The sequence below is a fragment of the Xenopus laevis genome, chromosome 7S, assembly GCF_017654675.1.
Source record: "Xenopus laevis strain J_2021 chromosome 7S, Xenopus_laevis_v10.1, whole genome shotgun sequence".
In the NCBI taxonomy this organism is placed as follows: domain Eukaryota; kingdom Metazoa; phylum Chordata; class Amphibia; order Anura; family Pipidae; genus Xenopus; species Xenopus laevis.
Window position 1 is genome coordinate 79,548,065 of NC_054384.1, and position 144,179 is coordinate 79,692,243.

At 39.1% G+C, this 144,179-nt stretch overlaps 1 protein-coding gene across 1 annotated transcript; it reads right to left on the reverse strand.

Annotated features, from left to right (window-relative positions):
* Positions 1 to 48,495: 48,495 nt before the first annotated feature.
* ski.S (SKI proto-oncogene S homeolog) lies at positions 48,496 to 119,600 on the reverse strand (the record flags this gene model as incomplete). Its single annotated transcript, NM_001087461.1, is given in 7 exon segments — positions 48,496 to 49,449; positions 50,650 to 50,880; positions 51,712 to 52,013; positions 52,531 to 52,802; positions 52,926 to 53,041; positions 54,044 to 54,163; positions 118,185 to 119,600. Coding segments are annotated over 7 exon segments (2,154 nt in total). The 5' UTR covers positions 119,109 to 119,600.
* Between the last annotated feature and the right edge of the window lie 24,579 nt (positions 119,601 to 144,179).

A 144,179-nucleotide genomic window follows, 5' to 3' on the forward strand; every position in this document is an offset into this window, starting at 1 on the left:
TTATATAATAGGGGAAACATTATACATGTACATTATATTTTGGAACCTTCCTGGATTTCTGCACCTATTTTTGCCTTTGAAGTAATCTATGGGTGCCTTGTGTCATCGATATAGAATATATCACTCTTCTAAAATGAATATCACCTTTCATTACAATTGAATTTAAGAGATGATTGGCCTACAGTGTTGCTGTGAAAGCTGCAAGCTGTTGCTCCTGATGAAATCACCCTAAGGGTAGGACTACACAGACGTTTTTGGCGCTATCTGATGCGATGCGACAAAACACTGGCGTCAAACCGCAAACGACGGAAGTATGGTAAGAGATCGAAATGTTGGATGAAGTCGCAGCGTCGACCCGAGATGACACGACTGTCGGATGCAGATGCAGCGTGCAGCGTCTGCATCCGACAGTCGTGTCGCATCGGATCAACGCTGCGTCTTTATCCGACAAAGCATTCACTTACCTTATTTCCATCGCATGCGATTTGACACCGTCGTTTTGTCACAGCGCGTTCATTGGCGCCAGAAACGTCTGTGTAGTCCTACCCTAAGGGGCAGATTTATCAAGGGTCAAATTCTGAGGGTTAAAAAACCCTCGAAGTAAAAATCGAATTCGAAGGATTTACCGCAAATACTTCGATCAATAATAATAGAATAAAACAATTCGAACGATTTTTATCCGATCAAAAAAAATTTAGAAAAGTGCTGGGGAAGGTCCCCACAGGCTAACATTGAACCTCGGTAGGTCGAGTACTTTTTAAAGAGACATTACTTCGACTATCGAATTCGATCGAATTTGCCCCATTCGATGGTCGAAGTACCCAAAAAAATACTTCGAAATTAGAATTTTTTTCAATCTGAATTATTCTCTCAATCTTAGTTAATCTGCCCTTAAGTGTAGAATGGGAATTAGATTGTAAGATCTGCTCCGACAGAGACTGATGTAGATGATTAAACTATCCCTGTAAAATACGGCCTACTGTGTTGTAGAAAATAAATGATAATACAGATTAGTGTTGGAGACAAAACATAATCATTTCATCAGTAATAGCTTTCCTCCTCAATAGAATTAAGCTAAATAGAACCCTTTTATAATGATATTATTTGCTATAAATAGACATGTTCATATTGACAATTGTAAATGACTTAAAACTCGCCCAGTACATTTATTCATTGTTCACCTGCGGCATTACTGAAATACTGGTACGTTCACCTGTTATATCCTGAAATGACCCAGAGATGATATCTTTATTACACACAACCTTATCACTGTCTAAATATCCCAGTACTTTGCTGTGCACCTAGTAAAGAAGCATTGAATCTGATGAATCAGTGTTTGCTTTGTAGTAAATGACAAATTGTTTTGCCAAGCGTGCGTGCTGTAAAAGCGTCCCCATGGGGAACTGCGCCACGGAGAAATAATGAAAAACAAGAGATGTTATCTGCTGTTCTAAGGTCAAAGGTATCAAATGTACACTTCATATTTGCTTTCTTTTGTTGTTTAAAAATTGGACATTATACTGGGAGGCTGCAAAGTCAAGGTAGAAATCAGATAATATAAACACGTGTGGGCCCTTAATGGTGAGCTATTTGTCACTCGGAATATTTATTGTAATAGGAGCAGAAAAAAATAAACATCCCAACCTATGTGTAAGGAAGGGATATTTGATAAATGGCCGCAAAATAAAGGATATAATCAGCATAGCCTTTAACCATAAATGTCAAAATCTCAATGAGTCATCCTGTATTTATGTCTACATGTTTCGAAACCTTGTTCAAAAGCCAGTAAATGTTTAACGCTGTGCCTCAATTTTGGTCTTTAATGTCTGCCTATATAGTGTTCATTGTGTGTGTCTGGAAACATTTTTTGGGGGTGCTTATCTGCCACATACAGGGGCGCTGTACAAATGAGCCGATTTGAGAAACTCGCCTCGGGCGAAGTGCCCTGCTAGGTACCAGGGGTGAAAAAAATGGAGCTCCTGGTAAATTCGGCTCGCTTAGCGTCTGCAGTAGCGTTCCGGCCCTCTCTGCCGCCCTCGTGGACCTCCCTCCGGACCCCTAGTACCAAAAAGCTGAGCATACGGAGGAGGGGGGTGGTAGCAACAGCAAGCTGCCTCAAGTGGCGGAGAGGCCATGATTGCCCCTGGCCAAAGTAAAATCTGCAAGCACTCCCAGGCCCTCCTATAATCCAGATATCCGGTGCTCAATCCTCTAGGGAAATGGCCCTCCCATGGATCCACAGGAAACAACAAATGAGGAACCGGCTGCATTTATCTCTGGGTGTTGGTTCCTCATTTGTTGTTTCCCAGGATTGCCCCTAGTCTTGTACACAGGTGCCCCATGGCCCTTTGCTTAACTGTACGCGGGTTATTTATCAAAATCAAATTTTTTCAGATTTTTTTAAATAAAAAAAAGTTTGACCAGACTAGAATCCATGATTTGCCCTTACTTAACAAAAAAAATAGGACTTTTTGTAGCAGGAAAATCCGTATGTTTCCCCCGAACATTTCATCAGGGTTAAAACATCTTCAAATGGTTATGTGGATATCAGCCATTGACTTTTACATGAATTTGGCAGGTTTTAGAAGGAGTATTTTCGGATCAGACTTGAGTGCAGATTCAGTGCATAATAAATTGCATCTTTTTTTGCCACAAATCGGTGTCAAAACGGACGCCATGAAAAAAATTACACCTTACAAAATAATCCCCTAGGGGTATGCTAGAGTAAAATATAGGACTGCGCTGATATTATACTACACGTGCTATGGTCACTAGTAGAATGACAATGCACAAGTCTAGAGCTCTAGGCGCAACATGTTGTGTGACCATACAGATAGTGGTGCGACTATTCGACTTGGTCTTCTAATATATGACCCAAGCTGGTTATAGATGGTTGACTTTCCAATGAATGTTCTTTGAATATATTATACTGTAAATAGAGTTTCCTTGTGTCGCTTGCATAGTATCCTTTATTTTCACAATAAGGGTCATTTTGGGATCATTTGCAGGTGATATAGATTCTTTTGGTAGATATATTTGGTATGAAATAGGTTTTCTTTCTGACAATAATAGGAAACATGACATCTAAAAGGTTGTGCAACAAGTCTAGTGTATGAACTCTTACAGACAGAGCTTCTGTTTATCTACTGCAAGGCCTTCTGGGCTTATTCTCTTCTGTATACACAGTAACAGAGTTTATTTGGGTGGGATAAAAAGGACAAAAGTACATAAAAAGACAATAGTAATTTATGACTGGGAAGTCTGTATGCAAAGTGCACAATACAGGTGCAATCCGCCATTTTTTGTGCATTTTACACCCTGCCCTCCTGCCAAAATGAATGGCAGTAGGTTTCTGTTCTCCAACCAAATTGAGCCTTCATTGACACTAGGAAGCCTGAAATTACCACCAGCCTGAACATGCTCATAGTTCCAGCTTCCCATTAGCCGGTAGTGTCATTAGCTGCAATTAACGTGCTCCAAGCAAATAACCTGTTAATGCAGTTACATTGGCACTACAGAAGTTATGACATATCTACTCTGAAGGGCTCATTTATGAGTATGAGTGCAATGGGTAAAGTGCAATTTTGGGCACAAGTTGACTTTTTTTTACCAACATTGCAGCACATATTGCCCACAATTCCAGTGTAATAGTGGTCACCTTTAATGATTGACGCCAACTGTGGCACAAGTTGCACACTGAATAAATATCGGCAAGCACTCCGGACGCCACTCGTAAAATAAAAAGTAACTTTATTTCAGCTAATTAAAGGACCAATCCTGACGCGTTTCGTATCATAAGATACGCAGTCATAGCCACAAGTTGCACACCCACAACTGTGGTTAATACATGAGCCCTGGAAAAGTTCACTTTACACTATTTAAAATAAGATTTGCAAAAGTGCATGAATGATCAATTTGCAAAGAAAAGTCCTCTAATTTAGGCTATGTTGTAAATGTTAACTAGTACATAAGGCAACTAGCAGGCATAACAGTTTACGTTATGTTAAAACATCAAAACATTGAATTGAAGGATCATCATGTGGTGAAATTGAGTTTTTCTGATATGGTACACTGTCGAGCATTCGTGTTGATGAGCATTTATAAAATGCTGAGGACATTTCCAAGCTGAAAGCCACATCTTAATCACTGGCTGAATCCCTCCTAATGTAAGCTTGTTGAGCCGAATTAGAGGCATCCATGGAGCGGCATAACAAGGGATGTCTTTCAATTCGTGTTACTGTATAAATCTGCTAAGGAAATGTTCTCTTAGGCCTGGGGTGGAGTTTTAAGACATGCTTATATTGCATGAATCAAGTAAAGAGAAGGCTGACTCATATGAGCATGGCCGGACATGAAGGTCATGAGACAACAGTTTTATACACAGCTGTGGCTTTGTTTATGACATTGTTAACAGTTGAGAAATCAGTCAGACTATAGACAAGTTCCTTCATCTTAAACATTTACTGGAAATCAAAGAGCAAACATTATGAAAGACTCTCGTTTGGGAATGTCCAGTGAAGCCTGTGGTTGTAGAGGTTGTAAGCCATTATTAGTGCTTTGCTCAACCAAACTGGAATGTACAAATTTGCACCTGGGCAGTAACCCATAGCAACCAATCAGATGACTGCTTTCAGTGTTCACCCTACAGCTGTCTGAAAAAAAGCTAATCACTGATTGGTTGCTATGGGTTACTGCCCAGGTGCAAATTTGCCCAGTGTTTATAAATAACCCCCAGTATAAGAACAAATGTATCAAACACATGATACATGATACACATGGGTGGCTGTACCAGCGTAATAAGTGCTGCACATTTTCAGCTTATTAATAACATAGGCTTAGACCCCTTGCTCATTTACAGAGTGCCTAGTGATCGGAGTCAGTCTCTTTTTCTGAAGGACAGTTTATTTGAGGAAGTAAGTGGTAATTGGCAAGGGAATGCAGATTGTTCATGCAATATATTCATAATTTTCTATGGTGTTCAGCATTATTCCCCAAAGGAAAAACAGTACCAAGGTAAGGAATGGAGTGAAGGGCAGAGAATAAATGGATACAGTGAATGGATCACTGGGCCAAAAGCAATAACTTTGCATAGGATTTAGTGCTGTATTTTTACTATGTGCATGTGTGTATTTGTGTGTGATTTAAAATTGCTGCAGGCCTAGAAAAAAATATAGGAGTCTGGCAGCTTTAATATACGTAGACATAAAAGGTTTAACTTGATGGGCGTGTGTCTTTTTGAACCTTGATTTTTTAACTATGATACTATAAAGCTGCCAACTAATTCTGCAGTTTCAGAAATTTGGCTTTGGCTCTTCTGGTGCAGAGACTTTTGCTCAATGCACTAGTGAGGAAGGCCCCCTGGACCCCCTTTGGCACAGGAAATATAAGAGTTAGGGGTGAGGGGTGGCATCACAAAGGCCAGAATAGCCTCTACTTTGTACTTATTGCTCATGTAACAGCACTTTCTCCCTGGGGATTGCTGCAATTAGGATGGGTAGGCCAGCCCTATCCTGTTGGAGATGGAGAGTATTAAGAGTTAGAAAAGTAAACTGTTCTTATAATATAAAAAATGGTGTGATTCCATGACTAGTGGTGTTTAAAACAATAGCAAATGATATATATGAGCTCATTTTCAAAGCCCTTGAGCGCAAGTGCAAGAGCACTAAGGAGCACTTATAGCACTTGCACCGAGGGGTCTGCAACTCTTCACCACATCAAGAAATTATGTGCCTCCTCTTGTATGTACCCTATCATTTATTTCACATTGAGAGGGAGTGTCAGAAACCAAATCACTATTCAAAAACCTTGCATTAAGATGGAAAGGGCATATCAGGTTTGTTTTTTAATTAAGCTTCTGGAAGTCCTCTGGAACTGAAAGTGATTTGTTTCTAATCTGGGCTTTATTTGTGCTGGCAACACGCCGATAAAAAGCTTCTATCAGACTATACGTTGGCTGTTTTTTGCCTTTAAGACTTGCCAGGTTCAAATTCAAAACTAGTACTGTCACTTTTTACATTGAATTTTGAAAACAATTTCTGCCAGAAATGCTTAACCTCTGTCTGAATTTGTTCCATTGACATAAATTGGCATTAGCCGGGTATATATTAAAAAAAGCAAAAACGCACACACACCTAGACACGATCACCTGCCTGTCCCTACCCTATCCAATCACAGAGGAGAGGTACAATCCTCTTATTCCGCCATCAGATTGAGCCACAAGTATCTGACAGCGGAATGGGGGATATTTGATATATATAGGCAACCAAGATCCACCCCCTAAAGATGCCTACCTAAGCACATGTGTTTGGGTGCCTATATAGCAAATACATCCCTGTTCATAGTGGATTATATCTATGACTGCAGTGTATCGTGTTAAAGGCAACATGGAGCTTTATAAACACACTATTTCATTTACACCAACTTTCACACCTTCTTGTACCCGCACCTTTATATATCCCCCATATCTGCTTTTTCATCTTTCACCAAGTGAATTGTAATACACTTGATCGTCTACAAGGGGACATCCTTAAATCCTTCCACTGCCTCAGGCCCTTGGAATTCAGTTTGACAGCCATGCAATATATCACAATGATTATAATTTATGTCAGTGCTGCTGCTGAGTGCCTGTGAAGGTGGAAATTCCACTGCGGAACTCTACAAAAAAAGATCAATACTTTGCATCTCTTCATTTCTAATGCAAGGGCGGCCATGGACTTTGCCCCATAATTATGGGCTTTCTTTATGTTTTACTCTGCTCACTTAGGGACATTCTTACCTTTGTGAATGGCCTGAAAGTTGCAGCAAAGCATTTTTCTATGTCCAGTGCCTTACTAGTCTCTCTGTTGTTCTTTCTTACACAGGCTGCAATTGAATTCTTTTTTCATGTGCTACCAGCCTAGATATTGGAAATCTATCTGGCCTTAATGTCATGCTCAGAGGAGTGCAACAACATGAGTGATGTTGGATAGTAGCCATCCCTATCAACCTAGTTGCTGAGAACATTTTAGGATCCACCCATAAGGGCACAATTTCCCCAGTCTGGCTTTCCTGCTCTAACAACACATGTACTTGTTCTATCTGGTACCAACCAATAAAGTGGCAGAAGACTAGTGGAAAGGCAACACTGGGATGCAAAGCCCACACATTCTGAAATAAACTTCAATATCAAATGCAAACAATAAAAATAAAAAATAATGGAAAACAACAGCTGCTGTTTTGCTTTTGAAATAAAATGCAAGTTTGAGTGCTTTGTGCGGAATTTTGTTCTGTTGTTCATCTGAGATTTGGCTCTTCCAAAACGTGGCATCCTTCCACTGAATAGATCACAACAGATTCTCTATCATATCTATATCTACGTGAGAATGTCTGTGCCATCAATTTTCACAAGCCTATGCCGGCGTATGGTCATTTGCAATGCATCATGGATGATATTTCTTAGCAGCCATAAGAGTAATGGCAAAAATCTTATCTTCCCACTGCAGACTTGATAGCATATTTATTTTTATTCATTTTCAGATAACTAGCGAGTCAAAGCTCCAATACGTCATGTTAAAAGCCTGGATAAATCATTGGACTGAGGACCATTAGGTTGTAATTTATAGCAAATGATTTCGATAAATAGTACCTTTGCTGCCAGAGATGTGCTCTTTAGAACAGATAGCAGTGCAGTAAAAATTCCTGAAATAGATGAAAAGTACACTAGATGCTGTGAACATAAAGTAGCCTCCATGTGCAATGGATGGAATAACTCCTTGTGTGTTTTACCTGTGCACACAATAAGAGCAGATGATGATGATGATGATGAAGAAAGATCATGATATTGTTTCAGTGATGAGCTCCTTTTGACAAATGGTCTAATTTTTTTTTTTTTACTCAGTAGAATTAGGTTATAGCTTTAATCAGGTTTGATAGACCACAGCAGCCAATCAGATGTTTTCTTTTATTATACTACAGTAGTCTAGTTAAAGAGTATCAGCTGTGAATTTCAAACTTTGTGCCAGCAACTTCCTTATACCTGAGGCCTAGGGATTTTCCACTGTGTTTTGGTGGGGAAGATGATGAGATGCTACATCTGCAGTTTCTTAGCTACTATATATACAGAGACTTATTATCCAGAATGCTCGGGATCTGGGGTATTCCGGACAATGGATCTTTCCATAATTTAAATCTTTATACCTTACAGTAAGTCTACTAGAAAATCATGTAAACATTAAATAAACTGAATTTGCTTCCAATAAGGATTAATTATATCATAGTTGGGATCAAGTACAAGCTACTGTTATTAGAACAGAGAAAAAGGAAATCATTTCTTAAAAATGTAATTATATGGATAAAATGCAGTCTATGGGAGACAGCCTTTCCATAATTCAGAGCTTTCTGGATCATGGGTTCCCAGATAACAGATCCCATACCTGTACTGTATATACAGTCCGAATCCCCAACTTTAGGGTTAGGAATGCATTAAACCCAAGAGGTTGGGTGTCACGGTCAGCACCCTACACAAGAACAGATGCCAAGCACCCTGGTCTCGGCTCGTACTTCACCAGTTAAGTGACGGCCTTTGGCCTCGGGAGGAGCCCTCAGCTTACTCAGATGCCACCTGGACTTAACGAGAGGTGCAAGGCGTAAGTTCTGGCAAGCAATGGGGCACGACTGTTTACAAGGATGCTGGAAGATAGGAAGCCACCAGGAACAGACAGGCCGGGCCAGCACAAGTTAGAGTAGTTAGACAGGCCAGAATCAGGATTAGAGATCGTAGAATAGTCGGAGAACAGGCAAGGTTTCAGGATTGGAGAGAACAACGTAGTTTCAGGCAAGCAAGGTCAGGATTGGAGAGGTCAGAGTAGTAGCAGGCAGGCAGGGGTCAAACACAGTAGATCAAGACAGGAATAATAGTAATAACACCCAGGAACAAGCTAATTGAACCTAACAACGGGCAAGGTCCTGTAATCGAAATGGGCTTTATATACCTTTGAATTTCGCGCCAATTGCGCGCTGGCGTAATGACGCCAGCGCGACCGCACCTTTACGAATGTGCGCGCGCCCTAGAGGAAGCCGGCACAGGAGAAGGGAGCAGCGCAACGGGCGTCCACGCCTTACATTGGGGATTCGGACAAACCCCCAAATCCTTGGCCATAGATTCAGGCAAATACAGAACCAGATCTGATCCCCTGATGACAGTCAGAAAAAGCAGGTGCACAAATGGCAAATTTTTACTGTTACTGTATATATGTTTTAGAATTTTGAGCTATTTCTTGTGTACTAGGGAATAGTCCAACTTTGATTCGAAGTTGAAAAAAACTTAAAAATTCAAATATCGAAATTTATCATGTACTGTCTCTTTAAAACTTCTGCTTCGACCGTTCGCCACCTAAAGCTGCCGAAGTGCTGTTTTAGCCTATGGGGGACATTCAAGAACCTGTATGGAGGCAATTGGTGGAGTTTGAGAGATCGAAGTTTTTTGGGGGAAAAACTTTGGATTGAAGTAGATCGAAGGCGCTATTCCTTTGAGCGTATGATTCTAAGTAGGCCAAATATGGACCACTTAGACCCCCAAAAACCTTCTACCTCTATTTGGTTGGTCTTTTTGAATCTGAAGTTCGAAGTTTTTTTAACTTCGAACTTCGACCCTTGATAAATCTGCCCCTTGGAGTGTGGACCACCTTCATTGTATGTATTAAACTTTTTTGGTTCTAGGCACTCAGCTCTAAGGGAGTGCAGCTTTCACACTTTATTTATTATATATTATTTATTAAAATACTTATTTATTCTGAGAATATATATGTACCATCAACAATCCAATAACATGAAATAAAATAACAATAAATTCAGCTTAAATGAGTATGTGCCTCCATAGATAAGTTCCAAAATCATATTCCAAATCAAGTTGGTAGCATTGCTAAGTCTCAGTACCAGAAATAAAGATATAATGGAAAGCAGGCATAATTGTCTAAGCAAATCAAATTATACTGTGTCCTTAAAGGGTCATAAGATTGAAACTAGACTTTCATTTAAAGGGAAACTTCTTATGAACTGAAGGGCAGATATCCAGCCAGCTATACCCCAACCTGTAGCTCAAATGTTGGGCTCAAAACCAAAAATCCCACAAGCTTTCCATTATAATTTGTAATAACATAACTCAGCATCATGCCCTCACGCTCACTAACCATTAGCTTCATTGAATATTCCACATCATCAGCTGACCTGGAACTATATTGTGGTGATCAAGTGTAACAAGACTGTTGCAAAGGTTGTTATACTGCAAGCCCTGAAACACAGATCCTAAAATATAACACAAGTATACAGCAAAAACATCACACATTTGAGCCCTGGGTCTATTTCTCTGCACTTTAAATGTAAGTTTGCTTGTAGCATAGAATTCACTTATTATTAGGCAGTTTCCTGCAAGATAATATGTTTTCATCAGATGTTCTCTACCTGCCATACGCACCATGCACTTACTCAATTCTATTTATTGCACAAAGTATCTTCTTTGTTAGATTTACAGTACCATAGATAGGTCACGGACATAGGTCAGCAGACGGCCAACCCCTTTAGCTTGTTTGATGAAGATGAAAATTAAAGCATGCTATGTTCTAACATTTTCCTAGCAAATGCTAAAATAATTAACTTGCTGGTCAGAGTCGGGTTGCAAAGTACGAAAGAGCACATGAATGCAAGGAAAGCCTCAAATGAGCACCTGCCTTCTACTAGCAGGAACCATATGTGACTCTACTGGAGCACCAATACTGGCTCCTTCTTCTAGCACTGTATGATACATGTAGAGAAAATAAATACCATTGGATCTGGGGTTTTCTGGATAAAGAGTCTTCCTGCAATTTGGATCTCAATACCTGTAAGTCTGCTAAAATAATTTAAAAGTCAAATACACCCAACAGGGTTGGTTTGCCACCAATATGGATTCCTGTAGCTTAGTTAGGATTAAGCAGAAGTGACAGTTTTGTTATTACAGGTATGGGATCTTTTATCCAGCATACTAGGGACCTGGGGTCTTTCCATAATTTGAATCTTTATATCTTAAGTCTACTAGAAAATCATGTAAACATTAAATAAATCCAATAGGCTGGTTTTTGCTTCCAATAAGGATTAATTCTATATTAGTTGGGATCAAGTAAAAGGTACTGTTTTATTATTACAGAGAACAAAATTGCCATAATTTAGAGCTTTCTGGATAATGGGTTTCTGGATACCAGATTTCATACCTGTACAGAGAAAAAGGAAATAAAAACTGAATTGTGTTATTAAAATGAAGTCTACAAGCGATGGCTTTGACATGATTTGGAAACTTTCTGGATAGAGATAGATTCTATAACTGTATTTACTTATGTATAGTGATGAGTGAATCTGGCAAGCATGGATTCCGCATTTCACCATCTGCCAATTTTTTGGCAAAAATTTGCAGTGAAAAAACTTGCCGAGATAAAAAGGTTGTCAAGTCAAAACTGTTCCCATAAGAAAAAAATGCTTGTTGACTTTAATGCATTTGGCCAAAACGCAGCGGAGACAAAAGTTACCCCCAAAAAAAACCATTGACTTTACTGCATTTGGAGTGATAGAAAAAAAATTGCGTGCTCAAAATGTTGTCACCTATTGACGTCAATGCATTTCTCGCATTTTTCTTGGTTTCACAAACTTTTAGCAGTTTCGTGCATTTTTTGGCAAAGCGAAATGAGACAGATTCACTCATCACTATTTTTGTAGAACCACTAGTAAACACAGTGCTTTACAAGTAGTAATTCACAAAAATTCTGCAAAAATTCTCAAAACAGTAAAATCTCACCAAAATGCGTAGGAGTCAATGGAAAGGCAATATTACATGGCAAATAAGGCATTTTCAAGTCTGTATGTGCATACCTTGTTATTTCCACTATGCCACAACTTTTTTTTGCAGGAAAAGAAAAGTTTCCCATTGTTCCACGGTAACTGACAATCCATAGTAAGGAAAATCTTTGTTGTCACTGTCATGTGATCAATCCTATGATTACCTGGTCACTAAGAAATACATATTCCAACAAAAGACTATTAGTATGTCCTAGGGGTTAGAGCTCCCAGATGCAAATTTTCAGTACTAAGATCCAGGCTTACATTCTAACTAAAATTGCTTTTTTTTCTCATGTATTTTAATAAAAACAGTTTGAGTTATATGTATGAAATGATTTTCTTTTAAATGGTAGTTCACTTTTAAATTAACTTTTGGTATGATGTAGGCATTGATATTCTGAGATACTTTGCAACTGGTCTTTATACTTTGTGGTTTTTCAGTTTCACCTGAAAAAAGCAGAGGTTGTCATTATAGGATATAGACTAATGATCTGGCTAATGACCTCATGTCCTAGAGTAACCTAATGTCCCAAATAAAGCTGATCTAGATCTTATCTAATGGCCCAAAATAAAGTACACTGTACATAAAACTGAAGTTGTTTTTATCAACATACAAAGCAGCCTAAGTGGCAAATTTCCTAACCGTCAAAAATTCACCAGCGACGACTTTGCAGCCATCGCAACACTTTACCAGGCGTAAATTTGCTAGGACAACGCTTATTCACTAAAGTGCGAAGTTGCGTTCAGGTCGTCGAACGCTGGCGAATTTTCACTAGCAATACTTCGGCAATTAAAGCGACGATGCACTAGCGTTGCCTAATTTGCATACGGTGGGAAATGATAATGTTGAATGGACCAATATGTTACAGCAAATACATTACACTACACAAGTCCAGGGAACCTTAATAAATAAAATAGAGTTATTATAATGCCCTACACATGAGCCCACTGTATAGTTTATGTTCCATATGTTAGAAAATGAAGGGGGGAACCCGGTTACCCAAAAAAATTTTTTACAGACCTTTGCAGGCTATCATTCTAAAAAAAAAGGAAAAGATGCCAGCGTTTTTTGGGACGTAGAAAATATTTGCACTAAAAATAAATGAAGTCTTATGCACTTCATTGCACTTTGCCAGGTCTGAGCTGGCGAAGGGAAGTCTGGCGTCCATTCGCTAGAGCGTAAAATTGCCTGGCATCAGAGTGCGAAGCAACGCTAGCGTCTGTCTCCTCCGCTAGCGTCCATTAGGAAATCAGCAAAGTCCCTGCGGGCGGTAACGATAGCGAATTGAATCGCCCTTTAGGGAATCTGCCCCTTAGTCTGAATTGAACTCAACCACAACACCATCATACCAGAAGATGCTGTGGGGAGTGTCAGAACATAGTGATAATCTCTGGGGGGGTTTCCGGAAAAAAAAAAAATAGCCTTGGGTGAAAATGGATTTCACTGAGAAAATGAGAAACAATGTGCTCATCGCTATTTACAAGGTATCCTTGGGTTTCAATAATGTATCAGCCTTTACCCATTCTAAATTTATTCTGCTCTGGTGATGCTAAGTGAGCTTTGCACTTTAATCATATGTCCATGTAGTCAATGGCACACAAGAGACAGCTACAGGACAGTTTGGTTAATCCAGAGTGTGAAGAAAATGTGAACATCCATGTACATTTTTCTGTAAATTTTCACTTGCTCCTGCCTGATGAGATGTCAGACTGAAATCCTTGGAAATGACTTAATTTAGAGTTGCATTTGGGAATTCTCTATGCCAAGAAAAAAAATCTATTGAAGGGGGAGAAAAGAACGTTGCTCCCAGGCAAGAACCAGGAACATTGATAAAAAAAAATGGGTTTAGTAGTAATGTGGTAATCCAGAGTTAAAGCAGGAATTTCCAAATTATAATTCTTGTGTACTATCCACATCCAATCACCCTTCCTTCAAATGTAAGAGGGATGTTGGAACATGTAGTTCAGCAATTTTAGAAATATATGCAACCATGGCCAAGTTGACCATTATACCAGGATTGTGGTTTGCTTGAATTAGTTAATATATCTAATATCCAGGCATGCAGGTCATACACATATTCTCTGTACAGTCTTACCCCGCTCCACGGCGCAGATCGAAGGGAACACAAGAGACGGTATTTTTCAATTTTCTTTCGGCTTTATTTGGCACATCTTAGTGAGTTTCTAGCAGTGGGTTGGTGAGAAAAACCTAAGCGTTTCGTGCCCTCCCTCCAGGCACTTCGTCAGGGTCTGGTGTTTATCACGTGTTCAGGGCTTTAAATAGACTAATTAATGGGTGTCAATCAAATACATTGGAAACTCCGTGTAAAAAGTTGTGAATTACTATAACAATTATTCATAATAGAAAATAAAACATCATACAATACATCATACATATTGAATAATTAAAAAAATATATTATGGACATTATTCTTTCATATAGTGATTACAGAATTCATTAGTGACACTCAATAATTGAAATATATCTATTTATAATAACTGCATCCATCAGTCACTTGTTGTTTCAGCCTATTTCACCTTTATTAAATTAGTTATTAAATGACTTCTTATAATATAAAGTTTTAAAACTTTTCTTAAAACTTTTTAAAAGAACACTTTTTAGAGACCAACTATTAACTGATTGGATGCTGTTATCATAAAGTAAAAGTTAAAAATTAAAAATGATAATATATAAATATAACAAAAAACAAAAGAAATATAGACGGTGTATCATTTTTAATTTTTAACTTTTACTTTATGATAACAGCATCCAATCAGTTAATAGTTGGTCTCTAAAAAGTGTTCTTTTAAAAAGTTTTAAGAAAAGTTTTAAAACTTTATATTATAAGAAGTCATTTAATAACTAATTTAATAAAGGTGAAATAGGCTGAAACAACAAGTGACTGATGGATGCAGTTATTATAAATAGATATATTTCAATTATTGAGTGTCACTAATGAATTCTGTAATCACTATATGAAAGAATAATGTCCATAATATATTTTTTTAATTATTCAATATGTATGATGTATTGTATGATGTTTTATTTTCTATTATGAATAATTGTTATAGTAATTCACAACTTTTTACACGGAGTTTCCAATGTATTTGATTGACACCCATTAATTAGTCTATTTAAAGCCCTGAACACGTGATAAACACCAGACCCTGACAAAGTGCCTGGAGGGAGGGCACGAAACGCGTAGGTTTTTCTCACCAACCCACTGCTAGAAACTCACTAAGATGTGCCAAATAAAGCCGAAAGAAAATTGAAAAATACCGTCTCTTGTGTTCCCTTCGATCTGCGCCGTTGAGCGGGGTAAGACTGTGCAGTGATTGTTACTTCCTCGGCGAGGTGAGGGAGATCCCGCGAGAGCTGCGATCGAAGTAAGAGACGTTTCATCAAGAAGGGTGAGCTCCGATTTAATGTCTAGACCTGTTTCTCAAGTCCATACACATATTCACCTGCTAATTATGGGATGCATGCATAATTCATTGCTCTTCTTGACATTTATTCTTACACTATCAAAGACAGAATTCAGTCTGCCTTTCATTGAAGTCAACAAGCTTTACTAATCTCATGTAATTGTCTGGCATTGTGACCACACCTGGATGCACAAGACTCCAATTTGGACTGAAAGAATTTACCATTTTTCATAAATTTTTGCATGTTCAGAGAAACAAGCTGAGGGGTTCGAAGTAAAACCCTACCAAGGTTAACTATCAATAGCAAACTACTGGTCTTTTTAAATATTCCCATACTGTAGATCATATCCTCCCTCTTCATATGCCATATCCAATGTGTCTGCAGCTAGAAATATTCTTAGGGGCATATTTACTATGCTGTTTAAAAACAGCTCTGAGGAAGTGCTGGTTCACTAAGGAATGAAACGCGTAAGCTTGCTTTGCACACCCACCGCCTGTTTTAATCACAGTGTTTGCCTGAATAAAGCCATTTTGCTAATAAGTTACAGTTCTCCATTTATTCCATGGACAGCATTGGAAAAGCGAGCAAAGTTTCTGTATCTGGATTCGGTGGTGCTGTGGAGACGCTGAAGTCTTGCGAGAGCAGCAGCCGGGTTGAGGTGAGACACAAGCAGTGAACTCCACCAGTTTTTATTCTTATAACTTGTTGTATATCATAAAAAGCAGCTGGATAATACACCACACATCACCAGGCTTTGCCATTTAAAAAACGGCGTCATTTTTATGTGTTTTTTCTTTGACTAACTTCTACTGAAAGCAATTTAAAATAATGATGGCAAATCTGGCATTCACATGGTATAAAATTCTACACACCTTGATAAACTTGCCATTTATTTTACACAGTGTAATTTCGGTGAATTTCATATTACACAGAATAATAAATATGCTAAGTGGACCTTCAATACGTTTATCCTTGTCCCGACATTCAACAGGGACAGACTGGCTCCAGTGTCAGACTGGCCCGGCAGGACACCGGGAAAAAACCCGGTGGGCCCCGACTCTCTTGTGCCCCCGCCAGGCCAGACCCCTCTCCCCAGAGCGCGCCGCCGCCTCATAGTCGGAGACGGGCGGGGAGGACAGAGGGGGGCCCTGGACAGCGGTCCGGTGGACCCCGGGCCCCCAGTCCGACCCAGGAGTGCTCCATCATAAAATGGAACAAACTAAGTGGATTAGTGGCCCTATACTTACAGTATATTCTAAATTTTCCTTTGTGTGCCCCCAGCTAGACCATGCACCCTGGCAGATAACTCTCCAAGAGATTACTATTACAGGTAGGTCTTAATCCTGTCTCTATCATTCACGGGGTCCCTGCGCCCCAACTCATTAGAGGTTCAGGACCCTCTAGGGCAAAATGGTTTTACTAGGCCTTGTTGTACCCAGGCTCAGTGGGAAAATCCAGATGGGTCAGCAACCTGGAGCCAAAGAGGAAGACCCACCCCTTACCAAGCACTATGTTAAAGTGTGGCAGGAAGTGATCATAAAGCCTCTTGGCCAATAACTGGGATTTGTACATGAACAACTAGATGCATGGGCATCTGCCCAGCAACTGGGGAGATGATTAAGTGTAGGGATTTAAAGCCATAGGGGCATTAGTAAATCTATGGGTCCCTACATACCATTGTGCTTTCTTTCCTCTACATCTACTGAAGCAGTGCAATGTTCTGGGGCGTATTCAGATACTGAATTTAGCTGCTATATATGCGGAACTCATAGGTCGCAGGCATTGGATTTTAGTAGAGCTTTATGAACTGAATGTACATTTGGGAATTGACGCACAAAGTGCTGCTTTTCAATCTATGCTGTACCTGCCAGCATTTGCCAAAGCTTGCGGGACACATAAAGAGCTGTGTAACATGAAATGAATGGAACCCTAGAGGCCTGTTATCCCTCAATGTTAAAAGAAAGAAAAACAATTTCTTGCTGTAAGGGCTGTTAGTAAAAGAAAAATGCTTCATTCTGTTGGACCTTCTGCTCCTGAGGAGCAAATTCCATTTCTTTAAAAAAAAAAAAAAACCAGACACATGGATTATTTAAAAGAACATAATAACTTGGATCAAAACAACAAGTCAAGGTTATAGAGGTAGCATTGACTACTGAACTACTACAGTTCAAGCCTTACATTTTAATATTGCATGGCATATGCTATCCCTGCTATAATTGATCTGAATTATTCTACTGTTTTGGAAACCAGTAAGAGTGATCATATTAAACAACAAATTGAGGCATGCAGACTTCAAGATGCACCCCCAGGCTCCAATGAATTGTTTATGTATGTGCAGTGGTCACATCCTAACAAGTATCCCAAGCTACCGTAGATAAATTGTTGCTTCACAGCAGCCCTACATATGTGAAAACCATGCAAAGATTGTAATGAAGTCTAATCTGTGTCAGCTCCACAGTTTGGGATTGTTGAGAACATATGACTACATACATATCTCTATGGGGCACATTTGCTAATCTCGAGTGAATCATTCGAATGAAAAAAACTTTGAATTTCGAAGTTTTTTTTTGGGTACTTCGACCATCGAATAGGCTACTACGACCTTCGACTTCGGACGATGCGAACTAAAAATCGTTCGACTATTCGACCATTCGATAGTCAAAGTAGTTCAAATTCGAAGGATTTTACTTCGAGGGTCGAATCCGAGGGTTTATTAACCCTCGATATTCGACCCTTAGTAAATGTGGCCCTAAGTGATTGCTCACGAAACGTGCCAGGAAATGTTCTTTTAAAGGGGACCCGTCACCCAAAAAAAACATTCCAAATCCTATTTTATCACATTAGTCAAGCAAAATGAACTTTAATTACACTATATAAATTATTTGAATCTTGTTTCCTTCAGTCTGGGAATTCATAATTACAGCAAGAAGGAAGCAGCCATTTTGTTTTACAGTTTTATTAAGGCAAGTCTTGCATCATCTCAGAATCTTGTTAGTGCACCAGAATGGGGGACCCGATGTCCATCCCCATGCCCTGGCTACACAATTAAATGGTAAAGAGAACGGGGGAATGTGTGGAGAGCAGTGACATCTAGGAAGTGCTGAATGGAAAGTGAAAGTAATTGTCGGTCCCGCCTCTATGCCAGGGGCAGACAATATTTGATTGACAGCTGAGATTTTTAAATGAGTTTACAACAGCTATGAATGCTTTAATAAAAAATAGAAATTGGATTTCATGTGTAATTTGAAAAGGACTTTTATTTTACAGATTTTTGTGTCTGGATGACAGGTCCACTTTAAATAAAGTTGATAGAGCTCAATCAGTGTCTGTTATTCTGTGAAGTGCGACCTGCAAGTGGTTGTTTGTTATTGTTAAGGAACCACCTAGAGACAACGCTCTACCATCTCAGTCTGAATTACAAAAGAACGATGTTTACAGGAAACCCTTTTTAAGGAGAAGGAAAGGTTAAAAGTAAGTAAGCTTTATCAGAAAGGTCTATATAAATACACCAGTAAACCCTGAAAGTAATGCTACTCTGAGTCCTCTGTCAAAAGAAACACAGCTTTTCTTTCCTTCTATTGTGTACACATGGGCTTCTGTATCAGACTTCCTGTATTCAGCATAAACCTCCAGGGCTAGGGCTTGAGCATGCTCAGTTTGCTCTTCTCTCCCTCTCCCTTTTCTCCCTCCCTCCCTCCCTCCTCCCCTTCCTGCTGTTATCTGAGCCCAGAGCTATGAGTGAGAAGGAAGAGACACAGGCAGGAAGTGATGTCACACCAAGCTAATATGGCAGCTGCTATCCTAAACAAAGAGAGAGAGTTTATAGAGCTGTTTACAGAATAAATATAGCATTCTAGCTTGCACTATTGTGCTTAATCTATTGGCAATAAACTACCTTAGTAGCTTTCCTTCTCCTTTAAAAGCAAATTTGCTGTCTGCTCTTTTCCTTGATGTTAATAGGAGTCAGGGTTACAGGATCTACTCTGTAGTTGTACACATTGTTCATTTCAACCGAGTTGGCAGTGGCTGATACCAAATATTTAAGAAAAGTTGATGTGAACAACATACTAGGGTCTGATAAATACACCCCAAGTACAAAAAAAAGACTTGACTTTTAGCTAGGCAACTTTTTTCTGGTTCTCTACGATACCTTTCATGTGGTAAAGTACCAGTAGATTGGGGTAAAGTTGATGTAACTCTGGTATTTAAAATAGGGATTACAACATCAGCCTTGCAATTAAAGGCTGGTAAGTTTGACAGTTGTAGTGGGCATGTTATTTGATATTTGTTAAGGGATCACGTTCAAGATTATGTTCTGGATAATGGCATAATAAGTCGCATTCAGTCTCTTGGCCTTGGTAATGCTGTTTGTACATGAATAGGAAACTGAGCACAAAGGGTGTTTATGATGGTTTATGATATTAATGATGGTGCATTCTCCACAATGGAGCTGGGGTTTTTTGTGGTGTGCTGCATGGTTCTGTTTCAGATCCACTTTTACTTATGTCTGCTTTTATCCTTTTTTAAGCTGAGAGAAGTAGAAATTGGTAACAATAGAGCTGTTTTATATATCACTATATACAGTATATATGTATATATACATTTTCTAACAATAATAATAATAATAATAAATAAGTATCAGGTAGTCATTTTTACACAAATAATACTATTAAGCACCAATTATAACTAATGACATCACAAAGTCAGTACTTTTTATAAGGATATAGTTTACAGGATCATGGCACCTGTGTATTTCAAATACACACATACAGTACACACACATATGATATGAGGCAGTGATCTCCAACCAGTAGCTTGTGAGTAACATGTTGCTCTCCAACCCCTTGGATGTTGCTCCCAGTGGCCTCAAAGCAGGAGCTTATTTTTGAATTCCAGGTTTGGAGGCAAGTTTTGGTTGTACAAAAAACAGGTGCACTGCTAAACAGAGCCTCAATGTAGGTTAACAATCAACATAGGGGCTACCAAATGGCCAATCACAGACCTTATTTGGCACCCCAAGAACATTTTTCATGCTTGTGTTGCTCCCCAACTCCTTTTACTTCTGAATGTTGCTGAAGGTTGGGGATTCCTGATATAAGGCAAGGCATACATAAAATTCTTGATAAAATATAAGATTACTTTGTTCCCTTATATACACAGGGCTAATTTTTGCCTCCTTGTTCATCCTTAGCAAGACCTCGGGGCATTTTTTTGGCCCCAATCCTTAGGAATGATTTTAATGAGCTTAAAAAGAATTCACAGATGTGCAACTAAACTGGTAACAGAAATACAATTACATTGGGAAGGAAGACCAAGTTGGGTATGTTTTCTCTAGGAAAGAGACAAAAGAATAACAACCTTATAAAATATTATGCATGACAACAAATTAAAGGAAACCGTTAAATTGCTGCTGTTCCTGCCTCTTGTTTATTGGTACACTTTTTGGAAATTGCCATCATTTAGACGCTGTGACAGTATTCACCTATCACCCTATGAACTGATCTGTTACTTAATATCCAAAAAACTGATCAAAGTGTAGAACAGATCTGCCCATGGAATATATTTTAATGCTTTAGTAGGTGGAAAAACTTGGCCAAAAACTTGGTCCTGAAACTCCTCAGTAATCGATCTCCAATATGTTCAAGTTGATGAATATGTTTAGTAAAATAGAAAAGTATCCCTGGCATGGTCACAGTAAAGGGCAATAATTAGCCTAATCTGTCTAAATTGCTGTCAGTTTGTTTTCTGCTTCTGAATCCCACTAAGTCCCAGCTGTCTAGTTGGCCAGATGTAAGGCCATTTTTGTCCTGGGATTATCCAGAGTGATACATTAAACCCATATGTTCTCAATGTTTGTGTGCCTCTGTGTCCACAAAGCGATAGCAACTATTGAAGCAAAAGATTAATGGAAATTACGTTTGGAGAAAAGGGGGAATATTTAATCAGAAATCTGCGGCGATTCTATGGGCTTTTTATACATTGCGCTTTGTATTCTGTGAGCTCTGCATGTGCTGCCTTTCCAGTGGCTTTTCTCTGTTCCCCTTTGTCTTCTATGACTATTCTATGATATGGCCCTTAATCCTTGTCCTTTATACCAGACAATTAAGTCCAATTTGATCGAGGGGCTGTTGGCTTTTTTGTTCCATTGCTCACTATTCTTCTGTTCTCTGGGCCTTCCAGATGTTGCTTCTCTGGGTCTGTCTGAGCGTGGGAGGTCATGAGGGTGAAAGCAAGAATTAAATTCTGCAGCACGTGTGTGATGGCTCCCTGAAGCGTGCTGGTCAGAGAGGCATAATGGAAGAGGTCTGAAAAATAGGACCAACGCGTATCTATCAATCTGGTCAACGGAACTGATGGCTTGAAAAATGATCAGAAGCTCCAGGCATGTAGTGCTCACTTATTAACCTCTTACAACCACCTGGACCTGAGCTGCACTACAGTGAATGTTCTGAATGATCGCTGCTTATTTGGAAATAAGCTCCAAACAGTAAGCTGGGACATTTTTATTCCATTAGAAGTTTTGCACGGAAACATTTAGTTTTGATATAAACCTGGAATATGGAGAGAAAAGAAACACAAGTTTTTGTCCTGACAATTGGCTATAGAACAAAGTGACTGACATCACTGCTCAGCTATGCTTTATGGTAAGTAGGAGCATTATCAGCCCACTAACCAACAGGACAATTCACTCAGTAACAAAAAGCTGCTACAATACACTAATGACTAAAACGCTTACTGGACCTTGAGGAACTAGTCCATCTGCTTTGCCCACTCCATTCCTGAAAAGGGGAAAAAAATCATACTTTGAAAACACACGAAAACTCTGCTGCTTTCTGACTTTAAGGATGGAATGATTTCCACAATAAGAAGTACCTGAGCCAGTGTGGATGAAGAGGCAGCGTGGTTGCATGTGGAAGGTTGTTGATACTAGTCAAGTGAGCAGTCACTATATAGAACAGTATTAAATATACATGCAAATACATAGTAAAATGTTAAGTTAGGTTGAAAAAAGACACACGTCCATCTAGTTCAACCTTTTAAGGCTATATATAACCTGCCTAACTGCCAGTTGATCCAGAGGAAGGCAAAAAAAAAAATATTTGAAGCCTCTCCAATTTGCCTCAGAGGGGGAAAAATTCCTTCCTGACTCCAAAATGGCAATCGGACTAGTCCCTGGACCAACTTGGACTATGAGCTATTTCCCATAACCCTGTATTCCCTCACTTGCTAAAAAGCCATCCAACCCCTTCTTAAAGCTATCTAATGTATCAGCCTGTACAACTGATTCAGGGAGAGAATTCCACATCTTCACAGCTCTCACTGTAAAAAAACCCTTCCGAATATTTAGGCGGAACCTCTTTTCTTCTAATCGGAATGGGTGACCTCGTGTCAGCTGGAAAGACCTACCGGTAAATAAAGCAATAGAGAGATTATTATATGATCCCCTTATATATTTATACATAGTCATCATATCACCCCTTAAGCGCCTCTTCTCAAGCGTGAACAACCACAATTCTTGATCTAAGCAAGGTTTCTTTTTTTTTTAAAAGAAATGTGTGAAATTTCCAAAACCTTCCAAGGGGGATACTTGTTTCATTGTTTTCTTTAGCCTGGTGTCTATGCCCTTGTTAAACCTGTAGTGGGTTGCATTGACAATGGAAGAATTTGTTATAGGAAATAGATTCCCAAATAGTGGTGAAACTAAATTATGGGGGGTGGATCTAGCACATGAGAGCACAAAAGTGCTGAGACTGCTCAATGAAGGTTAGAGAGCCAGGGACTGCTCAATAATTGTAGTGCAGGTACAAGACCTGTTATTCAGAATGCTCAGGATCTGGGGTTTTCTGGATAACGGATATTTTAGTCATTTGGATCTGCATCCCTACTAGAAAATCATATAAACATTAAATAAACCCAATAGGTTTTGCTTCCAATAAGGATTAATTATATCTTAGTTTGGATCAAGTACAAGGTACTGTTTTATTATAACAGAGAAAAAGGAAATTATTTTTAAAAACTTGAATTATTTGATTATAATGAAGTCTATGGGGCAAATTACTAACCGGCGAAAATTGGCTTTGCGCACACCGCAACACTTCGTCAGGCGTAAATTCGCCTGGACAACGCTAATTCACGAAGATCCGAAGTTGTGCACAGGGTACCAAACGCTGGCGAAGTTGCGCTAGAGAAAATACACTCAGAAGTTCACAGTTACATAGCGTTGGCTAACTTGCATATGGTGTGCAGTTAAAATGCAATCAACGTATATGCTGCAGCAAATACATTATACTACACAAGGCCAGGGAACCTTAATAAAATTATATAGAGGTGTTATTTTGCCCTATACATGTGCCCACAGTTTAGTTTAGGTGCCATATGTTAGCAAATGTAGGGGGGAAGGAGGGTACCCCAAAAAAAATCTTTTCCAGCCTATCACCCTGTAAATAGGAAAAGACGCCAACGTTTTTCTGGACTTAGAAAAATGTTCAACTTTTTTTTGATTAACTCTTATCTACTCTATTCCACTTTACCTGGTGTGAAGTGTGGAAGGCAAGTCTGGCAATAGAGGTAACGGTCAGTAAATTATGCCAGCGACCGTTAATAAATCGGTGAAGTGCCAGAGTTAACCACTTCGCCCTTTATTAAATTTCCCCCTATGGGAGATAGCCTTTCCGTAATTCGGAGCTATCTGAATATCAGGTTTCCGAATAACAAATCCCATTCATGTATAGGAAACAACAGAATAGTTAGGAAATGCTGTGTTCTTGGGTACTTTAAGTAAAGAGGGACTGCCAGCTAGGGGTAGAGAACAATTACAATGTGCAGCAGGACAAAAAATGTTGTATGACACAACCTCTGCCATGTTTTTGTGGTTTCTTCAATTTCATCAATGCCCTGTCAACAATAAATTCACCTTGTGTTGAATCAGCCTTATGGTACATGTAAGAAAGTATAGCTGAAAGCAAACACTTACACATTACCAGCAATCTTTTCTTCTCTACTTTCCCTGCATGGTACTGATTTCTCTTATTCTTAGACAGATTTATAAATTTGGTTTTAAGTGCATTTTGATAAATGCATTCCAGTTTGTGTAAGGTTCCCAGGATTAAAGTCATATATGTTTACACTGTAAAACACTTTATTATTTTCATGTCAGCTCTTGATTAATACCCATTATACATTTTTGAACATTTTATACATTGAACTGTATGCCTTATTTATAAACACATGAACTGGTATTTTCTTTTTACTCTATAGAGGAGGTAACAACATAACAGGGACTTGGGCATCTGAGTGATCATTTACAGCCTGGTAGCAATGTGTAAAATTAGAGGAACCTTTCATGAATAGCAAAGCTTCTGAAAAGGCTACATATATGCTAGACTAAAATGCCACCAATGTCCTTTTCATTTACAAGTGAACGGCAAACAAGGATCTCATTTAGCTTTTCTATGGATGATAGAAATCAGCCTATTTAAAGGGAAGCTTTTTTACAGCAGAAGCTGGTTGGTAGACATGGCTGTTGTTCAAGAAATTCTTTTTTTTCTCCTGCAGTTTGACATGATGAACAAAGCTCAAATGGTATCTTTGTGAAATGTGCTTTCTCTGTGGAGACACAATTCTTCCTAACATCAAGATGGCAGCCAGCTACAGGGAATGTGTGTCTGATGCCTGGGGAAATAACAGCAGAGAGATGTATTTAGTATTTTGTCTGTATATTCTACTACAGGTATGGGACCTGTTATCCAGAATGCTTGGGACCTGGGGTTTTCCAGATAACAGATCTTTCTCTAATTTGGACCTTCATATCTTAAGCCTACTAGAAAACCATGTAAACATGAAATAAACCCAATAGGCTGGTTTTGCTTGGATCAAGTACATGGTGCTGTTGTTACGGTCTGAAGGAAATAGAAGCCCAAGTACCAACCCTTTTGGGGCCCCGGAACTTTCTGCTGCAGAATAGGCAGGGATCCTCAACACTGCCAAGGTATATCGGAGACAAGGTACAAAATGGTCAGACAGTCGTAGACAGGCGGAGGGTCAAAAGGCAGGCGGCAAGGTTCGGAGGTCAGAAGACAGGCAAAAACGTTCAAAATCCAGAAGATCCAATCGATAAAGGCTTTAGCTGCAGTCAGGAAACTGAGAGCCAGCTTGGGCACTCAATACAAGCCAAAAGTGCCTTTTATTATTTGAATTTGGCCATACGTGACGTCAGCATGTACGCCGGCGTCACAATGCACCATCATTGCACATGCGCGTCAATGCTGCGCTTGCGCATGCGCATCTTCCCCTACTTGCGGCCAGAGGCACCCGTGGACCGATGCGTCTGAATGTGTGCCGGTCTCCCGGGGCGCCTTACAGCTGGTTCATTATTACTGAGAAAAAGGAAATCATTTTAAAAAATTTGGATTATTTGTATAAAATGGAGTTTATGGGAGACAACCTTTCTGGATTAAGTTTTCAGATAACAGATCCCATAACTGTATTTTCTTTTCCTGTGGAAAGAGTGAACTGCCACTTGCACCAGCCAGGATCTTCAGAATGCCTCTATCTTAGCCTACATCACCAACATGAAATTCAAAAAAAATGTGACTTTCTGTCTGATAAGCAGAATCAAATGAAAACCAGGGTCAACCTTTCGATATTATTCTTACAAAATTGCCTTCTAGCTGGTATAGGTCCCCAGTTGTGCTGTTTAAGATGGGATTGTTGTTTTCAAATACATGCTAAAGACATGGGTACCTTAGAACATATTTGGGAAGCAGCTTGCTATAGATGTCCCTGCAATACATCCACTATTATATTCAACCATTTTGAACCTGAGGATAATACAAAGAAAGATACACTTCTACAGTTATAAATGGCAGCAAAGGTGATTCACCTTTTAGGTAACTTTTAGTATTTTATATAACATACTTTTCAATTGGTTTTCATTATTTCTTTTCTATAGTTTTATAATTATTTGCCTTTTTCTTCTGACTCTCTTCCCTTCTAAAAAAGCGAATGCTCTGTAAGACTAAAAATGTATTGCTATTGCTAATTTTTATAAAGCTAAATAACTCAAAAACCTTAAATAATACAAAATGAAAACCAATTGCAAATTGCCTCCGAATATCACTTTCTACATCCTACTTACAGTAATTTGAAAGGTGAACAACCCCTTTAATACCTTATGAACTGGAGAACTACCAACCCGCCAGGACTGCAAGCTGGTTTAAAGTGATAAATATACTTTGCCTCATGGAAGAAGTATCAGCCTCTATATGCTATCTGCTATAACTATTTAGCAACCTGGCTCCCATGGAAAGAATACTGTATGTAAGCAATAGGAATACAGTGTGATACATATCTCTCCCGCCAATAAGCTAAATATCTATACTATAATCATTCATATATAGTAATGCTTGATCTTTAATACTATAGTATGCTCTACAATCTCTGTGTTTTAACAGGTAATACACTCAATGCAATCCAACTATAATTTGACAGGTTGTTTTACTAACCACTTTTTATGCAAATATATATAAATATCTACGCTGAGAAGTAAATATGACCTTTCATGCATCCCGGTGTACACGATTATCCCTGTAACTGATATGACTTAAATCGCCTGATTCATTCAGTATCAAAAACGTTTTTGAAAAAAGTTTCAAAAAAAGCCTTTTACTGAAGAATGACAGATTCCTCAACACCAGTCGAGTATCTTCATCCAGAGTCATCATTATAATTGGCACCCACAAAAGCATGCCCAGTGCAGGCCTCTAGGTACTGTAATGTAAATATATCTAGCTGAATGTTTATATGAAAAGACTTCTGGCTTAATCAGTCACATTTCAGACATGCTCCACCTAAAACAAGGATCCTGCTTCAGGCAGTTGCCATATTGGTTACCTGTTGCACCTATTAGTGTATTGCCTTTGTTTGTATCAGATTTAAATGTGTTTCCCTGAAGGCTAGCCCCTTAGCAATTCAGTACTTATCTTTAACCAGCTCTTAGAGAGATGTTTCATGCAAGAAAGCCAGATTTTATGTCCTTGCAGATTCTGCAATAGTCACATTCCAGTCCACATCTGGTTTATTAATATCTCCCTCAACTTCCACCTCACCCATCATTAACATCTCAGCAATTTACTATCTAACCAATTTTTAATTGTGCTCTAGGGACCTATAGATTATCCCTATGCACAATGCATATTCATCCCTGATTAATTGAGTAAGACAACCTGTACATAAAGTTGTGGTCATTCCAGGAACTCCATGAACTGCAATGCACTGAAAAACTTGCACCTCAAGCCCATTATATTCACCTTTTTTCATTAATTTATGTTTAAAAATAATCTATGGAACATTTTCCAAAAATAAATATGAATTTTGGAAAAGTGCAGAGTGATTCAAGTGAAAATAAAATACGACTTCATTTATACATTGGTCCCTTAACATATATACAGTATGTATAGAATTCAGCGCCATAACCAGGAATATTAAGATATTTTGGACCAGCTTCAAGAAAAGATTATCTTCACCATCAGCCATCTCCATCAATGGAGTTTTCCTATGATAAGCCATGTGATAACGTAGTTAATGTAATGGCCACATTTAATTTCTATCAGAATCATTTTAATGAAAAACTTGTGCTTTATGTCATGAAAACTGCTTAAGTTTATGGGGAAATCCGGTACAGAGTCAGGTGAAAATGTTTACAGCTAGTTCTTTTCACTTGATATAAAAATACTTGATTTTAAAAATAATATATCTAGCTAAGTATTTACATAAATAGGACTTACTATTCTGTGCTTACTGAGAATACAGTGCACTAACTCAGAAACTGAAAAGAGAGGAGGAACTCCAGTTCTCTGGAGAAGCAGGTCACATGTATGTGGTTGCGCTATAGCCCAGCCAATTAGAAAGCAGCATTGAAGTAGTGTCACAGGAGCAGGCACAAAAGTTCCTGAAGCGCGATTACCTGGAGAAATCTGCGAAGTAGGTGGTGTCAGGTAGGATGGTAAGGGGGTCAGCGACCCCTCTGTGAGAAGGCCCTTTTATCCCACAAGGGTATATGGTCATGCAACATTAGCAGAGAATATCTTTGCCACTTTTTTTCCAAATAAGGCTTTCAATCTGATAATGGCTACTTTTTTCAATGTGAACTATCACTTTAAGACACCAGTACACAGGCCTGGATTTGTGGAAAGGCCACAAAGACCTGGGCCTATTTTAGGGGGGTGGCATGCTGCCCAACTACACCCACATTGGTTTGGAAGCACTGGGGATTCACAGGAGATACACTAGTTTTTGAAATTACCTGTGCACCAATCCTCAGTACCCCGGACCTGATGCTGAAAATTTGAGCATGTACACAAAGGAAGAGGAGGGGATGGGGTGATGAATGACAGCGGGCCTTGGGGCGCCTACTATTTAAATCCGGCCCTGCCTGTACATGTTTGAAATCAGGGCTGTGTGTCTATATATTGCTCGCCAGCTATTTGAAAACCATCTTTGGTTATTTCATTTGATTCAGACAGATTTCTGTAATTGTTAGGGTTGTTAGCTGTCCAGATTTGACCCGGACAGCCCAGTTTTCAGAAGGGCTGCCAGGGACAGGACAGTCTGCCTGGTTTTTCAAAAATGGAAAACCAAGCAGGATCTCCCCTGATTGACATGGCGATCATCCAATCGAGCGTTTTTGGTTGGATCGATGCCCGCCGACAAAACGCATGCGACAAGTTGGATGGAGTCGCGTGCGTGAAGATATTATTGGACTGAATGAAGAGTTAACAACTACAAGGTCCGACTGTCGGATGAAGACGCTGCATTCTACGTCCACATCCGACAGTCGTGTTGCGCCGAATATAATGTTGTTCTTACCACCAACTTTTCATTCAGTCCAGCGTGCAACTCTATCCGTGTCCATTTTGTCGGCAGGCGTCGATCCAACCAAAAACGCTTGTGAAGTCCAGTCCTTAATCTGAAACCTTATGGGTGAATCAAACTCAGTATCCCTTTTAAAGAAGAACCTAAGTTAAAATGTTAGGCACCCCCAGTGATTATAATCACTTACCTTATACCTAGGGTCATTGCTCCTGTTAGCAGAAAACTGCTCTGGCCCAGTAGAAGCTCATTGGCACCATTTTTTCCTTCTTCTGTCTTTTGTTCAGTGCTGGCAGGCACTTGCGCAGTAGCGTGTAGTCTTGTCTGAATTAATTTTCTGAACAGGGCTGGATTTAAATAGTGGGCGTCCCTAGGCCCGCTGCAGTTCGTCACCCCTGTCCCCTCCCCTTCATTTGTGCACATGCACAAATTTTCATCATTAGGTTGGGAGCACTGATGATTAGTGCATGGGAAATTTTAAAAAACAATTGTATCTCAAGATCAGCCCCAGAGCTAGTTCTGAACCAATGTGGATGTGGTTGGGCTTAATGCCGCCCCCCTAAAATCCTGACGCCCTAGGCCCTCGTCTGCTTCTGAAGCTGAAGAAGAAGGCAATGTGGATCTTCTACAGAAATACTCCAGGCTGGAGCAGTTTTTAGTGAACTGGAGCAGCACCATCAGTATCTGGTAAGACATTATAATCACTGTTGGGGTTGGGGTACCTAAGATTTTGGCATTCCCTAGTGCAGGGGTCTGCAAACTTTTTTTTACCCGTGATACACATTCAAATGTAACAGAGGTGGGGAGCAACACAAGCATGAAAAAAGACCTTAGTTTGCCAAATAAGGGCTATGATTGCCCATTTGGTAGACTCTGTGTGGATTGCCAGCCTACAGAAGACTCTGACAGTACATCTGGTTTTGATACAACCAAAACTTGCCTCCAAGCCTGGAATTCAAAAATCAGCACCTACTTTGAGGCCACTGAGAGCAACATCCAAGGGTTTGGAGAGCAACATGTTACTCACGAGCTACTGGTTGGGGATCACTGCACTAGTGTTTTAAACTCTCCTAGAAACCATTATACAGTGCTAGAAATGTAGTTAAGAAATAATATACAACCTATATCACCATAGCGAATACAATTCAGGTAATAGGTGAGAACGTTTGTATTTAGAGCAGCTACATGCCTTATTTCACATGAAAGAAAACTTTTAGTAGTGCAATATATGTGAAAGGGCAATTTCTGATATAAAATTGTTCTCAGTAAAAGTTACTATCCATTCTGACATCATTTTATATGTGCCTGTATTTTTGTGAGCAGGCTAAAAGCCAACTAAAGGTGTTGCTCCTGCTTATGTCAAAGCTGGAGAATTCCATTGACAGCTATTTTTAATGGCAGCTTAAACGAAGGGGCACATTTACTTAGCTCGAGTGAAGGAATAGAATAAAAAATACTTCGAATTTCGAAGTATTTTTTTGGCTACTTCGACCATCGAATTGGCTACTTCAACCTTCGACTACGACTTTGAATCGAACGATTCAAACTAAAAATCGTTCGACTATTCGACCATTCGATAGTCGAAGTACTGTCTCTTTAACAAAAAATTTGACCACCTACTTAGCCACCTAACACCTACCGAGCATCAATGTTAGCCTATGGGGAAGGTCCCCATAGGCTTTCCTAGCTTTTTTGATTGAAGGAAAATCGTTCGATCGATGGATTAAAATCCTTTGAATCGTTCGATTCGAAGGATTTAATCGTTCGTTCGAACTATTTTTCCTTTGGTCGTATGAACGAAGGAAATGCGGTAAATCCTTCGACTTCGATATTCGAAGTCAAAGGATTTTACTTTGACGGTTGAATATCGAGGGTTAATTAACCCTCGATATTCGACCCTTAGTAAATGTGCCCCTTAAACTTCAAGTCGGGACTGTAACATCTTCAGAAAAGACAGCAAAAATGAAACAAGTAGAAACTAATGATGCACTTATGGCTTTCTATGTCAATTAGGCAAATGCAAATTGAAAGCAAAAAATTTAAATATTGTTATAGTATTTTTGTCCTCAAATGCTTATTATGGCTTGTTTCAGCAGTATTCAAGACTTTTCACTGAAACCCCTGACATACTTACGGAGATGGGGTGCGCTATCCAATTTGGTACAAAATCACTTACATTGGGTGCTGGTAGTTCTTTAACAGCTAATAATGCTATATTAATTAGCTTGGATAGATACAGGTGCCACAGTAGAATCAATATGAGTTTCATCAGCAATTAGTTACTCACTAGAAGGATTATTTCATGGATGCAGAGTGTTAAATGCAATTTTCAGAGACATATTGCAATAGTTTTTAATCGAGAATTCAGTATTTTTTTGTGCAATCTGCAATTGCTCGCAAAGCTTCAAAATAAATGCGGTTGGGAATGTAGTTGTTGCTTAGGGATTCAGTCACTTCAGCCACATACAGTTAAAACAGCAATAGCATTTATTCCTTTGATGCAAGTCTGTTGCGCCTATTGACGCATTACACCATGGGAATTCTGGAATTATTGTCACGCGCAGGATGGCTACAGGGAAGGGCAGACACAATGGCAAATTCCTATTTTCACACAACTGCACTACATTTGTAGATAAAACTTTTTATATTTTGCTTGACAGTGCTCACACAATAGCTGAACTACACTGACTACTTATGCCCATATTTTAACACTTGGCTCCCTAAGCAAGCAGATTGATCCAAAGGATGCTAACCCCCCCCCCCCCCCCCCCCCCCCACACACACACACACACACACACTATTTTTTTATACAGACAACACAAGCAGTCTTCGATCTGGACAGAGAGGTTCCATTCAATACATTCTTTAAAGAGCTAACTTTGGGAGGATAAATATTATGTAGGGGTGGCTTTATTTTACATTCCTAAGGAACAGGGATCCTGTTGCCCATTGATAATTATATTTCTCAGCAATTGCTGACCGAACCATCAGGTCTCCTCGTATTTGAATAAATACAGATAATTGATATGTAAGTCCAGTGTGTGAGGACCCTTCTTCCTTGCTATATATATACATATATAAAATAAATATATATACATAATATATATATATATATAAATATATAATTTGGTTGGTCACTAGTTAATCTCCTACGTTTTCAACCCAGCACTGGTGATTCATTTGTCCTGTTCTACACTGTGTTGAGCTTCCAATACAATTTCCTGCGTTTACGTTTTAAAATCAGACAACGACGGATTAAATGTTCAAAAGCTAAAATGTTTTCAGGACAAATTACCTTGATGACTGCTTTTAAATAGGGTACATCCGCTAATGCTCTTTACACCTACCTGTGTCAGAGACCCAAGCAACCAGAAAGCAAATTTATTGAAGGGCTAAAAATGTATTGTTATTGTTATGCTTGAATAATTGTGCTTCTAATTTGGCTTTATGCTGCTAGTTAGCCAGTTAAAAAACGACCATGTTGCTAGTGACCCTAGTGACCTTGTAGCTATATACCTGTAGCACAGCTCAAAAAGGCTGTACTTATGCCAGCAGGCACAGAATAAAACTAAAAACACAGAAATCGATTTAAACAATGAACCTGGTGCTAGTCCATGTGCAGGGCCCCTGAAAAAGACATTTGAATAATGAAACTTTATTTGCCCTCTGCTGATTGGTCAAAACAGAAAACTGGGTTGACTAATGATACTCAACAACACATATTCTTGCCCCCACGTGACACCAGGCCATAACCCATGTGCTAGGTAAACCTGAAAGGGAACAAAACAAGAGGACAGCAATCAAGTATTCCCCTCTTGCACATCCACCTCTGTATTACAGGAAATGTAGTAAAATAGTGTAAAAGAGCATGACTACACATACAGTACATACCACAGAAAGGCACATTTTTGAGTAATAACTGCAACCAAGAGCTAGACCTGCGGTAATTGCTTGCTGTAGGTCGTGCTACTAGTTGTTGTGAAAAAACATATGAATTGCTTGCATGGTGATAACAGGGAGACTCAACCTGCAGCTCCTTTTAGTCACATCTTGCCAGGGGAGGAGAAGAGCCGTTACCCCTTCCATTATAGAATTATTAATAGTAAAAAAGACACACCTACAAACACAAAACAGATTGCTATGGATTGAGGGCTATGAAAATTAAGTCCATTCCTTACTCCTACTTGGATGATTACCCAAGCCAACAGGGGGTATCGCACACCCAGTAATTTATAGTACAATCCATGGTCATGGTTTTATTTGGGATGGGAGACACACAACAAGGTTGACTAGTAGCCATTCAATTCAGATCTCAAGGCAAATTACCAGAATGATCTAGTCACTGTGTACACATTTTTGTACCACTGAACACCATTGGCATGAAAGAAATTACTAACTAATCAAATTCATGAAATTAATTGAATTCACGTAACAAATCAAAAGAAATACCACTGGGTGGTCAGCTGACGGGGTTTTTCCAAGTGATAACATCCAGGTAACTAGTACAAGGCAGCCAATACATCACACTTACTTTGTGTAAATAAAACTTTGAGGGAGGGGTGCCAGCTCATTGCTCGCCTCAGACAGAAAAATGACTGTAACGCCAATGTTTGCTTAGTGTACTAACTTGTGTGAATGAAATGAACAAAAGCCAGTTATTGTTTATATTAAGAGGTATCAGTAATTAATCAAATCTGTCTTGAACCTGTTTACTACGAGTTCACAGGTTTAACCCACTGCATGGCACTGAATTAAATACCTTTCAGTAATATGTTATGTAAGATCTCAGGTATTCGGAACTGACCCTGGTTTGACTGTTTTTAAAGATGAGTTGCCGTAGAAATACACAATAACAACAACAGGTTCTTTGTGCTTGTCTCCTCTGAGAAAACACCATTACTTTAGTCAGACAGTCCCAACAAGAAGTTATTTACGCAGCTAAGGTTCCCCAGTCAGGCTGAAAGAGCTCCATGATTACTGCTTGAAGGAATCTGTATGCATAATAATATAGGGAACACTAATAATCTAACATTCAGGTTCACAGTATTTTTTAGGACTAAGCAAAGGGACAACTGACCTAAGACCTCCAGAGCAGCAGAGGTATTTCTTCAGCCTGAGAAATTTCCTTGTGAGATTGCAGCACCTAAAGCAATTATTTTGGAAGCCTGTAAGGGACAGTCAGACAGTGTGCAGTGTCAGCACATTATATCAAGAAGATTATGGAACCATTTGGGGTAAAGGTGGCCATACATGAAAAGATCCGCAATCTTTCAGCGCTAGGGCCAAACGATCGGATTATAACAAAGGAAATGGGCGAGGACCACATCAACTATCGGATGCGGTCCTCATCACATAGAAATATCAGACCTCCCTGATCGATATGTGGGCAATTTTTGGCCACAGATCGTTCGGGGAGACCCGTCACGTGCAGATAAACTACTGAATCGGTCTAAAGGACCCATATCGGCAGCTTTAATCTGCCCATGTATGGCCACTTTAAAAGTAGGGTGCTTGCTGCCCTGGGTGCCCTTGTAATCACTTGTTCGGAATGAAATTGACTTAAATGTTGCAATTATTGGTGCCATTCATTAAACTTCTTGCATCCAAAACACCATATTGTTCTGCTAAGCATCTATCCTCTGCTGCAGTTTGCTAAAGCATGCATGATTGACCCTTGGGAACCATTGAGCTACTGAAACACACACAATTGCGTTCCTTTTGATGTATCTCGGGTAATTATGACACCCCACATTTTTTGTTTCCTTTAATAGCACTCAAGAGAAATTGCAACACATTTCACCCCATGCAGGGAATCTTCATCAGGACCCCACAAACCACATTTATCTTGCATGTCCATGACAAAGACTCCTTGGCTCAGTTGAAATACATCAGGAGTGGTGTAACACAATTGTGCTCAGACATGGGTGTATAAAAAGTTTATCAATACCAACTATTCTAAAAATGTGGGTATCCTTGGCCATCCCTCAATAAAGCACATAGATGAGCAACCAGAAGTTGTATCCTTAACAGGTACACCAAAGAGGCTTTAGACCTGTATGTATACTAAATTAATGTCATATTGTATTTGTACATGTCAGAATTAAATAAAATGCAATTTTATATAAAAGCAAACTTCAGTGAAGTATTACTGGGCATAGTTTAAAGATTAACATGTAGAATACTAGTAGCTTTACAGTATCAAAGGCATAACCACTATCAAAAGCTAATGTGTTTGCATTACTCCAGAATTCTTCTCTTGTTCCATGTGCTGGCACAAGAATGATGTTCCTGCTTCCAATGGTTCTACTATAAGCAGATCCATTATGATTATAAGATATGCACCTATGGTTGATCTGGGAGTAACCCCAGAAGAACTAATATCCCTGCCACATTTTGAATACAGAACACTATCACCAGAATAAAGAAGGGCCAAATGTGACTCAAGACAAGGTGTAACTGATTAACTTGATTTAAATAAAAATATGTTCTTTTCTGCTTACATGTAACATCATATTTCCTAGTTAGGATGTGCCTTATGTATACTATATCCCTATAAGAGTGATCTTTTCATAGTTTATGACAGAGATTTACAAACATGTTTTAGAGTTTACTATCAATAGTCCGGGAAGAAAATCAATTATTTTCTTTTACTGGATGACATGAGCCTACTATTTATTCTGCCACTATAACAAGCAATGTCCTTTAAAGGGAAACATACTATTTTTGGACTGTAAGGTAGGAGGGCATAGCTCATTATTAATATGATTCAATCATAGTATATGGAGAATGAATTACCCTAGGCCAAAGAACTCATACTGTATATACAAGTGAAACTGGAGAATAATTACACAGTAAGTTATGTCACTATATATAGCAAAAAAAGTATAAGATAATGCTACTTCAAAACTGGGGACTGCTCAAAGCACATTCAATGGCCTCCTGTTGTTGTTATTATTATTTACTAATAATATTTATTTTTACTAATACTAGTTATTATTATTATGATTAACTATAAATATTTTGCAAGCACAAAAACAAATATTTGCCTCCCCAGGTCAATCTCTGAGCCATAATTTAAGGATATTGTGAAGATTGGACAGTGTTAGTAACAGGTGGTCTTGTATTATATATATATATATATACACACACACACACACACACACACACACACACACACACACACACACACACACACACACACACACACACACACACACACACACACACACACACACACACACACACACACACACACACACACACACACACACACACACACACACACACACACACACACACACACACACACACACACACACACACACACACACACACACACACACACACACACACACACACACACACACACACACACACACAGTGGTGTGAAAAACATACACACCGTATATATATATATATATATAGATAGATAGATAGATAGATAGATAGATAGATAGATAGATAGATAGATATAGAGAGAGAGAGAGAGATGGAGAAAGAGAGAGGGATATAGAAAGAGCGAGAACCCAATAGGCTGGTTCTGCTTCCAATAAGGGTTAAGCATATCTTAACCCTTTTAGATGTACAATATACTGTTTTATTATAACAGGGTTTAATTAAATAATTTATAAAAATTTGGATTATTTGGAAAGGCCATCTCCTTAGCTTTTCAGATAACGTATAATAGATCCCATACCTGTGCTAGGAAAGTTTGTTATTTTATCTAGATTTTTGGAGAAATAATATTTACTGTAAATACAAATAAATTTAATTTGAGATTTTTTCAAGACAAAATATTAAATCTATACAGTAAAATGTATCACTAAATGCTCACTAGTTACAAAAAAAACAATTGAATCCTCAACAGGATAATCTAGAAAGTAGTTAATGCTGTCAGACACCAACATTACCCCATTTCCAACACTGAATAATGAAGGTACCTAAACTGGCCACAGGCACTGCAGAAAGGCTACAGGAAGGCCTTGGGCTCTCAAACTGTTGCTGAATACAACTGGGCATCTCAGCCCATAGCGGGGAGGTGTGTTTCAATAACTTAAAGGTTCACAAGATTGACTTTCCTAAATTATGTATTAAAATATTAGCTTTTTAAGCTAGCAGTCCCTGTGTTGCTGGTAACCCAGGACAAATGCCCTCCATGCTGTACCTCTTGCTATAATTAACAGGGTTTTAACAAGGAAGTGGAAGCAAGCCTATGAAGTAAATAGAATGGAGTGACAAATATGTTTTACAAATCTTTTGCCTTTGCACCAATCTTTACATTTTATATATATTTTTGAAGATGTTTTTCCTTTTCCAAGTAACTGACATACATTGGAATGCACAGTTGCCAAAAACCATGGCTAAGGTGGTTGCAGCAGGAAAAAAATGTTAGCTTTAAAAAATTGCCCTAATAAAAACACTTCATATCTCATAAATTACAAGTACAGGTATAAGAATCGTTATCCAAAAACCTTTTATCCAGAAAGCTCCAAATTACAGAAAGTTTGTCGCTAGTGATGGGCGAAACGAGAAGCACTGAAGTCAATGGGTGTCAAAATAATTTTGCAGCACGTCAATTGCTGACGCAAGTGACAATTTTTATACGCGCAACAATTTTGTCTAAATGCATTAAAGTTAACGGGTGTCCAAATAATTTTGACGCATAACAATTTTTATGCGCGCAACAATTCTGATTCACAACAATTTTTTTTGTCATCGCAGATTTTTCAACTTTTCTAAGCAGTTTAAAAAAAAACGCAGAGATTTGCCGCAAATCCATTTGCCCATCAATATTGTCTCCCAATAGACTCCATTTTAATCAAATAGTTCAAATTTTTAAAACATATATCCTTTTCCTCTGTAATAATAAAACAGTCCCTACTACTTGATCTCAACTAAGACATTATTAATTACTATTGGTAGGAACACAATCCTGTTGGGTTTATTTAATGTTTATATGATTGTTAGCAGACTTAAGGTATGGAGATCCAAATTACAGAAATACCCCTGTTATTCTGAACACCCCATGTCCCCTGAGCATTCTGGATAACAGGTCCCATACCTGCATAAGAAAATATAATAAAAAATGAGCAGCAGTCTAGGCAGATTTTTCCAGCTGATATAGTCATTAAGCATTGTGTGCTTCTTCAAATCATCCAGGAAGGTTGAGAGAAAACTAACCATTGGTAAAGTTATAATATTCATAGTTGTAAATTCCTTATTTACACAAGGAATATCTTTGGTTCAGTTTACAACATCCAGCTGCAATAGGAACACATTGTTTTAATAGAAGCCATACTGCATGCATTTATCCCCTGCTCCTTCACAGAATACAAATCACAGTTGTAGCATAAAACTGTAAGCTGTTAGTGATGTCAGTGTAAAGCTATGTCCTCGGTTACAGCATGTTTCTGTTATGTTATACTCATATTTCAGCCTCAAACTGAGGAAATGTACAGAATATCCAATGCAGAACTGATGAAGTGTACAGAAACAGAATACCATGAAGCATAAATACAACAATCATGGCATCCACTTCATATTCGACCCTAATTACAAACTAATTTGTAAGAGAAACACAATTAAATCATAGTAAACATGAAAATGCATCATCTTCAACTGTAAATATGTAAAACATATGCATACAGCATTTTTATAAGGAAATCAAGAGGGTTTCGACTACCAACATTAAAAGGCATAAGTTTTAATGGATCATGTGCTGCAACTTACATCTTTTACTGTTCTTTACCTCTAGAATTCTATCCCTGAGTACCTCCAACAGGAACATCAAGCTCATCAACATTCGACTCAAATCCTACCTTGTGGAGCACTGGCACAATACAGTCTTTACAGGCCAATATTGGACAAATTGTTGTAAATTGCAGAAATAGTTACCTGCCTATTGCATCTGTTACCCACCCACTTGGAAGGTAAGTGCTACAGGGTAAAAAGGGATGTAGATTTGCAGGAGGAGAATGTAATTCTTAGCCTTTACAATACACTGGTAAGGCCGGTAGAGGTTTGCCATGGCTGTTATGTCCTTCTCTATCCTTTCATTTCAGGGCTGCCATTGTGGCCGGTGGGGTCCTGTCAGGGTACTTGTGTCAATAGGGAGGCTGGGAGGAATTGATGGTCCAGTTTGCTGGCTGTAAAGTAGATGAAGCTTGTGGTAGAAGTGGCCAGGGTTTGGCAAGCAGTGGGCATGTTTGGATGTTATGGGGCATGGTCAAGGTAATTAAGGGGCATGCTCAATGTTGCTCACCAACCCTTTGGAATTTGCTCCTAGTGGCCTCAAAGCAGGTGCTTATTTTTGAATTTCTAACTTGGAGGCAACTTTTGGTTGTATAAAAACCATATGAACTGTCAAACAGAGCCTCCTGTAGGCTGCCGGTCCACACAGGGGCTACTAAATAGCCAATCACAGCCTTTACATGGCATCTCCGGGGACTTTATTCATGCTTGGGTTGCTCCACAACTCTTTTTACATTTGAATGTGGCTCACGGGTAAAAAAGGTTGGGGGCCCCTGCTCTAGGTGTTATGTTTTTTCAATAGGGACCTAATTTTGCTGCTTTGGCAGGGCCTACAGCATATAGAGCAATATTACTTCTAATGCTGCCCCTGCTTCTTTACTTTATATATATGCTACAGCAAAAGAAAAATATAAGGTGACGGTGGCCCTTCATAGCACACTAAATCCATACATGAAACCACATGATACCAATATAAAAATGCATGCATTGTTGGAAAATGCAATAATATATAACGAAGGATGAATTTTAGGCATTTGGCTTCACCAAAAATTTCGAGAAATGGCTGAAATTCACCGCAAATACATGCCTGGCGAATTTATTCGACCATCACTCATCATATCATTATGTGTGAAGATGAAATCCCTAACCTAGGATGAAAATAACATTTCCTAATGCTACAGCTGCAGGTTTATTACCAAGACCAGGGATCTAATGGCCGCATGTTATATGGACGAGGGAAGGAAAACTGGGGACTAGGCTACGTGTATGTATGTATGACACCAAACTCACAATCTGCAACTACGACAGTTCTTTAGTGTCCTGTAACTGGCACCAGCTTTTATTCTAACAAGAGATCTGCTTTTGACAGAAGGCTGATATTTATTTAAGTCTGATTGCCAAAAACTCGAAAAATTTTAGTTTTTTTTTACAATAAAATACAAATTTTTAGTGGAAAAAAACACTAACATTTTTTTAAACCCCAAGAATGTTAAAAGTCTGAATAAAAAATAACTATTTTTTTTCCCCCACACAGGAAATTTTGGGAGAAACGTATTGATAAATAAGGGAAAAAATACACATGAATTTGATTGGAGTATTTTTCTGAAAAAAAGAAAAATAATCAAAGGAGGATAGAAAATGAGTCTACAGGGTTATTTGCTAAACCCCGAATGCAAAAATCATGAAAAATGTATGATTTATTTATAAAATCTGACTTTTAAAAAAAATCACGAATTTTTCAGAATTTATTAAACCCTGAGGATGTAAAAGTCAGGATTAGAAAATGGGGCATCATCGGGTTGCATATAAATTAATGGGAGAAAGACCAATGATTTTTGATGTGCTCTGGGTTTCATGCAATACCCCAAAGTTTTCGTGCAAAAATCTGAGTTTTCTGATGAAAAGTCCAAAAAAAACCCCGTGAAAATCTGATTTTTTTTCCTGCAAAGCAAATTGTTGGGAAAATGTAATAAGAAATAAGCGCAAAAAAACCCAAGCAGATTTGATCGGAGTTTGTAGCAGAAAATATTGAGATAAATTCGGACTTTGATAAATAACCCCCTACGTGAACTTCGCATTACTAACATGCTACCAATGTAAATAATTCAAATGTTTAAAATTTTTGTACTTGATCCTTACCAAGATGCAACACATTTTTATTGGAGGCAAAACAATCCTGGTGGGTTTAATGAATGTTTAAGGGGCAGATTTATCAAAGGTCGAATCTCAAATTCATGTGAATTTTTTTTTTTTACTTTAATAAATTCGAATGTACTCACAACTCGAATGGGAGGTTATTTAAGAAAAAACTCAAACGTCTAATATTTCATTGAATAGGAAAGATCCAAAATTTTGTTTCGCATTCGATTCATATTTGACTTTTGACCAAAATCCAACTAGAAAATATGAATTTACTATTCGACCCTTAATAAATCTGCCTATAAATTTCTTATTTTAGTTGATTTAAGCTAGGGTGATCCAAATTACAGAAAGATCCCACATATGGAAAATTCCAGGTCCTGAACATTCTGGATATCAGGTCCCATACCTGCATTATGTACTCATGAGCTCAAAATTGATCCTTTAAAAGGAACTGGTCATGTCCATGAACCTTGATCATGTGAAGTTGAAGGTGATGTTCGTTCATGTTCAAGATGGAAAAAGTACATAAAGCATTTTTTTATGGACAATTTTTATTTTAGGTAATGCGTCTATACACTGTACATTCAGTCACTGTGGTATATAAGCATAGCTATTTTCATACATAATCTCATAAAGTCCTTTATTTTACAATATTATCTGTGTGAGGGCATAGGATCTGGAAAAAGAGGTATAAAAGGACCGACAGGGTACACTGCGAAATAGATAAATATGCTAAGCTTTTTTCTTATTTTTTTGTTTTAATCAGGCAATTATAAACAGGAAAAGCATACATTAATTACATAAAAATAGTTCTAGAATAGTAGAGTACGTTTTAATATTGTCATTAGCAGCAGCATAGGATAAAAACAAGATAAAATGTGTTGAAATGATATTGGCTATAACATACAAAGATGTCTTTTCAACTGAAAAAAAAGTAAGCTGTATCTTTCTGGTAAATAAAAAAAATCCTTCTAAAATGTGAGAAACAAATGAAAAAAAAAAACGTTTAAAAAATAAAATACTTTACAATGAAAATATGGACAAATGTAATGGAAAAAAAAAGTTTAACCTACATTTATAAACTGCACTAACAGGTTCTTCCGAGTTAAAAACACAACCAATAAAACCAGACAATTAGCAAGTAATAAAGCGCATCTGAAAAAAAAGGAAAAAATATACACTTATAATACAACGGTAAGGGGGAAAAAAATCTATTTACAAAAAATAAAATAAAAGTTCTTTGTACAATTGGCTAGTTTGTGAAAAGTAGAATAGGTTTACAATTTTATCTGTCAAATAGATATGAATGTTATTGCTGTTGGTTTAAGTATCCCTTTGATTTTGAGGGGCTTTTTTTTTATTTTTAATACACATTGTGTTATTAAAGTGAATACACATCTATTAAGGAAATGAGTGGTAAGACAAGGAAGAGTTGATACTCTCTATATGAATGGCTTGAGAATCTGAGAGGGGGAAAGCCTCACTGCAGTGCATATAGTAATGACACACAAAGTCACCCTTTGCTTAGAACAAGTCTGCACACTTTTAGCTTTCACATAACCTTCCCGCAGTCTTTTCTGGATTGGTTTTTATAAATATAAAAAAGCCTGACATTCTAAACGGTTCCAGTCGCAAGACCAATAATGCAGCTAATTGCAATTTTGTAAATAAGGCAAAGAGTTCAGGAGGACATTTGCCCTTTAACTTTCATTATATACAGAAATCGGGGTTCATTCCCTTATTCGCTTTTTTTTTTGTCATGAACTTGCATTGCTGAAGTTTGGTCATGTACTAAAATGAAATCCGAACGGGGGAAAGAAAAATAATCAGAGGAGGATAGAAAATGAGTGTAAGTGAACTACTATGAATGTACGAACATGCTACCACCCAAATAACATTGGATGCATTAAGACTAGTTCTGACAGATGATATAAAGTGTAGCCAGGTAGCGTAGGCTGTATATCTGTTGCTGCACAAACACTTGGCTCCATTCTAGTGTGGGAATGACAGGGCTGCTCTTCTGGAAATATTCAGAGCTAAAAATAAAACTTTACGAGAAAAAAAAATGCATTTTTTTTTTTTTAGATAATGGTGGTCCGTAACACTAAAATACTGCATAAAATCTGGCACTGGGTGCAGATTTTTTTTTTTACGCAACAGAAGTGCTTTCCTGCATAAAAATGTGCCCCATTGGCATCAAAAGGTTGCTTCTTTTTTGATTTCAGGTGCTAGACTGACATATTCCCCCAACACGTTATAATTATGCCGATTATTTCTGTTATGCGATCATAGTGTTCATCTGTGGGCAGGGGAAACAACAGATTTATAAAAGTCTTTTTACACCAATCTTTTTTTTTTTTTTTTAGTTTTTAAGCACCTTTATAAACATGCCCCTCAGACACCATAAATAAAAATGAGTAACATTACACAAATATGTATGTATAAGCATTAAAATGGCTTAAGTAGCCATCTTACCAGGAAAATATATAGCACAACATAAAAAATGTTTTTGACATCTTACAAAAAAAGCCTCAGGTTCAAATCCAAGTGCCGTTTTCCCAGGAATTCAAGCTTTAAGCTGCTCGCATGGCAGCAGTATCTATGGCTTTTTTTGCTCTCTTTTACCCTACAACAAAGGATGCACAGTACCTTGGAATACTGCAGCCCGGTAGTGAGAAACGTATTAATGCCTAGGGCATCAAAGCGATCAATGGCAAAGGCATTTCTATTAAGCCAAAAGCTCCTATATTAATTAGTGACCATACTTCTGATAACTGATGCTATCGACTAATCTGAAGGCACAAACATCTACAAGGAAGCAAGGCACTGCACATGGGAAATAGTGAAAACTGTATCCTGAAATCAAAGCAGATTCGCTTTAGCAGCTTTCTTAAAGACAAAGACTTTCTTACGCATGGCCGCAAATACATAGTTATGGCTAATCCCAGATCTTGGTCTTTCAACACAGAGTAGCTCTGCTCCAACGATACATGATTTTATGACCGATCACAATCATTCAAAAGATAAAATAAACAAACAGGTCAACATTTCCCTAGAGCTGGAAAAGAAACATGCATTGATCAAGCAACAAGTGGAGGTGTGGAGCCAATTATTCACCCAGATTCTTGATTCAATGGGAATTGTTTCCAAACCCTATTGCCAGCTTAGAAATTCTACAAAAACCCCCCCCCTAAATTCTGAAACGTTGCACTGAATGATAGAAACAGTTAAACAGAAGGGTGAACTATGCACCAAACAGCATTTACCCCTCATTCGGAGAAAAGGCTGCAGAACAAACGATGGAAACAACAGTATACTGAAAACTGGCTTATACAACACAAAAGTAATCCATATCACTAATGCCCTCTTAATTCAATTGCATTTTTTAGCTTTTTTTAATAAATGCAGAAAATTAGAATTCAAACAAGTCAAAGTTATAATCACGGCGTGCATTGCGTTTTAGGAAAAGAGGAATCCTTCAGCTGCTGTAGGGCAACTGGATCGCCTCCATAACTGGGGGTAGAAGGAGAGGTCCACACCTATACACTGAGCTTACTCGCAAGGAACCACGGAGACCTGTGGCACAGGAATTTACATCCTACAACTGTGTATGTTGAGAGATCCACAAGGAGCAAAAGGGTGAATTCTCAGAAGACATATAACAAAATATTGCATTGTGTGTGCAGTCCATCAATCCAAATCTATCAGTCGAAACATTTTAAAGGTGCAGTGGCACTATTCAGGGCAGGGGGCGGAAGAGAGGCTCAGGTAAGTTTACAAATTCTTTTGCTAGTGCTTCCTACGAAGGGCCATTATGTTAGCGCTTATTTATCCAGGATAACCAACTTTCCTGCTACAGGTATTAAGGTGGCCATCGTACGAAACTAATTTCCGTATGATATTCGGTGTATGTATGGTGGTAGACGAGCCGACGGATATCCAAGAAGACTGATATTGGTCGGATCATTGAAACTGGCCAGAAAATTTTTGATTGGGCACCACTGAAGGCTCCTGAACATCAGCCATCGTTAGTGCTGAATCGTCAGGATACAGGTAGAATCGTATTTTTTCTACCTGTTTATCTGACAATCTGAAACCAAAGATCTTTCTTGGAAAGCTCTTGTCAAGAAAAGATCATAATTGTAACGTCTACGGCCACCATAAAAACAGCCATGTCTTAAACTGCAATATTATGCCATTCTCTTACATAATGATTATAACATTAAACATACATTTTTCTTTAAAAAGACCGTGTTGAAAAGCTATAATTGGAATAAGTGGAACTGCACCTCTAAATGTATAGACTAGGCAATATTATTCATTCACCATTAACCTGGCTTTATGATTTACATTCGCATATAGGGTACATGTACAAATGCACAGAGGGGCTTTTAGTAAACACCAAAACAAAATCACTATCAAAGAAAAGTTGTGATCTGCATTTAAATCTCCGAAATATAAATAGAGCTCTCAATTAGGGGGTGCCATCCTCCATCTACATTAAAATTCAATATTTTAAAGTAGTATTTGATATTTTTCTGTTATAAAGACTGATCTGTGGGGTAACAACAGGATTTGGTTCATTCCAACAAATTCTCAGTTACTTATTTGCATAAAGTATTAAAGCAACATCAGTTCTACCAATAACCTTTGTCTAGTATGAATTAGCATAATGTGAAAGCTTCAAAGTTTTGATGAATTTTGCATCAATTTTCAAAAGGTAGGACAAAGTGTTCATGGTTAGGATTAATCATGAAAACATGGTTTTTGCCGACAAGCTACAATTTCCAGCATCTGGGCAACATTAAGATATAGCTCACAACAGCTTAAAGGAACACCAAAAAAATTAGTGTCTTAAAGTAATGAGAATATAATGTACTGGTTGCCCTGTGATGGTAAAACGGGCGTGCCAATCAAAGAGAAAGGAGAAAAGGCACAGGACACACAGCAGATAAGTTCTGTAGTATAAAATGGGATTCTTCAGAACATATCTGTTATCTATGGTGTATCCTGTGCTTGAATGGCTGCCCCCATGGCTACACAGCAGCTTGTTTATATAAACTATAGGTTGTGTTTCTAAAGCAAATACACCATTTGTACCAGTACAAGACAACAGTATATTATATTGCCATTCCTTTCAAACACTTTCATTTTGTGAAGTTACTGTTCCTTTAAGGACCAGAAATCTGATATCTCTCCAACCCATTGTTAATATAAACACGTTTTAAGTCTTCTGCAAATAGTGGTAACACTTACATCGACCAAGCTGAAAGTTAATATCCTGTGCTAATTTTTGTTCCAATAATGCTTCACTTATGATTTAGACATATTTTCCCCAATCATCAAAGGTTTTGCAGTCCTAGGTGACAAAAACTGTAATGTATGGAGCTTTGTGTGTGTGTGGAGGGGGGGGGGAACACCATAATTTGTGTATACAAATCACAAAATACCATATACATCCAGAAGCACTCTGCAGTTTTTTTTCTTATATTGGTACCTTGCATTGACTATGAAATGGCTACAAAGGAGTTGAATTATTATTCATTTTTTTTTTACACTTGTTTATATAGTGTTGATTTTTTGTTTTTATTACAAGGGAGACGTTAATGATAAAGAGGAAAAACAACCAATGCACACAAAGCCTACCAAGACCTTTCAATATTTCAACCACTATTAATGTTTTAGCCCAGAAGTTGAGTTTTTAAGGTTTAACCTGTTTATATAAATGGCAACTTGTAACCCTTTATTCCAATAAGAATCCAGCCCTCTCAAAAAAATGATACTCGAATAAAATTCAAGTTACTTACAACTCATACCCGAGGAATATTAAGATACAAGCTGTTACCTTTTCCCAACACCCTTTATCGCGTTATATAAAAGAAAATGTCATCAACAGCAGATATTATCATCAGTCAGTTATTGAATGTGAGAAGTGGATTGAATAATGTAGCATTTTCATTTAAGCCTCTGAATAGCTGTAGGATATAGGATAGGGCACCACATTTGTCCACAGTTTAAAGATGTATGACAAAATTAAAAGTGTGAACTATATGCATTCAGCAATCATGTTTAAGATCATGTCCAAAAGCTAGTGTCCTGCAGGAAATAATGGCTTGTATTGTTTAGTTTGTCACATATCAGTTAATTACACAGTCAAATGTGTTGATGGGGAGGCAATGGTAGATATTATTGCATATTTTATTGTGCTTTATTGGTATATTTTACTATTAAATAGCTCTGACTCCATATGCATGACTGAAAAGACCAAAAGCAAAAAAGTGCAGTTTTCAAAGTTGAATTCTTAAGTACATTACAAAAAGAGGAAAGAAATGCTACATGGAATTTGTTTTCATTAGTGGTGAGGCCTCATTTTCAAAATGATAGCAATTTATTATTTCTGTGGCCCCCAGTGTAATTTCTGCCCTTTCTGGTGTTCTACATTGTGCCAAGCTGAGCACCTTACAATACAGAGATGTGAACATACAGATTAAATACTGAATTCAGCAAAAATGTTTGTAACAAAGAACAGATTACCAGAAATCCAACTGATGAATGAATATATATATATATATATATATATATATATATATATATATATATATATATATATATATATATATATATATATATATATATATATATATATATATCTATATCTCTATCGCCTGGAAAAAGGCGAGCACTCACAGGTCTTAGGATGCAAAAAATCCGTGAAGTTTATTGAAACTAAATAACTGACGTTTCGGCTAAATAAATAACTGACGTTTCGGCTATTCCTATAGCCTTTCTCAAAAAAGGCGAGCACTTACAGGTCTTAGGATGCAAAAAATCTGTGAAGTTTATTGAAACTAAATAACGGACGTTTCGGCTAAATAAATAACGGACGTTTCGTATTTATTTTCAATAAATGTCACCGATTTTTTGCATCTTAAGACCTGTGAGTGCTCGCCTTTTTCCAGGATATCTTACTCACTTTGCTGATCGCACCCAGGCACCAAACACTTTTCTTACGAGTAGTGCCGGCCCAACATGGACGCTGAATATATATTTATGTATGTATATATATATATATATATATATATATATATACACATATACATACATACACACACACAATGGTAATTCCATTCTTTTAACAAACTTTGACAGTCCATATTTATGTTACAAGATCCATTCTGATTTTTTGCCCTTTATGATGGTGGGTTTAATGTTAAGCCACATTTGCCAGTTTGATGGGATGATGAAACACTGGTCAGTAAGGCCGAGCTGTTCTTTACTTTTTCTCTGTAGCCTACATGAGCACACACATTTGTCCTTGTGAAATAAAATTATATATATATATATATATATATATATATATATATATATATATATATATATATATATATATATATATATATATATATATATATATATATATATATATCCTTTAAAAAAATAAAAACCAAGATGGAGCACACTGAATATATCCAGAATATTTTTGTTTGATGGAAAAACAAATCACTGCAGAAAACAGAAAAGTCTATAAATGACAGGGAATTGATGGCTTGCTTGCTATGAGTACATTGCACAGTCGACTTGAATAGTATGGAGACTCAGGGTCTGGGGAATAAGGAGTACAGGGTATTTCTATAAGAAACCCCAAAGCTTGTAACAAGTCAGATAAAATTGTGCATCAAGGTTTTCAAGTCCATTATACAAAATCTTGTCCGATAGGTTTTTGTTTTTTGTTTTTTTATTATATTTTCAATACACAGTCTTTAGAAGGTCCTCATCATTAATATATATTTTTATATTAAATAGCTTATAAGAAAATGTAAATCCCAAAGTGTCCCAAGCAAGCAACAGAACAGTGTAAAAGGACTGCCCAAGGTTTGCGTGCTTTAGCTTTGCTGGATGCGGTTGTTCTCTTATAGTTGACTTGTAAAAAAAAAAAAATGTTTTCACTGGAGAGCCAAAAGGACTCTATATAAACACTCTGAGGCACAGTAAGATGTTGTGCTGTGTAGATTTAAAAGAGGCATAGTTCAGTGCTTCTGTTGTATAGAGTAACATTTTCCCTCTGATTAGTAAGAAAGTAGTTTTTTGTAGCGTGCCCCAAGGCACCCGCTCCATACACTCACACATGCACCTATTCATGCATACATCGCGCATTCTCCTCCTCTTCCTGTGCATATACGTAGAATTCTGTATATGAATAGATAAGGTATTTATTTTCTTAAAGTTTTGAATTAGTTTTCAATGTCTTTCCTTGTGTGTTCACTGCTGGGAAGATGGCTGGTCTTTGACCAGAGCTGTTCCTGGAGGTCTTTCACCACTTTTTCCAAGTGTTCTCTGGCTTCTCGTTCATGTACTAGATCTGTCCGTAGCTGTTCTCTATCATTTTCTGCATGCTGAAGCTTAGACTGCAGCTCCTCAATCTGCAATTTAAAGAGATTTTTTTTTAGCATTCTGTATTTCAAGTGGCCTCGCCAGACACTCTACTCCGTTATTTACAAAACCCTTTATTCAACTAAGGTTAATTGCCCATTCCATAAGGCAGAATAATAATAAGATGCTAATTGCATCTTATTATATACTGTACCTGGCTTTAAAAGTAACCTATTAAACACATTCAAAATATGCCAGAATAATGAACATGACCAACTTAATGTTACAATTATGGGCTGGATAAATGAGAATCTTCATCGTCATATGGGCTATGCAGTTTGTTCTAGTTTTGCAGCCAGAATAATTCCAGTAATTAAATGATAAAATGATTAGCAATTAAGTAAAAATCTTGAATACAGTGATGCATATAAATACAAATCTGAGGTGTCTTGGACATTCACATTCAATCTGATTATGGGCTACTGCTAATAAAACTCAAACAAGGCCTACGGTAAAGGGTTGTATACTTCTAACCGAATTATCTACCTCGCAGGGTAAAAACATGGAGAAGCCTCAATTTCCCTGTATCTCACCAAATCATTTTCTTGGATTTTTTTTTCCCATGATTAAATAGGCAAAAAAAACGTTCAGCACAAGCCCTATTAATTGCACTCATGTGTTGCACAAGGGGAACATGTGTGCCTGTTAGATAGCAGAATCAAAATTACATGTTAACTGATTTTGGGAAAGATTGGAAAAGCAAGAGTACCTAGAAGCATCATTAGGGAGACTGGCAACGCTGAGATTTCAAAGTAACTCTGGGCAAGAAAAACATTCTGATAAGCCAAGTTTCCTGATCAGGCCCCAGCTGCAGCTTTGTATTTTTCAGAGATGGAAGTAAGCAGGTTAACACCCTTAATACAGTTCTTACTCTAGTAATGTTTAGTCTGGATGCCTCTTATCAGCCGAGTGCTGGAGAGGAAGTCCACATCATTTCCTGCTTCTGGTCTCCTAGTTTGGCATGTCTCACATCAGTAGATTCCACACCCCTTCCCATTATTGACTGAGCATTTTCAAAGAAAAGCAGTGCCTCAAACAACACTGCATTTATTTTTCGGATTTAATTTTTTCTGCATTGCAAGAGATGTACCAACAAAAACCAGCTGCAGAAAGACTGTTGAAGCTAGAAGATTAAAGCACTTTACCTGACCAACACAGTGGACTGTATAAAAAAAACAGTAAATGATTACCTGGGCAGAGTATTTGACCCGTATCCTGCCAGCTTCACAGCCTTTGTCACACACCCGAATCTGTCTGGCTTGCTCCAGCTCTCTTTTCAGACGTAACCGAGATTCATTCGCTTCTTTCATTTTCTTTTCATGCTCTGCTCTCAAACGCTCAATCTCTTTCCTCAAGTTGCGCTTTGCCTCAGTTGCCTCTCTTAACTTCTCTTTTTTAGCAACTCGCAGGAACTCCAACTCCTGCAACAAGGAAAAGATCAGGAATAGATGTTATATATTCAACAGTGATATTACACGAGTTAAGATTGCAACTAATACCAAATACATATGCACACTTAACAAATGATTAGGTAACTGCCATCAAACAGAAGTTCAAAGAAGAAGCGAGCTTTCGGAATGAAATATCCAACATTTAAACCTGACCTATTGCTTTTAAGTAGCCACAATGGACAGGAATTATGCACATCCAAAAAAGGTTTGCAGTCCAATACAAATGCATTATAAGGTATCTTAGTTCTTTGTTTATATTGTTGTTAAAAAAGATTGACAAAACAACATATGGGAGTGGAGGACTGGACCAGAAGTGACACTTCCCCTCTCCCTCAGATACCAGTATGCAGAACAACATTTTTCTGTTAAGCAACACCCTGCAACTAGGTCATGGGAAATCCTTTTCCCTTGCAATAATCTCACTTCCCAGCCAAGCCATTGTTAACTCTGCAGCAGCACTGACTTTCTCTTGACCAGAATTAGAAACACAGGGAAGGAAACAACCATGATTCATCTTGTCAATGGCAAGGCGCAAAGCTGTCTCCTGTCTAAAATACAATTATCTTGCAGCTGGAGAAAAATCTCAATTCCCCCACTAAGTTCTCATGATTTATGGGGAATAGTTCATATTATCTTTTGGGCTTCTCCAAAAACAGGCAACACTAAAGAAGTATAGTCTATATAAAATGACTAACAGAAATAGGTTTGTATAATGCCGGCTTGTACAGAATTATGAAAGTAAAGCCAGAGGTGCCTTTTTACAGTTCACTGTATTCACTTTGACTGAGAATGTGGCATTACCTGCTGAAGACTTCTCTTGGCCTGCAAAGCAGCATTGAGTTTCTCTTCTTGTTTCACTCGCATTTTTACAACTTCGTGGAGGAATTTCTCTTTGGCTTCCTTAGAATCTAGACCACTGTCCAGGGCTTGCTTCAGGTGCTCCAGTTCAGCTTCCAGTCCACTGCAATGTTGATCATTGTGAGAAGCTACCTCATACGATGTGTTGATCACAGTTGGTGCTAGCATGCCCGGGGAGCTTAATTCCTTGGCTGAACTTGACGATGTAAAGGAGGGAGATGAGAGTGAAGACAAGGAAGAGGTAACTAAGAGAGAACAAGAGAGAGAGTAATTATTTTGTTGGTCTACTGAAGACAGCCAGATTAGGTCAAAATCAAAAATCTAGCCTGTGCATCAGGAACAAAGATTTATATCCATGGTCTTTTAGTTTTTACCTGCCCCAGACATAGCTAAAGCTTTCTGCTTTAAATGCAGCAAGGAAAAGAAAATTACAGGGCTCTATTAAATGGTTATTTTCATATACAAATTTCAAGCACCTTAAGTGGGAAGTAAATTAAACGGAGCTCTTTTCACGGTTTGTGTCATACAACGTGGGCAGTTCAGATTCTAATCTGATTTTGAATGAATGCAAAAAGTTAATATATATCATGTAACAACAAATAAAACAATAAGAAATTGATGCACAGGACAGTAACAACATATTTCATTTTATCTTCACAACCCTATGTTTAAAATTTAAAAATAGCAATTGTAGATATAAAAGAAAAAAATCTGAACTATTCAGCACTTTTACATACACCCACAAAAGAAAATTCAACTCACACGTACATTCTTCTCTGCTTTCGACTTCAATTTCTGTTTCTGACTCCTTCTCTTCTTCCCTGATTGGTACTGGTGGTGCTGGTGCCTCTGGAACTATGGGCAGTTCTGCAGTAGGCCTCCGTTTCCTGGACTGGGGCGGACTGCCCGATGACTGAGTGCTTCTGGGTACCGCTGGTACACACGGGGGGCTTGTAATCACTTTTTGTTGAACAGGAGGTGTCAGGGCAACATTTGGGGCAACCAGATTTTCAAAGCTCTTGTAATTATAAAAGCTGTAAAAAAAAAAATGAAATATTCTAAGTTACTAAATGGGGGGTGGCAGTTTCTAAATGTCAAGCTACAATGCCATTCGGTCTCTTTGCTGCGATCATCAGTATTCTAAACAATGGTGTTACCTGTCTCTAATCAGAGCTGGAAGGTGAGTAGACAACTCTTTGTCGTTTGCTGAAATGGCGGGGGACCAGGGCCGGAAAGCAGACAGACGTTGACGTGGATGGACATATCCTGCATTCTATCATCAAGACATAGAAACAAAGTAGGTCAAAACTGTCCCAAAACATAATCTGAAGAAATCATGATATGATCTTTTCAAAGACTACATTTAATTTAGGCACAAACAGAATCACTGCAGAACAAAGTGACGGAAAATGGAAATTAGTTTACAGAAAGCCAATATTTCCAACAATGCTTCCACAGTACTTGCATTAATATGGACATTTTCCAATGAAAACGGAGGACTTGCTTGCCATATAATTATTCAACTTTGGCATTATGAAATAAAGCAGTTCATCTCGTTGACAGACTGTGTGGTGACTCTTCATATCATCCACATCAATAGCAACAGAACAGTGTTGTCCTAATGACTACCCTCTAGTCTAGTCTACGCTACATTTATTTGTATATACAAAGAAGATGAAGTGGTTTTTTTTAGGGGGAGTGCAAAAGTCCAAGCTTATTTTCACTTAAGGCCAGGTGTGCAACACAGATGCCTTTTCTAGGATATTCAGCTTGCTTCTGTGGGAAGCAAACTTTGAAACTGCTTGAGTCACCCATCTAACTGAATTAGGATAATTCGGAAATGCTTGCAATATTAAGGAGCAAATGGTCAGCATCTGCTGTAACAGAGTCTTGTATGACTCACTGAAAGGCATCTAGTTTATGAAGAGAGTTTTTGGACTTCCCGTCTCTTCTATCCAGTTGTACATACATAGCAACTTTCAATAAAAATGAGTTGGATTAAATGTAAAACCCAATACAGTTGTTGCCTGCCAATAAATATATGATTCCTTCAGCTTTATATGACCATGACTGTGGAGTTTGCAGAGTCCCTAAGCCCTTTAAGATTCACTCACTGAACTATTAAATATGCCATAACTTTCACCAAAGCATCAGATACACTTTTCACATACAGGAAAACACTGAGAAGGTACACCATAGAATTGCAAAGTATATGCTCTGCCTAAATATCAAAGAAATACATGGTTTTCTGCCAAGTGGGGCATGACTAAAGTACCTTGTTGATGTTGGACAGGTTTCGTAGCCAACTGGATGACTTGTCTTTTTCAGCAGAACTAGGGGAATGGATGATGGAGTCATCAGCCTTGGCTTTTTTCGCAACAGGCTCAGAGGAAAGCTAGAAGAAAACAAACATAGGATTGCAGACTGTAAATTTCCCATTTTTAAATAAATAAACGAATACACATTTCAACAACGTTCACGGGTAGAGATCTTAAACTAGACATACACATCGTTTTTAAGAATGACAGTTCTTCATGTAATGATGTCATCACAATAATGTTGTCATCACAATAATGTCAGAGCCATGGGGCGGAAGATAGCATTCATGATTGGTTTAGCAACACAGTCTTTACATGCATGGGTGGTCCATTGTATGCTCAAGCTCATCAAGATGTTGCTCTGTGTGTTAAAGGGGTGGTTCACCTTTGAGATAACTTTTTGTATAATGTAGAGAGTGATATTCTGCGACAATTTGCAATTGGTTTTCATTTTTTATTATTGAAGGTTTTTGAGTTATTTAACTTTTAATTCAGCAGCTCTTTGCATCTTAAGCAATCTGGTAACTAGGGTTCAAATACCCCTAGCAACCATGCATTGATTTGAATAAGAGACTGGAATATGAACAGTAGAAGACCTGAGTAGAAGGGCCAGTAATTTGTTTTTTTTAGAAGGGGTCAACGACGCCCATTTGAAAGCTGCAAAGAGGCAGAAGAAAAAGGCAACTATAAAAAATAAACAATGAAAACCAATTGAAAAGTTGCTTAGAATTGGCCATTCTATAACACAGTAAAATTTACATTAAAGGTGAACCACCCCTTTAATAGTTTATTGCTCCCCAACTGAATGATCGACCCATCATTTAAATTCTATCTCCGCATATATGCCTTTTTTTTTTATTATTTGTAATGGTTGTTATGTAGATGACTTCACCCTGCCACAGCTGCACTGGATGTAGGATGCCAAGTCTTGTTTTGACTTTTCCACAAGTCTTTTGATGGATGGTCTTTAAATCATGCTAAAGCATACAAAATAAAAGCTTACTGGAAACAACTGTTTTCGCCTCCGTTTAACCCAAAATGATGAAAGTTTCAATTTGCCTTTTTGTTCAATAGAGAGACAAGCCACCAAAACTTAACAGGCAAAGCATACATGTTTTTACTTCTACTAATATGGAATACTGCCAAGAAATCATTTGCAAAAAGATGGCTTCCTCAAGCTTTGTTTCGACTGAAGAGGTATAAATTGAAAGTTTCAAAGAAAAACTAACTTAAGTAAACACCATTTTCTTATGTTTTCTTTCCTTAAATACACACTACACATTTTTTTATCTATGATTTTAATGCAAGTTTTAACTTGCATGAACGCCTTTAATAGAATTTTCCACCAGTGGTTACCTTCAACATCAAGCAGAGAGGGTGAATTAGGTTTATAAGCAATGGTTTCTGGTCTGGTTGTCTCATATTGTAAACTATAATTCCAAGTAAGATGTGGATAATGGTAACTTGAGTTACAACCAAGGTAAATCAAATATGAACCAGTGACCTAGAACTTGGAAACTCTGTATTCACTTTCCAAGATGACATATTATTAAACATTTAGAATGCTCTTCTATGATAGCGGGAAAAAGTATTAATCAGCAAAACTTTTGCTAATAAAATTACTGCTGATCCCTTGTCTTAAAGGACGAGAAGAGCCATAGAAGAAATATGAATAATGTTTTCTTCAACATTATAAATTATCGAAATTGATTTAGAAAATGCCATTTTAGAAAAGGAAAAGAATTATTTAACTGTAGCTATAGACAACAGTTATATATCCAAACTGCATGGCTGAAAAGTCAGAAGTGGTATTTCAGCCAATAAATGAAAGGTAACCCGTTCTTAAGAGAATTCTCTGCTTTTAGAGACCTACCTAAGAATGTATTGGGCAGGGTAATGTTACAGTGACAATTCTGGGAGGTTTTCTGCAGTTGTCCAGTGGCTGATCAATTTAATTAGGGATGCACTGAATTCCAAACTGAATCCAAATTTGCATTAGGTACATTTATTAAAGGTTCATTTTCAAATTCATGTGAGTTTTTTTTTTTTAAACTCCTTCAATTCGAATATACTCGAAATTCGACTAGGGGGTTATTTATAAAAAAAAAATTGAATATCTAAAACTAGGATGAATTTTACCGACTCGAATTCAGTTTAGTCAAAGTTGATTCGAGTTTTCAAGTTTTTTCTTCGAAAAAGGAAGGCTACTAACGTGTCCAAATTGATCCCTGTACCTCTCCCCCTTTGACTTATACATGAACTCGCCAGGTTTTAGGTGGCATATAGTCGTAAATTCTAATTAAAACTCTAATCTAGTTTGGATAATTCACAATTCGAATTTTTTTGATCATAAAAAAAAAAAAAAAAAAATTTGAATTTTCAATTCGACCCTTAATAAATCTGCCCCTTAAAGTAGACTTCTGGTGAGGCCTTCCTGTTTCGATACTTAAATCTTTCAATGCTTACTTAATCTTGCACCTGGTAAAAAAAAAATATGTAAAGGTTCCCAACAGTACACCCACAACGCCAGGCATTCTCAGTTTAACTAATAAATATTAAGTGTCTTTACATTAAGTGGCAGATTTATCAAAGATCAAGGTGAATTTACGAATGCAAAAAAAATCTAATTTCAAGCTATTTTTTGTGTACTTCGACTAGGGAATAGTCAAAAAATCAAATATTGAAATGAATCATGTTTTGTCTTTAAAAATTATAGTTTGATCTAAAACCTGCCGAATTGCTGTTTTAGTCTATAGGGGACCTCCTAGAACCTATTTAGAGTCAAATGGTGGACTTTAAAGAATCTAAGTTTTTTTGGGGGGAAAAACTTTGAAGGAATATTGCATTCGATTTGTATTCGGCCGAATACAGACCTATTTGATCAAAAACTGACCTATTCGACCCAAAAAAAGTTGACTTAATTTCAGTTGGTCTTTTTGAATTTCGAAGTTTTTTCAATTCGAAATTCAACCCTTGATAAATCTGCCCCTAAGTGTCTTTACTATTTGGACAGTCGCACATCCTCTGCTGGGAAATTCTGCACAGAAAACTAAAGCCTGAAGTATAATACAGTGGTGTTTTCTCCCCAGCAAAAAACTACCTTAGCAAATGGATAAGGTTGGAGGGGTTGAAAGGTCTAAAATCAAGTACTGTGTTTTAACCGTAAACTGGAATTCTTCACAAGGCATAATGTAATGAGCTGTTGCAGAAGAAGGGGTTAAACATGCTAGCCAGCGCTGTGATACTGTTAGCAGGGGATAAAAAGAGCAATTCCTCACAATCAAATGATCTGGCCCTTAGAAGAGGACACAGCATAGCATGCAGCTGCTTTCAGGGAAGCAGTGTCTGGATACCATTGTACTAGACAAAACAGACTTCACCACTAAACTTTGAGAGGCAGCTTGTGCAATCAAAGCCACTCAGTGTCTGAAGTGTGGATGATACAGCAAGGGAAAAACAATAGCCTTTATTAATGCTCTTTCCTGGTCTGTTGCCTTTTCCCTTGCATCTCAGCCCCATCTATTCACAGAAATGAAGTATGCTGAAATGAGTAATAAGCAGCTGGACTGATCTGAGCACCTTATGGGGCCTAAAAGACCACGCAAGGGAGCATATTGGTGGTGCCTAATCATACACAAATTACATTTTTCTAAAGCTATATTATTAGATAATCACAGTCTCTATGGAGAATGGGACACCTAACAAGATCACTGAAATTGTACAATCTAAGGGGCAGCTTTGCTTTTATCATATCAGTGAGGTTAAAGGGACAGTAACACCAAAAAGTGTTTTAAAGTAATAAAAATATCATGTACTATTGGCTGCACTGGTAAAACTGCTGTGTTTGCTTCAGAAACACGACTATAATTCATAACAAGGTGCTGTGTAGCAATGGAGGAAATTTTAAAAAAAGTCTATATGGCACAGGTTAAATAGTGGATAACAGATAACATTATGTTCTACAGAGCTTATCTGCTGTGTAACCTGAGCCTTTTCTCCTTTGAATGGCTGCCCCCATTGCTACACAGCAGCTTGTTAATATAAACTATAGTAGTATTTCTGAAGCAAACACACCAGTTTTGCCAGTCCAGGGCAACACTGCACTTTATTTTTATTACTTTAAAACACTTTCATTTTTTCATTTGACTGTTCCTTTAAGTCCACCCGTTTCTGACTTGTTCCAGAACAGAGAAAACCATTAATTCTCTTGGGTAGCATGGAAATCCATGGATAGTATAATCAGGCCATAATTCATCTCTGCAACAGTAACATTTTAGAAGTATAATCTTCTCCCCCAACTCTAGAATGTAAGTATGTAAATTGTCTGATCTTGGACACCAACAGCAAAAGGATTGATCCATCCAGTATGTGACTGCTTCCCTGTTCATCTCACCACATCAAAAACCAATGGAGAAAGATATTAAATGCGAGGTTCCATAGTAGTTTTTTAATTTACCAACACAAACACCAAAAATGTGTAGGGGGGATATAATGTATCATAGTTTGTGTGTTAAGCATAAAACACCACGCGCACAAGCTTCAGAATATGCCAATAACCAATTCAAATACTAGGTGTTCTCTGGAACCCTCTCCCAATAATTCTAAAGAAAGTGCTGATAAAGTGACAATAAAATGTATTCCATTTCTCCTTGGAATGCCGGAGGCTTTGCAGTATCTTATAAACCAGATTGATGAATCTAAACGAATAACAACTGTTACAATACATTGTGGACTTTGCCTCCCTTGTAGTAGTACACCTTTGTGCAAGACTGATATTTCCTTTAAAAACACACACCCAGGTGCAAGACAGACATTTCCTTTCATGTGCGCCGCTTTGTGGAACATACATATTTCCTCTTACATGCACACCTCAGCTGAATCAATATTTCCTCTATCATGATGACATTGGGGAATTGCCAGATAGAGCCTCTGAGGCAGGCATTGGTTACTTTTTTGTCTAAATGGCACAAAGAAAAAAAATACATAGCAAACAGTCCCTATACAGAAAAACATGCTGTAACACTCCCATACTCTGAGAAAATGTCTGCTTTCTGAACCATGTAGTGCAACACAGGATGGATTCACTGGCACCCCCACCAGTCAAAGATAGAGATATAAACTATAACACTTCACTTTTTCAGCGGGCAAAAGAAAAAGACTTTCTTTCACCATGGTGAAAGAGTGTTTTAGCATAAGCATGGTCAAATCTATGAGAGACGTGCTCAAGAACTGAAGAGAGGTACATAACCATAGCCTTCCACTCCTGGTACACTTGCAGATAACAATGAAGTGTAAGGGTCAGGACACACAGGCAGATTCGGGGAGATTAGTTGCCTAGCGTTTCCAACTTTGGGCTACTTCGGAAAACGAATCACTCCAAGTGCCATCCCGCCGGCAACTTACATTTTAGCCGGCGGGAATGCAGTTCGTACTAAAGTTAATTTAAAGGTGAACATCCCCTTTAAGGTGGCCATACATGGGCCAATAAAAGCTGCCGACAGGCCGAGTCGAGAGTTAGCATATCGGGGAGAGATCCGCTTGTTTGGTTACATCGGCAAATGAGCCGATTTCTCTGTGTTTGGCCACCTTAAATCTGTCCATATTAACAAGATCTGCCTGAGGTCGACAAACGAGCAAAACTTTACTCAATATGCTCAACTTTAGTGCGTGATATCGGGCTAATCTGATTGTTTGGCAATATTTACTTTCTATAAATGCCCAGTCAAATATATTGTCAAAGCGAGCCACATTATCTGCTTAAATCTGTACCTTTGTGCTCTGACCAGAATAAAAAATCTCCCATCAATAAAAGCCGACGACTAAAGGTGGCCATACACGGGCAGATAAAGCTGCCGATATTGGTCGTTTGGACTGATTTGACAGCTTATCTGCCCGTGTATGGGGGCTTCCGACGGGTCATCCCGATCGATATCTGGCCACGATATCGATCGGGAAGGTTGGAATTTTACCCGACCGACCCGTCGGAACCGCTTGGCGCATCGTAATTCGATCGTTCGGCCATACGGCCGAACGCTCGAATTACCCCCGATATAGCCACGCAGTTTAGTGGCATATCGGGGGAAAGATCCGCTCGTTTGGCGATGTCGCCAAACGAGCGGATCTTTAAGTCTATGGCCACCTTAATACTCAAGTTACTAAATTGTAAAGAAACATGAGCAAATGATTGCATGGCTTTACAGAGCAAATATCCATCTCACAGGTACAGGAGAACCCTTGTTCAGATCAGCAAGAAATTGTAAACTTAATTGGAAATGGATGTTTAATAGTTGCTTAAAATATACATGTATGTATATCTTGATATACAAAGAAGGGATACGTTTTGAAACATTTACAATAGTGGTATGGATCCCAACAGAGACAGCTATTGCTAACTGTGTGGGACTGTGAGTGAAGCTAGCTAATAGTTATGTATAATCATTCTAACACGGAGCACAAAGTAAAAGGTCCCTTTCTAGACTGAATTGCTGAGAAGCTTATATCTTACCTGCATGTAGTACTAATGGACATAAAAATGTATTGATCTGGGATTAACAGATGCAAGCATGACCTGCATTAGGATTTTGCTCATTCCTGGAAGCATTAGGAAATTGCACACAAAAGGTAAATGCTTTTTATATTAACTATTCAGGATGCCTAGCCTTGTTGCTCTAAAATGCTGACACTGTAACAAGGTTTCATGGCTGTATGAGACTATACTAATACGGAATAGTGATATAGCACGTTGCCAAGTAAGAATCTAGCCTCATGCACGTAAACTGAGAACCGACAGAAGATTTAATAACACAGACATGCATTGTGCAGGTACAGATTTACAGCCGTTGTATAAATAATTTTAGCTCATAATCGTTGACACAACATCTCTATCTTCACTTCAAGGTACGTAAGCTCTGCTGGTACCAAATCTTCTTTACAATGTATCTCTTACAACTTCCTAATAACCCTTACAGATATCACTTACATGTACCTACAAGGTGCTTCACCCCATTTGTGTTGGTATAGTGATACCTTTTGTACCTAACTGTAAAGATGGATGCATAGAAGCTGGAAAAGCAATACAGAGCTAAGTAGATTGAATTCTGTAAGTGTGCAGCTAATTCTGTGTATAGACAAATTACAAATGGACATAATTACTGCTTAAGTAAGATTATCGGGGAACCCTGGAAGGGTAATAATGAGAGCTGTAAATAGTTTCAACCCTCAAAATATTTACTGTCCATACACACAAAATGTAAAAAAAAAAAATCAAAAATTAGTGACCTACAAGTAAAAAGCCTGAGGCAACAACAATGCATATTATATATATATTCTTCTGCAGTTCCATTAAGCAGATTTACCACCAGCAACCATTCCTAAAACAGTGTAGGAAATTTTTCAAAGTACTTAATTACTTTAAGTGATTGTCAAGACTTTGGTAGTCTCCCCAGCATCTCAGAGGACAAAGCAGTCAACCAATTAAATTCTTATAGACTTGCAAAGCTTCTTTGGCGGCCATTAGGAACATCACGTGTCCATTGTACAAGAAGCTGCACCAAGGGGGAGCTAGAAAAAGTCTAACTGCTAGTCTCTGTGCAATTATCTGGTGCAGTGTGATCTGAAAATGCTCTGTGCTTGAAGGGACAGAACAAGTCTTAGCAGAGTGGCTGATCTTTTTCGTACAAATGTATCTAAAGAACTGTGGCTCAGAAGATCAACGGATGCTGTGCTCCTGCCCTGTATAGTGAATACCAAAAACAGCACTGGGTAACTACTGCGTATTTGGGCTAATGGTATAACTGCTGTCAAATATTATTATAGTGTTTATATGTTTATTACAATTCTGTTCAGCCTGAAATATGTAAAAATTGGTTTCTTTATTCACTAAAAATAAAATGTGCATGAAATGCAGTTATAATTCAACAACTGGAGGGCTGCAGGGATTACTTGTCTGGGAAACTGCACTGTTTATTTGGCAGCCTTGGGAGTTGGTTTTATTGTGGCAATTAATGCTCAGGAATGTCAATTCCAGGTTCAAGGAGAGGCACTTTGTTTAAACTAAGCAGATTTTCCAGTGATGAAAGGATTTGCCTGGGTCAACGTAATGATCAAATCCCAGACAGATCGTTCAGTCCATGCAGGTCAGGCTGCTGTATTAAACCTCCCCTTTCAAGACCAATTACATTAAATGTCTGCTTCCAGGACAGAGGGAATAGGCTGATGAGCTAAAGGCACTGCTATAACCTTTTAACATCAGACAGGTGCCTGCAGAACAGAGCTTAAACACCTACAATGCTCTACTTTGGTCTGAAAGATGGGTTGCTAGACTGCTGTACGATCTTCAGAGGTGCAGGGCCATTCCATCTACAGGTTGGCCAACACACCATGATGAAGTCATTAGGCAACCAGATTACTTTTTTTTTTTTTTTTAAACAATAAACTCATCAATTATCCCTCCCATGACCTAATGTACTCCAAATTGAGTGCGTTGGTTGCACTGTGTGCGGCAAGCATCAAGTAAGAGGTTTCGTGGAAGGTTTTCCAGGAATGTGTTTATCACTAAAGGTTTTGTAGTACAGAAGCTAATGTTGGCAAGTACAAACTCCAAGGCTACTAGGCAGTTGTTTGCATATCGTCACACTGAACTCAAAAGCCGCAGTTACTAAAGAGCAGACCCCACCTACACAAATGCATACATTGAGAGTAAACCTAATTTTGCCGACAAGGGATTTTAAAGCAAAAACATACCCTATTTAAAATGTAAGATGACAGAAAACTATGATGGCTATAGGCTATATTAGTCTACGCTCAGAGCATTCTCAATACATATGGAGAGAGAAGTAAGAATTTACACAAAGGTTTCAAAGTGCAGGTACGGGCTCTGTTATCCGGAAACACGTTTATCCAACTAAGCCACATTTTTAAAAATGATTTCCTTTTTATAATAATAATAATAATAATAATAATAAAACAGTACCTGTACCTGTCCACACTAAGATAAAGGATTCCTTATTGGAAGCAAAGCCAGCCTATTGTGTTTATTTAATGTTTACATGATTTTCTAGTAGATTTAAGGCATGAAGATCCAAATTACAGAAATACCCCTTATCCAGAAAACCCCAGGTCCCTAGCATTCTGGATAACAGGTACTATACCTGTACCATAGTGAAATATATTTTAAAATTTTAGAAGCAAGGCTGGAGCATTACACATTGGATTTAAACATTATTAAGTCTCTCAGCCAGCATTCTGGGGCCCCTATGGGTGCATCCAGATAAATATTAGGGTCTGGCCACACGGGCAGATTCGGGGAGATTAGTCGCCAGGCCCGTGCTTCGTTTTCCGAAGTTGACCGTAATTGCCTCACGAGGAAACTTCGGAAAACGAAGCGCTCTGTGTGCCTGCCCCCAGACAATTTACATTTTAGCCGGCGGAAGGCAGATCGGGAAGATTAGTCGCCTGGTGACTAATCTCCCCGAATCTGTCCGTTTGGCCAGACCCTTAAACATTGCATTTCCCAAGAGACACCAGTGATTAAATGAATAAACTAGATTTGCACAGTCATTTGCTGTGTATCCTATCAATGTATGCCTTCCTAAACAAAGAATGGCTCATTTTAAGAGATCTAGTTTAACTTGTGGCCCGCCAACAACGAACGCAAGATCACAGCATGAAAAAAAGTCATTTTTGCTGGGCTGCAAGAGACAGCTCCAGCATTAAGCAACTTGCCCAGTGTGTGTTCTCAATGAAATCTATTCTCGTTTGCAATCCAGGGCTTTGCAGAATAAATCGGCAGTACATCCTAGACTACAGAGAGCGCATTCATTCCGAAATTGCTGGAGGTTCCTCTGACCCTTGTTGGTTTGGATTGTGTAAATGTGCTTCCTGAAGAGAAATAGGGCAACTATAAATTCTTTCACATCAATGCAGTCCTCCTAATGCAGTGCTGAGGTTGGAGCTTTTTCCCTGTCCTCCTGTTCCACTTTGCCTTATGTCAAATCAAATTACATGAATAATCAATTTTTCCGTCTAGCCATTTTTTTTCCCCGTACGCTTGCTCCTTGCATGGGGTGGAAGAGAGGGAGGTGGGTGCTTGGAGTCTCGCCAGAGATTCATCAATAGGCAGGCGCCACGTGTGGTGTAAAGGTTTGGCGACAATGTGGCCTCTCTTTACTTTATTCCTGGCTTCCCTCCAAAATTCACACCTGCACAGTACCCTCAAATCCCTACAAAAAATTTAGCAAGGGATGTTAAATGAAAATTAGGTTGGCAGAGAGCAAGAAAAAGACTCCAGCAGAAAAGGGTTACTTTATAATTCACAAAGGCCATGCCTTTTCTTCTTCTGCATCAATAAAGCCACAAGGAAGTGCTGTCTGGGACAACCTATAATTATGAAAATAGACCAGGTGGACTAGCAAAAGGCAAAACAAACAAAACCACATAAAGATTAGCATTCAGCATTTATTCAGAAGATTGTGTGTTTGTTTAGTCTATTTTGTGATCAGCATATAATAATGCAGCACCATTTCCCCTTGTACAATGAGACCTATTATACACCCCCTTACAGAACTAATTCCACATTAAAAGCAAGCTGGAAATTCCATTCCAAGCAGATTTAAGGGAACTGAACCCTCCCCTGTGTGTGGCTGTCCTAGTCTGTATATTAAAGGAGAAGGAAAGGCTAAAATTAAGCCTTAACAGAAAAAAAGTAAGCTTTAACAGAAAGATCTATATAAATACACAAGTAAACCATCAAAGTAATGCTGTTCGTGGTTCAAAAGAAACACAGATTTCTTTTTCTTTTGTGTATACATGGGCTTCTGTATCAGACTTCCTGTTTTCAGCATAAACCTACAGGTCTAGGGCTTGAGCATGCTCAGTTTGCTCCTCTCCCCCTCCCTCCTCCCCTCCCTGCTGTAATCTGAGCCCAGAGCTATGAGTGAGCAGGGAGAGACTCAGGCAGGAAATTAAGTCACATAAAGTTAATATAGCAGCTGCTATCCTAAACAAACAGCTTTTTGAGTGGTTTATTAAGGTATGGTACAGCATTCTACAGAATAAATATAGTGTTCTAGCTTGCACTATTGTGGCTAATCTATTGGCAATAAACTGCTTTGGTAGCTTTCCTTCTCCTTTAAGCACACAATTAAAGTACAACAGTTCTATTATAGCTGCCCACCAAGTGACACTGTCATTCATCATAGACACAGCTGGAACAAACAGTGGAAATATAGAAAACAGCATAATTAATGAAAGCACATAAACACATGCTCACATTTGTGTTAATTATGCATGCAAAACAATGAGTTTTAAAAATATGCATTATGCAACTGCTAAATTTGAAAAAAAGGCTTAAAAACAAAAAGTATGTAGAAAATACACAGAAAGCCACCACCTAAAGACAAAAAAAACAAAAAATTTCACAAAGGGAAACTAATCAGAAGCAGATCAGATTTACTGGTAAGTGAAAATGCTTTGATATTGCACGCTTTATAGTAAACGTAAAAAATGTTGTGTTATGGGGTAGAAAGAGAAGAGGAGGAAAAGAAACTGCCCATGGGATACAAAAAAGCAGAAAGATGTGGCTCAAAAGGAAAACATGCAGTCACAATGCACCATGGAGAGTAGAAGGGGTGGGAAGAGGTCAGTGGCTTTCATGAGCGTTTTAGTGGGTGTGCACAGCTATGAAAGATGGTTGGAGCACATAAGGGTCATTTTCAGGCCTGTTTCTGGGCTGGGGGTTCAATCTGGGGTAAATGGCTAGACAAGAGCCAATAAAACAGTAGCCCTTTTCAAAAAAGGAGGACCCTGATTCTTAACTCTTTGTTCAAGCTGATGACCAGATACAATGAAGCATGGGGAAAACTATCTCAGAACAAAAAGCACAGCACAGGATTCAGTTCTTCACTGCTCTTTCTATGCCAGCTAGCAATCTGTGATAAAATATTCACATTCAGTGGATTCTGGGTAGGAATATGTGAAGGGCCTCTCTTCTGAGAGAGTCCCGTAAAACAGTTTAGCCAAAATCAGGAGAGCTAAGATCTGGGAAAGAAAAAAATATTCAACTATTTCGTCAATATGTAATATAACATGTGCAGTTTAAAAGTATTTGCACATAAAAAGACAACAGAGCCTGTTATACTGGATCTTAACTTTTCCAGAGGTAAGGGTGACTAGGAGAGTGCAAAAAGATTATACAGTCCAATAAAAATTATTGTTTATAATAAAGACAGTATTAAAGCGTTTTTATAAATACTTATGTTTGATTAAGTATCTCCTGAGTAAAATGGAATACTTTATTCTGAGAAATTGTATACAGATTCTAAAGGGGTTTAGTTTAGCCTTAGAAATTCCAGAGTTGTTACACCCAAAGTTGCAGGGTGCACATGTTAATGGATTTTTGTCTCGCTGCCGTTCCTTACAAAGGATCAATATGAAACAAGAAAAGTTTTCCATCCTGGATAAAAGGAGATGTTGCCCAAGATGAGAAAGGCAGCATGAAACACAGGATGTTGTGGTCAAAACACTTGGAAAGGTTATATACCAGGAATCCAAGTTAATTAAAAGAGAATGCTTTAATATAAACTTCAAGGAAGCATGGCTCTTGTTTATGGCTAGCCGGTTTAAATGCACTTTTATGACTGATAAAAAAATAAATAAATAAATCAGAGACCTTAAGACATGGTGTGCGTTATTAGACACAGACAAATGCTAGCTAATCATGATTGTGAAATAAAACTAAAGTTACACAAGTCAGCACATGGGGCAAAGGCCCACAAAGTCTCATTAACATATGGGGGACACATTTGTTTAATAAATCTAAATACTACGGAATTGTTAAGAATACAAATTACATGTGTTACCCATGCCTAGTAAAGCCGTATATCAGTCAGATTAAACTAGTTAAAGTACTTCCCGCCAACATACACCACATTCATTAATCTTTCACTATTATTTTATAGGTCTAATGTGACTCATAGATTAATGGAAAGGTTCCTATGATAATATGATTAGAACAGCTTATCTTGCTGCTAGGGTTGCCACCTTTTCTGGAAAAAAATACCTTCCTATATTTTTATCTTTTTTCCCTATTAATAACATTGGAATCAACCATCATTTTTACTTGCCAGGCCAGTAAATTACCAGCCAGGTGGCAACCCTACTTGCTACCAAAATAGTGAAATCACACTTTCCCTCTCCAAACTTTATCAATACAAAAAATAGGAACAATTTGGGCACCATTATCACTTCACTGTAGGGCAGACAACAGGCTTTTGCATTTTTAGATCAGTGGTCATAGCTACAATAACAATAACTACCATTATCCTACCATGCTTAAAGGGATCCTGTCATCGGAAAACATGTTTTTTTCAAAACGCATCAGTTAATAGTGCTGCTCCAGCAGAATTATGCACTGAAATCCATTTCTCAAAAGAGCAAACAGATTTTTTTTATATTCAATTTTGAAATCTGACATGGGGCTAGACATTTTGTCAATTTCCCAGCTGCCCCCAGTCATGTGACTTGAGCCTGCTTTCTGGCAGACTGCTGTTTTTCCTTCTCAATGTAACTGAATGTGTCTCAGTGGGACATGGGTTTTTACTATTGAGTGCTGTTCTTAGATCTACCAGGCAGCTGTTATCTTGTGTTAGGGAGCTGCTATCTGGATACTTTCCCATTGTTCTTTTGTTTGGCTGCTGGGGTGGAAAAAGGGAGGGGGGTGATATCACTCCACCTTGCAGTAAAGAGTGATTGAAGTTTATCAGAGCACAAGTCACATGACTTGGGGCAGCTGGCAAATTGACAATATGTCTAGCCCCATGTCAGATTTCAAAATTGAATATAAAAACATCTGTTTGCTCTTTTGAAAAATGGATTTCAGTGCAGAATTCTGGTGGAGCAGCACTATTAACTGATTCATTTTGAAAAAAAATTTTTTTCCCATGACAGTATCTCTTTAAGGAACATTATAAATTCTGTATGGTCTTGACCCTTTGCATGTGTAGAGGCACCAACGTTCACAGCCACACTAAATACACTTGCTACAATGGTTTTGGGGCAGCTGTAATTTCCTCAATGTTCGTACTGTACCACACTGATCAATGGTGTATCTGATAAAGAATCCAGTTACTAAGCCACCTGTTCAATTGTTAGGACATCCTAAAAATACATCCAGTTAGTAAGGCCTGAGGGCTGGAATTTAGAGCCATTAGTCTAGTCAAAACTTTCTTGATGCTTCAAACATAAAATCTCTGAATTTGCATGGAAAAAACTCAAAAGGCTTGGTTTTCTGAAGAAATGGCAAAATACTAACAGAACACTTTAAAAATATGGTGCAAAGTGGTTAATAAAGACAGGGAACCACACTCTTACCATACAAAAAGATTAATCGAATTCTTGACGTGAGCCTGTGAATAGCTCTTTAGACAGCAGCTCTTTAGGCTCCTTCCATCATTGTGTACTAGCAAAGTCTTTGGAGTTATATAATGTGGCACTTGCCACAAAAGCAGAAATGCCCCATAGAATTAGTTTCTGGCCTATAAATATGCTGGAGTCATTCAACCCTAAAAGGGGTAATCAAGTAAAGTTTTTCAGTCAGGGGTTTAGCATGATTCATGTTGCTTAAGAATCTCCGTGCAGCACAAAAGCAAGCAGAGGCCTATTTCTTTACCAGTTTGAAGTTCTGAATGAATAGAATAAATCGAAAGGTTGTTCAACCTGTCTATTTAAATTTTCCACCCTGAAAGTGAAGTGCTAAATAGTAGGGCTAATCGGCTTTACTTGGAGAAAAGAAAAGAGAAGGCAGAGGTGAGGTTAAAACAAGGGAATAAAACAGAAAATAGAGGGAGACGGCAAAAGGAGTAGTAATGATAATACTAATAAAGGCCATAAACCCATCTGAATTTTCAATTCCCCAGAATCCTTCCCCCCCCATCTCTCCCTCCTCTTTGACTGCCGCAGTGGAATGCTGATCCATGCGTCTTTTGAAACATTAACATTTAACAGAGATTTTGTGTCTGCTGAATTCCAAGAAATAAAAATAAACCCCAGTCTTGCACTGGATGCCAGGCAGAGGCCTGTATTTACGGAGGGGAATGTTTGTTCTCTCTCCAGTGACGGGCTCACTTCTGAACCAACAGTACACCTTGGTACATGACCTAAAAACTTGGTTTCATATGGACTGATGCAAAACGACAGAGAAAATGCTATGTGAAAGTGAAGGCGCGTGCCGAAGAGGTGACAGACATCCTCACCCAATCATTTCTACGCCAACAGCTGAGATGCTCGTTGACAAGCCAATTTCCCCATGAGTTACTTGTACATCTAGGGAGATGTAGGTCTAAAAATATAATGACCACTGCAAATGGTAATGATGCAATAATGTTAAGCTTGAATAAAGGCTCTGTGTAGCCTGAAACATCGTTTATGCAGGTCCTGCCAGTGTTCCAAACAAAGGCATTTTTATTCAATGATAATTGGCGGTGCTGTACTTCAAGGAATTTTTTGCAATAATGTTGTTGCATGCACAACTGCTAGTGTCAGGAAAAACAGACACTGCATTCTGAGATCATAACTTGGATTGGTAGGGATATCAAGAGTCCTTCAACGATATATACAATGCGGTTTACAGGAAGAGAAAGATATTAGCACCAGAAGCTACCGCCAAGTGAAAATAAGCTATGGGCGAGGGCGGCTCAGTCTAGTGTAAATACACCAATGAAACCACATACGCATGATAAAGGGAGAGAGTCACTTGGACCAGGTTCTAGGGGGATAAAACCCAAAAACTTTCATTAAGCAACAAATCAATCCCTGAAATGTTTATTTAACACATTGATCAGGACTGCAAAATTACAGGTTTTTGGTAAGTTAGCAGGAAAGAATGGAGGGTGCTTGTGTTATTAAAGAAAAAAACAAGTGCAGATGGATATCTTCAAAATTCAACATGTGAAACAGAAGAACGACATGCACCCAAAGGCGAAAAACAATTGGAAGAGGCACAGAAAAAGCTAGTACAAGTCAAAAATAATTTTTTTACGTTTTCTAGCTTGATATACATATTCTTAAAATGGCAGGTTATTCGGTAGAAGCATACAAGCATTAACTGTGGTATAATTTGGCAAGTAGCTGAAGGCAAAACCTTCATTGGTTAAAAGCAATGTATCTGGCTTAAGGAGTTGGGTCTCCTAATACAGGGCGAACAGAAAAAAACGGAGAAAGATGACACAAGAGTTTTAAAGAGATTACAATCTGTGTTACACATTATTTGCAAATATCCAAACACAAATGACAAAATATATCCACAATTAAGTTACTTTATATATCCATGTATTATGTCAATAAACAATTTTACATAATCCATAGAAATAAACAGAGGGCCCCTAATATATTCATATTGGGGAAAAAAGAATGACAGAACCAGATTCAAGGCTGCCTGACAACAAATCACCAGCTAGTATATTATTCCCTTATTTCCTTTGAAATCATAAGTGCCATTTGCATGATCCCAAATGCTCGAAATGTCCTCTATGAAAAGCACTTGATCTTAAATAAAATGTATTCTATTTTTTAGCAAACTGTTACAATGAATTATTATAGATTATTGGCATATCTATATCGAATACATTTTATATAGTAGTAGGCAGGAGGCAAGCACCCAGCAAGAAATGCATTGTGTATCGGTTTTCTTGGCAATGACAGCCACAAGGCACAACATATTAACATTAAAGGAGCCAGAACAGAGTCTGGATTAACACAGCGCTAGGTATTCAAGCTTTTTGTGCCTTGGTTTGAAGGCCGAATCCCATCAACTGATTATTCTGCTTCTGAAAGTACAGAAACCCTCTGTGATTAGCGTTACATAAGAATACCTTGGAGGCAGTACAAAAAAGCCAACTATTACAGAAGGCCAAGTATTTAAATGAACCAAAGAATGAATCAGTTCCTCAATGGAAGATCCAGCATTGAAGGTGTAAAATAAGCTGCAGGGTGAGGAAACTGCCATACTCCATCTTAACAGCGAATAATGAAAAAATATTCTATCCATAAAAGTTCGCAAATGATCTCAAAGCCCTTTGTGAAATGAATACCCGCCATTTATTTCTCACTTTACAAGGCTTATGTATAGGTTTTGACTTGCTGTTCAGTGGGCCTCAGGGATAATGATGAGTTTAAACATGCTAACACTTATGGATAGAACAACCTATAAAATGTGGCTGCCAGTTTGATGTTTAATAGGAAAAAAATGTTTTTTTGAAGTGGAAGTTTGATTCCTTGTGAAAAGGAAAAATAAGGCAAAACTTTTCTAGCTCTGGTGAAGCTCAAGTTTTGGGAATTTCAGACTGCAAGGTCAGGGCTTTATTGACAGAGCGCAAAAGGCAATTTTATTCTTCTGACTTCAAACAAGCTGAGGGCCTCTGGAACTAGACTGCTCTCGCCTAAGTCTCTAAATGAGAGGCTGGCATGTCAATCGCTTGTAACTAGGTTCACAGTGTGAAGAGGGGACTTAAGAGTTTTGCACGACCGTAGATTATATTACAGATCACATACCATAAAAAGATGAATTTCACAGCTTTACAAACAGTTACGAAATAGCCTTGCAACCCCAAAACAATGCCTTTAGAATAAAAACTACATGGGGGGGGGATTCATGGGTCCAAAAGCATTTGTGGCCAATATAATAAGCAATAAAAGTATCTGGCACCAGTGCAAAATTTAGTTATTTCCATATTATTATTTTATCTATATTTTTTTTTTATTACACTCAGCATTGTGCACCATCATAGAAAGGAAAACATTAAAGCATTTACCCCAATGTTTATCCTAACTGGCCTTTTAAATTGATCTACAGAAATAAGTAGTTAAGCCAAGTCACTAGAACTGACCTCCAGGCAAAGCCAAACTAACCATTTTGTTGAGCCCTAAGTGCACCCTAATTGGCTAATCATAAATGTGTAGTCGAGTAAGAATAAATTTACACCAAAAATCACTCCAATTGGCCTCCAAGATAAGGCACCCTACCAGTTATAATGAGCTGCCTAATGGGCCAACCCTGCAGGCTGGGAACTGATGCCTCACATTTTAAAGTGATAAAAAAACAAATGGGGAAAATTTGTTTTTTCCAAAACGCATCAGTTAATAGTGCTGCTCCAGCAGAATTCTGCACTGAAATCAGTTTCTCAAAAGAGCAAACAGATTTTTTTATATTTAATTTTGAAATCTGACATGGGGCTAGACATATTATCAGTTTCCCAGCTGCCCCCAGTCATGTGACTTGTGCTCTGATAAACTTCATTCACTCTTTACTGCTGCACTGCACGTTGGAGTGATATTACACTGCCCCCCCAGCAGCCTAACAACAGAACAATGGGAAGGTAACCAGATAGCAGCTCCCTAACACAAGATAACAGCTCCCTGGTAGATGTAAGAACAGCACTCTATAGTAAAATGACCCGAGAATCAGATGGCTGCCTAAACACCAATATTACAACTAAAAAAATATATATTTGCTGGTTCAGGAATGAAATGTTATATGGTATTTTATAAATAAAAACTACAGCATAAAAATCATGAGAGAATCCCTTTAAGGGCGAGTTTAGCTCTTTGGTCATAAGGAACTGGGAACGGTCATGCGGCTTGCCTCGGCAGTTGCGGTTTCCATTTGACAGTATCAGAAAAAAGTTATCTGCCCATATTTAGAAAAGGGATTAGCTGTGAGTAGAACAAGCTTTGCTTATACAGTACATATATATTTTAATTCTTGTCCTAGTGATTCTTTGAACCTTTACAAGGCTGCACATTCTTGATTTACATCCATTATATGGTACTGCTGCTGTGATCAATAAACAAATGTCTGTTTTTTTCCTTTCGCTGTCTGTTTTGTCTGGGGCTCCAATTCAAAAATTCCAGACTGTATTATCACTGTCCGTCTATATTTTTTTCTTTGCTTAAAATACCACACTAGCAGGCTTCTCCATTGGAACACTGCTTTAATAAGAATACGGTCTAAAGACAATTTGAGAACAAGCATCCTCAGCTGTACTGTAAATCAGCAGTTGGCAGTTTATACCCACTGAGAGACAGGAGGAAAGTGGCAGGCATGGAGCAAGAAAATACAAACATTTATAGATTGTAATCAGTCTCCTACTATAGAACAGTTAGAGAATTCACAGCGACCTAGCACTGCAATACGGCAAGTACTGACTACTGGCTGCAATTTTCAAAAGAATATTTCTACATAAAATGCAGGGAACGGAGTCATTTTTCTTGATTAAACAAAAACCAAAAAACACCACACATTTAAAAAAGAGAAAGCAAAATATAACAATTTCTGTAGCTTCTGCAAATTGCACATATGCAGAGAAAGAGCCTACTGTCTGGTGGAGCCAGTTTGGTTTGGCAAACAGGCAACTTTCCACCAATTTGACTCCACGTACTCTGCTGTCTCCCATCCAAATGCAGCTGGGGATGTCATTAGCGAACAAGAGCCATTTCCTGTGTGTTTCCCCCACATTCTTGGCAAGCGGTAAGAAGAGAAAACAAGGAGGGAATGAGAAGACAAAGAAAAGGAACAGGGGCCCCAACATGTTAAGGGAGACAGTATAGAATTTCTGCAGTTGGAGTAGAGAGCAAGGCAAGCCAACCTCAGCTATATACTTGTCTCCACTACCAGCATACTGTCTCCAGAGCCTGACATTTGTCTAATTCCTAGCATATGCCCCTGGGCAGCACTCCAACACACATTCACCTTGGTGCATTCCGTGCACAACCGACATCCACTTGGCTCACAAGCATGTAATGGTTTAAAGGGGAACTATTGTGAAAATGAAAAATTTAATATAAGTTTCATCATACTGAAATAAGAAACTTACTAAATACAATTGGTTAAAAAATCTGCATTGTTTCTGAAACAATCAAGTTTATCTTCACTATCTCTCTCTCTGCATCTGTTTCTCTTCATTCTGTCTTCATGCGGCAGTTGGGTGTTAAAAAATTTAATTGACAGTTATATCCAACATATCTTATAGGGGTGATTCCCTTTCCTAACAGATATATTACAGCTCACTCAAATAACTGATTTCAGTTCAAACAAAATCTAAAAGAATAATTGCCTTTTGCACGAATCCTGCATGTAAAGAGACTAAGGGATACGCAGAATCCAGGATTCACCCTTTCTTCTGCCCAGCAAAACCGACTTCGGAATTTCTTCTGCCTGGCCAAACCGAAACTTATGTGTGGGGAGGGAAATCACGTGACCTTTTTGTCACAGAACAAGGAAGTAAAAAATGTTTTCCCCTTCCCACCCCTAATTTGCATATGCAAATTAGAATTCAGATTTTGGTTAAGTATAGTGTATTCGGTGCATCCCTAAAAGAGACAGGATTTCTGGTGATTTTAATAGAGTGAGCTCTAATACATCTTCTAGGCAAAAAAAGCCCCCCTATAAGATATATTGATCGTGCCGTCAATGAATATGACACCCAACTCCTGTAAGAAGAGAGAATAAAGGAATAGTGAAGATAAACGTTATTATTTCAGAAACAATACAGAATTTTTAATTGATTGTACTTAGAAAGTTTCTTATTTCAGTATGATGAAGCTTATATTAAATTTTCATTTTCTTATTTCAGTATGATGAAGCTTATATTAAATTTTCATTTTCATGATAGATCCCCCTTTAAATTAAACAGAAACATTTTCATGATAGATCCCCCTTTAAATTAAACAGAAACAGTATGAAGATTTCTGCCTTCTATGCATTTTTATCTTGGTCTCCATCCACAAAAGAAAAACAAGGAATTCTGGCAGATTTGCGTGTGCTACTCATGAAACAATATGGGCTTCTGTGTGAATATATAGAAGGCCCTTGATATGCCAGCTGACACGTGTGAGAAAAAAAGCTCCGTAAAGGAACTTAGTCTCTGTAATGTGACCATGGGAAAAATGAGGCACTAACAATAAGCTTTTCTACCCAAAGCAGGAATAACGTAGCCACAGAGTCGCTTTCATTTCATTTGAATTGGCCACAGTGTATAAAAGTGCTATAAACCCATGAACAGGAGCACAGTAGAGTCTGATACTTTACTTCTGAATCACACCGCATTTTCCATTCAGTGTTAACATGGAAAAAAAATTCAGGGAAAGACAATCTAACATTTGCAAGTAACAGGGAAGACTAAACAAATTCCTGTGGTAAAAGAGGCAGTCACTCGCTAACAACATCGCTCTTTTGGATCTAGACTTTATTTAGATTATCCTCTTCGTTACCCAGCAGCACACCTTTCATCAGGGTCATTATACCAGGTCAAAAGAGTCTTCTTTCTCTTTCTATAAAAAGTGTCTTTTTTGCCCTGGAAAACTAAATGTCCGTGGTAGCAAATAAGTCCAAGTATAAAAATGTTTTTGTTATACAGAATGCTAAGCACTGAAAAGCTGCCCAGCCGTAAAAGTCAGATTGTTGAAAACAGGCAGTTGCACTTTGCTACGGCTCGCTCTGCAGATAAGATTATTAGAAAACCTGGTATTTTTGAGTCAACATGGAACATATCTATAAAGGAAACTATAAATTAAAGTGGAGGTGGGGGGAATAGCCAAAAAAAAAAAAAAAATTAAAAAAAAAAAAAAGTTTCAAGGTGAAGGTTAATAGAATTGGAAAAATATAACCTGCAAGAACATGAATGGAAAAATCCTGATAACATTATGAAAGTTTCTTAAGCCCATTCATTGCACATAAATGAGAAACATTTATTTGACGATATACAAGTATGGGGCCCGTTATGCGAAAACCTGTTATCCAGATAGCACCGAATTACAGAAAGACCGTCTCCCATAGACTCCATTTTATCCAAATAAACCACATTTTTAAGAAATATCTTTTTCTCTGTAATAATAAAACAGTACTTGTACTTGAGCCCAATTATAATTAATCCCTATTGGAAGCAAAACCAGCCTACTGGATTTATTTAATGTTTACATGATTCTCTAGTAGACTTAAGGTATGAAGACCCAAATTACGGAAAACCCCAGGTACCGAGCATTCTGGATAACAGGTCCCATATCTATAAGATTACCGCCATGATCTTCAATTCACATATCAATAACATAACATGAATATATTTGTAACTATCCTTAGAGAGTCCCAAATACACTAGCCCGATGACAATTATTAAGGGTAAAAAGAGCCATTAAAAACTTTTGCAGGCAAATTAAAAAAAAGAGCCTTTAGTAATACGAGATTAGTTTGGTACAGGAAGAGTTAATGTGTCTTTTTTCACTGAAACCTCTTTAAAGACTCTCCATCTGAATGTGTTATACAGCCATCTTGAAGTACAAGGACACCCTGACTGAAAGAGCACAAAGCAATTATTCAGCAGCTCACAAGGAAATGAGTTTTCTTCATTTCGCATTGAAAATGACATTGCGCTGTCTGAGCGGGAATGTTTTACTATGTTTCTATACATTCAGTAATGGAGGGGAGCAGAACACTCGGCTCTCATATTGATTTAGCGTCTTTGCTAAATTGCTATTGACACCTCAGTTCAGACTATGATATTCCTCTGAGGGAACTAATCTATCCTTATCTGTAAATGGCCTCAGCTCTTGAAGGGGCGACACTAATATGCAATTGGCAGTAAGTATAAGTATGGCTTAATGCTGTCTGATTTGAAGATAATTTACTGGGTCATGCTCTGCTGGCAGGCAATTCACTCTGGGCCCTGATTTTGCTCTCAGGATCCACAGAGCAGAGAGCATTTATTTGATCAGATGTAAGATTAATAGCAAGGCCTTTTAACAAACATAAAAGAATATATTTCAGTTTTCTCTGAAAATAAACTAACTGAGCTCATTCATTAAGCAATACCTGAGAACTACATGTATGTCTACATGGATAAGTCATATGAGTCCTAATGATAATAAAAATCATAAAACCACATCAGCATCTCTCTCTTTCTCTAAGATATACCCCAAGAAACGGAGAAAGGCTCTGCAAAATGAACATTCTATAGATGGGGGAAAAATACAATGAAACAAATAGAAAAATTTCAAGGTTTCGGGCAAAATAAAAAATGATGGCTTTGGCGCACCCCTAATTAAAATGGATGAAAATGTATAACTGTTTTCTGACTGAATAGACAATAGTGCATAATCAGAACCACTCTTTGCAGCAAAGAGAGAATTAATTTCCTTTTAGTATAATGAAAACATCTTTATTTAAAGGAGAAGTAAACAATTGGATTAAAGGCACATTCACTGGTGGAATAGATATATACCAGTAAAGGTAAAGATAAAATACACGTTTATTAGCTCATTTAAAAATATTTGAAAAAATCAAAAATGGATAAACAAGGCAGGGGAGTGCATGTCTCTACGCGTTTCGTGACTATAGTGGTCACTTCGTCAGAAGGAGAAGGAATGCTACCAAGACAGTTTATTGCCAATAGATTAGCCATAACAGTGCAAGCTTGAACATCATTTTTATTCTTTAGAAGGATTTTCTATACTTGAGTAAACGACTCTAGAAGCTCTGTTTAGGATAGCAGCTGCCATATTAGCTTGGTGCAACATCACTTCCTGCTCGAGTCTCTCCGTGCTCGCACATTGCTCTGAGCTCAGATTACAGCAGTGAGGGGAGGAGGGATTGGAGCAAACTGAGCATACTCAAGCCCAAGCCCCGGAGGTTTAAGATGAAAACAGGAAGCCTGATACAGACGCCCACACAATAGAAGTAAAGAAATGTGTTTCTTTTGACAAAGGACTCTGAGCAGCAAAACTTTGAGGGTTATTATCAAACTTGTTTACAGAATACTTTTTGCACATTTTAAGATTGCAGAAAATGTGCATTATATAGTGTCGTTCGCTGCATAAAGCTCAGTACTTATTTGTGCCCCACCAGGGGAGCGTTGAGGGTTAGCCAGTTTTAGTAGCAGAGCAGGTGGCAGTTAGAAGGGATCAGGGGAAATAGATTTGAAACTTCCCTGTGTGCATAGCTGCACTCAGCTTTTAAAACAGGTGGCAGGCTACCATATGTTTCAGAGCAGGAGACCGCTACACGCAGCTCCAGAATATTCTCACTCAAGATACAATTCCATTGCGTGAAGAAAATAAGGCAATATACAGACTCCTTGAATGTATATTGCTTCCTTAGATATAAGAAAATCACAACTATAAAAAGTGGATTTGGTTTGAGATTTTACCAGTTTCATCACTTTTTCCAAATCTGAATAAGCATATGTCACTTTTGTGGGGATGTAGTAATGTGCCTAACCCTAAAAATTCATTTTTCTTGTTTAAGAAAAAAAAAAAAAAAAAAAAAAAAAAAAGTAAACATCCGTAAACCAGAAAATCAAGTTCCAAACTTGAAAACTTAAAAAAAAAAAAGAATGCATTTCTTCATGTCAACTGTGTTTCTGGCACCCAGTATTCCATTGAAGGATGTTATCGACACATATTGGTAGTTCCATAATGGTCTACATCCACTCTGCCACATGAATATTATATGAGACAGTCACTAAACTTATGGCCTTTATCATCTATTCCATATTTTTCAACACGGACCCCCTGAGCATCATGGGAAGGGAAGCAAAATAGCAATTTAGGGGCATGAATGACAGGGAGTCTGAAGGACAAGCAGTTTTATTTTGGATATGTGTAGCACTCAAAATGTGCAATAAACGAAAGGAATGTACATCTGGTACTAGTTAAGAATGCAAACTTTCTGAGGATTAAAAAGGCAAAAAAAAACAAAGTTTAAAAAAAAAAAAAAAAAAAAAGACACTTCTACCCCTGCTGCGATTTCTGCCATCTTCCCAAAGTCCTCTTCTAGCCCAAGTGCAAAGTGTCTGTAAAAATTCCTGCTTGCTATTTGCAGGCAAGGTCACTGCGAAAGGGCATGGCTGTGAGCCAGGGTGTTTTTCAGCTGAGCTGCAGGGAGGGGAGGGACAGCTCAGGAACTCAATTATAAGTTTCTGCAGTCTAGCCAGGAGGCTGGAAGCCCAGACTGTGGCTGTTCTGTCCTCTGTGCCCCCTCCCTCCTCTACACCACCTCTACACGCCTCCTCCCTCTCCTCTCCCCACAGTCTGCCAGAACGGTCTGCCGCCTGGAGCCGACTCATGATGCACAAATTCTTAAAGCTGTAGCACAGCGCTGCTACTGCAAGGTGAAGAATGGAATTTCAATGTGAGCAGAGCTAAAATAGTTGAAACGGCACATTCTTCCTGAGCACAGACCAACGTGCTTGAAAGACCATTAAAACAAGTGCAAATTTTGCAGTATATGGGGGCCTTAATATCCATCCTACTTTGGATGTATTTTTTTTTTTCACTCCATTTCCTTTTACTCTTACATTGTGTTACGATAGCTGAAACTGTTGACTAGTGCAGGTTTCAAGGATGCATTCACAAATAACCTGAGATTCTAGCACACCAATGCCACCAATCTGCACTTTTTCCAAAAATCCTGCAGGATCGAAGAGATAAGTAAAATGGGAGGATTTTTTTTTTTTTTTTACAAGCTCTGCAATACTACAGCCGTGGCTTAAAGGAGAACTAAACCCTAAAAATGAACATGGCTAAAAATACCCTATTTTATATATTGCATTTATTGCACCAGCCTAAAGCTTCTCAATAGCAGCAATGATCCAGGACTTCAAACTTGTCACACCATCTTGGAAAGTGTCTGGGACACTCAGTGAGCTCTGAGCAGCTGTTGAGAAGCTAAGCTTAGGGGTCGTCGCAAATTATCCAGCAGAAAATGAGGTTGGCCTGTAATATAAGCGGATGCTACAAGGCTGATTATTACATTTTGATCCTAATTGCACTGGTTTCTGTTCTGTCATGTAGTAATTATCTGTATTAATTACTAATCAGCCTTAAATTGTGACATTTATGTCTTATGGGTACTGTATATCGAGAGTGGGTACCTAAGTTTATTAAGTGACAGCAGCATGTGCAGTGAATCAGCAGAAAAGAAGATGGGGAGCTACTGGGGCATCTTTGGAGACACAGATTCTCCCTGCTAAAGGACTGTGGTTGACTTGGGCTGGTAAAGAAGCCTAAACCTCAATGTACAACATTTCTAGCCTACTTCTTTAGTTAAGCTTTAGTTCTCCTTTTCCAAGACACCCAGTTCTGCAGGGAACAAGGATCCTCAGTAACTGCAGACATAGCCAAAACATACATCATATGGATGTGCTTTTATCTGAAATGTGGTAAAAAGATGTACTACAAAGATCGTGGAATGGCATACAGTCACAAATACACTAGAAAAGAACAGGTCAGATTTCTGCAGGTCTTGGTTCTTAGAATCTGACTTTACACAATGCAGACATGTTACAAAGCACCGACTGAAAGATCTTCCACAAGGAGAAAAAACACAAGGGCTGCTTTAAAAAAGTTGCTATTTACTGGTTTTATGGTCTTATTTTGAGTACAACAAATTATGAAACAACATTAAACATGTACACAAATCATAGGGTGAAAAAAAGTATATCCTCCCTAAGCATCACCGCTAAATTTGCATTTCTTAAACCATAAGAATACCTAGAAGGGGGTCCATCACAACATTTGGTACAGGAGATCTTTACAAGCCAATATTCACCAGTTTTAGCAGCCTGACCACCAACCTTATACACAGGCAGGACAACTAGGATTACAAGCAGATATTATGAGGCAGATTTATCAAAATGTGAGAATAGAACTCTATTGATTATTATGGGATTTTTAGAATTGTATTTATCAATGGCGTTCACCATTTGATAAATAGGCCTTTAAAAATCCCAACAGGAATGAGTGAGTGAGTTTGTCTGGTGAATTCTATTCGCACATTTTGATAAATCTGCCCCCTCAATAGCCTAAATTTGTTACTTTAACATGCTTCTCCTTACATGGGAGGCAATACTGCTTAGAACAGCAGCAGCACAGATCTGTTAAATGTAACATAATTGACAGCCAGTTGGCCAGATGGAAGAGAATTAAAAAGTAGCACTGCTAGTTCTTGGAGTCAGATAATGCAGAGATGAAGGTAGTGTGTCATTTATAATGCACATTAATCAGATCCTCTTAGACACTAGGCAAGTATCTTTCAATTGGATGGAGAGCACTCACCAAGCAGATAATGCACCCAGGAATATACATATATTCTGAAGACCTGGTTAATGGCACTGCAGGGACGTCGGGGCTGGGGTAAAAAGCACAATACACAATCTAACAGGAAGAGAAATGAAAAAGATGGCTAACCAGCAGTACAGCATGGCCAGCTAATACACTTTCAGTTTCTCCGTATCGCTTTTATTTTTTTTCCACAACTCTAATGTTAACCCCACAGGGACGCGGTCAGGGGCAACACAGGAAATATAGATAAAAACTGTGGGTGGGCAGTTCCATCTCATCCTACTTCTGCTTTTCTAATACAGAGGTTTCACGTTGAACTTTACAAGCAGTGCATGACCATGCCCACACTTCTTTTACCACTTCTCCCTTGTCCATTATAACAGAAAGTGCATTGCAAAGGCATGCTGTTCTTCTGTGATGCATATGGGAGGGGTGGGGGAATGCAAGCAGAAACCAAAAACAGAGACTTGTTATGGGTTCTAACACAAATAAAGTGGGAACATTTTCTGATTAGATTAAATGCTAGACAGCCAGCAAACAGCATCAATTCTGTTAAACTGGTGAGATTTTTCTCTCACGAACAACCAATTCTGTCAAATTATCGTGAAGTTAGTGGTAATCGAACGATCGTGCAATGATTTGCCGTCCAACATCGGTCAGAACATTGATCAGCCAGGTTAGAAAATGTTCATTGGTCACAGTGAAATCTATCTATTGTCCAATTGTTTGCAGGGCCAAGCAGACAGCTACCCTCACAGTTTTCCTAGCCTCAACTAGACAACATTGCTTGAAAAGATCTTTCAAGTTGATGGGCAAATCATACATTTAACCAATCGTTTCCAGATAAGCTTGGTCTTACCATAACAAAGATCTTTTAAGGGCAGAGACACAGGAAGATTCAGGGAGATTTAGTCACCCATCGACAAATCTCTTCTTAGAGGCGACTAATCTCCCTGAACTGCCTCCCGTCGGCTATAATGTAAATCGCTGGCGGGATGGCAATCGGTGAGCTTCATTTTCTGAACTCGCCCAAAGTTACCTCACAGGGAAACTTCAGGCGACTCCGGAAAAAGAAGCGATCCGTGCCGTTGATTTAAATTCTAGCCGGCAGGAGGCAGTTCGGTGGGAGATTAGTCACTCCGAAGAGCAGATTTATCACCAGGCGACTAAATCTCTCCGTATATCGGAGCATGTGTCTCTGCCTTTCAAATCCCAACGTCTATTGCCAGCTTTAGGAAGATCACTGGCCATGAATCACTGTGGCTTTTCCCAACACACTTGCAGAAGGACAAACGATTAAGCAATACAAAAATTAAAGTAGTCCGTCTGTTAGTGGAGGGATATACAGTATATCGGTTGAGGGAACAGAATGCATTTGCAGTCTTTAATAATAGATCACCAAAAGGTCATTTTAGAAGAGCAAGGGTGTTGTTCCTTGAAAGCAAACACAACATTTTTAATTTCAGTCTGATCAGTTCTGTTTTGACTTCTATAGTCCTTGCTCTGCATCCCTATTCATGTAACACTATTCTTCAGTCAGACAGTTAGAAGGTTAAAGGGATACTGTCATGGGAAAATTTATTTTTTTTCAAAATGCATCAGTTAATAGTGCTGCTCCAGCAGATTTTTGCGCTGAAATCCATTTCTCAAAAGAGCAAACAGATTTTTTTATATTCAATTTTGAAATCTGACATGAGGCTAGACATATTGTCACATGACCAGGGGCAGCTGGGAAATTGACAAAATGTCTAGTCCCATGTCAGATTTCAAAATTGAATATTAAAAAATCTGTTTGCTCTTTTGAGAAATGGATTTCAGTGCATAATTCTGCTGGAGTAGCACTATTAACTGATGCGTTTTGAAAACAACATGTTTTCCGATGACAGGATCCCTTTAAAGCTAATTAGATTTGCTGGACATTATTCAAATGAGCCAGTAAAGTGCAATATTTTAGTACAATCAGGGAAAAGAATCCACAACTTTCAAGGTTCAGTCTAGTGTTTTTTCTGTCTGCGCTGATCCTGGTCACACACTATGAAATGACCTTTGCCCTTTGCCCCCTCTCTGCTCTTTGACTTTTTCACTGTCCAGGGACCACGAGACAGTTTTATGACTGTAATTATGGCTTTTACTGATAAATCAAAGAGCTGAAAAGTACAGGCTTTTTGAGTATATACACTCTGAACAAAAGTACACAGGGATGAGACAGAGGCAAGGAAACAAGGTTTTAACTAGCTGTTATCTGACAAAATATCTTGACATTAGATCTAAAATATGATGAACTTCAAAAGAACAAGTCATGTCAACTGCATAGTACAACATTAAAAGACGTATGATCTGTCACTGCTGGTTGCATTAGTAGCTCATTAGTACAAAGGGAAACTGTCCTGGGAAAAAATATTTTTTTCAAAATGAATCAGGTAATGCTGCTCCAGCAGAATTCTGCACTGAAATCCATTTGTCAAAACAGCAAACAGATTTTTTTTATATTTAATTTTGAAATCTGACATGGAGCTACATATTGTCAGTTTCCCAGCTGCCCCCAGTCATGTGACTTGTTCTCTGATAAACTTCAGTCACTCTTTACTGCAAGTTGGAGTGATATCACACCCCTTCGCCCCCCAACCTGCAGCCTAACAACAGAACAATGGGAAGGTATCCAGATAGCAGCTCACTAACACAAGATAACAGCTGCCAGGTAGATCTAAGAACAGCACTCAATAGTAAAATCTAGGTCCCACTGCAACACATTCAGTTACATTGAGTAGGAGAAACAACAGCCTGCCAGAAAGTAGTTCTATCCCAAAGTGCTGGTTCTTTCTAAGAGCATATGACCAGGCAAAATGACCTGAGATGGCTGCCTACACACCAATATTACAACTAAAAAAACACAAAAAAAACGCACTTGCTGGTTCAGCAATGAAACTGTATATGGTAGAGTGAATTAATTGCAGTGTAAACCGTGTAATTTAGAAACAAAACTACATCATAAAAATCATGACAGAATCCAGACGAAAAAACGAACATGACCAGGTTTCGCTATTTGGGCAGAGAGAAAATTCGGCACACTTATTAGATTATTTAAATTCATAAAAACAAAACTAAAATGCTTTCTTGTATGCAATTGGCTTTTACAAAGCGACCCATCTTGGCTGAAGCAGAATATAAAACAGTTTCATATTCTAGACTGTTTCCAGCGTTCTTTTACCATTGTGTCATTTTGGAACCATCTGGTTTCCAAACTCTAGTTGCTATGGTAGCAAGCAAAAAAAAAAAATAATAATAATGATTTTATATATATATATATATATATATATATCTCTAACATATATATCTCTATATATATATATATATATATATATATATATATATATATATATATATATATATATATATATATATATATATATATATATATATATATATATATATATTTATATATATTTATATATCGATATATATATATATAAAATCTTTTTTTTTTTTTTTAAGAAGTCTTCCAACTAAAAGAATGTTCAAGAGAAGCGTCAAAAACCACCAACTAGGAAATTGCCCACCAAAGGCAGGACAATATTGGGCTAATCCGATTGTTCAGCCCTAGGGCCAAACTATTGCATTACAATGATGGGAATGGGCGCCGACTGGACAAGGACTGCATCAACTAACCAATGCCGTCCTCGATTGCGGGGGAAAACAAACCCGCTTGATTCATATCTGGCCTATTTTGGCCAGATATCGGTCAGTGAGGCCCGTCGGAAGGCCCCATACACGGGCAGATAGGCTTCTTTTAAAAGGACTGGCAACTTAAATCTGCCAGTGTATGGCCACCTTTCTACACACATTCCTAACGCTGGTTCTCAAAATGGTCAGTCATTTCTTCCTTGTGGGTCTTGGGTAATTCCCAGCACATGCTCATAGCTATACGGCAAGCCCTGAGTACTTTTGTACCCGTTATATGTTCCCATGAAAAACAGATGCATTTCTTACAGGAACTAGGAAATCAAACTTGAATAGTTTGCTCTATTAGCGTCAAAGTAAAAAGTAAGAAATGTTGTACAGGAAGATAAAAAAAAAAAAAATTCTAAGAATTATTATTTCAAGCTCCATGTGAAACAAAAAATTCATTTTTCTTGTGTGTGTGTGGGGGGGGGGCTTACACAATTGTATTATATGTATGTGCAGGTGTTTGACAAGGAACATAAATCAAGTCTTACCTGTTCGCCCACATACAGCACAGGACACAAGAAGAACATGAAAGAAAAAAGAAGAACAAATCTGTTAGAACATGTAAAGAATGGAGAATATAAACATTTGCCTTCTGCGCTATATACACTCATCACCTAACTTTCTTTTTGCTGCTTTTATTTCAGTATATTTATGGTGATCATTGCATTTTCTTTCATATGTGAAAATATATTAATCATTATCAATTTTAGTCTAAAGCATATAATCACAAGTTAGCTTTCATGATTTTTTACTATACTAGACCAGTGAAACCTAACACTTGAATGGACATTATGGGTTTGCCCTGACTACATCATAACCTCCTACATGAGTATGCCACTTAGCCCAAGTCAGAAGCTACCTAGGATTACAGTAACGCCTTTGGTTGCGTCTGTATTATTTCTATCTAAGACATAAGCACAGAAGCTGTACAATTCAGCCAGTAGCTCTCCCATAGGTGCACCTGTGACTTTCAGCAGTTATCAGTTCATGGGAAACGCACGGTTTACTCCTTTGGTTGTACACACATGCACTGTAACTCACAGAACACAGGGTGGAACCTGAAAGAGACAAACTCTGGGTGGATTACAACTTGTACCATGATTCATGCATCTCCCATGACTGGCTAGACACAAAACCCTAAGTAATCAGTCCCGAGTTGCACAGATGTTTCTATTAGATCAATATTGAAGGTTGAAAGTGGTAAAAATCAATCAAGGTTGAAAATGGTAAAAGAAAAAAGGTTCTACAGTTGTAAGATACACACACAGTATTGCTAAATCATAATATTTATTTATAGGAACGCAGAAAATGCATGGAATACACCTAGCTGACTGGGCCAGTACTGGTGCTCTTTAGCCCAAAAATGGCCAATAGAGCATTGCAAATATAGAAACAGATGCAGTTTGCAAAGGAACGTTTCCGCATTCACCGGCGATGTCTAAGACTCCCAAGGAGGTCATTAATGTAATTAGCATGGTGCTCCTTGGGAGTCTTGGACAGCGCCAGTGAATGCGGAAACGTCTGTCCTCAGGGAACTTGCCCCACTGCGCAGAGTGGGAAACTTAGGAGACATTTGTTAAGCCATTTGTCGGGAAATGTACTATTCCATCTACATTAAATGAAATGATCATCATCTATGAGCATGCAGCACTTGATCACCAATATTGACAGAAAATGCTCAAAAATGTGTTTCTTGGCGATCACTGCTGCCCAGAGCCATATACACAGGGATCCTAAGCCATAAAAGAAATCAATCTGCAAAACCAGCTCCATTTTCTTGGCTGCTGTTTTTCTTAGAAGAAGTCGTGGGGATATAAAACAGACCCTTCGATGTCTAGAATAGGTAAATTTAAAACAACTGGACTTGCTGAGTAATCAATGAAGACATTAGAAGCTGCTTGCATGAGCAGTAAACCGTCTTCATTGATTACTCAGCAAGTCCAGTTGTTTAAAATTTACCTATACTAGATATACCATGACCTGGATGAAAATCTTCATAGTCAGACCCTTTAATTGTAACTTTATGCAAGCAATCTGCATTCTCCCACTATAGAGCAGTGCTTCAGAAAAGCCACAGCATTATATATTGCCAGTATTGTATACGTGAAGTGTACAGAAGCAAGACATGTGACATGGAAGAACATGATCAGTCACATCTGAATGATATATGTGTATCCCCCTCCCTCTCTCTTTGTAGACCTGTCTGCCTTATTTGTTGATTGGGAAAAGTATTTTATGGGCTCCCTGAAAGCAGAGGTTGTAAAAAAAAAAAAAAAGATGGCTGTCCTTTAGACAGACACAGATAATGACTAACCTGTCTGATGCCCTTAGGCTGGGTCATCTCCAAAACACAAATGGAGATAATAAAAAAAGGGGGGGGAAAGAAAAATTTGAACTTTTCAACTTTATCCTTTAGCATGTGTGCCAAAAAGGACAGCAAAAGCCACCACAAGCTCCATACTTGCAGCATTTTGCTCTACATGCTTGACTTGCAATACAATGTTAATACATTCATTTCTACTTGTATTGTTTTTTTATTTATTTATTTTTTATAAATCAGATGTCTGGGAAACATTATCATTATGGCCCTGCAGACAAGACAAACCTCAGCTTTAATTGTATATAATTGTACATTTAATGCAAGTTCATAGGGCAAAAAGGTCTAATTTACCCAATGATGTGCTTGGGAAGGCTGAGTGCCCTAAAAAAAAATCTTTGCTGTGCAATACAGCAGGACTGTAGACAATCATGGCTAGAAAAAAAAAAGTGATCTCATTATGAGAAGGTAAATTAACAACCTCTCTCATACTGATACATTGCAGAACTTTGCAGAACTTGCTGAAGCAGAGAATGCTTTGCACATCCAGGAAATGTCTCATGAACAGATACTACTGTCCTTCCTAAATTCGTCTAGGTTTCCCAGACGTCACACTAATCATTTGAGAAGTCCAACTAAACCTTTTCGGGAAAATCTGAAAAATATATCAGGCTCACGTTAAAATCACATTATAATAATGCCACACCCTCATAACAATAATCAAAGGATAAATGTTACCTCCCATGTAGAAACCTGATGCAGAGTTGAGAGAACTATAGTCATTTTCATACAAACCCAATCATGTATAAACAGTACTATGTGTATAGTTTTACCAAGTGAAAAAACACCAGTCCGTCCCATCATAAGGATATTTTATTACCTGCCACACAAAAACATGAGTCTAGAACAGTGGTTTCAGCAAAAACAAACATTCCTATAGAACAAAAAAGCAGTACAGAGGGATTTTGGCAGCACTCTGGGTTTGCACAATAATACAGAACCGATGAAGAGAACATTTTAAGCAACAAAAAAAAAAAGAACCAAACAAAACACACAAATACTCTATAAAGTGCAATTAAATAATGAAAACACATTAGGAAAGTTAACAGAAGTTATAATAAAGCATTATACAAATAGACCATGAAAAACGATTAAAGGGGTTGTGGCCATGGACACACCGATAATATCATACAAAAGGAATTTTCATATAATATTCGGTGAGTATATGGTGGGAAACGAGCCGACCGATATCAGCAGAAGACTTGGATATTGGTCGGCTCGTCGATTGAGCTGGCTGGAAAATTTTAATCGGGTGCATTTGAAGGCAACTGAAGAAAAACTATTCAGCAATTGTTATTGCTGAATCGTCAGATACAGGTCGATTTCTATTGTTTCTACCTGTATATCCGACGATTCAGCTCTACACGTGTGTGTTGAAACAAAATCTTTCTTGGAAAGATCTTATTCAGCAAAGATCATAATTGCATAGTTTTCAGACTAAAGGAGGCCATAGATGTTACAACCATTCAATATAAAGTACTAAATGTGAGTACCTCAAGAGTCAACACATAGATTTGGATGGTGGCCATACCAATATGTTCTGGAATGGGGGACTAATTAAGAGTAGAATATGGAGTGCTATTTATGACAAGCTTAACAGTATATTTCAGTCTTACAAGTGAACGCATAATCTGGATGGTTTCTATCTAACAGGGGACAAATAACTAGGTAAATGGGTTGGCGCTGGATTTGAGACCAATGTTAGTGTAATGAAGCTTACAAAACAGCTTAAAACAAAAATAAATTCTAGCAGACTATGGCAATTGTGGCGTTTTTGCATGTTCTCCTTGTGTTAGCAAGGGCTTCCCCAGAGTCAAAAACATACAATAGTCCCAAGTGAACTGGCTTCTGACTGAATCAACCAGCGCGTGTTTGTGTATGGAACAGGTAAAGTTGCTGTACCGTGTTAGCCAGTAAAAATGTTACAGGGCAACCCTTTTGAAATAAAAAAATAAAAGTGGTATAAAGGTGATACCTTTATTGGCTAACTAATATAATCATAGCACGTTTTCAAAACATTTTAGTTCCTTTTTCAAGCGGATTACAATGAAGCTGTGGTGTTCTCTGGTATATACACAACATTCAGCTCGTAGGTCAGATGACCAACAAAAAGAAATATCAATCTATGTGTAAGGCAGTGGTCCCCAACCAGTAGCTCGCGAGCAACATGTTGCTCTCCAACCCCTTGGGTGTTGCTCCCAGTGGCCTCAAAGCAGGAGCTTATTTTTGAATTCCAGGCTTGGAGCCAAGTTTTGGTTGAATAAAAACCAGGTGTACAGCCAAACAGAGCCTCCTGTAGGCTACCAGTTCACATAGGGGCTACCAAACAGCCAATCACAGCCCTTATTTGACATCCCCATGGACTTTCTCATGCTTGTGTTGCTCTCCAACTATTTTTACATTTAAATGTGGCTCACGAGTAAAAAAGGTTGGGGACCCCTGGTGTAAGGTGTCAAAGTCATTGTGTGGTAGAGAAATGGGATTCTAGAATCCTAGGTTGGAGTTACTAAATGTGACCTATTAAGTTTTACATTAAATGGAGGCCCTGAATACAAAATAGATTCTTCCCAAAAATTATTAAAATAATATCCATTCTCCTTTAGCGATGTCTCCTTACTAGGGATGGGCGAATTTTTTCGCCTTGTTTGGCCGAAAAAATGACGCCCATAGACTCGTATGGCAGCGTGCGTCAAAAAAAAGAGACGCGCGTCAAAACAGTTTCGCCGCGCGACAATTTTTTTTGACACCCATACACTTTAATGGGCGTCTGCGACATTTCGCCGGCGGCGAATTTTTGGAAACGGGTCAAATTCGCCCATCCCTACTCCTTACAATGAGATGATGGATAAAGCAGCAGCAGCAATAATAGTAAGACTATGAAAGTGAGGGAGAGCTGGAGGAGTGGCCAGCAAAGAACAACCATTTTACAATCTTTGAATTCCAGGCCCCACCTCCCCCTTCCCTATAACCTTCTATCTTGAGGGGGCAGGAAAATGGACAGGTTGAACTTTTGACCCAATGCTGCACCCAAGAAAGCCATAAAAAGGTGTCTGCCGGTGACAACCATCAGTTGTACGTTTAACTTGCATCACCTTCTTGCCCCTCCCAAAGCCTTATTCCCTCTAAAAAAAATAATAATGTGTATTTCCATGTTATTCTACAGTTGCCAGATGTCAAACACTGTCCCCTGACCTCAAAGCCAGCAATAGGGCCTACAGCTTTAACCCTTTCAGTGGGCTCCATTTGCATTGAATGCCAGCTGATTATGGAACATTCGGGGGGTGGACATTTAACCTAGGAAAACTAGAATGCGTGTACATGCAAACTTTATACATGAATATATAGTGAAATATATATTGTGTGTGAAATGTGTGTTGTTACAATGAATAAATTCAGGGATATTTCTAATAAATGCAAGTTGCTGCACTGATTTCATTCAAGACATAATTTAGCCAGTGCAGCCAGCCTAGCTAGAAATGCCCCCCAGTTTTCTCATGATCTGGTAGCCTTATTATATGTCATTACAGAGATCTGCTGTCTGGAATGAAGCAGTGTTACATCGCGAGCACAAAATGTACTGCCAAATCCCCATTTGTTCTCGGTTTTAGAAAAGTAAAAACATACTATATTTCTTTTTACCTCAATGAAAACATAGAAAACATAAACATGTGGAGTCCCACACAAACATATCATGGGCCGGAAGACCCTCCATTTGCAATCTCCACACATACATAAAGGACAGGAAGACCCAATGTATAATGATCCAATTGTTTGGCATTGTTGCCAAACGAGCGGATCTCTCCCCGATATGCCCTAGGGCCCAGCGATCAGATCATAATTCAGGCAATACAGGCGGTAGGATCACGGGACCGCATCAACAAACAGATGCGGCCAGGATCAGGCGGGATTTTCGGCCAGATATCGATCAGGGAAGTCCGTCGGATGGCCCCCATACATAGGCCAATAAGCTGCCGACTCGGTCTGTCGGCAGCTTTTATCGGCCCGTGTATGGCCACCTTAAGAGTCCCTCACACACATACCGATGGACAGGATTTATAGCATTGCAGGTTAAATAATTAGAAACAACACACACAGAATGGAAACCATACAGTTGTTTAAATCTGACTGGCTTCCCCCCCCTGAAGTCTTAGACATAGTAACTTTTTACAATACTCACAATACGTCATGATGATGATGGTATCTGAATGGTGCCAAGGGCAATCTGGGCATCCTGTGATTTCTCGTAAACATGCTGAAACCTTATAAGTAATAAAACTGAATGCTGTATTTGAAAGAGCAAATATATTTAATTTTTATATATGGACACCAATCCCTAATTAAAGAAAATGAGACCTAACCTGCAAAAAATGTTGCCATTGTAGGACCCACATCCAGTCTCTACCATGTTTGTTTTGTGCACTCCTCTAGTTACAAGACAGGGAAGGGAATCTTTGGAGCAGAGAAGTGTACTTTCCCAGTTTGACCTGCACCCAACCCTAACCCACAATTTTTGGCCAAATTTCAACCCACTTTGGCTCAACCCGCACATCAATATTGTTGGACCATGCAGGATGTTCCTTTTCTGGATATGTTCTCACATATGTATGTATGTATGTATGTATGTATGTAAGTGAGTGAAGTGCCATATTGCTTGCCTTAATGGAAAAACATTTTCAGAGACCACAGTCATACAGTAGCACACCTACCAGACAGAATTCGAGTAAAAGGTACCACTGGTTATGTACCAGCTGCTTTTATAAGGCATTATATTGTATTATGTACTTAAAAGTAGCTGGCCTGCTATGAAACCAGTTCTGTGCTCTGGGCCTAAAGCCGTGTCACTTTGGCAACCAAAACCCAGGTTACTCTGTAGACCCTGTCTATAAGTTCACCACCAAAAGGTTTAAAGGAAGAGAAAACTTAAATATTGAAACATTAATTAACATAGAAACATACTACTTAAATATACAAACAACTACTGCATTAAAGACGGTTGCTTTTTAAGTATTGCCAGGCATATACTACAGCCCACTAGCAATGCATGGTATTGACAATGCTTCTGATTCTGCACATACGTAACACTTTGACAGAGCTTCTTTCATTGTTTGTAAATTAATTAAATGCATGTTCTTCAAGGCAATGTCAAGGATTGCCAAATTTTTTACTGCATTTTGTTGTATTAATTCAAGCCTGCGTCAACCCCCTTCCTTCTGTTCTGAGCAGGACCCACCAAGTATTTCACATCATTTCCTGGCTAGAAATAACCGAGAAAGGATATGTCTCAGTGTGTTGTTGGCAATATTTCTGCTATTCAGCAGGCCTCTGTCCTGTCACTATAATGAATGCCTAGAAACTTGTCTGCTCAAATGTGCTTCAGGCATAGCAGTAAATCCTCCGCACAAATGGCCCCTTTTTCCCCTGCATATTTGTCCCCCTCTTTCAATTCGAAGCCTGCAACATCTGGCTGGCAGAAGGACGGATATATCCGCTTATATATTACGCTGATATAATTTACATCCTAAAGCTAAACAAAAACCATATGAATGAGCCTGCTGGAGCCAAAGAGTCCACAAGGTTTAACCCCTTACAGGATATGATCTACATATGAGTCAACTGGAATGCAAGATTTCAAAAACATTTTTCAAAGAAGTGTGAGTAAAAGCCTTACGAAAGCTGGTAGGAATTTCCAGATTCAATGGGTTAAATCACTGCAAAACAAGATAAAAATAACCAAGACGGAGAGCTTTCTATTGTAGACTATAAGTTGTAGAACATACTGCCTATAAATGGGTAAACTCAAAAACACAACAATCAAAATAGGAATGGAAGATAATTTTTGCAACCATGTTAAGAACACAGATATAGGACCTGTTATCCAGAATGCTTGGGACCTGGGGCTTTCCTGATAACGGATCTTTCCGCAATTTGGATCTTTGTTCCCTAAGTCTACTATAAAATCATGTAAACGTTAAATAAACCCAATAGGCTGGTTTTGCTTCCAATAAGGATTAATTTTATATCTTAGTACAAGGTACTGTTTTATTATTATAGAGAAAAAGTAAATTATTTTTAAAAATTTGGATTATTTGGAAAAAATGAGTCTATGGGAGACAAACTTCATAATTCGGAGCTTTCTGGATAACGGGTTTCCAGATAATGGATCCTATAACCGTACCAGTAAAATGTTTATACAACTGCATATATGGAATCACCTCAGGACTTATACCAACAGTCAGACATTGAGATAGTTGGGCTGGATGCCACGCAGACAAAAATGTAAAGGTGTGAGATTACTTTGCTTTTTGCTGGGAGGGCACTAATGGTTCCTGCCCATAAAAAAACATAGCAACAGCTATAACATATTCTACTACATGTCGGGGGCAGACAACTCCCAGCAGAGCAGAGTCCTTAGTGGTAGTCGAGTAATAGCTGCAGCACTGACATTAACTAATAGATTCTGCTGCACAGCAGACAAATAACTCACAAACATGAATTTATGCGCTATGCTGCAGAAGGGAACAGAAGCATAAACTTGCAGGTTTCTGGGAAGATCCTGGAACACTGCCAAATGATATTTGTACGTCTAAATGTAATTACCTGGGGACGAGGTTATAGTGGGGCAATGGCTGCAGTGCATATTTATTTCTATGTATAATAAAATTAGATCATGAGGTATATATATATATATATATATATATATATATATATATATATATATATATATATATATATATATATATATATATATATATATGTTACTTTGGCGCACAAGAGAGCCTTAAATCAGACACAGATTATCTTGAACACTGGAATACTAGACAACATCTAGTAACTCTTTATGGCTTCATCCTCACTGAAAACACCCCGCTCTTTGGCCCTGGGAAGTCATTCTCAGCTCCCTTTGCCAGTTACTAAGCAGTTAAACGAGGGCCAGCTCTGCATATTGTCATAATCATAGGTGTAATTCCTGAAGGACTGTTAATGCACTCAGCACGGCAACAAAGAAATTAGTTCAAAGAGATGCTTTCCTAACCCACCCCCCCCAAGGGTTCGATGTCTATTATTACTCAATTTATAGTTAACAGAGAGCAAGTCATGTTTTACTTGCTTTTCAGAACTGGAGCCGACCAATGAACAAAATGTGGCATTTCTAAGAACAGTTCTCTTTTTTCAACCACAGCTTTCCACTCTAAAGCTGGCCATAGACGCAAAGATCCAATCGTACGAATCCTCGATTCGTGCGATTTTCGGACCGTGTGTGGAGAGTCTCGTCATTTTTTGTTCCATGGAGATCGGTCGTTTGGTCAATCGGACAGGTTAAAAGATTTGTCGGCTGCCGATAATATCTCTGCATGTATTGCCGATCAGACGATTTTCAGTGGGAGACTGTCACCAGCTTTTGTCGGACATAACTTTCATACGTTTGCTGTAGGGGCAGAACATCGGCTGATCTTTTACTACTTTATTTGATCTGAATGGTTAGTGGCAGGTCTGGAGATGGGGAAGTCTGCTCGTTAGAGGATTTGAACGATCAGATCTTTGTGTCTATGGTCAGCTTAACACCAAGAGAACTGCTCCATTGCCAGAGGAAGCAATGGTTACCTGGGTGGACCCAATAATCCCTAAAGCCTCTTTAAGTTAAATTACACTTCGAAAACCCCTTTCCTAGATGGGGCTTAAGGACTCAAAGATCCGTTTGTTTGGCAACATAGCCAAACGAGCAGATCTTTCCCCGATATGCCATTAACAAGCATGCCTATATCGGGGGTAATCGGATTGTTCGGCCGTATGGCCGAACGACCGATTACGATGTGTCATGGGCTCCAGCGGGATCAAAAATCAAACGTGACCGATCGACCAAACGACCAATCTCCGCCGAGCGAAAGATGTCGGCACACGCCACACACGATCCGAAAATCGTACAAATCCTCGATTCGAACGATAGGATCTGTGTTTCTATGGACAACTTTATTCCTACAGATGATCCATTAAAGCTCTGACATGGTACTTGGGGTTCAGGCATCTCTGCTTGACAGTACTTTAATAAACACAATGTCAAAATGGTTTAATTGTATTTTAAGGAACTGGTACTAGTATTATCCAATTGGTTGGCGTTCACAATAAATGTACCATGCAGTGAAACCATGGCTACATAGTGCCCCCCTCCCAACAAATAGAGGATATTAAGTAATGGGTTAAGAATTGGCCTAGAGAGAAGGAATCAGCAGGCTACATGGGGGGGCTCCACCCTTTCTCCAGTGAAATAATACAAGCTGCACACCACCACTTGTACTTGCTGAAGGGAACAGAACCAGGCGGACTTTGGAGAAAAAAAAGTCTGCAATGCAGAATGTTCCAATCTGCTGTTGAAAGGGGAATGAATGTCTTGCAGCAAGCCAAGGCTAGGAGGAGAAAGAAAAAATTAAATTAACTTTTGTTTTAAGTCTAATCCTTCTAACTGCCTCAATACACCCCTTGAAGAAAAAAAAAATAGAAACCAATCCTTCCAACCAGTCTCCATAAAGAGATGAGAAAGCTGCCAGATCACAACAGCTGCCTTAGATGACCCTGCCTGCTTAGGAGACAATTGCATAAGCTGCTGCAAAGAACTGACACACACGATAGACTCTAAGGGCATATTTATTATGCGGTGTAAAAAAACAGCGGGATAAAATGCCACACATCACCAGGGTTCGGCAGTGTAAAAAAAAAAAGCATACATTTTTACGTGTTTTTTCTTACGTCAAATAAAGACAAAATCTGGCATTTGCATGGCGTTAAATCACACACACACCTTTACCATTTATTTTACAAATTTTGACAAATTTCGTTCTATACAGCATAATAAATATACACCTAGGGGTACAACAAAGAAGTGGGATACTCTCTTGAAATTAACCGCTTCTGTTCCACTGCCTAGCGAAAAGACGGAGAGGAGGTATTGGAACTTATGGGGGGAAAACTTTTTTTTAGGTGCTCACACAATGAAATGACTATACCCTCACAGGGGGGTGAGCTGATTTACAGCTAGGATATAGACTGGGTGACTACCATACAGCAGGTGGTGGGAAAATAGGGAAGTTCACATGCCATATTGAATTATGCTGGATTTTTGTACTAATGATTTATAGCTTTAAAAAGAAAAAAACTACACCCCACACCCTCTTCTAAAACATTCAAATCAGCAACTAGCAGCCATAAATTCTGCTGGCAAGAGAACGGTGGGAGTTGTAGCTCCACATAAGCAGTTGCCCATGCTTGATAAAGATTTTAAATACAAAATAAGCCTGTTGATGGTTACTATAAAAAAAAAAAACATGATTTTAATTTTAAAAGAAACACCTTTACAATGTATTCTCCCTTTTCTCTGGAGCGCAAAGGCTGAAAACAATACATTCCCAAATCCGCACAAACAGCACATTGCTTTTCCAGGGCCCAGGGCAGCGAGCGCTTGATAATTTAATTAACAGTTCACCATCTGACACACATGGCTATAGGATGTAGATCCGGAGGGGGCTACTTTGATGTTCTAGAATAATAACTTGTTTAGTATGAAACACCCCCACACACTGCACAGGCCAGTTTATAGATTTCATCTATTAACACAGGAAGAAAACTGCTAAAAGAGCATAGAAAAAGGCCTAAAGTTGGCAATGAACCCATCAACTGTTGATGGAGATGAATCTGTGCATGGACAAACGTCACTAATATAGTAACTAAAGTGTAGCCCACGGGAGTTTATGTAAACACTACAAGGCAAAAAAGGGGCGGGGGGGTTTACCGCTCACACAAATCTGACCGAGTAATGGTTGACCAACATGGTATAATAAACCAAAACAGCTGGCATGTCCCTTCATCAGCCACAGATTTTAGAAAGGTAACCAACCAGTCTTAAAATGAAGCATATAAACCACTGGCTGCAATATAAAATCATAGGCTTGAGCAGCTCATGAAGTAGTTGACATTTATATTCACTTTGTGTATGATGCAGACAGTGACATTCTGAGAACACTTGCAGAGAACGTTTGGAATGTCCACAACTTCGGAAAACGAATCACCGCGTGTGCTTAGCACCGGTAATTTTGATTTTACCCAGCGTAAGAGTGAGGGGAAGGCGTTTGGGGAGATCGGTCGCCGCAAAGACGAAGAGATTAGATTAAATCTCCCGGAAACGCTCAGTGTGACCTTACCCTTACTGGGTGTATTTGTTTCATATATTGTATATATAATAGTTTAATTATCTTGCGAAGCTACATCCACTAAAGAAAATGAAAGCAGTTAAAGGGCATAGACCTATCAAGATGACCTGCCCCTCTGTTGACAGGTCAAACCCTGGGAATCGTGTGATAAGGAGACGGCCACAGTGCTGTCAGACATCCAACTGAATACAAGAGTCAATATAAACAATAGCCCTCCTGAACTCAGCAGGGCAGCGAGAACACAATAAACAGCTGTGACCTGGCCTGATAGTGACCAGAGCTTTTCTTTGTGTGTACTGTGTGGAAATAGCTCCACAATCAAAGGACCTTCCCAGATTGTGGTGTTGTATTGTGTTCTTTATGATACTGCTCAAAGTCATGGTCTGAAAAAGACACAACATTCAGCTTCCCGCAGTTAGTGTGTTCACTTCATCAGTACAGGGTGGTTAAACATATCTTCTTCCAAAAGTACCTCCAATATCAGCTGGAGGCAGCCTGGCAGACTAAAGCTGGCCATAGACGCAAAGAGCTGATCGTACGAATCGAGGATTCATACGATTTTCAGACCGTGTGTGGAGAGTCCCGACATTTTTTCGTCCAGCGGAGATCGGTCGTTTGATTGATCGGACAGGTTAAAAGATTTCTGCCGGCTGCGGGTAATTTCTCTGCATGTATTGCCGATTATACGATTTTCAGAGGGAGACTGTCACTAGCTTTTGTCAGACATAACTTTCGTTCGATTGCTGTCAGGGGCAGAACAACGGCTGATCTGTTCTTTTGTACTTTATTTGATCTGAATGGTTAGTGGCGGGTCGGGAGATGGGGGAAGTCCGATCGTACGTTGATTCGAACGATCGGATCTTTGTGTCTGTGGCCAGCTTAATGAGCAACCCATTACTTGAATAAAATTAGTGCATCAAGATTTTTGCCATTAAATTCTAGATTATTATTATATTTTCAAACTATGGTATCTGCGTAGGCTGCTGTATACCCCTACAACCATGTTGGAACTCTTAATGCCAATAGTAAAGACTAAAATCATATAATGCACTAAAAAGGTATTACAGACTAACATATGCGTTGGTTTCAAATTGTCACCTCTACGAGACATTTACATGGATGCCTTCTAAATACGCCTAATAGCTGGAGTTGCACTAAGGCCACAGATCATCATCTTCATCATCATTTATTACACAGATAGGACACCGTATAGTTAACGACTTATCTATTTAATCAGCACCAAAACAGTCCAGGCAGATCCCTTGAGAGAAAAGGATGGCCCGTCATCCTTATAGAGATTAAGCATATTTGCCAGACACATGCTGTTTGCAGCAATGACAGATAAGAATAAAGTAAAAGAAAACACAGAATATGTTTATCTTAACATGCGATCTTTCACAATAAATAAGCAGTTTGTATCATATTATTTGTATGATGGTGGTAAGATATCAAAAGGTCCCAACATGGAAAGTATAGTTAATATGCAGACATTAAGGCTTGTGACACATGGAAGATTCGTTTTCCGAAGTTGCCTGAAGTTTCCTCGTGAGGCAACTTCGAGCGACTTAGGAAAACAAAGCGCCACGTGTGCTTTAACGCAGGGCGACTTTTCATTAAAGTGGACGGGAAGACACGAGAAGGCAGTTTGGGGAGATTGTCACCCAGACGTAGAGGCGGTTAGTCGCCAGGTGACTTCATCTCCCCATGTGTCACAAGCCTTATGGTCAGGGCTCACGCTCAGAATCTGCCTCCCTCCGGCTAGAATGTAAATTGCCGGCGGAATGGCAGTCGGATCGCTTCATTTTCCAAAGTCGCCCGAAGATTCCTCGTGAAGCATCTTCGAAAAACGAAACACTCCGAGTGCCATCTCCCCAAATCTGAGTGTGTACCCTGACCCTTACACAACAAAACAGTGATTTATAAACATTAAAAAAAATTTAAAAAGTGTGCAATAACTGGGCAAGCTAGTCCATAATCGAGTATGCAAGTGCCAAATTCACTGTAAGGGTTCAAGGGCAATGGCTCACATCCAAACTTGGAAGCGATTACATGGTCAGCCTATGGAGGGGTAAGAAAAAGTGTGGATGACAAAATGTAATCACCCTAAAAGTTGAAACTAGCCCTAATCACACACCAGTTTAAAAGTTAATGGGACAGTAAAAGCAAAAAATTAAAGTGTTTTAAAGTAAATAAACTATCATGTAATCTTGTCCTGCACTGATAAAACTGACCTGTTTGCTTCAGAAAGTTTACTAAAGTTTATATAAACAAGCTGCTGTGTAAGCCATAGGGGCAGCCATTCAAGATGGAAAAAAAATAGAAAAATCAGGTTGAATAGACCCAAAAGACCAGCCATGCACATTAGGCAACATTGCATTTCATAAAGTCAAGCGATCACGTGTGCTTGCGCTTCTCAAAAGAAACCCATTTTCATTCAGCAGCACTATTGTAAAATAAGGTGCATTCATTACTTCCCAAGAGTGTAAGTCCAGTAAAAATAAAAGTCTGTTATATGCGATTGTTACTTTCAATAAGTCAAGTTTACTAAAAACAAGAAGTGCCTTTGCTCAGCTGAAACAATATTAATGAAAAGAGGAAGTTTAAACAGACAACAACTTGACTTGCTGGAGACACAGATCTCCCCGTCTTGTATCAAAGAACATCCGTCAGAAGCTTATGCTTAAAGACAACATGTTTTTCTGAATTGATAAGTAAAGATAAAATGCAGTATTTTATGGTGACCTATTTACATGTATTAATACTTTAGGATGCTGCAGTGATTAGATTCTTCTGTACAATCAAAAAAATTTGACCATGCCCATTTTGTGGCCACACCCCCTAATTACCATGTTCAGTTTCCAAAATATGGCAGGTTATGATAGTTTGAACATATTTGTGTTTTTTTTTCAGGTATTACAATTTTTCTAATGAAAGTGAATATCCCTTTAAGCTACGAGTCTAACTTTTCCCAAGGGACCAGTTACCTTATATTGTTACAATTACTTATTTGCTTATCTAGATATTGTTATAAAAGTATCTTATCTTCTGCTGTGGATGTTCTGGGCTCTCTGCCAAAAGTCAATTACGTTAGAAACGTTGTTTCTTTTTCTGGCTGTTCAGTGCAGAGAAAAAAGGGACTTTCTACTACAGTCCCTCTATAAACGGGAGAGTTGGGAGGTATGCAGAAAGATCCGAATTACGGAAAGTCGAAATAATCCAAATTTTTAAAAAGGATTTCCTTTTTCTCTGTAATAATAAAACAGTACCTTGTACTTGATCCAAACTAAGATTGAATTAATCCTTATTGGAAGTAAAACCAGTCTATTGGGCTTATTTCGTGTTTACATGATTTTCTAGTAGACTTAGGGTATGGAGCTCCAAATTATAGAAAGATACATTATCCGGAAATCCCCAGGTCCCGAGCATTCTGGATAACAGGTCCCAAACCTGTACTCTAAATTTCCCACAAAAATGTATGTATGAAATGAGATTTTTCACAGATTCTGCCCTGATTACAATACAGTGTCTGTGAGAATTGGCCTATTATATCGAATAAACTGGTCAGCAATGCACTGAAGGCTCCAAAGCACAAGTTAAAAGTAATATTTGCAGATATTACATGATAGAGATATCTCATGGCCATCATGTTATTGCTTGGAACACACAATCATCAGGAAAAGAAAGGTGTACCTAAAAATAATCTGTAATTGAACACTGAACAATCCTGGTGAGCAAGGTGAGACAACAGTTGAATGGCACATAAAATTAGATGAGGGAGGTTTAAAATAAAGTCTTGGCAGGGCTGTGCCTTATACACAGTTTAGCTAGATCACTGTGAAGTCGATGAAGAGGAAGAGGATAGCCGGATTAGCAAGGGAGTAGTTAGATTTTGTTTACCATTCTCACGTTATTTCCAGTTACTTGAGTTACATCCTGTAGAAGGCCTGAAAGGTGCTGCTTTGTCATATGAGATTGTGGAGTTTCGTCTGCCTCATTCTCACCAACACTACTTTACAATTCAGTGATCACCGTGTCACCAAAGAACTAAATCTATTTCACAATGGATCCCACAATTTTACAGTATCAATTTGTGTGCTGTCAGAAGCATAAGGATATTAACATGTGGATGAGAACATTTATGAACCATAAGTAAAATCAGGCTGGTCGACTCCCAGACCAACTAATGCACAAATAAACTAAGGCTTATGGTGAGGGCAACATGAATGATCGATTTAGAATTACAGCACAACACAGGCTAAATGAAGTCAACTAAGTCAGTGCCAGTTATAGTGCATTATAGAGATTGTTGTAAGATGTAAATAGCAGGTTGTTTAATAAACTGAAACGAACAAGCACTTATCCCTTTAATGCAGCCAAGCAAAAGCCCACAGTCCACACTGAGCATAAGTGCGGAGTAGGAGGAAAGGGAGAGCGTCCCTAACAAAAGGAACACTGGATTCTATTCATTCATATCATGCAGCTTCCCTTGCCAGCTTATTCGGAAGCAACACCAGATAAAAAGGCAGCCAAAATGTCCCAGGAACGGGGGATGGCACAAGGCACATAAGGAATAAGCAAGGGTCCTGCAGGCTTACGCTGAAAAAATAAAAAATGCTGCTTCAAACTATATGAAATCTGCTTGCTTAGTTCAAACTGCAATGCCCAAACAAAAACAAGCAAACAACTGCTTTGGTCAAAAGCAACCCCACAGGTTTCCATTAATGGCAATATTTGCAAAACAAAAAAAAAAAATCCCTCCCTCCCTCCTTCACCTTTTGGAACTCCAGAGAGACTTGTAACTGGACCCAGCACCCCCTTTTCATTAATATTCAAAAGAATAAAACAAAGGCGGACAAAAGGACAGTCACCCCAGCACCCAGGGAATTCATTAATCCTTTCAATTTTTCAATTCACCAAAAGCACTCCGATTCAAACATGTGAAGCTGGAAAGAAAAGCAGTGGGCAGCATTTAGCAGCGGTCTGGGTCATAGAGGGGTAGCAGAAATCCCACCATAAATCCAGCACGCCTTGACAAGCTGGGTCCCCTGATACTTGGGGGAACACTGCACGGGAAGGAGGTGCAAGACCTCCCTTCTAAGAAGGCATATCGGAAGAAAATAAATAATGCTAAACTGCTCATGGTTCATAATATCAGGGTGGAAACAAATTGAGCAAAAAACTGCAAATCAGTACAAATCAGAACAGTAGATCAGACTAGACTAATCATGTATTTGAGGATGCACATGTATTTTACCGACACTTCTATTAATGTATTTATTTAATATTTTTCATCATTTATTTCAGTCTGTCCCAACAAAGCTTGTGGCTTAAAGCTGGCCATAGAAGTGAGTGTGGGCCGGGCAGATACCCGCACACTCCTCTTCGTGGGTAGCTGCTCTCCCCGCCCACCACCTTCAAATGCCGGCTTTATAGCCGCGCACCAGCTCGTCTGCCCCTTTTGTGGCGTTCTTGGCAGGGTGGGTCAATAAAAGGAACCCAGAAGTCAGATTGAGGCAGGCGCGGGCTGAGGGAGGGCGGGAAAAACCCAAAAACATGACCCGCACATCACTAATAGATGTGTAGATTTTAGCCTCTTATTATATGAACTATTGTACAGCCCTAGCACCCAACCAGCAAATAACAGATTAAATACAGTAGTAAAAGAACAAATAAGATGATGTTCTGGCCATGACAGCAATCGTACGAAAGTTATGTCTGACAAATACTAGTGACAGTCGCCCAATGAAAACGTCAGATAGGCAATACATGCCGAGAAATTATCATTACTAGACCAGAAATCTTCTAACTTCTCTAATTGACTAAACGACCAATTATCGACGAAAAAACGTCAGGACAATCCACACAGTCTGAAAACCGTATGAAATGATTTTTTCATGCGACTTTATCTTTGTGTCTGTTGCCAGCTTAAGAGTCTTACCCTAGGCAGAATTTTATCAGGAGCCAATAGATAGGTCACATTGCAATGAGCGCCTGTATTTTAGGGATGCACCGAATCCAGGATTCGGTTCAGGATTCAGCCTTTTTCAGCAGGATTCGGACATATGCAAATTAGGACCGGAGAGGGAAATCGCGTGACTTTGTCACAAAACAAGGAAGTAAAAACGGTTTTCCCCTTCCCACCACTAATTTGCATATGAAAATTAGGATTCGGTTCGGTATTCGTCTGAATCCATAGTGGATTCGGTGCATCCCTACAGTATTTAGATTGCAGTATATGAAAACTGCCAGGATATTGTGCCCCTGGTAATGATTAGATAGTCCATAAAAAAAAGGAAAGGACTAATCTATACTTAGGCCATATAAAAGGACTCGCTAGGAAGTAACCCCCATTTATGTGCAAACCATTTTGATCAGCAAAAAGTCCAGATGCAAAATCTAAAGTAAATCACCCTCAACTAATAAATTACATAGCAAAGGCACTTGAATAGCAACTGATCAGAACCACCAACCAAGGTCTCCGCTATAGGCTATGTGTTCTGTTATAGAAAATCAATATATACAACCTCAAAGCTCATACAATATTTACAGGATGTAAGGGGTCAATAAAAAGAATCCTAAAAAAACCCTGCATTTTACAATGTGATTGACACAGTTTCTATTTATATAAAAATACCCACAAAGGCAAGATACAAGCGCAACACAATGTGTGCAGTAGGTGGATTCATTTAAAGCGCTCCTCCCCTGAAGACTTACAAATAGACAGCCTAATTTGATCATTAGAGAAGGATTCAGGGGGAGAAGAAAGAAATCAGGATTGAAAGACATGGACAGACAGAGAAGACTTAAATTAGGCATAAAAAGGCCCAATTGTTTCCTATTTACTCCCTGCTGTGTTTTACCATCTGGGATGTGAAACAAGGGGTGATGGGGATGCGTGCCGCTGACAAGCCTGAAACAGCAGAGCATGTTCTGTTCCAGGGAGAAGGCCATGTGTCAGTGCCCTCTGAGCACACGCAAACATAAGCCCCTACTTGAATAGCACGGCTGCTAAAGAATGGCATTAACCAGGGAATAGTGACAGGTTAAAACTAGCTGCTGATGAACTGAAACACCAACGGGGTATTTATCAAAATCAGATTTTTTTTATTAAAAATATTCAGACTAAACTAGTCCTTATTTATCATTGAAAAACCTTGATAAATTCGGTTCAAAAAATAAACTCGAAAAAATTTGTGTTTCAAATGCTCAACTTTTTGGTGAAAATCGCTCTAAACCCCCCCCCCCCCAATTTTGTTTTATTTCATTTTTTGTACTTTTGTCATTGATATCTACAGGATGGAGACAGCTTGGTAGTATTGTATAGTATTGTCGGATTCAGACTTTTAGCAGCCTGGGGGTATAATAAATGACAAAAAGAAAAGTACTTTATTATAGGAGAACTAAACCCAAAAAATGAATTTGGCTAAAAATGCCATTTTTTTATATACTGAATTGCATCAGCCTAAAGTTTCAGCTTGTCAATAGCAGCAATGATCCAGGATTTCAAACTTTTCACAGGGGGTCACCATCTTGGAAAGTGTCTGCAACCCTCACACATGCTCAGTGGGCTCTGAGCCGCTGTTGAGAAGCTAAACTTAGGGATCGTCGCAAATTATCAAGCAGAAAATGAGGTTGATGCTACAGGGCTGATTATTAAATTCTAATGCTAGTTGCAATGGTTTCAGTGCTGCCATGTAGTAATTATCTGTATTAATTACTAATCAGCCTTATATTGTGACATTTCTATTCTATGTGTACTGTATATTGTGAGTGGGTCAGTAAGTGACAGCAGCACAGAGAATGCTCAGTGAATCAGCTGAAAAGAAGATGGGGAGCTACAGGGGCATCTTTGGAGACACAGATCTTTACTGCTAAAGGGCTGTGGTTGCCTTGGGCTGGTACAAAAGCACAAAACATAATGTACAACATTTATAGCTACTTAGTTCTCCTTTAAGTCTGCTACCATGTTCCTCAGTACTTTCCCTTTTTATACGGATTCTAGATGGTGCTTTTAGAACTGCAGATTCCATAACATCTGGTGCAGGACACATTCCATCAGTGAAATAGTTAACAGACAAGTTGAAGGAATATTGACTTTAAAGCATCCTTACTGCCTGCCCAGACTAGCTGTCTGCTGACTGGAGAATTTCTAACAATGTGGCTTCTGTAGACAACCCTGCCTGCACTTGTTAAATTATTCACAATCTCAGTCCTATGAGAAGTGAAGACGTGATAATAAACGCAGAGCATTAACATAGTTCAGCAAGAACTTGCATTCCACTATAACCCATTCCATTCTGGAAAGGAAATGTATGCATAAACAATACAATCGAGCATGCACGAAAATTTAAATATTCAGAGACCATGTTATAACTATACCAAAAGCCTGACAGGCCAAATACATTATAATGCATCAAAATCTGTGCAGGTGTTCATACGAGCAACTTTTTGTCAGTGCACAATGGCAGATACATTCATCATTCACAAAAGGTATAATTTTAAAGGTAACCATCTTTAGGCCAAAATGAAATCTGACCCCTTACTTGATTTAACATGGGTTATGTGATGGTGGTTTTAAAACACACTATATAATGCTCTTTGAGTCTGTCTGGGAATCTGAATTTCAATACATACATATTTATACACACAATACCAGCCTGGGTGCAGTCTACAAGAAGTGCGTGTGTGACTGTCTTACACAAACGTTTCAGCTCCTGTTTGGGGTCTTTTTCAACCTTGTATGTAGGAGTTCAACAACATCTCCATGATGGGCATTATTGGCTGGCTAAGAATGCTGGGTGTTCAAGTTGAACGAAGCTGCACAGCTTTGAGTTTGGCATCAATGATTGGCCTTAAAGAAAAACTATACGCCCAGAACAATGTAGGTTTCTATAAAAAGATATCACGTAAAACAGCTCATATGTAAACCCCTGCGTCATGTAAATAAACCATTTTCATAATAATATTGTTTTTTAGTAGTATGTGCCACTGGGTAATCATAAATAGAAAATTGCCATTTTAAAAAACAAGGGCCATCCCTTGGGATCGTAGGATTCATGGTGCACACAAACTTACCAAACAAACCATACATGTTAGGTGATATGAGCCAATTAACAAAGCAAGAGACCTGCGGCACAACTGATGCAATTGATTAAGTGATCAGTATTTATTCAGCTCACAAACAAAGCGGCAACGTTTCAGGCCTCCACTGGGCCCTTTATCAAGGCTTGATAAAGGGCCCAGTGGAGGCCCGAAACGTTGCCGCTTTGTTTGTGAGCTGAATAAATACTGATCACTTAATCAATTGCATCAGTTGTGCCGCAGGTCTCTTGCTTTGTGATATACAATTTTGGGCTTTGGGCAGTATAGGACCCGATACCTGAAGGCACCTGACACCAATCCGGTGTTACAGACCTGGAACAGCACTCCAGTTTCGAGATTCATGAGCCAATTAACAGACAGAGTTCCAACACCACTTCTTGTTACAGTTAGAGCTGCAGTATTTCTGGTCAGGTGATCTCTGAGGCAGCACACAGACCATCATGAAATGGGGGTTCAAAACAAGAGATGTAAAAGAGCAAAATGTACTTAAATATATATTCCAGTTTGAGAAGATTCCACTTAATTTGATATGAACCATCCGTTGTTCAAGTATTCATTTTGGGGTATAGTTGTCCTTTCTCTGGGAACTGATGTTAAACTTAAACAAATATTGCTTCTAAATGAATGACAATGTTGTTGATAGGGAAGTATTCATATTTTGACAGAAGCTTGTGATATATGAAATGGCATGCTCTGGTAAAATGGGTTTCCTTTGCATTCCTTTGATACTATGGATTTGCTCAGCTGGAGGTCACTTGAAACATACTAGGGGTTGAGAAAGCAATCCCATGTCTTAGCAGCTATTTTTAACTATACCTGATGCCTGATAGGCATTAAAAGGCTTCCTTTTAATTGATTGCAAAGAAACAATTACGGGAATCTTGTGTATATGTAACACTGACATACATATATTTAGATTGCATGTTGTACATGTACGCACAAGCAATGAGGCATTTGAACCAATTCAAGGAAATGCTCATGGACATCTGTACTTTTATGATTAATGTCCGATTTACGGGAGGTACCTTTATTTAGCCAACATAGGCAGATAGAAATCTATTCCATGTGCTTTAATAACCCTGCTCACCAGCAGAAAAGGATCTTAATTCATTCAAAGATTACTGTAACATTCCTGAATCGTCCCTTTTGTTTGCACATTCTGACCCCCATAACTGGACAAAGAATACTTGAACTTCAAAAGCTCTCAACACACCCAGTGTCCCCGAGTACTCTCTAGCTGCCTTTGCATACTCCAAATACTGGACTCATTCTCTCCTCTTCACATTAGAATGCTAGCTGTTGGTTGGGGTGGTGATTAATTAGTGAGCGAGCTTAGAAGTAACTTATTTCAATTTGATATTGTACCACATCCTAAAATGTTTGGAAAATGATCAAATAGTAGTGTTTTAAACTTATTTTACACAAACCAAATATGCTTTATATAATAAATGTATTTGTGCTAAGGAACACTCCTTAAATGACCAGCCCTTTCCTTTAATGGCAGCCATCTATAACAGAAACATAACTCACAAGTGCTTTCAATTTTTTTTCAAGTCGATAGTAAAGCACAAAAATTCAGTTTTCATACATATTCAGAAAAACCAAAAACATAGCAAATTAACAACAAAACTGTGAAAAGTGATTACATTGAGGCACTTCACACATGAACTTAGAATTGCTAATTAAAAACCTCCCACTTAAGTGAATCTGCATACTGCTCAGACTGAGAAATAGAATTAAAACAGGGCACAACGTGACGTAGCAAATTGCAAATATACAACAGCAAGCTTTTGGAGGAGACAGGAGTGTACAGTCATGAAGAATATAAAAGGAAAGCACAGGGCAATATCGCTCAAGATTCGGGTCCTTTGAGGGAAAACAGATATTTTAAGGGTAAGTCCACACGGGGCGTTTTAGGGAAATTTGGTCAACTGACGACTATCGCCTCGTTTTTGCGGCGACCAATCTCCCCTCTCGACTCTGCGCCGGCTAAAATGAAAAAAAAAAAAAAACGCCGGCGCTAATCACACACGGCGACTTCAGAAAACGAATCGCCGCGTGTGATTAGCACTGGCGTTTTTTTTCATTTTAGCCGGCACTGAGTCCAGTAAGGCATTTGGGGAGATTGGTTGCCGCAAAAACGAGGCGATTAGTCGTCAAATCTCCCCAAAACGCCCTGTGTGGCCTGACCTTGAAATGTAAATATGTGCTCCTAAAAAATGCCAGGCAGGAAACAATCTGTTTGGGAGGACTTTAGGGACAAAGTGGTTAAATCCTATTATGCATAATGGATCAGTTCCATAAAAACACTGAATAGGCTGAAACAGACACAGAAAGAAAGGGGATATAAGGAGCAGCACATTTCCAAATCGTTTTTTTTTTTAGAGACCTCCTCAAAAGAAGTTCAGTTTCTGACCTGCTGCCTTTCACAGAGCTGCTCTGAAGACCTCTTAACTGCTGGCTTTTCGGACCCCTGCAGCTGCCCTATTAAAAGCAAGCAGGCCAGGAGTGCATCCTATTAAATGACAAGTTAAATGCTCCCTTTTTGAGGCTCACTTTTGTGCACTTCACAGGAACACAATGCCCACACCACTACCTTATAATTATGGGAAGCTCCAGCAAGATGTACACAATAATAAGGAGACTTTTCAAGGCCTACAACTGCTCGGTGAGTCCACGGCACCCCAGTGTTTGCACAGGGAGATCCTCTCTCTTATCCACTTGGTCTCTTTGAAACTGCTGTGCTTTGCATATAAAACAGGACACCCCTCCCATCCCCCTCAATCCTACAGGGAGCTCACTTCCTCCCCCTCAAACAAGCAGTCCATTCAGCAGAAATAGAAATCCCACGATGCACTGCAGCAGAACAACTAGAGAAGATAAAAAGTTATAATGCTGCAGTAAGGTGGAAGCGTGTCTGATTTTACAGGACGCAGCCTAGGAACAGATTTTCTTAATGGCGGTGCCATGGTTTTTTTTTTTTTAGGCTGGTTGACATTAAGCTTAATGGAGGACACCCTGCGATCACATGTATAGCTAAGAAAGCAGGGTTTAAAAATAGAAAATACAACATTTAGAAGCACACTTAAAAGAGATGGGCGGAACATTTATCATTGCACTCCTATGTGTTGCTGCCATATTCCAGCCTGTTTGTGTGTGGCACTTCCTCTAAACAGCAAGCTTGTGTGCAGAGGCACACCCTTCCCCCTCCCTTCTCAAATACACTGAACCCATCAAGCTTTCCAGGAGATAAAACTTGGTAAATAACTTCTACAGGTAAGGCCAGACGAGGAGATTCAGGGAGATTTTGTCGCCTGGCGACTTATCACCACGTCTTTTTCACGACTATCTCCCCGAACTGCCTCAGCGTCTTTTCCCCATAGGCTACAGCGCAAAATCGCCTGCACTAATGCACACGCGGCGATGCCTTTTCAATAGTCGCCCAACGTTGCCTCCCTGAGACAATTTTGGGAGACTATTGAAAACGCATCGCCGCGTGTGCATTAGCGCAGGCGATTTTGCGCTGTAGCCTATGGGGAAAAGACGCTGAGGCAGTTCGGTGAGATAGTCGCGCAAAAGACCCCAGGTGACAAAATCTATCCGAATCTCCTCGTCTGGCCTTACCCTAAAAGCAAGTAGCCTCTTTTCAAAGGTTACAGAGGTGGGAGTCGTCATTACATTTGTTCATTCATATGAAGGAAAGCCACCAGTCACCTCATAAGGTGTTCCTCTGCCAGCAGAAATGCTACGTATACATAAGCCTAGTTTGTGTTTTTAGGACTATTTTTAATGTAGTTTCCCAGCAACGTATACATATATTGGCAGGGGGAAGCTAGATCCCAAATAGGCCTGGAGGGAACAAACACAGTTCATCACACCTCCCCATTCACCTTCCCTTCTGATCCTGCAATTACACTTCAGTTAATCGGTCCTGTCTCTTTGTGGCTAATTAACCAACCTAGGTGCTAAAAAGCATCAGTGCATTTACCAATTGTTGCATTCATTAATTAACTTCTAGTAGTTTGAACAAAGCTAACTGCTTATTGGTTACAGCTATGGGATACATATCCGGAAATCTGTTATCCAGAAAGCTCTGATTTACAGAAAGGCCGTCCGTCTACCATAGACATCCAAATGTGTAAAGGTTATTTCCCTTTTCTCTGTAATAATAAAACAGGCAATTGATTCACAATTTGACAGTAAGGGGAGGTCCCGGCTCACAAGAGCTTACAATCTAATAAATGTAAAGTTCAATTATTTTCTTTTATTGCTAATATTGGCTATGTTCTGCTCAACATGCAAAAGAGAAAATGAGTATATGCAAAGTATTTGTCCGTGCAACAAATTATTTCAATGGCTGCTAATGAAAGGCTGTAGTTTCTATGTTGTCTTTTTACATCTTATTTCCATTCCCAAATGGGTCTCTCGCACCCTGTGGTGAGAATTGTACCTGACCTGTGAGCAAAACAGAAGGATTTCATTAACACATGAGGTGTTACAAATGGCTAGGAAAGAGATCAAGCCCTGCAGGGGCCGATTAACATTCAACCTTGCCCTCTTAAAGCAAATGGCCCTGTACCACAAGTATACAGACAGCAGCAATTGCCAGTTCGAGGGGCTTGGCCCACTTCTGCGAGAGAACGCTGTAGGGTGTGCTTGGCAGAAAAAAATATGAGTTAAGTAAATTTGTTAAGTTGGTACAGAGTTATTTAGTCTGTTGAGTCATGACCAGACATGAATGAACGGCATCTGCACACCTGCTTGATATTAAATCAATCATTCACCACTTTGTGGCTGCAGCTTGAAATTCAAGTTCCTTTAGTCACTCTCCAGTTCTTTTGTTTGGGTGTTAGAGAGAAGAAGAAAAAAAAAAAAGGAGTGGTGTAAACAGCCTACAGCGAAGAAATGAAAGGGATGAATGGATTAGAGGGAGGGGACTTGGGGGGGAAAGAGGAGCGAAAGGGTGAAGGCTTGGCAGTCAGATTTACTTTTGTTTGGTTTTCATGGGGATTTAAATTTCCCAATGTTTTCACCGATTGCCAAAAATCTGGATTAGTAAGAAATAATCTATGCCTATATGCATATTGGGGTCCCCACTAACATTTCTTGTGTTGGACAAACTGAAAAGGGTATATATAATGATATTGGACAAAATGAAGCTGGTCATACACTTCAGCTTGTTCACCAGATTTGGCCACCCACGTGTGGGGGCAAATCAGGCTGATAGGATCATATTGTGGGCAATGCAGAATAGTTTAGGGTTTAGTGGTTGAGAAAGCAATCAGCAGATGGAGGTTAAAATCAAAAGGATGGCTTTGAGGTATTATATAAAATAACAGGCAACATTTAAGGAAATATTCCTACTGTATGACCTATGTGGCCACCTGACGCGTTTCGTGCCTCTTTCTGGCACTAAGTAAGAGGAAGTTGTTGCAGCAAGGAGAGGGCACAATGGAAAAGTGGCTCCACGGACAAGGGCATGGGAGTTTTTCCCTTTCCTCTCTAGCAATGCAGAATAGTTGGCCACAACACACCACATCTTGCCCAAAAGAATTTTTATTGCATTATGTATGACCAACTTAAGCAAAAATGTTGGGGTAAAAATAATATATTAAGGAGTACTTGGTGGGGTTTTTTTTGCAGCATATGTAAAAAAAAACATGCTCTTGACATAACCAACACTGCAATTAATATGCAGATCAATGAGACTTCTGAGGAATGTCAAGCTATGGTCTAGTCACCTGACCCCCATACAGTCTCAGCAGTGTGCAGCCTTCTGACTGTGATAGTTCTATAGTGCAACAAGTATTTGTTAAATGGCCACTTACTATTCTGAAAGCCTCACCCTGCTGACAATGATTGATTATTGGGCAGAGTTCCATCACGACAACGCTTCTTAATGTGCGAATTAAGTGCTCATGTGCGCTTGTCAATCTTTCCAGTTCTGAAGCAATGTGTACTTGTCCTCAGCAGAGCTCAAAAAAACTATTTAGCAGTTATAAAACCTACCAAAATATAGGGCCTCAAAGTCAAAATGCAGATTTATAAAATATAAAAGAGCAAGGCCAGAATAAAGTGTGCTGATTGGATATGCAGTTCCTCAACAGATCATAGCCCAGAATTAAACAAATCAAAACAGCCATTTTTAATTTGATGAAACCTTAAAGAATAGGTTGTTTCTGGTCTGTCTTTCACAAATCTATGAAAGTACAGGTAAGGGACTTGTTATCCAGAATCCTCAGGGCCTGGGTTTTTCCTGATAACGGATCTTTCTGTAATTTGGGTCTTCATACTAGAAAATCATGCAAATAATAACCCCAATAGTCTGGTTTTGCTTTCAATAGGGATTCATTATATCTTAGTTTGGATTGAGTACAAGGTACGGTTTTATTATTACAGAGAAAAAGGAAACCATTTTTAAAGATTTGGATTATTTGATTATAATGTAGTCTATAGGAGACAGCCTTTCAGTAATTTCTGAACTTTCAAGATAACAGGTTTCCGGATAACTGATCCCATACCTGTACATGCATTTTTACACTTGCCCACACTTGGGGGAATTTCAGTCTCAAACACTGGTGCTCTCAGGCACTTTTCATTCACAAAAATGCAATGAAAACTTAACATACAAATCCAGTCGTGGGGTTTAATGGACAACAAACTTCATGTATACAGACATGGCTAGGCATGTAGTCTTTTACAAATTCCAAAGTTCACAAAACTTCACACATCATGGTCAAAACCATTTTAAAATGAGCTGATGAAGGGTCCCAGATTGTAGCAAAATAATAGATGGTTTGGGAAACGCAAGACAATACATGGGTGAATATCAGCAACCTTAGGCTGTATGCACATCAGCCAAATGCAAATCCAAAAAGAACCTCCTGCAATTGTAGTCTGATGCAAATGACCGTAGTGTCATGTCTGTGTTTTTTAGTGGCCTTAAAGTAACAGTAACCTCAAAAAAGGAAAGTGTTTTAAAGTATTACAAAAATAATGCAGTGTTGCCCTGCACTGGTAAAACTGTTGTGTTTGCTTCAGAAACACTACTATTGTTTATATAAATAAGCTGCTGTGTAGCAATGGGGGCAGCCATTCAAAGGAGATAAGATCTGTAGAACAAAATCTGTTATCCACTATTTAACCTGTGCCATATAGCCTTTTTTTTCAATTTCCACCATTGCTACACAGCAGCTTGTTTATATGAACTATAGCAGTTTCTAAAGCAAAAAGATCATTTTTACCAGTATAGGGCAACATGATCTTTTCATTACTTTAAAACACATTTTTTGGTGTTACTGTTCCTTTAAGTGCAAGGGGTGGGAGAAGTTGCAGCTTTATATTACACAGTCATAGCAGAGAAGCCACAGTCTCTGCTCTAGTTAACCCAGACTTCCTAACACTCAATATCCTGTCTGCTATTTCATGGCCTTACTCAACACACATTACTAAAAGAATGCTGCAAGAGAGGAAAATCAGCAGTTTTTTTTCTGTTGAAACATTAAAATATTCATTTTAGCGTCGGTAAATCTGGAAGGTTATCCTCTTACCCGCACTGGGTAGGGGCAGACAAGAATGTTATTTATGTTTCCTATATATCTACCCTGGTGTAAGATATTCAGAAAAAAAATGTAGTAAACAACAAGTAACAAAAAGTAGTAACAAGCCCAAACATTTTTCAGAGGTCAGTTTCTCTGCAGCCCAGCCAATCCGAATTTATGGAATTCAGAGCTGCAAGCTACAAGCACACAGGATTAAAGAGGCTGCTTAGGCTTTGAAATCTGGTTGGTTAGTGATGAAGTAACAAGTCTGTCTTCAGAAAAAAAAAAATTCTCTCTCCATTGCACTCCTAATTATCTGCAGACCATGTCCTGAACTGAATAGCTGGCTTTCTTCTACCCGCTTAGAACAGGGAAAAAAAAAAAACAGGTCCCCGGCCTCACTAGCACAATGAGTTTCGAGCAAGACTTGCATACATTCATACAACTTCAACCTATTAATGTTTTCTGTAAAGTTCGGCCACAGTCTCCATTAAACTATTGATCCATTTACAAAGTTGCTCCATGGATTGTGGCTTATTGGCCGTGACAGCTGCTGGAAATCTGCTTTTGCTGCATTAGTCTGAAGTGTTATAGAAGGAGATGTACAAACAGTATGCAAGATGTTGGCTGGGTAAGTGCCTCACATTGCCTCTCAAGAGCATCCGACTAAGTGGGACTGGTGCTTTATAAACCAGATATGCGATAGCGACCTAGACTGTAAGAAGTGAAAGAGATTGAAATGGAGTGGAGAGGGGGAAAGAAATGTCCGGAGGGGAAAACCATCAAATGAGATTTAGATCTTTTCAGATTAAGTGAAATTTTAATAGGGGGCGACAGCAAGATAAACCGAGATTGTAGGGGAGGAAATAATGATGGGAGGGAAAGGACAAAACAGGCTTCATCAGGATTCCAAAGCACTGCTAGATACAAGCAGGATTAATCACTTATTCCATAGAAAGATCTTGAACGTGTGGTAGCAGAATGCACGCAAAGAGCCAAAAACATATTTCATATTACCATACACAGAACTATCCAATGCCCTTGTCGAAGAGAAGTTTTTAAATAAAACAACCCAACAAGGCCCCTCTGTAAGTTGAATTGGTTTAGGAGCCTGCCACTCTGCTAGCCCAATGTTACAGAAAGTCCACACAGCCTGTGACTTATCATACTAGAAACATTTCTCAATCGTTTGTGGTTGAGGAGTCTGCAAGCTGGAGATATCAGAAAAAAATGCAGCCCACGCAGGTCTTGAGGCAAACAAGGTAGTGCGATATTACAATGGGAAAACTAGATGCACAAAGGAAAGCAGAATTTCACCAACGAAAACAGCGGAGACGTACAAAAAGTAAAAATATACTGCCTGTTGTGGCAAAAGAAAGTCTGTAAACATACACCAAAACCACCACAATATAAGAGAGCTAAAGTCACACTTTAAGAATGGGAAGTGTGCATTAAACCAATAGACAGAAAGAAGCTTGCAATATCCGAAATAGAGTAGGGCAAGTCAACCCCAAAATAAAAATTTGCCTAATAAAAGAAAAAAAAAACATAATTCTAAGCAACTTTCCAAAATACATTAATTAAAAAGTGTCTGTGCTTTTAAAGTTATTGGTAAAAGCAATTGCTACTGAAAGCAGCATTGGCTTAACTCCTGGTTGTTACTATTTAAACAATTCTGCAAAAGTCTTGGTTCCCCAGCAAAGACAGGTCTGTTATTGCCTTACATTGTATCAACAGTCTTAGATATCAGTGCAGAGAATAGAAACAAACACTTCATTCAGTAGCAATGCATATACAAATAAACTTAAAAACCATAGAACATTTGTAATGAATGTATATTGCAACGTTGCTTAGAATAATGTTTCCTTTTCTTAGAAGAATTTTTATTTTGGGGTTGACTTGGCCTTTAACTATGGTCTCCCAAGCCAGTCACATACTCTATTCTTGCCAGACACAACTATTCAAAGCTTCCACCTCGATCCTTGATTAGATGGGGATAGACAAGCCATTAAAAACGCATCCACCTCCAACTAACACAGATAATGTGCCTCATTACAGTTAACATTGCCACAATAGCTCTGACACACAGTTGTAAGGAACTCCTGGGGAAACAGAGAAGGAGTCTATTCAGTGATAATAAGAGAGGGAAAAAAAGGTTTAAGCAATAATGTGGTTTAATTGGCCTCCCAAGAAGAGATCAGTAAATGCAACTTTATTATGCACCAGGAATAATCAGCTGGGGGGGGAATCAAGTAACACGTTTTATTATTAATCCACTGAATAGTCAGAAATCAAATTGGTTAAAAAAAAAAAGTTAAACAATAGAGGGGGAAATGCATTATTGCTCCTGACTTTTCACCATTTTACTGTCAGGCACTAGCAGAAAAAAACAACAATGTTTCATTTCAAGACAAAAAAAGTGTTTTGTTTTTTTTTTGCTCTGATGGAATGAGATAGAAATACATGTAAAGTCTGTTATGAAGCAGTTGCTGTGAGGGGCATCTAAAAGCTTTCACTTACCACCTTACCACTGTTTTTTTTTTTTTTAAATAAATTAAAATGGTTGTTTTTCCATTGTGGAAACCAGTGATCTGATTTGGCTTCCTACAAACATCAACAGAAAATGTAACGGAAATGAATAGGATTGTGTTTTAACAAAGTGAAATAACTCGTCACCTTTTCTGTTTTGTCTACCCACAGAGAAGGATCGATGCCAGATACCAACTTGCTTTACACACTGGCATCCACAGATGGCTCAGTTCAGACGCCTAAAATAAACCGCTACAGTCTGGACGGCCAGTCTGGGTGGCATGCATTGCATGTGAATGATACAGTTATGTACACACCACCTACACACACAGGCACATCACCACCAGCCTGGTGCCGAGTCTGCAGAACACAGGGCAACACATAATATATACACACCGACATTCCTGGAAGGAATTAATTATCCAACACGTAAAGATTAATTGCAATAAACCCAAATATAGTATGATTTTTTTTTTTATCCAAGCACCTAGGCTACAGCCTAGAGGGAAGGAAGCATTTGTTCTAAAAATAAAATACAAGCCGACATCTCCAAGAGAACCCAAAGAGTACAAAGATCAAGGTAAGAGGATGGCTGCCCATAAAACGACTCGTCTGCACTTGAAGTCGAAGTTGACACCTTTAAAGCTACACAGACAGGCACAGAGATGGGGGGGGGGGACGTAAATCGCCTGCACCTGTTTAGTACACACATACAAAATGGGCAGAGCTGCAAATGTGCGACTTATCTCCATAGACTGCTGTAACCAAGAGACGCAGCTATAAAGAGCACTAAGTGTCGTCAGCGGTGAACTTGAAGCAGGGTTACCACCAGGTCACTTTAAATGCCACTTACAGGGCGATGTTCTCTTCCCTGCCTTCTTATTGCCTTCCCATGCTTGGCCATAGAGGTCCTTGTCTCAATTAAAGGAACAGATACTAGCTGTAGTATGTGTGATCCCTGTTCTACTCTGTATGTAGGTTTTGTCTTCATCTCACCAACAGCTGATAAACAGGGACATACAGTATTGGCAATCAACAATTCAGCTGGCAAATGCCAGGAACATGAATAAATATATATATATATTTTTTTTTTTTTTTATCCAGGCAGTGTGCTTTGCTTCTTGTCTACTATACAGCAGCACTTGACATCTACAATACTTCCTGTACAAAATACTGTTGCTTAGGAGGGTAGAAAGTTAAAGCAAGGGCACAGTAATAAATCAGATATGGCAATAGTTCAGTACATGTAATAGAAAAAGTAGTTGCACCCCACCAACAGCTGAAAGGCCGCAGGCCACAAATTCAAGACATCTCCTTATTGAAAGCAAAGAAAAGTTGTCCCTGCAACTCCCATGAGCCTCAGCAAGGTAAAGGTAAGGTTGTATTAACTCTAGAGCTCCTGAGGCAAAGCAATTGAAGTTTTTCGAATAGGGAATTTTGTATGGGAGTAATTGCTGCTGTAAAAGCTGAATGTCTCTGTAATAAAGAGGACAAGTAAGTAGGACAGGTCTCTTGCACTCACCCTGGCTGCTTTCCTCTTGTACTTGTTGCTGTAGTCGAACTTCTCCTTGATCTCCTCCAGCAGCCGACCCAGCCTGGCCAGCTCATCGTCTCCCCCGACCCCATCCCGGGCCAGTAAGATGTAGGCCCTCCAGTTGGCCGAGTCGAAGCCCCAGTGGCAAGTCCGGTTCTCCAGCGCCTTATGCGAGTGCACCACGAACTTGTGCGGCGGGTACATGAGGCGACAGTCCAAGCACTGGATACAGGGGGCGCTGGGGTGTCCGTACAGCTCGGGCACGAACAGGCCCCGACACTTTCCGAAGCACTCGTGATACACCTTGAAACTGCCCTCGGTCAGCTCCAGCTCTAAAGGTCCCGGCGGGAAGTCGCTCTTCTTGGCGCAGCGGGGCGGGTAGCTCCCCCCGTACATCAGGGCGTTGCACAGGCGCTCGGCGTCCGTCTTGGTGATGAGGCCACAGGAGGGCGCGGAGAAGGGCAGGATCCCCATCACCTTCAGGATCTCCAGCTGGTCGGCCGTGCAGCGGGAGCAATACACGTGCAACTCGTCGCACACGGCGTTGATCTGCTGAAGGCTGAAATCCCGCAGCACCGAGTTGAGGATCTGAGGGAGACACAGTCGCTTCTCGCCCCCCACCACAAAGCAAGAGATGGTCTCCCCCTCCAGAATAGTCTCACACCTCTCAGTGGAACGGTCCGACGGCATAAATAGGGGACCCCCGGGGATGACCGGAGGCGGCTGGCTGGGCAGGTGGAGTATGGGCTCCGGGGGCTCCTTGCCGCACTCCTTCTTGTACAAGTCCTGAGTCCAGCGGGCGGAGAAGGCGGCCGGACCGCCCAGAGAACTCATAGAGCTCAGGTGAAACTGTTCCAGGGTCTTCTGGAGCCCGGCGTGGGGCTGGAAACTGCTGCGGCTCACGGTCTCCATAGCTCCCGGCGGCGGCAACAGCAGCACTAACTCACTCACTGACTCACTCACACAGGGACACGCTCCGCGCAGCTCAATCACTCGACGATGTCTTTAGGCTTTACACAGTAAACGCTGTCACTCCATACACCCGTGTGACTGCCCACTCTCTCCCGGCCTCCTCCTCGACACTCACAGCGCCGCATCCAGCCGGGACCTCCCGCTCCCCTTCCCGAAGTGTCAGGGCTCAGGCCAGAGAAGTGTCAGGGCTCAGGCCAGAGAAGTGTCAGGGCTCAGGCCAGAGATGCGCGGCGGCGGCTCCTCGTGCCCATAGCGTCGCACTCACTCAGTCCCACTAATGGCACTTTCCGCTGAGGAGGCACAAATGCGCCTGAACTTTCCCTCAGTACAAAGCGGGGGAGGTGGGGGCGTTTGTGGGAAGTTACGGCTCGGCCTCACGAGTTGCCCGTCATGTTGCGCTGCTGGAGGTTATGGGGAGAGCGGGGCTCCCAGACACACACTGATGCCTCCTTCCCGGTGCTGCTCACTGCTTGAATGGCTCTGCACTGTGTCTGCGCTCTGCACTCCCTCCCTCTTTCCTCTCCCTTCTCCGCCCCCTTTCTCTCTGTTTGTTGGTGTCTGCCTCAGTCATTGAATCCCAGCCAAGAATGTGACCAACTCCCCAGGCTGTGGCTCTTCCAGGAACAACCTCCACCCCCTCCCTCTACCTCCTCCTCATGCCGCTGCCTCTTCTTTTTTTTTTTTCTACTGCAAAGCGGAAAAAAAAACTTGTCTGTCGAAGGCAAAATAAAACTTGTGGTTCTCGTGCGTGAAACCGCCGGCTTTAAAAAGCGGAAGGGTGTTTTTGTTTTCTCCTTCCAGTAAACACAGACTGACGGCACATGGGAGTCTCGCTAAGCAAAAGGTAAAAAGATATTTCTCACATATGCCACAAAATGCTGTCTTTTCCCTATTATATGCATGTACAGTGCTTATTTAGCTGTGTCATTTACAATTTCAGGCAAAAAATATATTTTGTTTCAAGATACAAATTTATAAAGCAATTTTTCTTGTTTCCAGAAGCCTAGTTCAATTAAAGGTATGGGATCTGTTATCCAGAATCAGTGTCGGACTGGCCCACAGGGATACCAGGAAAACTCGCGGTGCGCCCAGGTGTCAGCGGACCCTCCTGCTTCTAAATATTTCACATATTTCATGGCCATTCCCTATTTCTATGAAAATGAAGAGGCGAAATAGATGGAATAATAGTTTATAGTATGTAAAGAAAAGAGACTAGGAGAATAGAGTTTGAGTGAGGAGAAGAAGAAATTAATACTTAGGGGCACATTTACTTAGCTCGAGTGAAGGAATAGAATAAAAAATACTTCGAATTTCGAAGTTTTTTTTTTTAACTACTTCGACCATCGAATTGGCTTCTTCGACTAGGACTTCAAATCGAACGATTCCAACTGGGTGACTAATCTTCCCGATCTGCCTGCCTCCAGTGGCTAGAATCGAAATCACTGGCGGGATGGCACTCAGAGCACTTCATTTTTCAAAGTCGTCCAAAGTTTCCTTACGAGGCAACTTCGGGCGAATTTAGAAAACAAAATGCTCGGAGCGCCATCCCTGGAGACAGCTTTCCCATAATATAGAGCTGTCTGGATAATGGGTTCCCAGACAACAGATTCCATACCTGGATAAAACTGGCCACAGACGCAAAGATCCAATCGTACGAATCAACGTACGATCGGACTTTCCCATCTCCCGACCTGACACTAACCATTCAGATCAAAGTCTTACCATTTTAAAATTTATGTCTGACAAAGCTAGTGACAGTCTCCCACTGAAAATCGTACAATCGGCAATACATGCAGAGATATTATCGGCAGCCGACAGAACTTTTCTAACCTGTCCGATCGACCAAACGACCAATCTCCGCCGGACGAAAAATGTCGGGACTCTCCACACACGGTCCGAAAATCGTACGAATCCTCGATTTGTACGATCAGATCTTTGCGTCTATGGCCAGCTTAATTGTATAGGTGGCAAATGCAGGGCCACACAGTGTCAAATTGGTGATTGCTCACGCACACCTGTCTGTGCAGATAAATCCAAATTCACTTGGTGCTCAGTGATAGAGGTAACCGGCAACCTCAAATCAGATACTGAGAAAAGGCACACTGGCACACAAGATGTGAATGCAGGTGAAAACCTTGCAAAATTTTTATTACCGGAAGTGCAACGTTTCGGGGCAAGCCCCTTTGTCAAGCATTGCTTGACCCGAAACGTTGCACTTCCGGTAATAAACATTTTGCAAGGTTTTCACCTGCATTCACATCTTGTGTGCCAGTTTGCCTTTTCTCAGTACCACACAGTGTCCAGCCATGTGCTAGAAAATGCATGGCGCCAGAACATGCAAGGCCCTAAGGATGTATAAAAATACTCATGTGAAAGATGTCTGGCACTTTAAAGTCACATGACATCAGGCCCGGACTGGCAATCTGTGGGTTCTGGCAAATGCCAGAGGGGCTGCTGTAAGGTCCCATAGAAAGTGAGTATTTAGTGGGCTGGTGGGGGCTGTTTGGGCCTCTATGTGGGCTGATTGGGCCTCTGTGTACCTGAAATGCCAGGGCCTATTTTAATTCTCAGTCCGGACCTGCATGACATTAAGGGCAATGGCACATGGGGCTTTTCATTGCCCACTGGTGAAAATAAACATCACAAAATACCTTCCTATAGGATACAATTTGAATCATTGCAAGTAGGGATGCACCAAATCCAGGATTCGGTTCGGGATTCGGTCAGGATTCAGCCTTTTATCAGCAGGATTCGGATCCGGCCGAATCCTTGCGCCTGGCCGAACTGAATCCGAATTTGCATATGCAATTTAGGGGCGGGAAGAAAAGCCACATGAGTTTTCATCACAAAATAAGGAAGTCAAATATTGTTTCCCCACTTTTTCCTTTCCGTCCCTTAATTTGCATATGCAAAATCGGTATTCGGCCGAATCTTTCACGGGGGATTCGAGCGAATCCCAAATAGTGGATTCGGTGCATCGCTAAGCTCAAGTACAATTTGTTATATGGAGACCCGTTATCCAGAAAGCTCTGAATTACTGGAAGGTAATTTCCCATAGACTTTATTTTAATCAAATAATTTACATTTTTAAAAATTATTTCCTGTTTCTCTGTATTAATAAAACCATAAATTGTACTTGATCCAAATAACGATATCATCAATCCTAATTGGAGGCCAAAAATCCTATTAGGTTTAATGAGTTTATACATTTTCTATTAGCAGATTTAAGGTATGGAAACCCAAATTACAAAAAGATCACTTATCCAGAAAACTCCAGGTCTCGAGAATTCTCGATAACAGTTCCCAAAGCTGTATTTTGAAAAGACACTCCCATTTAGGATTTCATGTGTAATGTGACTGTACTGGGAATGGGATGTGACAATTCCAATGTTAATTTAAAGGAAGGTAGAAGACTTTTTTTTTTTTTTGTCCTGTGGGCATTGCCCTAAGGGTTGTAATTCAGTTCAGCCTGGAGCTCAGGTTTAGATAGTGAACAAGTGGTGGTATTGCAGTTTGCATCCTCAGGAAGATACAACACACAGATCACCATGTAAAGATGATTATTATTGTTATTATTAACACATTTATAACATATTAACATATTCTGCAGTATTGTACAATAAATGGGTGTGTACACTGAACATGCAGATTACATTAAAAAAACAATAACTGATTCAAGAGGTAAAGAGCTAATGATCTACAAGATCCCCAGGATTAAGCCAGAACATGGCAGTAAAGTGTTTTTATACAGTGTTTTCAGACACACAGTTGGCTGCAGAAGAGGTGATCTCCCTCTGCCATTGCCGTAACAACCATTGGATATTTCTAATAACTCCATACTGATTGCTAAAAAAAATATTTGGGTGGAGATCCCCTATAAACGTCATACGGATTGCTATAAACAATATTTGGTTGGAGATCCCCTATAAATGCTGGCAACATCTGTTTAAATCAGTGAAGGAAAGTCTTCAATGATGCCAACAACAGAGCTTCAGATATTGTAGAATCAGTGACCTCAGTGACAGAATTCTCTGTTATAATAGACCTCTGCCACAAAGCTCTAATTCAAGCATTTAAGCTTTAACTTAGAGTTTTGAAAGTTTTTGAAAAATATAATTGCTTTCTCTTGAAGTCTTTCTCTGGGCAAACTGAGAAACTGATGCAAAATGTCCAGTGTCCCATAAGCCCATGTAGGCAGACCATTTCTGATCTTTATATATCATTTATCAATATGAATGAAAGATGTCATCATGGAGACATTTCTGTAGGGATGCACCAAATACACTATTTTCACGAAAGATTCGGCCGAATACCGAATCCTAATTTGCATATGCAAATTACAGGTGGGAAGCTGAAATTTTTTTTACTTCCTTGTTTTGTGACAAACAGTCACAACAGTCCCTCCCTGTCCCTAATTTGCACATGCAAATTCGGTTTCGGTTTGGCCAGGCAGAAGGATTTGGCTGAATCCGAATCCTGCTGAAAAGGGCAGAATCCCGAACCGAATCTCCTGGTGTGCCGTTGCACTTAGACCTGTTCATCGGGATACCCTCTGTCCCAATTATGACAATTATTCTCAGGTCCTAAACAGCCCAACAGGGGCAGCTCAAGTACAGTACATCTCACTAATACAAATCCTTGCTCCCTGCGCAAACCAAACACATAGAGAAAGGATTTGGACCATTGTTTGTCTTGCAATTGGTATCTATTTATGAGTGGTATGCATCAATATTGTTTATAAAAATATACTGATTGTTGTTAAATCAGCCCCATAGTTTTGTGTGGTCTAAGAAGCATAGCAGATTTAAGAAAATAATATAAAAAAAACTACAATTAAAAAAGAATATGCATAAAACAATACTGATTCTGTTCGATTTAGCAGAAATAATGAATACACAAATGTTTATGTGTGTAGTGCCACAAAATTAATTGGGGGCATCAGTGGAGTCCTTGCCCTGGCCCATTAGTTTCTTAAAATGTTCCTGCTGCTTAACAAGACTTAAAAGAGTGTTACAGAAGTAAAGTTACTACTGCATATTAGACTTCCATAAATGCATCTATATGTAGCAGATAACATTTCCTTTGCTTACATCTGTGCCATACCAAACATATGGATTACAGAAGAGTTACCAAAAGACACAGCAGACATAAAAAGTAGGAGAAATTAAGTAAACCAGATGCAGACTTGAATAAATCCCAATTTTTAGCAGCAGACAGGACTAGCAGCTTGTTTACAGTAAAACATAACATGCCGTAACTGGGATGGTGGATTTTGGAAACCCACAAGTATTTAATTTTGAGGGCTCAGACAAGAATAACAGCTCCATTCCCCAGGATCTATCAATGTTCAGCGTTATATGGTCATTTCCATATACTATTACTCATGTAACCCAATGGGTAAATGGAATGCTATTGTGCTGTAGCAACTCCCAGTGAACTTATTTGCAACTCTTAGGGGGTTATTTATCAAAATCCGAAAATATCTCATTTTCTGAAAGCTACTCCGACCAAATCCGCATGGGTTTTGTCCCCTTATTTATCAGTACATTTTTCCCAAAATTTCCTGTGCAGGAAAAAACTCGTGAAAAAATTTGAATCGTAAAATTTTTGGGATTCATGCCCAAAAATCATGAATTTGGATTTAATGACTTATATATAACCTCGCAGGTCTGAGATGCTGGATTTTCAGATTCAGTCTTTTCCCATTCTCGGGGTATAATAAATCCAGAAAAAAGTTTTTTTTCCACTAAAAATTCAAATCTAATACATTTTTTCGAGTTTTTGGCATTCAGACTTTAATAAATAACCCCCTTAATCCTCATGTAATGTTGGAGGTTGGATGTTGTAGAAGTTTTTGCCCATCAGGGTCCAGTAACCAGTTTGTGTATAGTCAACTTGCAAATGTCCATACACAGCTTCAAGCCTTCCAAGTGGAACCTAGGCAGTAACACATCTACCCCTTAGTCTGTACACTTGGATCCCTATTCTGGAGTGGTACATCCAGGACTCTAATCCTTCTGCTTTTCTTGTAGAAGCCTCAGGTTGCTCACTAACTACCCTGAACCTAACTTTCATTCCTAGAGCGAGCTATGAAAAGAGTTATCCTCACAACTAACTTCCCTTACTGGGCCTACCTCCGCCCTGGCCCTAATCTTCTCCCTCCTTCCTGCCCAGGTGGAATTCAAGAAAAGACAGTTCAGAAATGGAACAATGACCACTTCTGGTCAGTCATGAAACTGCCAGGAGCACACTTTAAACACTATCAGGAACAGGTTTTCCCTCCCAATTGTAATTTAGCTGTCTATAAATTCTAGGTGACTGCCTGTCAACATTAAGGGTAACCACGTTATCAGTCCCCTACACTCGTATGCAAGCAGTGCTGTGTATTTCCCACCCATATACACACCGAATTAGGTTACTGGTTGGCATTGCTTTCCAGTTTGCCCATCTGTACTAAAGAATGTTAATAATGTCAAGTCAGCATAAAGCAGGAATGATCTAAGGATGCAATTCGCTGTGGCGTAAAATGTAGCTTTGTAGTTACTGGAAAAAGAACGAGTGTTCAAGAGGCCCAACTTAAGTGATTAACAGTGTTTCAGTGACTCTCATATCTGTTCTGGTTTACAGAGCAAAATTATATTGCTCCACTAGTGGTGGATATTGCTCTGCACTGCCTGTGATCTGTTCTTCGCCTTTACAGTCGACACATTGTGTTTGTGCGTTATTTCTTGCAGTCTTGGGAAAGCCCCATGCTTTGTGTAACAGTGTTATTATGTGTAGTTATGTAGGCCAGGCTGTGACTTTTTTCCATTCAACTAAAATCTTTGCACTGTAAGTCAACATGGGTTGGGCCACAATTGTTTGGTTCACTGTGTCACAATGTTTACATTTATTATGTTCCTTTTTGTATAGCACTTTAGAACATACTCTGGATTTCTAAGTAAAATCTTCAATAAATGTCAATGAACCCTGTCTGGGCCCCTATGCAGCAATGACAGAGGCATCTCAAAGAGCGATATCCTGTTAACTCTCCAAACAAAGTGGTAGGCCCAGGAATAGACAGGATATACAGGCTGGTTATGCGATACCAAACCTCTCTGTGGTCAGTTCCATGCTATAAATAACTCAAGAGAATAACAAAATGCACAATATAGTTCAAGATTGCCAACTGCGCAGAACTGCAGTGTCTTACTTACTTACTTACTTACATATCCACAAAAAACCTTGTATCCTTCTCAGTTAAGGAAACTCCCAACACACTGCCATTTAGTGTATAACTTACATTTATATTCATTTTTCCAAAGTGCATAACCTTGCATTTGTCAACATTGAACCTCATTTTCCAGTTAGCTGCCCAGTTTTCCAATATAGTTAAATAACTCTGCAAAGTGACAGCATCCTGCATGGAACCTATAGTTCTGCACAATTTTGTATCTTCAGCAAAAATAGAAACAGTACTTTCAATGCCCACCTCCAGGTCATTAATAAACAAGTTGAAAAGCAAAGGACCAAGTACAGACCCCTGCGGTACTCCACTAACAACACTGGTCCAATTAGAAAATGTTCCATTCACCACCACTCTTTGTAGTCTTATCTTTTAGCCAGTTCTCTATCCAGGTACAAATACTATGTTCCAGGCCAACATTCCTTAATCTAACCAGTAACATTTTGTGTGGCACTGTATCAAATGCTTTAGCAACGTCCAAGTAAATCACATCCACTGCCATCCCAGAATCAAGGTCCCTGCTCACCTTCTCATAAAAGGAACTTATATTAGTCCCCTTGTACTGCTAAGGTGTGCGACAAGATGTAGAGATTACAGAATAAATGCATGTGAGCTTTGCAGAACTGGGTTCCAAGGTTCAGTTCCATTGAATGTTTGTAAAGTCTCTGTAGGTTTCCAGTTTCCGACCACACTCCAAAAACATACAGGCAGGTTAATTGGCTCCTGATAAAACTCACCATAGTATATGTGATTATGATAGTCTGTAAGCTCCACCAGGGCAGGGACCGATGTGAATGATGTATAATCTCTATAAATTGCTGCAAAATATGTCTGCTCTATATAAAGAATTATATGTATTTATCATCAGATGTTTTTTTATTTTTACAGTGAATTGAAAGCAAACTCACCCCCCCCCCCCCGACAGCAGCAATGCGCATGTAAAGCTGATGAAAAGCAGCTTAGCAGTGATCTTGGAATTCACTGTAGACACTGTTGGAACATTAAAAAAAAAAAAACTCTGCACCTGAAGTGAATTCATTAGTCATGAACCTGAAGGATGCAGCAGAACAGAATCCTTGTTCTCCCACAGTGAGACTCTCTATGTTGACTTATGGTACTTTACTCATTGACTTTGGAAGAGACCTGATTCTTTCATAGGAAAATTTTTTGCTTGCTGTGTCTGAGAGCCCTCCTTTGCATACTTTGGTGGGAGCATAATAGACTAGGAATTTCAGCTGGTGCGGTAATCTCATTGGTCTGATGTCCCATGTGATTTCTAATAAGTGAAGGAGAGTCTTTTATGGCTTGATTAAAACAAACTGCTGCTTGTCGCTGCAGCTGCATGTAACTACAAGATCTGATGGATACACACAATTACCTAGCGAGCAGCCCGCATACAGACAGGGAATGTCTATGATGGTGCAGGAATTTCAATAAAAGTAGAAAACACACAAGATAAATCAGGGAGCTGCCTTGCCGAACACCTAACGGCTGATCAAGATATATGGGATAAATTAATGAAATATTAAATCTGCAGAAAATAGTTTATCCCCTATAAAGGGCAGGAATACAAAATATTCTACCTATTTATACATTCTCTTCTCTGTCATTTTATGGCAAGTCTGCTAGTGTTATTTAGAAAGCTCTTTATTATATTAAAGGGCATCGTCACCTAAAAACAATTTTTACAGTAAGAGATAACATCATTTGCAATATGCATTAACTAAAAAGTCCAGCGGTTTCAAAGTTATTTATAAATGTAATCGTAAATATCTGTTTGGCTTTTTTACTTTCTCTCCACTAATGGCTTCGGAATCCGAAACAATGTATAACAGAAGCCAGCTGATTTGGGGTTATGGCAAATGGGCTTTTTTGGTCTTGGGCAGGCAACACTACATTTAGAAATACAGTTATGAGACCTATTATCCTGAATGCTGAGGACTTGAATATTTCCGTAATTTGGATTTTCATACCTTAAGTCTACTAGAAAATCATGTAAATATTAAATTAACCCAATAGGCTGGCTGTGCTTCCAATAAGGAGTAATTATAATTGGATCAAGTACAAGGTACTGTTTTATTATTATAGAGAAATCATTTTTAAAAGTTAGGATTATTTGGATAAAATAAATGTTTATTGGAGAAGGCCAATTTCTGGATCACTGGTTTCTGAATTATTTTCTTTTCCTGCGAGAAAACTTTGGGAAAGTCATGGTGCTAGACAATCAGGTGCAACACAGCACCTAATCCGGCACAACCGAATGTACGTACCATTTTATGCACCCATGCAAGTACATTTGTGTTCTAGTGCCTGTAAAAGATTATTTTTCCAAAGGTTTTGTTTATGAACATGTCATAAATACCGGGCAATTCTTTTACAAGTAATTACATCTATCTTGGGGGTGTGGTTACAGTGCGCAAGTATTGCCGGAGTTAGGCAATTTGGAAGGACGTTAGGCAATTTGCGAGGACGTGTGTGCAAATGTGTGCCTACAATAGTAAGTTAGACATAGGTCTTTATACAGTATAACCTGCCTAACTGCTAGTTGATCCAGAGAAAGGCCAAAAACCCTGTTTGTACTATTTCGATTTTAGATTCGATTCGGATTTTCGGGTCGTTCCTATTTGATTTTATGTTTGAGTTTTTTCATACATAACCTGCCATTCCAGTTGTGAGTGCATTTCAGCTTATCAGACTTCAAAAATGCACATAACTTCTAAATCTGACCTTTGATAAATAACCCCCTAAAAGTTGAGTTTGGGATGAAATGTTTTTCATTTTCTCATTTTTTTTCATGTAAAAGTGTTCACATTCTGTGAACCATTTTAAAGGGGTCGTTCACCTTCCAAAACTTTTTTCAGTTCAGTTGTTTTAAGATTTATCACCATAAACAAAGACTTTTTTTAAATTGCTTTCCATCTTTAAGGGTCAGTCCACACAAGCATATTCAGGGGGGGGGGATTGTCGGCCCGAAAAAGAGGCATTTTGTCGCGGGGGTGACTAATCTCCCCGTATCTGCTTTTGTGGACTGAAACTTATTTCTTACTGTTCCCAAAAATGAAGCTTAAAGTTTAAAGTTCTAATCTAGTCTCTGGTGTCTCAGTCTGGCAGCTCAGTGATCCAGGATTAGGGATGGTTGAATTTGACCCGTTTCGTCAAAAATTCGCCGCCAGCAAAATGTCGCTGACGCCCATTAAAGACAAAAATTTTGTCGTGCCGCGAAAATTTTTTGATGCGCTTCTTTTTTTTTTTTCTCGCATGACACCATACAAGTTTATGGCCGTCATATCTGCAGAGAAACAAGGCAACAAAAATTCGCCCATCCCTATCCAGGATCATTCTGAATTGTTATAATTTGCTAAATTTTGTTGATACAATTAGTTGATAGATTTCTCAGCAGCATCTGTGGGAAATGAAGTGCAATGAAGGTGAAAATTAAATGTTACACTTCAATATTAGAAAAACGGCCACAATTAGAAAATAGAAAGAATTGGAAAAAGTCTTTATTTCTGGTAAACTATCTGAAGCCAACTGAATTGAAAAAAGTGTTTGAAAGTGAGCAACCCCTTTAAGCAATGGTAAAAATGTAGCAGCATCCAGCATTCAAGAAAAAAAAAACTGAATATTCCATAAAGGGGCCCTTGGGAAGGTCAAGAGACAGAATAATAGCAAATTGCATGAAAACAACTTGTTATTCTGGGGCAACTACAAAGGAAAATGGTTGAGTGTTGGAAAATTGTTTTTCCAAATGTTAGTAAACCAACCTCTTAGATGCAGATTTTCTTCTCTGCTGCACATGAACAAATATTTATGCTTCGTGGCACTGTAGCAAAATTCCAGCAATGCACTCCATAGTTCTTGTTTATTTGACTGCGCAAGTCCATGAGTAACAGTAATGTTACTAGCGGTAGAGATTCTTTATATAAAATAATTGTTTAACCACAAGCATTCGATTCTAAAGATATTCAGAATGTCCACTTGCTTTGTCTGATCATGTTCAGGCCAAGAATTTATTGGAATCTGAACATGGTGTGAACATTTTAAAAACCCTCAAGGCTTTTGGCAGAAATTAGACTGGATTTACTTGTGATGTTTCTTCAGTAAAACCATGTTGGCCATCAGGATGTTCCTGATGGCGCAACATTACTTTGGGTCCTGTGCTTTCCAGGAATTCAGAACAAAAACACAGGTGGGCTTTGCTGAAAACAAAGTACAGTCATTAGAATCAATTCACCCAGGGTGCTATGTCCGTTACTATAGCTAGCTAGCTTCTGGGTGGATAGAAGCAAGTAAATTGTCAATTATGTGCCAAAGCTTCAATGAAGAATGAAGCTGGAAATCAAGCAGCCAGTAGCCAAAAGCACTTGTATGAAAGCAGCCTCTCTACAGTTTACACAAGTGAGAAAAACCTGCATGCCCCTTATATAATATAGTATCCAAATAATAATGGCTGGGTGCTTTATGGAAAGTGCTACTTTGGTGGTTACTTAAATCAGAGTTACAAGTAAAACAGCAGGTCCAGCTTGAGCAAGTCAGAATCACTTACAGTAGGACAGAACTGGCAGTTGTGTTATACACCGAAAAATTGTATGGGATCCTATTAGGAAAGTGAATTTGATTTTTTTTTTTAATAATTAAATTTATGCTGGGGGGAGAAGAAAGCCTGCTGCTGCTCAATACCAGCTTAAAACCAATGGATCCGCTCATTTACAGTTTTATGTTATAAGCACTTATCCCATGTCCCATATATGGGGTCATTTATCAACACTGGGCAAATTGGCAGTAACCCATGTAAACCAATCAGATTGTTGCATTCATTGTTTTACTTGCAGCTGGCTTTAAAAAGTTAATCACTGATTGGTTGTTATTGATGCCCATGGCCAAATTTTCCCAGTGTTGGGACCCTCTGCAAAAAAAAAAAAAAAATTTGGGCCCCTCTCCATATCACATTTTTTTGATTCCCTCCCTCCTGTGCCCACAAGAAGAATGCCAGAATGGACAATGCTACCTTGATGCGGCCCAGGATGGATATGAATGCGGCCCAGCTTGAAACGCTCAGTTTCCTTGGAAACTCATAATAATGTAATAATAAGTCTATTTTAATATCCAGGTGTCCCATATTCCAGTTTATAGCTCCATCTGGTTATCCAACTGGTATTGTAGTTCTTTTCTGTGTATTTTCTTTACTTTTACAAATCAAAAGTGTTTGTGTATTTCATGTGTGGCCCCAGACAATTTTTCTTTTTCCAATGTGGCCCAGGGAAGCCAAAAGGTTGGACACCCCTGCTTTAGATGTATGCACCCCACAGGTTACTAGGGGCGGCAAAAAGCCACTCCTGCTATCTTTAAGAGCTATCAGCCCCCTTGACTTGTCTAATGCTCTGAAAGTTAGTGAGCAGGCCCGGACTGGCAATCTGTGGGTTCTGGCAAATGCCAGAGGGACTGCTGTATGATGCCATAGAAAGTTACTGTTTAGTGGGCTGGTAGGAAGCTGTTTAGGCTTCTGTATACTTGGAATGCAAGGGCCTATTTTGACTCCCAGTCCAGACATGGTTAGTGGGGCCACACTGGAAAGGTTACCTCAGGGAGGCCAGGGGTGCAGGATCACCCTGGGGTGCCTGTGAGATGCAGGTCCTTCTGACCCACCCTGTTCCCTTCTAGGCCCACCTGTGGTCACAGTGACTATATTTTGGCTACCGAGTTGTGCATGATATTTTAAGAAATCTTTCACGGGAAACTGTTTCACTGTGTTTCGCAAGATTTTCAGACACAGTCAAAATATCTGCTTTTGGTGTTGATTGTGAGATTAGTTATCTGCACATAGAAGTATGACAGCTGGAGGTCCTCTGATTTTATGCAGGAAAGTGTTCGGCAAGTCACAAGCAAATGACCTATGTGTTACAGTTTGTATGTACCGGTAAACCATAAGTACAGATAATACTCATGGTGATGTTTCTTTGCTAGGCTGCAGATCTGGGGCATGAGCATGTTTAACTAGAATTCAGGGTTTAGATTGTATCAAAGGTTCAAACCTGTACCATTTGCTATAATGTGTCTTGCATAATGATTCACATAAGATGATTCATGGTAGAATTGCAAAGGTTTTAAAAGCCTTAAAAAAATATATAGACCGTTTTTAAAAAAAAAAAATCCCCTAAAGTACTGTATTAAGGGAGGTTGGTGCTGGGTGACATACAAATTTTAAGCAGGAATATATGACTAGGAGCAGCCAGTGCCTATTGTCTATAGTAATATCAGCAATGAGTACAGAGCACATCTGTACTTTAGCTGGGATGGCGGTATTTGCAGTTTTAGTTCTGTTCTAGGCTTCTTAAGTTACAGCAGGGATCTGCAACCTGTGGCTCTGCACCTGCTGCTGAACAACAATTACCAGCGTCTACCAACAGCTGTGGGCTGTTGGAGCATGCTGGGAGTTATAGTACATCAACAGCTGGAAAGCCATGGGTTTCAGATCTCTGACCTACATTGTCCATAATTTCATGTATCCTTTTTTTTTCAATTCATGAAAAAAAAATGTCCCTATCAAGAATTGGACAGACGTATAGGGTGAGAAGATACAAAAGGCTGAGGCAAAATAGAAGAACTAGCATACTTAATCTTGCTACCCTGACTGAACTGACTCATGCACTAAAGACTTTATCCTAACCTCCTACTGCTCACAAGAGATATATAGATATATATATATATATATATATATATATATATATATATATATATATATATATATATATATATATATATATATATATATATATATGCTGTATATAGGGGGCTTCATCACACAGGTGTCTGAAAACAGATTTACACACTTTTTGATTAATATACTAAAATGTATTATATACTCAGCCAACAATAACAATGCATTCTAAATTAAATGGAAGCCTATTCCACACCAAGAAATACTGCATAATCCGTACACAATCACCTTTGTCAGCATTTAAATGACTTGGGAGAAAGGTATATCCACAGCAGTAGATTAGGCCTCTTTCTTTTTGTCCTTCATGATTGAACTTCACTAGCATCATCTTGTTCTTCCCAAGGTTCTACACATAGTTATTGATTGATCCATATATTTCATTTATATGAAAAGAAATATTACTTGAACATGTGTTTCTCCTATGTAGAAGGGCTATATATGAAACAGAAGAAAATGGTGCTGTCAGATATTTCAGTGGGCCTATAATTCAGCTTTCACATGTAGACGTGATTGCAAAGCTATAAGTCCTCATATTAGTTCCAGCGATGGTGATGCTTTAGTAAGAAATAATGATTTGGGGAACAAATCTTCCCTTTCCCCTTTCCTTCTTTCATAAGACACAGCTGCCCTTGCACTATTTTGAGCCTGATGCAGGGAATTTGTTAACCGGAAATATCGTTTTTTACACTTGGGGGGGTTATTTACTTAAATCCGAAATGTTCTTGTTATTTTATTAAAACAAAATCGACCAAAACCCATCTTCCATCTGATATCTTCCAATTGTAAAACTCTGCTATTGACTTCTACATGACCTCGGCAGGTTTGAGATGGAATATTTTTGTATTCAGATTTTTAGCAGAATTGGTGTACAATAAATCTATTGTAGTTTTTTTCCCACAAAAAAAAATTGGTGTTTTAGTTAACAGCCCCCTTGGTCTTCATTTGTTGCACTAATACATACTTTAAGAGCATTCCTATAATAGTAGTTCCTAAAAGTCAGATATAGTTGCACAACCAACAATGATGCTCTGATCTGTAAGCTACATTAAACATTAGCCATGCAACATGATTGTCAGAAGGGAATGCTGCATAAAATCTGATATGCTTCTCATTGAAATCAGGGTCAGACTGGGCCAGCAGGGGACAGGGAAAAAAACAGATGGGCCCCGGCTCTCGTGGGCCCCGCCGGCCCAGACCCGCTCCCTGTCACTGCTGCTCTGAGCCAGCCTACTCCTCTTGTCCTGGTCGCAAAATGTTAAAGGTATGCACGAGCGCGGGAGGGGGGATGGGTGGGACAATGTGTGCACTCGCTAGTGCTTGTGCTTGCTCCCATCATGGCTGCCCTGAGCCTACTCCTAGTCCAATGAAAGATTCAAGCAGGGGGTGTGCGCACACTCGCTTGTGCTCGCTTTCTGTCACCATTGCCCTGAACCTATTCGTCCTCCTGGTCTGAAAAGGTGCAAGCGAGCGCGGGGGGGGGCGTGTACACACACGGTAGGGGCCCCAGAATGAGCTTTGCAGTATGGGCAGGGGTCGAAGGGGGCCCTGAGAAAGCAGCCCTGGTACATAGACGCTTAAGCTGGCCATAGACACAAAGATCTGATCGTATGAATCGAGGATCGGTCGTTTGGTCGATCGGGCAGGTTAAAAGATTTCTGCCGGTTGCCGATATTATCTCTGCATGTATTGCCAATCGAACGATTTTCAGACTAGCTTTGGTCGGACATAACTTTCGTACAATTGCCGTCAGGGGCAGAACATCGGATGATCTGTTCTTTTACTACTTTATTTGATCGGAATGGTTAGTGGCAGGTCGGGAGATGGGAAAGTTCGATCGTAGGATGATCTTTGCGTCTATGGCCAGCTTTAAAGGTAGATGCACTCACCTTTATGCTCTGGAGAGAGGGGTCCACAATGTTGGCAATGGGGTCCAAGGGGGTCCTGGAGGCTAGTGCAGAAAGCGCAAATTGTGCTCTGTGTGCTAGAAAAGACCAGAAAACCATAGAAAACCAGATATTGGGCTCTTAAAGTTACAGAAGCAGCATTTTGACGCTCCTGGTAACTAGCAGGGCACTGCTGCCTGATACGAGTTTGACTGCTGGTACATCCGAATGGCAAAATATTATGTGACAGATAAGTCTGTCTGACCTAAGTCTCCTGTGTTGTTGGGCCCTTTATGGTTACACCAAACAGTCAGGGACAGAAGTAGGGGTAGGCAACAGAGACTAGTGGCCTAAGTATACAAGTATACAGTACATCTTTATAGGCCCTACATTCCTCCCATTTTTTTTGTTTTTCCTTACTTCTATTAAAACTGCTCCTAAGTATCTACAAAGATCCTATATTTTTGGGTCTCTGAACAATTGCTAGGTTTTTGTCTATTTTTTTTACACTACAGAGAGGGTTAAATGTTTGAGAATGTTCCGTGTAAACATGTCCGTTACAGAGAAAAAGTTGACAGCCAATTAATTTTAAAAACCTTTTTTTGAAGTTAAAGAAGTGTTCATTCTATTATCAGGCAGCAAATTGTCACTGATCTGATCATGTTCCCCAAGGCTTATGGGAGGGGGCCAGTGGGAGAAAATAAAATTTCCTGTGGGACCCAGTAAGTTATAATTACAGCCCTACTCCCGTCAGATGTAGCCGGTGTAGCATGCACATTTTGTTCCATGCTTCCGCCCTGCACTGTGCTTGCCAAATGCAGCACTAATCTAGCACATAACTCCTGACATTACATGGAAAAGGTGTTTATATTTCATTTTCTGCCCAGACAAACCCAAGAGTTTTGTTTTTACCTTAGTGAATTTAATGAAATAAACCACAAGAGCAATTTCATTAGCTGCAGCTGTTTCAAAAGCATCAGATATGTGTGAGTGTGTGGTATGTTTTACACTAAGTAAGACTAAGTCTATGGGAATTTGCAATACAAATTGCAGATGAGTTTAAAATGTACATTTGTACTTCATTAAAATAGCCCAATTCAATAGTGGATAACAAGTTGTCAAATTCTGGGTAGTGTCACTCTGTGGCCACTAAAGCAAATAAAGTTCTGTCTTGCATAAAAAATGGCATAAACCCAATGGATGAAAATATAATTTTGTCTCTTTATAGGTCCCTGGTAAGGCCTCATCTGGAGTATGCAGTGCAGTTTTGGACTCCAGTCCTTAAGAGGGATATAAATGAGCTGGAGAGAGTGCAGAGAAGTGCGACTAAACTGGTTAGAGGGTTGGAAGACTTCCATTATGAGGGTAGACTGTCAAGGTTGGGTTTGTTTTTTCTGGGGAAAAAAGACGCTTGCGAGGGGACATGATAACACTTTACAAGTACATTAGAGGACATTATAGACAAATAGCACATTTTTACCCATAAAGAGGATCACCGCACCAGAGGCCACACCTTCAGACAAGAGTAAAAGAACTTTCATTTGAAGCAGTGTAGGTGGTTCTTCACAGTGAGGACAGTGAGGTTATAGAAAACACTGCTGGGTGACGTTGTGATGGCCGATTCTGTTAAAGTGATTTTGACGCTAAAAACAACTTTTTGAAATATAAATGTATATTAAAAGTTACCTATACGTCATGTTGTCTGTTTTTGTAAATAATTTTTTAGTTGATGTTCCTAAACCTGACTATTTTGCCAACCTGGCTGTCCCATCTCAGCCCGTCAGTTGTAATGATAACGGACTTCTGCTGCACATGGCAGCCCACTCATAGACGATATATGTAATGTAAAAGCTTTGAGTAAATACAGTATGGCAAAATTATAAGTAGCAAACAAAGCTAATACTATGATAGATGTAAAAAAATTGTTTAATTCTGGTGTCAGTATCTCTTTAATGCCTTTTAAGAGTGGCTTGGATGATTTCTTGGACAAGCATAGTGTCCAAGTCTACTGTGATACTATAAATCTATAGTTAGTGTATGAGTATACAGTATATAGTTTATGTGAGGGTAGGGAGGGGTGTGTGTATGGATGCTGGGTTTCATTTGGAGGGGTTGAACTTGATGGACTTTGGTCTTTTTTCAACCTGATCTAACTATGTAACTATGTAACCTGATTCAGTTGATAAACGAGTACCGGGGCAGTTCAACACAGGGCCCCTGTGCAGAAATAATTCAATGACCCCCTGAGCATAGACCCATTTAGAGTGGGGGCTTGGTTTAGTGGTGATGGTGGGAGGGTTCTGGTGTAGAGCAATGTTGGGAGGCTACAATGAAATTACCTAGATGCGAGTAGCTTTTTTTCAAATAATAAATGAATCTGAGATGATCTGATAATATTCTTTTGAAAAAACTTGAACAAAAAGAGTTTTAGAAATCCTTATAGTTGTAAAATAAATGTCATCAGAACAAACTTATTTCCACTTATACAAAGTTGAGACATAAGCTATACATTTTAACAGGCAACATTTATTTGGTTACTACAAAAGAATATTTGGGGTCATTTATTATTTTAAATGGATCCTGTCATCAGAAAACATGTTTTTTTCAAAACGCATCAGTTAATAGTGCTACTCCAGCAGAATTCTGCAATGAAATCCATTTCTCAAAAGAGCAAACAGATTTTTTTATATTCAATTTTGAAATCTGACATGGGGCTAGACATATTGTCAATTTCCCAGCTGCCCCTGGTCATGTGACTTGTGCCTGCACTTTAGGAGAGAAATGCTTTCTGGCAGGCTGCTGTTTTTCCTTCTCAATGTAATTGAAGGAGTCTCCGTGGGACATGGGTTTTTACTATTGAGTGTTGTTCTTAGATCTACCAGGCAGCTGTTATCTTGTGTTAGGGAGCTGCTATCTGGTTACCTTCCCATTGTTCTTTTGTTTGGCTGCTGGGGGGGGGAAGGGAGGGGGTGATATCACTCCAACTTGCAGTACAGCAGTAAAGAGTGATTGAAGTTTATCAGAGCACAAGTCACATGACTTGGGCAGCTGGGAAATTGACAATTTGTCTAGCCCCATGTCAGATTTCAAAATTGAATATAAAAAAATCTATTTGCTCTTTTGAGAAATGGATTTCAGTGCAGAATTCTGCTGGATCAGCACTATTAAGTGATTCATTTTGAAAAAAAAATGTTCCCATGACAGTATCTCTTTATAATAATTCTTCAAAGAATATGTTGAGGAATGTAATGTCAGCAATGCCATGTTTTGCCTTTACAAAATACATTTGGTGTTTTCCACTGCATGGATACAAACAGCACCCTGTAGTTCAGAGGTCCAGTTATTTACTGATGATCATAGAGTTAGTTTAGAATTATATTAAATAATGAATCCAGTTTTCAAATGTTTGTCAGAATCACCAGACAGGTTACAGGCAGATCGGCATAAATTGTGTATACATTGGCTTTCAGTCTCACCCCCAAATCAGGTTGAAATAATATTTAGTCGTACAAACACACACATTCCTAAAGGTTCCTCGTTACTTCGCTCTGAGAGCCTAGTTAGTGAAAAATAAGATTTATTTGGTTACTCTGAAAAAAAAGTTGAGAGGAAGATGTTACTATTCATGATAAAAGCAAAGCTTTCTTTTCTTGGAGTATGGCTTGTTGGTTAAAGGCTATAAAAAGCTAAAGTCCTACTGTCCAAAGAGAAGGAGCTCCTTATTTTTTCTACCCACACTGACCTGCCATACCACAAGTCTTTAAAAAGAACAAGAAAGAAGAGTGTTAGCTAGGAAAGGGGCAGGAAATTCTCTTTTTACTTTTCCGCATTTTAAAGAGACACTCTCACACAGGAATATGGTTTTTTATTTACGTCTGATCAATCTGTGTCCTTTTACATGCTGTTAAAATAGAAACAGCCCAACAGTATATTGACCTTACTTTAGCATACCTCCCAACATTTTGGAAGTAAAAAGAGGGACAAAATTTTTTTTCCCGCATGTAGCGCAGCAATTTTTTGACCACAACCCTTTCTGTGGCCACACCCCCTAATTACCATATTCGTTTTACAAAATTTGGCAGGTTATGAAAGTTTGAAAATATTTCTCCTCATCTAAACTGTGTTTTTGTGTCTCAAAATTGTTACAAAGTATCTTATTTGCACCTGTTCGCTGTTCTGGGCTCTCTGCTAAAAGCCAATTAAGTGAGAAACTTTGTATCTTTTTCTGGCTGTTCAGTGCAGAGAAAAGAGGGACTTTCCAGTACAAATGAGGGACTGAGGGTTGAGCTGTCAAAGAGGGACTGTCCCTCCGAAAAAGGGACAGTTGGGAGGTATGCTTTAGACACCTCCCAACTGTCCTGTTTTTCACAGGACAGTCCCGATTTTGACACCTCAAACCTGTTACTGAAATCTCCTTACTTTCTCTTTGATCTCCTGCACTGAACAGCCAGAAAAAGATACAAAGTTTCTAAAACTTAATTAGCTTTTGGCAAAGAGCCCAGAATATGCGGCAGGTGTACTTGTAACAATTTAAAATAAGCAAAGAAACAATAATGACTTCTTAAGATAAGCAGGTCTTGTGGGTAAACCTGTGACTTACAGCTTAAAGGAGAACTAAAACCCCCCGCAATGTTAAATCCCCAATACCCCCCCTCTGTTGGCCCCCTCCCTGCCTCCCCCCTGTACAGTCTTACCCCAGAATTCTGTCCCCTCTTGAAATAGTGGGCGCACATGTAGAGTGAGCGCAGCGGAGCACACAGGCGCCATCTTCGTCTGTTCTCTAATCTTTGTGAAGTGATCGGCGTAATGGCGCATGCGCAGTTGGAGCAAACTTCCGGGTTTCGCGACAACTGCGCATGTGCCGAAAGAAACAGAAATTACTGAGGGGGAGGAGGAAGACACGAAGATTACTGAAGAGAAAAAATGATGCCCGTGAGCTCCGCTGCGCACATTCTGTATGTGCGGTCACTATTTCAAGAGGGGACAGAATCCTTGGATAAGACTGTGCAGGGGGGAGGCAGGGAGAGTTCCAATGGAGGGGGGCCAGTGGGGACTTGACATCGCAGGGGGTTTAGTTCTCCTTTAAAGGGCAATTCACCTTCTTTATCAAAACTGTAATAACACATAAAAACCTGACCCTAAACCCCCCGAAATGTGTTCAAACTTTCCATAACCTGCAAAAACCGTTTGTCCCTCTTTCTATTTTCAAAATGCAGCTAGGGGAAGCAATTTTCCTTTACATCTTTTCAGGAGGCAGTAACTACAACTAGAGACACAATCGGAAGAGATCATAGAGTCCCATTGCTTGCTGGCCACTGGCAGACTAATGCAAGCGGATACTGATGTAAACAAATTTAAAGAGCATTTAAGTCCATGAAAATTGTCAGACGTTGTAATTCTTAACAGTGTTCGACGAGCCAGTGCTCTGGACTATTGGGATTTTAGTCCACCTTGCGTACATATTGAATGCCAGAAATGATGTAATGCCAACATAGAAAATTTTGAGAGCAATTTTGTCCGCTCCAATCCCTCTCCTAGCCAAATAACACTGAATTCTTGGTACAAAAACCTGACGACTTGTGTCCAGAAATGCACTTTGCTTCCTGCACTAAGTTGACCCTTCATGAATTACTAAAATGGTTGCATAGTGTGCAGCTGTTGCTACATTACCTCCAAAGCTTGCAGCAAGCATAGTAACACTTAACAGTCAGATGACTGTGTTCAAACAGCAGACCAGTAAATATTATCTGCTGATTGGTTGCTATGGGTTACAAGACCTGGAGCTAACTTTTCAACTCTTACATTACCCAAATTTTTATATGACAGCTTTCAGACTTACAGCTGCAGGGAGTGGTGTGGGTGATCCGCTGATCTGCAGTTTAGGGATCATCTTAAGGGTGATGTCACAGAGGAGATCTGAAGAATTTGTTTTCTTGGAGAAGCTTTGTGGCTTCTTCAATTAAAAGTTATTAGAGGGGTGATTAGGAGTGGCTTGTCCCCTGCCCACAGAGGTACAAAACAACAGGGCTAGAAAATGCTTACTATCATCCACTGTCCTATGAGCTGTAAGGTGATATTTAGCAAATCCTGAGGACTAATTCCAAATAAGGACATTTTCAAATATTCAGATGAAACGTTTTGTCTTTAAAGGAACACTATGCCATAAACCAATGTATACATATAGCAATATACCGTAAACAATATTGTGCATATTTGTTCAATGAATGCACCCATGATTGTACCAACAACATTGAATCAGCCAAAGGCTCTGCAGTGCCTTCCAGGGAAAATGGTGTTATGTTTGTACATATCAACCTATTCATTATCATCCTTTCTCTAGTGCTGACATGTTTTGCAGCGCAGGAAGCCCTGGTTTTTAAGTAAGCAAATGTGATATAAAGCTTGAAATGTATATTCAAGTATTATTTCCCTTTAAGGAACAGCTATGAGTCTAGGGCAAATATTGCTGTTTTCTTTGAAAGAGGAGAAATTTAGTCTCCTTATTTTGAGATCTGTAACTCCAGTACTAGTGGTCAAATAATTTGGTTTCTTCAATTGTAAAATTAATGTTTATTGGATAGTCCGGCATTCCAGATGATAATTGGCTTTTTCTTTTTATTTCATTTGCATCCACTTTTGATAATAACATGCTACTGTGTTGAATGCAGCATATTTTCTTTATCTGCATAATATTTGCTGTCATTTTGATTTAATTTGTTTAATGTGAAAATCAAAATATTTCAAACACATAATCAATAAAACCTCTATCTAGGTTTCCAATGTGTGGGACCTGAGGTTTTCCAGATATGGAATCGATTACCATACTTTGGGACATATTTTTTTTAAAGATTGAATTAGAGATCGCCACAGTCTGCTAGAGTGAAATTCCGATACTCTCCATTCATTTCTATGGAATTTTTAAAAAAGTATTTATCAATGGGTGAAAGTGAAAGTTCACCCTTGGATAAATACGACCTTTCAAAATGCCATAGAAATGAATGGAGAGTGGCGGAATTTCACTCTAGCAGACTGTGGTGATCTCTTTGACTTCTCTTTAACTTCACTCTTTGATAAATATACCAAAAGGACTGCTATAAGAAACCTGACTGTATGCAGTGAAATTCTCCCTTCATTTACTGCTGTTGATAGTCAGACGGTCCCTAACTGCTCTGCAGGGAAACAATCATACTTATGAACAGCAGGGGGAGCCCCCGCCTTACTTCCCAGCCATGCAGAACTCAAGCAGCTTTGTTTGTTTCCCTGTAGAGCAGTTGGTGACTGTGTAGAGATTTGTATTGGATTTTATTTTGGCTTTACAACCCCTTTAAGGCAGAGACACGCTGCTATTTCATGAGACTAGTCGCCCAGCGACAAATCGCTTCTTCTTCGGATGACTAATCTCCCCAAATTGCCTTCCCTCCGGATCACTTTAGCTTTCCGAAGTCACCCGAAGTTTCCTTGTGAGGCAACTTCGGAAGTTATGCTCCCTGTGTGTGCCATACTCTGCCTGCCCTATGCTCCCTGTGTGTGCCATACTCTGCCTTCTCTATGCTCCCTGTGTGTGCCATACTCTGCCTGCCCTATGCTCACTGTGTGTGGCATACTCTGCCTTCCCTATGCTTGCTGGGTGTGCCATACTCTGCCTGAGTGTGCCACGTTTGGCGTGTGTGTGCGCCCTACTCTGCATGTGGAACATAATCCTGGTATTTGTTCTGGGGGTTTGTTAGCATTTGAAAATGATTGTTAGGGGGCCCCTACGGTGTTTAATCATTTGCTGGGGGGGTGCTGTGTTATCCACAGGGGAGGATGAGACATACGGATTTAAGGTTATGTCTTAATATGACAGCTTTTTTCACATGTGTGATATCCTTGCAGTGAGCACCAACCATTTGGTCTTTTGGTGTGCTACCACCATTAATGTGGACATGGTCTTGTGGTAACATGGGTGTGGTTTAAAGTGGGTGTTTTAAAAACAGGGAGTGGTCAACACTGGCTTCCATTATTGGCCCTCCACCATGTAGGCCAGAAAAATTCCGGCCCTCAGTACCACAGAAGTTGGGCAGCACTGAGGTAGGGCATCACTATATACTTTACCATCACTGTAAACTCAAAAGCCCCTTTTGCTAACTAATCATGTGTGCAGACTCCTATGAACACACCATAATTATTCCACATAGGCACTTGGATTGGCTCAATGACAATATTAAAACTTGGCTGTTTATAATCTGTTAATAAACCCAGATCTGTGGACCAATCCATTAGCTATTATCTCAGCACTGATAATACAACTGAAGTTAACCATGATATCTGTCTTCCCATAAAACGTATAAGATTACCTCATCACTCGTGGGACAATCCTTGTTATTCGTTGTCATTACATCACACATTTCTGTCTTGTATTTTGTGTCTGTGACCTATACCTTCACCTGTTTCACATATAGAGAAATTGCTCCCTTGGTCCCACTCTGAATATTTCCCGTCAACTTCTGAACGACATTTAAAAGCCTCATATGAAATATAGTGGATCCAATTTCATGGGCTACAAGAATGATGATGGCCAAGCAATGACTGTCTGTGCTTTAAATGAATAAAATATGGATTTCATATATGAGCTGCCCCAGTTGTTGTTGTACTGCAACTCTTTCATCCTTCAAGAGATGATGGTTGTAGATCATCATGTAGAGTTCATCAGCAGCTGCAAATTTGCAGGTTGGGTTAGCATTAGATCAGATCTACTATAATAAAGCTCCTAAAATATATCCCCCATTATCAGGGCCGCCATTAGCAATCACGGGCCCCATACAACAACATTTTCTGGGCCCCGCTCACCCCAGCCCCCAAGCCCCACCCCAGATCCCACCCACTCCACACCAGAGTTAAAAAACCACACAAACATCAGTGCTAAAAAGGTAACCCCCCACACAAGTTATAAAAAGCTATTGATGGTCAGGGCCCCCCTTACAAGTTAAAAAAAAAAATTGGAGTCCCAGAGAATATTTAAAAAAAAAAAACATTGGTGGCAGGGGCCTATAGAGTATTAAAATATAAAGTATTAATATAATACATTGGTGGCCAGGGGATTAAAAAAAAATAAAGAAACACATTGGTGTTCCGTAGAATTGAACTCGTGGCTTCAGTTCTTCAGCTTTACCTCCTTTAGTGACTTTGGGTCTTTTCACTTCTTC